General features: G+C 54.7%; 11 protein-coding genes, 2 long non-coding RNA genes and 3 other non-coding genes across 21 annotated transcripts; 9 read left to right on the top strand and 7 right to left on the bottom strand.

The window, feature by feature from the left end:
- Positions 1 to 29,043: 29,043 nt before the first annotated feature.
- HS3ST6 (heparan sulfate-glucosamine 3-sulfotransferase 6) lies at positions 29,044 to 35,654 on the bottom strand. Its single transcript, XM_019713185.2, has 2 exons — positions 35,121 to 35,654; positions 29,044 to 29,804 (listed from the first exon to the last, which is right to left on the bottom strand). The coding sequence occupies exons 1-2, from the start codon at positions 35,531 to 35,533 to the stop codon at positions 29,189 to 29,191; spliced, it is 1,029 nt and encodes a 342-aa protein (XP_019568744.2). The 5' UTR covers positions 35,534 to 35,654; the 3' UTR covers positions 29,044 to 29,188.
- A 10,729-nt stretch (positions 35,655 to 46,383) lies between these two features.
- Positions 46,384 to 51,033, bottom strand: MSRB1 (methionine sulfoxide reductase B1). 2 transcript variants are annotated; one of them, XM_019713186.2, is made up of 4 exons: positions 50,883 to 51,033; positions 49,107 to 49,255; positions 48,670 to 48,784; positions 46,384 to 47,285 (listed from the first exon to the last, which is right to left on the bottom strand). In XM_019713186.2, the coding sequence occupies exons 1-4, from the start codon at positions 50,935 to 50,937 to the stop codon at positions 47,254 to 47,256; spliced, it is 351 nt and encodes a 116-aa protein (XP_019568745.2). In that variant the 5' UTR covers positions 50,938 to 51,033; the 3' UTR covers positions 46,384 to 47,253. The 2 variants fall into 2 exon arrangements, with proteins under 2 accessions (XP_019568745.2, XP_074179195.1); XM_074323094.1 differs by lacking the exon at positions 48,670 to 48,784 and having other exon boundaries at positions 46,389 to 47,285.
- On the top strand, positions 47,603 to 47,709 carry LOC141569523 (U6 spliceosomal RNA). The gene has a single exon (XR_012493248.1). It is a non-coding gene; the product is annotated as a U6 spliceosomal RNA (small nuclear RNA).
- Positions 51,034 to 51,341: 308 nt separating the features above from the next.
- On the bottom strand, positions 51,342 to 58,485 carry RPL3L (ribosomal protein L3 like). The gene is made up of 10 exons (XM_019713114.2): positions 58,356 to 58,485; positions 57,677 to 57,869; positions 56,343 to 56,511; positions 54,961 to 55,096; positions 53,476 to 53,662; positions 52,992 to 53,152; positions 52,689 to 52,790; positions 52,031 to 52,126; positions 51,775 to 51,894; positions 51,342 to 51,483 (listed from the first exon to the last, which is right to left on the bottom strand). The coding sequence occupies exons 1-10, from the start codon at positions 58,356 to 58,358 to the stop codon at positions 51,427 to 51,429; spliced, it is 1,224 nt and encodes a 407-aa protein (XP_019568673.1). The 5' UTR covers positions 58,359 to 58,485; the 3' UTR covers positions 51,342 to 51,426.
- Positions 58,486 to 60,408: 1,923 nt separating this feature from the next.
- NDUFB10 (NADH:ubiquinone oxidoreductase subunit B10) lies at positions 60,409 to 63,033 on the top strand. Its single transcript, XM_019713119.2, has 4 exons — positions 60,409 to 60,670; positions 62,011 to 62,149; positions 62,384 to 62,523; positions 62,867 to 63,033. Exons 1-4 carry the CDS (start codon positions 60,523 to 60,525, stop codon positions 62,968 to 62,970), a joined length of 531 nt encoding a protein of 176 aa, XP_019568678.2. The 5' UTR covers positions 60,409 to 60,522; the 3' UTR covers positions 62,971 to 63,033.
- Positions 63,034 to 63,131: 98 nt separating this feature from the next.
- Positions 63,132 to 65,177, bottom strand: RPS2 (ribosomal protein S2). The gene is made up of 7 exons (XM_074323093.1): positions 64,824 to 65,177; positions 64,648 to 64,737; positions 64,286 to 64,393; positions 63,880 to 64,053; positions 63,629 to 63,788; positions 63,345 to 63,436; positions 63,132 to 63,254 (listed from the first exon to the last, which is right to left on the bottom strand). The coding sequence occupies exons 1-7, from the start codon at positions 64,998 to 65,000 to the stop codon at positions 63,174 to 63,176; spliced, it is 882 nt and encodes a 293-aa protein (XP_074179194.1). The 5' UTR covers positions 65,001 to 65,177; the 3' UTR covers positions 63,132 to 63,173.
- Positions 64,118 to 64,251, bottom strand: LOC141569528 (small nucleolar RNA SNORA64/SNORA10 family). Its single transcript, XR_012493253.1, has one exon. It is a non-coding gene; the product is annotated as a small nucleolar RNA SNORA64/SNORA10 family (small nucleolar RNA).
- Positions 65,178 to 65,314: 137 nt separating the features above from the next.
- LOC141569505 (uncharacterized) lies at positions 65,315 to 65,792 on the top strand. The gene is made up of 2 exons (XR_012493220.1): positions 65,315 to 65,426; positions 65,692 to 65,792. It is a non-coding gene; the product is annotated as an uncharacterized LOC141569505 (long non-coding RNA).
- Positions 65,490 to 65,616, top strand: LOC141569535 (small nucleolar RNA ACA64). The gene has a single exon (XR_012493259.1). It is a non-coding gene; the product is annotated as a small nucleolar RNA ACA64 (small nucleolar RNA).
- Positions 65,793 to 67,046: 1,254 nt separating the features above from the next.
- RNF151 (ring finger protein 151) lies at positions 67,047 to 68,996 on the top strand. Its single transcript, XM_019713120.2, has 3 exons — positions 67,047 to 67,213; positions 67,682 to 67,778; positions 68,401 to 68,996. Exons 1-3 carry the CDS (start codon positions 67,047 to 67,049, stop codon positions 68,881 to 68,883), a joined length of 747 nt encoding a protein of 248 aa, XP_019568679.2. The 3' UTR covers positions 68,884 to 68,996.
- Positions 68,997 to 70,042: 1,046 nt separating this feature from the next.
- TBL3 (transducin beta like 3) lies at positions 70,043 to 76,424 on the top strand. The gene is made up of 22 exons (XM_019713111.2): positions 70,043 to 70,190; positions 71,669 to 71,720; positions 71,803 to 71,898; positions 71,986 to 72,033; positions 72,146 to 72,287; positions 72,383 to 72,467; positions 72,559 to 72,729; positions 72,813 to 72,888; positions 72,970 to 73,063; positions 73,150 to 73,331; positions 73,419 to 73,560; positions 73,663 to 73,721; positions 73,807 to 73,910; positions 74,445 to 74,592; positions 74,684 to 74,914; positions 74,988 to 75,058; positions 75,140 to 75,296; positions 75,376 to 75,434; positions 75,676 to 75,779; positions 75,879 to 75,950; positions 76,042 to 76,200; positions 76,285 to 76,424. Exons 1-22 carry the CDS (start codon positions 70,150 to 70,152, stop codon positions 76,392 to 76,394), a joined length of 2,403 nt encoding a protein of 800 aa, XP_019568670.2. The 5' UTR covers positions 70,043 to 70,149; the 3' UTR covers positions 76,395 to 76,424.
- Positions 76,425 to 76,540: 116 nt separating this feature from the next.
- NOXO1 (NADPH oxidase organizer 1) lies at positions 76,541 to 78,788 on the bottom strand. The gene is made up of 7 exons (XM_019713116.2): positions 78,609 to 78,788; positions 78,346 to 78,421; positions 78,071 to 78,245; positions 77,722 to 77,903; positions 77,514 to 77,627; positions 77,098 to 77,215; positions 76,541 to 77,007 (listed from the first exon to the last, which is right to left on the bottom strand). Exons 1-7 carry the CDS (start codon positions 78,786 to 78,788, stop codon positions 76,740 to 76,742), a joined length of 1,113 nt encoding a protein of 370 aa, XP_019568675.2. The 3' UTR covers positions 76,541 to 76,739.
- A 1,459-nt stretch (positions 78,789 to 80,247) lies between these two features.
- Positions 80,248 to 84,141, top strand: GFER (growth factor, augmenter of liver regeneration). Its single transcript, XM_019713115.2, has 3 exons — positions 80,248 to 81,907; positions 82,230 to 82,426; positions 83,311 to 84,141. The coding sequence occupies exons 1-3, from the start codon at positions 81,116 to 81,118 to the stop codon at positions 83,471 to 83,473; spliced, it is 1,152 nt and encodes a 383-aa protein (XP_019568674.1). The 5' UTR covers positions 80,248 to 81,115; the 3' UTR covers positions 83,474 to 84,141.
- Positions 84,142 to 87,175: 3,034 nt separating this feature from the next.
- On the top strand, positions 87,176 to 91,506 carry SYNGR3 (synaptogyrin 3). Its single transcript, XM_074323172.1, has 4 exons — positions 87,176 to 87,419; positions 89,297 to 89,534; positions 89,800 to 89,942; positions 90,024 to 91,506. Exons 1-4 carry the CDS (start codon positions 87,321 to 87,323, stop codon positions 90,231 to 90,233), a joined length of 690 nt encoding a protein of 229 aa, XP_074179273.1. The 5' UTR covers positions 87,176 to 87,320; the 3' UTR covers positions 90,234 to 91,506.
- Positions 91,507 to 93,490: 1,984 nt separating this feature from the next.
- ZNF598 (zinc finger protein 598, E3 ubiquitin ligase) lies at positions 93,491 to 105,316 on the bottom strand. 4 transcript variants are annotated; one of them, XM_019713109.2, is made up of 12 exons: positions 105,014 to 105,316; positions 99,620 to 99,732; positions 98,826 to 98,955; positions 98,180 to 98,391; positions 97,858 to 98,075; positions 97,224 to 97,341; positions 96,476 to 96,666; positions 96,271 to 96,355; positions 95,389 to 96,161; positions 94,780 to 94,930; positions 94,530 to 94,680; positions 93,491 to 94,439 (listed from the first exon to the last, which is right to left on the bottom strand). In XM_019713109.2, exons 1-12 carry the CDS (start codon positions 105,251 to 105,253, stop codon positions 94,086 to 94,088), a joined length of 2,736 nt encoding a protein of 911 aa, XP_019568668.2. In that variant the 5' UTR covers positions 105,254 to 105,316; the 3' UTR covers positions 93,491 to 94,085. The 4 variants fall into 4 exon arrangements, with proteins under 4 accessions (XP_019568668.2, XP_019568669.2, XP_074179271.1 ...); XM_019713110.2 differs by having other exon boundaries at positions 95,389 to 96,026; XM_074323170.1 differs by having other exon boundaries at positions 97,233 to 97,341.
- A 120-nt stretch (positions 105,317 to 105,436) lies between these two features.
- On the top strand, positions 105,437 to 112,064 carry LOC141569511 (uncharacterized). 2 transcript variants are annotated; one of them, XR_012493244.1, is made up of 3 exons: positions 105,437 to 105,936; positions 108,331 to 108,484; positions 109,226 to 112,064. It is a non-coding gene; the product is annotated as an uncharacterized LOC141569511 (long non-coding RNA). The 2 variants fall into 2 exon arrangements; XR_012493243.1 differs by having other exon boundaries at positions 105,454 to 108,484.
- The last annotated feature ends 1,812 nt before the right edge of the window (positions 112,065 to 113,876 follow it).

The following is a 113,876-nucleotide window of genomic DNA, read 5'->3' as shown; positions in this document are numbered from 1 at the left end:
AACTTCGGTTACTATTTAGAATGTTTACTTGGTCTCAACCTAACATCTTTCATTTGAATCTAACGTCTTCAAGACCAGAGATTTTCAACGGGAGATGCAAGTTGGAGCTCCCGTAAAGTTTTATAAGAAAATAGATGTCTCCTCAAACTTACTGAATGTCTCTACTTGATGTTATTGGTTAAAAACATGTCTCAAGATAATGATATGTTTGTTCTATCTTGAAATTTTTTTTCCTCTCTAAAAATTATGTCCATTCACTTTTATAAATTGGATCTAATATTCAGTGACTTCTTTGAAAAGAGACTTAATCATTAGCCTTAGAGACATTTTGTCTAAATTTTTGGGGGGAATGGTTTTATTATCCTGTTTGGCGAGCCCTGGAAACAACCAAATTTCCTTGGCAATTATATTATTCTTATTATGAACTCTCATCAGTCCTTTCAGATTTTAAAATTATCAATAGTAAATTAACCAGAGCCACTAAGTCTCGGTGTCTATAGACAGTTTTTGTTTCATTCTGATGCTTGTGTGGATGCCTTGCTATTAGCTACAGGCCAGAGCTCGTGTCTTCAACAAGCCTCAGCCTCCGGGAAAAGGACAGCAAAGGTTCTTTTAAATTATTGGCATGTCACAGCATAAACGAGAACAGGCTTCTGAGCTGAGACCACTCCATCAGTTTTCAGATGGTGTCAACATTCCAAGTCGGGATTTCCAGAACTCTTTTAGTGGAGAATCAGAAGTCTTCATGCAACCCTCAGTCCAGCGGAACAAGAATTAATCACGTAGGATGAACCGCACTTAGAGGGAAACATTATTGTAGTTTCCTGTTTGGAACATGGTGGATGTGTATTTTCTGTATATATGAGGAAGACTTTTCTCTTCGTAAGTGATCTGTAATCCACAGCAATTTGGTAAAACTCTGCTTTTGTAAACTGGAATGAAACATTTTTAAATGATTTTTACCAATCCCCCAGAATTCAGAAACTCTTATTTTCATGGCAAAATATTTCATTGCACAGGTTCAATGAGAATTTTTCTTATTTTTGGCCAGGATATAATTGATACATTGACTGTACATCCGCGGCTGTGCTGGAGGCTAAGCTCATAGTGGAGATGTTATTCACTGAATCAGGTGGGACCAGCCTCTTTAAGGAAGAAATGTTGGTTTTATTTATAAATCCATGGCCACAAAGCTCTCCCAGGAAAACAGCCCTGGTATCAGGCCTGTAGGGGCACGGAAGGGAGCCAGGGAATCTTGGGAAATTTGGGGGACCTAGGGAAGAGAGAAATTGCCCAAATTTTTAGGTGCTACAGATGAAATCTGGTGAAGAGCATTTCTTGGGCTTAGTTTCCACCCCTCAGGAAATAGAAGCTTTTGAAAGTCCAATCTGAGGTTCCTTATGGAGACTTCCAGCCAAGCAAGTTCAAGGTCTATGTGGTAAATTAATGCTCTGGCCACACCTGTGCAGAAAAACAGGCCAAATCTAATGAAACCAGCCTGGTTTGTGACCAAGAATAGTCTTTCTTTGAGATTATTATAATAGGATCCCAAGGAGAGAGGTAAAAACTGAGAAAGCAGGGGCGACCGGATGGCTCAGTTGGTTAGAGCGTGAGCTCTGAACAACAGGGCTGCCTGTTTGATTCCCACATGGGCCAGTGAGCTGCTCCCTCCACAACTAGAATGAAGGACAACTACTTGGAGCTGATGGGCCCTGGAGAAACACACTGTTACCCAATATTCCCCAATAAAATAAAAAAACTAAAAAAAAAAACTATTGGGCTGGCCCAGTGGCTCAGGTGGTTGGAGCTCCGTGCTCCTAACTCTGAAGGCTGCTGGTTCAATTCCCACATGGGCCAGTGGGCTCTCAACCACAAGGTTGCCGGTTCAGCTCCTCGAGTCCCGCAAGGGATGGTGGGCTCCGCCCCCTGCAACTAAGATTGAACACGGCACCTTAAGTTGAGCTGCCTCCCAGATGGCTCAGTTGGTTGGAGCACGTCCTCTCAACCACAAGGTTGCCGGTTCGACTCCCACAGGGGATGGTGGGCTGCACCCCCTGCAACTAGCAATGGCAACTGGACCTGGAGCTGAGCTGCGCCCTCCACAACTAAGACTGAAAGGACAACAACTTGAAGCTGAGCTGCACCCTCCACAACTAAAATTGAAAGGACAACAACTTGACTTGGAAAAAAAGTCCTGGAAGTACACATTGTACCCCAATAAAGTCCTGTTCCCCTTCCCCAATAAAATCTTTAAAAAAAAAAAAAAAAACTGAGAAAGCAAAATGCACACATTACTACAAGTCCTGAGTGAGGCCTTCCAGGGTTAGCTCAGCTTTTCTTTGTTTTTGAGCTATTCTAAAACTGTAAATTGTAGAAATTGATAAAAATGCAAATTAGTTATGTCTGATTGGCAACTGATTACTGCCCAGTAGACAGACACGTCTGCATCTATTTGTAAATTCCTGGCAGCATTCATTTGCCCAGGACTTCAGAGATTTGGGTACTTGTGCCAGGAGCCCCTCCCTTTGCAGACAGCCCAGGATGTTGGGGAGTCCTGGAGACACAGGCTGTATGGGTGCCCCTGCCAACAGAACCATCCAGAATTTTCTTCGGTTGCCCAAACACCAACACCTGTGAAGAAGTGCCTTGTTTTCTATGTATCACATAGCCTCACAGAACTAGACCCAAATCCAAAACAATTTCCGATTCACTTTCATTAATCTCACAGAGAAGCAGAGATACGTCTGCCTCATTATGCTACCTGCTACCTCTGTATTTTATTTTCCGAAATGTGTCCATTCTCATCCCTTAATGAGCCCCTAGGTGACAGAGGGCAGGGAATAAACATTACAAAGAACAGGGATTTTCTTATCTCCTATTAATTTGAGAAAAGCCACACAGCCCTTCCAGGACTAGTTAATCACCTCGTATTGCGAGGCCCCTTTGCCAACCAGCAGAAAAGCACAAAAGCCCCGAAGTCCAACATTCTCGTGCCATCTGACTGGTCCAGCATGTCAAATTGTCAAGGGCAGAGACCTTGCAATCTGCCAACCCCTTCGGAAGGTCTTTTCCCTGACCCAGTTGCTCCTGGCGAGCAAGCCAGGCCTTGGGGACACAGAGGGACTCAATCACCAAAGAATTAAAGTACTTTACTTTCAGTGTGACATCTGAGGGGACCCAGCCACACCCCAGTGCTGGGACAGATGGCTGAGCAGGGATTCTGCTCTTAGTCACGGAGTCCCAGAAGGCCCCAGGCGGACCCAGTGTCAACACAGGGGCCCTTTAAGTGAGAGTCTGGGTCTGAGAAGGAGATGTAACAATGGAAGCGGCTCCCTACACGCACGACCCTGAACTTGGCCCATGAACTCCAGCCAGCACTGTGGCTTGGGGTGGGCCCTGAATGGGACAAATGGGGCTCCAACACTGTTTATAGACTCTGGCTTGGAGCCCACCTGGCCACCCATCTCCCACTCACCCAATTTGTCCCAATGGATCGCAAAGCCCACTCTTCCTTGGGCTCTGCCAGCACATGGAACAAGGGCACAGCTGCTCCCCTCCCCCACCCCAGCAATGACAACTAATTCAAAACATAGTCCAGCCCCTCACCTGGAATCCCTCTTAAGAGGGTTTGCAATTTGCTCTAATTACAGGCAAGTGCTTGTCCCTGAAATAACTGTAAGGCTCTCCTTTGAAGTTTGCAGGGGAGATTCAGCATCCACATGTTCAGCCCATCTTGCCACTGGCACTTCCATCCCTGGGGTTTGCCTTTGGGCTGCCCAGGCCATGTAGGTCCACCACCCCACCAGCCCCGCCTAGGACCAGCGCTGAGCCAAAAGCCTAATGACATAGAACACGATTAAGTGATCTCTGTGCCAAAAGCTCTCCCCGAGCACCTTCCATGATTGAACTCCACAAAAGCTTTACTGAGCACAGACACTGGGTCAGACTCTTCCCTGGGCTCTGGGGACGAAAGATGGACACACCATCCCTGACTTCAATTCACTGCCATGAAGCCTTGTTCTTAGGATTCGAGGGGACAGAACCTGGGCTGCTGGGAGGGAGGCGTTTCAGAAATTGGTCTGGTCCATGCAGCAGCGGAATGGACCACCTTGGAAAGCTCTAGAGTGAGGGCCCCATGCCTGAAGGCCTTCGCCCACCTGGCCAGGGAAGCAGGAAACACGTTCCTGCCCAGATGGCCAGCAGTTGAGATTGTGGGAGCCTGTTATTCCGTGGGTGCAAACCAGCCTTCAAACCCATGGGGTCTTTCTCCCCAGCCCCACGGAGCACAGGTAATCACTGAATGCCATCACTTCATCTCCTGGCTCTGCCTTTTGGGTTTTATTTCTTTATACACTTTTCTTTTAAGCCTTACATTACATAATAAAGAAGAGTCAGAACAAAGCAGATATTAGCAGCAAGAAATACCCTCTTAGTTCTCTGCATACATCACCCAGGTGTATCAAAAAGCAGACACTTGAGAACACATGCGGAAAGGCCCAGAGACTGACATTTTACAACAGTCCCCAAAGGTGTACGAAACAGGAGCTGAGAGGCAAGGCTGCCAAAGGTGATTGGCGTCAATCAATGGGAAGCTGTGTTTGTGCCGCACTATTGATACCTGATGTGTTTGTTGTAATTGGTTTTCCAGCCAGCCTTGCTGCCTTTATTAATTGCACACCTTCCTCCTCTTGACAAAAGTGACATGCTGGTGGCAGTGATGTGAGTTTGATCTAATCCTAAAGTCACATTCGTGACCAGAACCTAAGACGGGAAGAACCCATAGCTCATTTCTTTCACAGGACTATCTGGACAGAGTGGCTTGTGGAAACACTCATAATTGTGTCACCTTGATATGCCCAGTTAGTGACAGTTTTCCTGGGCCCACTAACTCATGATGTTCTTAGAATGACTTTGTCTGCAAATCCTCCACCACTTGAGATTGATTCTGCACAGCAGGGGGAAAAGCTGCTCAGAGAACTTCTGGAATTCAAACCAAATGCTCGATGCACCGATGAATGCTCAAAGCAGTGGACGAAAGTTTAAGGAGAAACAGAATATGTGCATAATACCAAAGTATCGCTCCCCAAAACATGTATTAATTATAAAGGGAAAAATAGTAACTTGAGGTGGCTGACGCCACCTTAACCAGATAATGGAGTTTAATATCATTGGCAGTAAAACATATTGACAGCATGAACCTGTGGCATGAGACAATGAAGGGCACCTCACCTCTATGGGATCCTTCCCCCAAATCTGTCACCTCAATCTAATCATAAGGAGGCAACAGAAGAACCCACGTTGAGGGGCATTCTACAAAACCCGAGAACACTGTTCTTCAAAAGATTCAAGGTCAGGGGTGGACGGGTGGCTCAGTGGGTTAGAGTGTGAGCTCTGGGCAACAGGGCTGCCAGTTCGATTCCCACATGGGCCAGCGAGCTGCGCCCTCTGCAACTAGAATGAAGTCAAGGAGTTATGCTCAGCTCCCTAGTGGTCGGATGGCTCAGTTGGAGTGCGTCCTCTCAACCACACAGTTGCCGGTTCGATTCCCACAAGGGATGGTGGGCTGCGCCCCCTGCAACTAACAACTGGGACTGGACCTAGAGCTGAGCTGTACCCTCCACAACTAAGACTGAAAGGACAACAACTTGACTTGGAGGAAGCTGATGAGTCCTGGGAAAAACACACTAGTGTTCCCCAATTTAAAAAAAAGTCTGGAAATATACACGGTTCCCCAATAAAGTCCTGTTCCCCTTCCCCAATAAAATCTTCCAAAAAATATAATAAAAGTCATAAAGGAAAAGGAGAGACTGAAAAACTGTCACAGACTGGCGACTAAAGAGACATGACAAGTAAATGCAACCTGGGGTCCTAGGACAGAAAAAGGACGAGAGGAAAAGCTGATGGCATCCAAATGAAGTGTGTAGTTGGTTAACGGTGTGGTGCCAGTGATGATTTATTTGGTTTGGGTCATTGTACTATGGTTATGTAAGATTTGACACTGGGAGGAAGAATCTGGGTGACAGGTTACATGGGAACACTGAACTATCTGTGCAACTCTTTTGTAAATCTAAAATTATTTCCTAGTAAAACGGTTTTCACATGCAAAAAAAAAAAAAAGCTCAGCTCTCCCCCTACCTAAGCTGCCACACTCCAGGGGGGCCACCTCTGGAGAAAGCAGGCTACCCCCAGCTGTCACTCGTCTTCCTGCATTTCATTTTTATAACTGTTAAATCAATAGCTACATCTTCATAGTAAATAATTGTGTCAGTGGTATTTTAATGGCCTCCTGCATTTGAGTTGTCAGGAGCATTTTTGTCAGCAGAGCAAAACCATTGATTTTCTGCCCATCCATCCAAGGCACAAATGGATGAGTTGTTTGCAGCCTGGGACCAGAGTTAGAGGGACAAACCCCAGAACGCAGAACTCTCCTCCTGGCGCAGGCACCTACAGCAAGTGGGTAAAATATTTTCTCTGCACTTCAGTTACATTTCACTGCAGGTTAACTTACAGAGGAGAAACGGTTAAGCACTTTCAGTCCTAAGAGGAACTTGGGGAATCCCAGAAGGGTGAGCTTTTTACTGGGTCCTGAGCCCTGAAAACAGGTGAGCATCATCACAGAGAGAACACAGGGTCAGCTAGCAGGTGACCGATTTGCTGGGCAGATGCCTCATCCATCACAAGCGCTCCGTCCTGATCAGTAGGCGTTGCATCCTGTGTATTTCTCCACAAGCTCTTAGCTGGTAAAGGTAAGCATTCTCATGGCTGACAGTGAATTGTAGCTCCCAATTGTGATACTGCCATGACTGCACAGCAATACTGTTCGTAATCGCTTTTAAAGTAGGACCTGTGTGTGCATGTTGGGTAGGTGAAAATAAATGGTGCGTGTCCCCAGGGAGAGGAAAAGGGTTGAACACGTGTCTGTGAGACATATACTTTCCTCTGAAATGCAGCTCAACACAGCAGCATCTCCAGGCAGCTAGCAGGGAACCAGGCAGCAGGCTGGGCCAACCACAAATATTTGCACAGGTGAATACAATTTAGGAAAGGAAGTTAACTGAAGCATTCCGCAGAGAGGGGAGGAGATAAATAGTCCCACTGAGCTCCACGCACTGGGCATCTGAAGGGAAGCAACCACAGCCCATGGGCAGCGGTGCCACCATCCTGCCCCCATAAGCCCTCCTTACCATATGGTGCACAGCTCGGTTGGTCCCTGAGCAGTGGGGTTCAGCTCCCTGCCAGTCCCTGGATTATTCAAACAAGCCCACCACATCCTCCTGTGGGAACCAGGGGGCACCCCATCCTCTTGTTACTACAAAGCCTGTGTCCCACAGCCCCTGCTGTTTCACGCTGTTCCCTAGTACAACCCCTCTGTGGCCCTGCACCACCTGTGGCATCCTCCTTCCTGGCCTGTGAGTATAGGTGACTAATAAACTGCTGTTGATCTCATCTCTCCAGTGTAGGTGTTTTGCCACGCCCATAAGCCTAGGGCAGGCTTCCCTCCCTTACCAATGGGGTGAGTAGGAAGTGATTAAGACAGGCCTTCATGTTCTTAAACCCATCTGACTTTGGGGTTCTCAACTGTAGTGATATGCCCACCCCTTCGCTCCCCTCCACCCATGTCATGGGAGGCTTTGCAATGTCTGGAGACATCTTTGGTTATCAGAATTTGGGAATGCTACTGGCATCTAGTGAGTGGAGGCCAGGGATACTGGTCAACATCCTATAATACACAGGACAGCCCCTCACAATGAAGAATTGTCTGGCCCCAACTGTCAGTAGTGCTGAGGTTGAGACAACCTTCATTGACATTCTGTTGCTGGCTGATCAGCAACATTTGAGACAACTGACTGCTCCTAGAAAGACTTTCTTCTCTTGGATTCCAGCACAGCACCCTCCCCAGTTGCCCTGTGTCAGTAGCTTCTGCTTTTCCATCCCATGGCTGGCTCCACCCATATCCCTGACTCTAAATGTTGGGGCCCCAGGACTCAGTCCTCTTCTCTGTCTCCTACGTACCATCTATCACTCCCTGGGTTAGTGAAAATAGCTGAGGGTTTGAACTACCCTCCACACGCTGACCCTCCCAAATTAACATCTCCAGCTGAAAGTCCAACTGGACGCCTCCACTTGGATATCTAAGCAGGATCTCAAACTTAACATATTAAAAACAGAACTGATCCCTTCCCCCACTACACCCTAAATCCGCTCCTTCTAGTCTCTACTTTGATCAACAGCAACCCCATCCTTCCACATGCTCGGGCCTAAACCACAGAGTCCTCTCTGATGTCTCTTTGACACCCAAACTGCAGTCTGTTGACCAATCTCATATGTACTACCTTCCCCCACTTTCTCCCCACCTCTGCCACCTCCTTCCCTGCCAGTCTTGTCATGATTATTGTCGCAGCCTCCTGCCTGGTCTCCCTATTCCAGCCTTGCCACCCTCTGGTCTCTTCTTCACACAGGAATCAGGTGCATCAACCCCTCCAGCATCTCCTCATCTCACAAAGGCCTTCACATTTCCCCCTCCCCCACATAAATCCTTCTCCCTCTCTTCATCTCAATGACCTCACCTCCACAGCACGCTTCTCCTACCTTAGGACCTTTTCACTTGATATACTCCCTGTCTAGAATGTTCTTTCCCCAGATACCAGCATGGCTTGATTCCTTCAAGTTTCTGTCTGATGAAACCTTTCCCGACTACTACTTTTAAGAATGTAGCTCTTCCCAACTCATTCCGTAAGGCCAATATTACTCTGATACCCAAACCAGACAAAGAGGTGACGTCATAGGAATGGTGGCAGCGGGGCGCACTTTTTGAGTTCTCCTCCGGATCTTATCACAAATGGGACATCTATAACCCATCAAAGGACTCTGCTCATCACGCAGAACAGCTAAGAAACTCGTGCAAGGATTACTTGAAGGTGGGCAAATTGGGCGAGCAGGGGAAGAGGGAAGGGAGAGGAGTGGAGATGTGGCCCGCATCTGTGGCGGTGGAAACGCAGCCCACACCTTCAGCTGTGGAGACGCAGCCCGCATCTGTGGCTGTGGACACGCCCCCGGCATCCGCAGCTGCAGAGACGCAGGGATCCCAGGATGAAACAGAGAGCACAAAAGCCAGGAGGTGGGCTCTTTCCCCGCATCCCACAGTTGATCTCTCCCGCCGAGGGGGCAGCATATCCAGCATTTGAGGCAATAACCTCAGTGAGACCTCCAGTTGGGCCCTAGGCCGGACAAAGGACACAAACTCCATACCTGGGCCCCTCTCCCCCCTTCCAATCCTACCCCCGCCCTTCCAGAGACTTAAACTGGCCCCTGAACTGAGGAGTAGTGTCAGATTACAGAGGAGCCTTAGTGCTCAGGTTCTGGGAAGACTGGCATGCCGATCTGACCCAGGGAAGAAGCTGGGAAGAGTGTGATTTTTGCTGGGCTAAGAGAGAAGAGACTCCTCCACCCCCAGCCACCACCTTTTCTGGCCTGCAGGAAGAGTGTGACACGGCTGGGCTGGGAGAGAGAAGACCCCTCCACCCCAGCCCCCACCTTTTCTGGCCTGCCTAGGGCAGGGCAATTACAACTGCGGAGGCACTCCCACGGATCAGCAGTAAGTGGCAGATGCAGCTCTGGGCTTTCAGCTGCTCAGAAATCTCTTGCCCGCCCACACACACACACACACACACACACACACACACACGGAAGAAGTGCCCTAAGACTCAGGAGAACTGGACACAGGGCTGGTGGTGCTACTCTCAGTGCGCATATGTGCAGGCAAGAGCAGAAACTGCACTGACTTTGTAGAAACTACCATCCAGACCCCTCAGCCCCGTGCATCTAAATCTGCAGTGCCAACGTCACTCTGGGCACCACGTGACCGGCTCTACCTGCACAACACACAGAGCACTCTTTGGTACAGCAGAGGACAACTTGGAGATTACTTGGTGGGCTTAAGCCAAGACTGGCGCTGCTTTTGGTTTTGTTTTGTTTAGTTTTGTCTTTTTTGTTTTGTTTTGTTTTTAAGATTGTTTTTTATTGGGGAAGGGGTACAGGACTTTATTGGGGAACAGTGTTTATTTCCAGGACTTTTTTCCAAGTCAAGTTGTTGTCCTTTCAATCTTAGTTGTGGAGGGCGCAGCTCAGCTCCAGGTCCAGTTGCCAGTTGCTAGTTGCAGGGGGCACAGCCCACCATCCTTTGTGGGAGTCGAACCGGCAACTTTGTGGTTGAGAGGATGCGCTCCAACCAACTGAGCCATCCAGGAGCTCAGCGGCAGCTCAGCTCAAGGTGCCGTGTTCAATTTTAGTTGCAGGGGGCCCTGCCCACCATCCCTTGCAGGACTCAAGGAATTGAACTGGCAACCTTGTGGTTGAGAGCCCACTGGCCCATGTGGGAATTGAACTGGCAGCCTTCGGAGTTAGGAGCATGGAGCTCTAACTGCCTGAGCCACCAGGCTGGCCAAGTTCAAGAACAAGGCAAGGTTGCCCACTTTCTCCACTTCTATTCAACATAGTGCTGGAAGTTCTAGCCACAGCAATCAGACAAGAAAATGAAATAAAAGGCATCCAAATCAGTAAGGAGGAAGTAAAATTGTCATTATATGCAGATGACATGATACTATATATAGAGAACCCTAAAGACTCCACCAAGAAACTGTTAGAGCTGATAGATGAATTTAGTAAAGTAGCAGGATACAAAATTAATATTCAGAAATCAGTTACATTTGTATATACTAATAATAAAACATCAGAAGGAGAAATTAAAAAACAATCCCATTTACAATTGCTCCAAAGACTATAAAATACCTGGGAATAAATTTAACCAAAGACGTAAAAGATCTGTACTCAGAAAATTATAAGACGCTGAAGAAAGAAATGAAAGAAGATACTAATAGATGGAAACACATGCCATGTTCATGGGTAGGAAGAATTAATATAGTTAAAATGTCCATACTGCCTAAGGCAATATACATATTCAACGCAATTCTTATCAAACTACCAACAACGTTTTTCATAGAAATAGAACATATAATCCTAAAATTTATATGGGACCATAAAAGACCCCGGATAGCCTCAGCAATCTTGAGAAATAAGAACAAAGTAGGAGGTATAACAATACCTGACATCAAATTATACTACAAGGCTACAGTAATCAAAACAGCATGGTACTGGCATAAAAACAGACACATAGATCAATGGAACAGAATAGAGAGACCAGAAATAAATCCATGCTTATATGGCCATTTAATCTACAACAATGGAAGCAAGAATGTACGGTGGGCTAAAGACAGTCTTACAGCACCAATAAATGGTGCTGGGAAACCTGAACAGACACATGCAAAAAAATGAAGCTGGACTACCTCCTTACACCATATACAAAAATAAATTCAAAATGGCTTAAAGACTTAAATGTAAGATCTGAAACCATAAAATTCCTAGAAGAAAATATAGGAAGAAACTTCAGAGACATTACCCGGAGTAAGATTTTTACTGATATATCCCCTCGCGCGAGGGAAGTAAGATAAAAAATAAGCATGTAGGATTACATCAAACTAAAAAGTTTTTCACAGCAAAGGAAACCATCAATAAAACAAAAAAGGATCCTACTGAATGGGAAAAGATATTTGCCAATGATATATCTGATAAGGGGTTAATATCATAAATTTATAAAAAACTCACTCAACTCAACTCCAAAAAAACAAACAACCCAATTAAAAAATCGGCAGAGGACATGAAGAGACATTTTTCTAAAAAGGACATGCAGATGGCAAACAGACATATGAAGAAATGCTCAGCCTCACTAACCATCAGAGAAATGCAAATAAAAACCACAATGAGATACCACCTCACCCCAGTCAAAATGGCTATTGTCAATAAATCAACAAACAACAAGTGCTGGCGCGGATGTGGAGAAAAGGGAACGCTTGTGCACTGTTGGTGGGATTGCAGATTGGTGCAGCCACTATGGAAAACAGTATGGAGGTATCTCAAAAATCTGAAAATGGAACTACCTTATGATCCAGCAATTCCACTCCTAGGTATCTATCCGGAGAAATCCAAAACTCTAATTCAAAAATCTTTATGCACTCCTATGTTTATTGCAGCACTATACACAATAGCCAAGACATGGAAACAACTGAAATGCCCATCGGTAGATGACTGGATTAAGAAACTGTGGTACATTTATACAATGGAGTATTACGCAGCCATAAAGAAGAAAGAAATCTTACCATTTGCAACAACATGGATGGACCTAGAGAACATTATGTTAAGTGAAATAAGTCAGACAGAGAAAGACAAATACCATATGATCTCACTTATATGTGGAATCTAAAGAAAAGAATAAGTGAATGAACTAATCAGAAACAGTTTTGGAGACATAGAGGAAAAACTGAGGGTTGCTAGATGGGCAGGGGGGTGGGGATAAGGGGGAAGGTGAGGGGATTAGAAAACAGTCGGTAACCACAAGATGGCCACGGGGTTTTGAAAATTAATTTGGGGAATGTAATCAATAATGTAAAGATTTTGCGGGGTATCTGATGGACACTTGTCCCATTTGGGAGACCACCTCAGGGATGATGTAGATGCTTGATCACTGCACTGTACACCTGAAGCTGAACAATAATGAATGCCAACTGTAATTTTGTGTGTGTGTGTGTGTGTGTGTGTGTGTGTGTGTGTGTGTGTATACTTACAAGAAGCGGAGTAAAGCATCAGGAATAGAGATAGTGGAAATGTAATGGCTCTGTGTGATATCAGAGGGATAGTGGATGGGGGAGGGGGGTTCACACAGTGTGAGGGATATAAATGACAAACGTCTAAGTATTACTTTGTCTTGTGTACCTGAAACTAACTAACTAAAAAAAAAAACCAGACAAAGCTATCACAAGGAAAGAAAACGACAGTCCAGTATCTCTTATTAATAAACAACAAACGTCCTCAACTCAACTCATTACTAACAAATAGAATTCAGCAATATATAAAAAGGACTATACACCATGACCAAGTGAAATTTACCCCAGGAATGCAAGGCTAGTTTAACATATAAAAATCAATTCATGTAATACATTATCACAATACAATAAATGAAAAAAAAAACATTATCATCTGAATATATACAGAAAAAGCATTTGATAAAATCCAAGAATCCTTTTGATAAAACGCTTGTAAACAATAATATAAATGGAGCCATTTTAAAATGTAGCCAAAGCTGCCATGCCAGAAGAACTAATTGCCTTGTATATCTTACCCCTCAAACCTTGAAATGTTAAAAACAGGGTAAAATATCTTTTGGACTGGGCCTAAGCAACCTTGTTTCCCCAAAAAAATTATTTGCAAAGATAACAAGAAAGCAGTCACTATGACTACTGGGCTGAAAATTAAAACATTATTTAGAATTAATATCACTATATATTATCTGCACTAATAGAAATGGCTTCCTTCTATTGATGTAATTGTTCCCCTTCCCTTTCTCATAAATACTTATTGCCTTTGTCTCTTAATCAGAACAATATTTGGGCTTTTGCCTGAATTAATGATTCCCAAATAGCTATTCCTTTTGGTCTCAAATAAATGCTTGTTTGCCTCTCACTTTGAAAGGCCTTTTTATTTTTAGGTTAACACACTCAACAACCAGGAATAAGAGGGAACTTCTTCAACGCAATAAAAAGCGTCTATTAAAAGCCCACAGCCAACATCATGCTCAACGGCGAAAGACCAAGTTCTTTCCCCTAAGATCAGGAGCAAGACGGAGAGATCCAAGATGGTGTAGTAGATAAACACTGTGTCTGCTGCCTTCCATGAATACATTAAAATTATAGACTACAACTAAATTATAGAATAATCAACCTGAAGAACCATCTGAAGTCTGACCGAAAAGAAGTTTTACAACTAAGGATGTAAAGAAGCAATATCAAGACTGGTAGGAAGGACAGAGCCAAGGAATGGAATGGGCTGACCCCAAACCTCCATGTGGCGGCTAAGAATCAGGAGGGATATCTCGGCTGCAGAGTTTTTTCCCAGAGGAGTGAAGGATCCCAACCTCACACGAGGTTCCCCAGCCTGGACTACTGGTGCCAGGAAGAAGAGCCCCCACAACATCTGGCTGTGAAAAACAATGGGGATTCTGACCATCGGATGGGATGGAAGGCTGCGAGAAACCCAGACATCCTCTTAAAGGGCCCAAACACACTCACTCGCTCGCAGGCACTCACCTTGGACTCCTGTGGAGGGACGGTGACTTGGGGGGCATCAGAGGCATACGGAGGGCAGACAGAGGTGTGTGACTGGAAGAAGAGGTCTGGAGTATAGTCGCCATTTTCCTTTTGAAGGGGCCTTCTCCCGTGCAGCCGGCAGGTGGGCTCCATTTTTCCTGTGTTGAGCCCGACCCCTATGCTTACAGCCAAATCTGAATCTGATTGGTCTGGTGAGCTCCTGCAGCTCTGCCCTGCTGACTCACTGAGACTCAATCCCACCCAACTCTCCCAAGAGACACTTTCTTGGTGAGCCCCCAGCCCCACCGACGTCCCACTCTTTCTTAGAAAACTATCTGAGTCCATGGGCCTCATGCTGGCAGCAACTGGCCTGTGGGGACAGAGTCCCAGAAAGCAGTTTCCAGGCTCTTGGCCTCATGTGGAAAGGTGCTAGCTCGGGTAGTAGATGGTCATCAGCTGTGACTAGCTGGCCATCAGTTGTTACCAGTTAGCCATTAGAACTGATATAACTGCCACAGCTAAGCTAGCAAGCGCAGATTGCAGTTAACAAGTGAGATTGGTTGGCAGAGAAGTGGACGGCAGGTTGTGGATCATGTGGCTCCTGCTTCCTGTGTCTCCAACCCAGCCGCCAGAAAGAATATAGTGGTATGACTCCCCTATCTATGGCTCCGTGGGTGTTCCTTTTTGGCCTCACCACATCCTGCATTTTTGTGTGGGATGCGGGAGCTGAGACCCTGCATGACATGGCCTCAGTGTGCTCTGAGACTTTCGCTGAGTCACTCCAGGCCTAGCACTGGCACCAAACCAGAATTTACATTAACCTAGTGACCACAACTCTTTCCACTCTAGTGACTCCCTGAAACCCTGCCTCACCCAACTTGTGTACAGGTGGCTTTAACAGTGGCTGAAACTTAAAAAAGCCTGAGGGTGGCAAACAGGCCTCAGGGTGTCCTGGCTTTTTGCGGAGCTACCCCAGGCCCAGCACTGGTGGCAGCCATCCTCATTTTGCAGGGTGGCTTCTCCCATGTGCCTTGAAATTTAGCACAGGCAGCAAAAAACCATGGATTTCTTTGTAGCTCCTACCATGTAGTCCCTAGCCAGTCACAGGCAGTGGGTAACCCGGGTCTACACCGGAGCCCCTCCCAAGAGCTGCCAGAACCAATATACTTGGAGATTGTCTTCAGGTCATAGTAGAGCACCAACCAATTAGCCTCACAAGCAGCATACACAAAGGGCAATCTCAACAGGCACCAGAGCCACTCACTGAGGTAAGCCTCCTCACACAGCAGCCCATAAGGTGTGGGTGGGGCCAAACCCCACAGCCCATCAGCCTGAGGGCCAATCCCACCCACTCGTGTGCCAATAGTAATCAAGTCTCAACTCTAACAGGAGGGCACACACAACCCACACAAGGGACACTCCTGGAGCACACATAGTAGGTGTCCATGGAGACTGTGCCACTGGGCCCCATGGGGCACCTACTATATCAGGCCACCTGGCCAAGACTGGGAGACATAGAAGATCTACATAATACATAGAAACAAACATGGAGAGGCAACAAAAATAAGGAAACAAAGAAATACGTCCAAAATGAAAGAAGAGGAGAAAACTCCAGAAACAGAAATAAACGAAATGGAGGCAAGCAACCTACCAGAGACAGTTCAAAACAATGGTTATAAGGATGTTCAAGGAACTTAGTGAGAACTTCAACAGAGAGATAGTTTGTATTAAAAAAGTCCATAGAAACCATAAAAAAAAAAATCAGGAGTGAAGAATACAATAACTGAAATGAAGACTGCACTAGAAGGAATCACCAGCAGACTAGATGAAGCAGAGGATCGAATCAGTGATTTGGAAGACCAAGTAGCAGAAAACACCCAATGTTAAGCATAACAACATTCGCATCATAGGGGTACCAGAAGGAGAAGCGAGAAAGCATGGAATTGAGAAACTATTTGAAGAAATAATGACTGAAAACATTCCTAATCTGGTAAAGAAAATAGACATACAAGTCCAGGAAACACAGAGCGTCCCAAACAAGATGAACCCAAACTGGCCCACACCAAGACACATTATAATTAAAATGGCAAAGGTTAAAGAAAAAAAGAGAATCCTTAAAGCAGCAAAAGAAAGGCAACTACCATGTTTCCCCAAAAATAAGACCTACCTGGACAATCAGCTCTAATGTGTCTTTTGGAGCAAAAATTAATATAAGATCTAGTCTTATTTTACTATAATATAAGACCCAATCTTTACAATATAATATAATATAATATAATATAATATAATATAATATAATATAATATAATATAATATAATAATATATATTATATACCGGGTCTTATATTCATTTTTGCTCCAAAAGGACGCATTAGATCTGATTATCCAGCTAGGTCTTATTTTCAGGGAAACATGGTAGTAACTTATAAGGGAGCCACCATAAGATTGTCAGCTGATTTCTCAACAGAAACTTTGCAGTTCAGAAGGGATTGGCACAAAATATTCAACGTGATGAAAAGCAAGGACCTACAACCAAAGGTTCTCTACCCAGCACGGCAATGTAGTCAATAATATGGGGTTTGTGGCTCCTACCTTGCATCACCCAGATCTTCTATCCTCATGGCTCCTCTGACTCTCACTCATAAGGGCCCTTGTGGTGCCGGCCCGGTGGCTCAGGCGATTGGAGCTCCATGCTCCTAACACTGAAGGCTGCTGATTCCATTCCTACATGGGCCAGTGCCAGATGGCTCAGTTGGTTGGAGCGCAGGCTTTCAACCACAAGGTTGCCTGTTCAACTCCCACAAGGGAGGGTGGGCTGTGCCTCCTGCAACTAACAATAGCAACTGGACCTGGAGCTGAACTGCGCCCTCCACAACTAAGATTGAAAGGACAACAACTTGACTTGGGAAAAAAAAAGTCCTGGAAATACACACTGTTCCCCAATAAAGTCCTGTTCCCCTTCCCCAATAAAATCTTTTTTTTTTTTTTAAATAAAAATACAGACCCTTGTAATTACATTGGGCCCATTGAGATAATCCGGGATAATATCATCTCCAGATCTCAATCTTCCCATCTCCTTAACTCAATCCCATCTGCAAAGCCCCTTTTACTCTATAAGGTACATATTCACAGATTCTGGGGATTAGGGCATGATATCTTTGGGGGACATGATTCAGCCGACCACAGTTCCCCATCTGAAGTTCTCCCCCTTCCTGACACTTACCAGATTGTGTGTGAATGGGGTGACTATTTTTTTATTGTCTGTCTCCATCCCAGACCCCAAGCTCTACCAAGCAGGGATACTCTGTTCGAAGGCACCTCCAAACCTGTCACAGTGTTGGGTATGTGGTACATGCTGGGGGAATATTTGTGGAATAATTGAAATAAAAATTACCTGTGAAAACAGCCAACAAGTCCCCCTCAGTCCAAGTGGTAGATAAAGAACCTTGGGGGAGGGGGGGCAGGGTGGGTTCCAGGGTCACATGTCCTGCCTGATGGGCCAGTGCACCTTCCAGGACAGCCGCCTTCCCTTTGCTTCCCAACGCCAAAATTCCCAGTCCCTGCTCTTCCTCTTCCTTTCACTACAGACAGGATGACAAAGGGAAGCAACCTTTGCTGCACAGGAGCCACAGTCCCAGCCCCTTGGGAAACTAAAACCCACTCTGCACAGAGATGCATGAATGCAGTGGCAGTATCAGAGGGAGGGCTGGCCTTGACTCTGGTCTGTCAGTGGGCTTTCTCCAAGAGCTCTCACCTAGCAGGGTTGGAGCAGAAGTCCCACGTCCCAGGAGAAGCTGGCATCCAGAGGCCGTGAGAGCAGAACCGCACCAGACACAAGGCCTCAGCAGCAAGTGCAGCAGACGCAACGTCTCAGCACAGTGTGTGCACAGTGGGGAGACAGTCATGATCCCCCCGCCACCGTGAGCACCCTAACAGTTCAAGAATGTGGTCAACCTGTGCACTCTGCCCTTCCTCCAGGAAAAGGAGGTGACTGGAGAGAGAACGAACGCTGTGCAGATAGGAAACGGAGTTGATGCAAAGGAGCTTAGGGATGCATCTGAAATGTGTGCACCTACTCCCTGGCGAGGCTTTTTGTGAAACAAGATTTCCCCTCTTCTCTCTCTCAGAAGTAGGATGAAGCTTTGATTTTTTTTTCCCCCCTGGTCTGGGGGAAGGGGTGCTGGAACCATCACATTCTCCTGGAGTCCCTCGGCTACAACAGGGGACAGACACACAAATCATCCCAGGATGTGAATGCAGGTGACTTCCAACTGAGGGCCAGTCAGCTGTGCCCAGAGCCACCCTCACCCCCACTGCACACTACCTGTCCTCCCCAGCACTGAAGGACCCTCCCTGGAGACCAAGCACTGCCTCATCTTACTTCCCTAAAAGCCTAGCTTCGACCTCCTCCTGGATCCCTTGGTCACTGTGACCCCTGACTTTACCCTCTGCCTCCCCGATCCTGCTGCAATCCCTTGGGCCCCACACACACCATCAGCATCCTGAGAGAGTATGGGTTTGGACTTGGGGGCAGGCAGATCTGGGCTGAAGTTCTGGCTGGGGCTTATTCTCAGTGGCATGACCTTTACTGAGTCGCTTGGTCCCTCAGAGCCTCAGTTTTCTCATCTGTAAAATGAGAATATGGTTACACCCACCTCATGACATCAATTAAGGCTGCAGAGACAATCCATGCATCTGGCAGGAGTGATGGGACGCAGTAAGTATCCAGTAAACCAGCAGCTAGGATCATGCCATCATTGTCAGTACCACGGTGACATTATCAGATGGTAGACCGTGCAGCTTTCTCCCCTGAGTCCAGGCTGGAAGAAGGCAAGCCAGCCTGGCCCTGGGAGCTAGAGTCAGGCTTTCCCTGGAAGAGAGGGCAAGCAGAGCAAGCTCGGGAAGGTGTAGATGGCGCTAGGCCCATTGCACCAAGACAGAGAGCCAGGCTCCAAACAGCCCCATGGGGGTCTCAGTTTCTTGAGGGACCACTCGCACAGGAGGAAGTCCAGCCCAGGGGAGCTGCTCTGAGGGTCTCTGCCCATGGAGCCCACAGAGAGAGGACTACTGACAGCAACTGCATGGCCCACCGGCCTCCATCCCCCAGAGTCTTATTCTACAGGGGCTCCCTGCCCATCAGCCTTTTCTTCCTTTTTTACAGGAGAGAAATGCCGTCTGGAGGTCCACTGGGCATCTACTGTGCCAGCAGCTACAGAACCATGTCCAGGGGCCTGGGCCCACATGGAGACAGAATAAGACCCCTGCTCTACCCTCAGGGGCCTGCCTTCCATGGAAACAAGATACACCTATCTCAGGGGCTGCCGGTGAGGGGCTATGAATGAGGAACCGGACCTGACATTGAGGGAAAGGCCAACCAGGTCCGATTCTCTGTGTCAACGTGTGTGTATGGGGGAGGGCGGGCATGAGGCAGGGGGGTGAGGCAGCAGCCCCCCAGCCCAGCATCAGAACCACCTGATAGCTTGTTAGGCAAATCCTGCCAAATCTCAATGTCTGGAGGGGGCCTGAGATCCCCAGGTGTGTGTGACATGGCCAGACTTGGAGAGATTGGGACACTGCCTGACAGCAGCCAGGGACAAGGCTGCAAATAAAGAAATCCCAGTGGGTAGAGACAGGGCCGGCCAAGGGTAGGGAGGCCACTGCTCCTTCCAGATACTGGCCTGTGACTGCTTATCTCATGCCTTGGAGCCTCCGAGGTCATCCTGGGTCATTGCTTTGGGGTCCGTGGTCATCAGAATGATGCCCCCCCCCAAGGTGTCCACATCCTGATCCCCAGAACCTGTAAATACGCATCTTCTATGGTGAAAGGGGCTCTGCAAATGGGATTAAATTAAGGATCTTGAGGGAAGATTATTCAGGGTTATCTGGGTGGGCCTAATGTCATCACAAGAATCCTTAGAAGCGGAGACCTTTTCCCAGCTTCCGTCAGAGAGAGATGTGACAATACAAGAAAGGCCAGAGAGATCTGAAGCATGAGAAGGACGCTACCTCTATTTCTGCTTTTGAAGATGGAGGAAGGGGGGCTGCTCGGAATAGCCCTCAGTGGACAGCCATCGGGAAATGGGACCTCAGTCCAACAACCACGAGGAACTAAATATTGTCAATGGACTGAGCAGGAAACAGCTTCCTCCCTGCATCCTCCAGGAAAACACTGCCCTGCCAGCACCCTGACTTTAGCCTAGTGAGACCCATGCTAGACTTCTGGCCTCCAAAATTGTAAGACAAGGCTGGCTGGTTAGCTCAGTTGGTTAGAGCGTGGTGCTGATAACACCAAGGTTGCCAGTTCGATCCCCGCATGGGCCACTGTGAGCTGCGCCCTCCTTGAAAAAAAAGGAACTGTAAGATAACACATTTGCATCACTTTAAGACGCTAAGTTTTGGGTGATTTGTTAAGGCAGCAAGAGAAAATGAATGCAAAGCTCCTTCTTGCAACGCCAACAAGCTGCTTCAGGTTGTCAGTGGCCCTTGGATGGAAAACAGTGCCTCTCTCCCACATTCAGGACACTCATGGTTATTGAGGCCCTGCTGTTCACACACACACACACACACAGCCCATCTAGTGTTGACCCTCTTCCAGGAGCCACACAGGAGAGGGCAAGCACCAATCCTTTTTCTTCAACCTTGTGTTAGTTTCCCAGGTGGTTGTAACAAAGGACCACAAACTAAGTGGCTTAAAAAAAAGGATTTATTCTCTTACAGCTCTGGAGGCCAGAACCGTGAAATCGAGTTGTCGCAGGCTGCGCTCACTCTGGAACCTGTAGCATTTCTTCCTGCCTCTTTCAGCTTCCGGCGTTGCAAGCAATCCTTGGAGTTTCTTTGCATCACTCCAATTGTACCTCTGTCGTCACATGGCCTCTTCTCTGTGTGTCTCTGTGTCCTCACCTCCTCTTAGAAGAACACTAATCATCGGATTTAGGACCAACCTTGATCCAAGGTGCTCTCATCTCAAAATCCTTAACTATTTGCATCTGCAAAGACCCTGTTTCCAAACAAGGTCACAGTCACAGTTTCTGGGTGCGCATGAATTTGGGGGGACACTATGTAAACCCTTCGAAAGGTAAGCTGCTATGGCCTCACTTATTTGCTGGGGCAGGAGCCTCCTATGGGAGGCCTGAGTTCCAGCCTCAGTTTCCAGCCTTGCTCACAGACAGGGCTGTGGGGAGGTCCCTCATAGAAGGAACGACCTCAGGCCCTGAAGACTGAATTCTGCCTGAATCGTGCCAAGCATGTCACAGGACCAGAAAGTTCCTGGCGACAGCATGTACCTTACACAACCCCTCCTAATTGCTGCCTGGATGAGGACACAGACTGTTCCCGCCACAGTCTGCCAGCTCTGACTTGATGTCGCCGCAAGAAGGAGCCGAGGGCATTGAAATCATGGCATTCCTCCGTTTCTCCGCTCTGTCCTGCAGACCAGAGGCTCTGCCGTGTGGCCAGGGGGCTTCTGAAGGACCACGCACATCTCCCCCCTGGCCTGAGAAACTGTCTTAAAGCATTTGTGTTTACAAGGGAACAGGGACTCAACATTTGTTTCTGGCAGGAATTAATTCTGAGCTTATGATACTTAATAAAAACCAGACTGCACCCACGGGGTCTCACCCAGAGTGGCGCCAGCCTTCCCAGTACTTCTGGGGGGGAGGGGTAGGATAGGTAACCTGGGAGAGCTGCCCACCCACATGGGCCTGAGGGTGGAAACCACTGGGATAAACCCAATAACCATCTCGTAACTTCTGGAGTCTTCTCCAAACCTCACAAAAAGGGAGGGCGCCATGAACCTTGTCTCAGCCCTGCTCCTCACTTCCAGAACATTCTTCTTGGCCAGCCCACCCTGTTGTATTCGTTTTCTAGGCTGCATAACAAAAGACCGCCAATATAGCCACTTAAAACAGCACTCATTTATTTCCTCAAAGCTTCTGTGAGTCAGAAGTTGGGCAAAGCTTAGCTCAGGACCTCACATCATCTGAAGTCCAGGGACCCCTCCCAAACTCACGTGCTTGTTGGCAGAATTCATTTCCTTGCATTTGTAGGACTGAAGTCCCTGTTTTCTTGCTAGATGTTGGTCAAGAGCTCTCAGCTCTCTCTGGTTCCTTTGCGTGGGCCCCCATAGGCCATTCACAGAACGCTCTTTGCTTTCTTCCAGGCCAGCAAGGGAGTGTCTGACTTCTTCTGTCTCTGCATTCCAGACCTCCTGTTAACGATTGAAGGGATTGAATGTTTGTGTCCCCTACAAATCCGTATGTTGAAATCCTCCTCTCCCAGGTGATGGTATTAGGAGGCAGGGCCTTTGGAAGGTGACTAGGTCATGAGGGTGGAACCTCTTGAATGGGATCAGCGCCCCTATAAGAAGAGACAGAGAGCTTGCTTCCTGTCTCTGCTCTCCACCCATGTGAGAACACGAGAGAACAACCATCTGCAAGCCAGGAAGCGGGCCCTGCCAGACACCAGATCTGTCACCACCTTGATCTTGAACTTCCAGCCTCCGGAACTGTGAGAAATAAATTTTGCTGTTTAAGTCACCCAGTCTATATTTGTCATAGCAGCCCATGCTAAGACACTCTCTTTTTATCTTTTTTAATTGAGGTGAAATTCACATACCATAAAATTAACCATTTTAAGGTAAACAATTCCGTCAATTGTGATTGAAAAAAACGTTGTTTACATACAGTGAACAATTCAGTGGCATTTAGTACATTTATAATATTGTGCTACCACCACCTCTATCTAGTTCCACAACATGACAGCACCCTGTACCCATTAAACTAGACCCCCTTTTAAGAGCCCACCTGGTCAGGTCACGCATACCCAGGGTGCTCTCTGTTACAAACTGACAGCCAACTGATTAGCAACTGAATCACAACAGTGACATCCATCAAATTCAGACTCAGAGGAGGGCATTTTACAGGACATACACACTGAAGACTGGAAATCTTGGGGGCCATCTCAGAATTCTGCCTACCCAATGACCAGCCCTGAGGGATGGCTTCCTCCCTCTGCTCTAAGCTGGGGTCCACTTGAACAATCTCATACGGCAATATGAGAGTTGAGGGTCTGAGCCGTAGGCAGAAGAACCTGGATGTATGTGCTCTGCCAGCTCGTGGTAACACAGGGCCCTTCTCAGCCTCAGTTTACTCATCTGTGAAATGGGGATACTAAGCATAGCTACATACCTGATAGATAAAATACCATTGATTGATCCTTTGCCCGAGGCTAGCTCCATGCTAAGTACTTTAAATACATCCTTCTGCGGCCAGGAAATGCTAGCTTATATTATCATTGGCATCTGCCTCCTTCCTTTTGTTCCCATTCATTCTAACTCCCCAGACTTTTGGGCTCTTTCTGGGCGAACCATGAGACAATGAAATTCCTACCGAAAAAGAAATCATGGGTTTGTTTCTTCTCGCTCGTCTGGGCCTTGCCTGACATTCTGTGCCCCCAGCAATGCTCTTCCTAGCTTGTTTGCGTCTCCCCACTTTGCACGTGACAAGACCAACAATTGATGGAAGCACCCCTGCAAATGAGGGGCTCTCCACAATCCCCAACAGTCCAGACAGTGAGACCAGGGATCAGGCAGTTTCTGGATGCTTCTCCCAAAAAAATTGGTACGGTTGGCAGAGAAATTCTCCCATAGTACAGCCCCTCAATCTTCCAACCTCTCCTTTGAGAGACAGGCTTTCCCTGCGGCAGTCAAAGCGTTTGTCTCTGGATTGGCTTTCCATCAGATATCCTGTCCTCTCTTGTGGAAGAGGGAGTGATAAGATCTGACCCGTGGGCGGCTGTCAGGCCAGGCCAGCTCTTCCCACAGCGCTGGAGGCCGCCAGGGAGGGCTGGGATCAGAGAGACAGAGAGAACAAGATCCCTGATAGTTCTCTACTGCCCAATGCAGATCTCGTTTTCCCCTTAATCAGAATCCTCGTATATGAAATCCTCCTGGCAACAGTTTTGCATTAACTGTCTTGGTTGACTGACTTTTCATACGGCTCTTCCAGGGAAAAGTGCACGCAATGTGGCTCAGATTAAGCAGTATGAAAGGAATTCCTTGGCCTCAAAGCCAGGGACTTGGCTGTGAGCAGCAGAAAGGTCCCTGGCATCTTGTTTGATGTCCCTGCAGCGTGGGCAGTGCCCATGTTGGGGGTCACATTGGAGGAGTCTCATCATTTCTGAAAGGTAGGGCTAACTGTCCCAGGGCAGCAGGGCTTAGGGGCAGGGACACGGCCCAAAGCTGCAATGCATGCTCACCTGGAGGGTCTCCTTGGCTTCCATGGCCTGCTGTCCATTGGGTCACTCTGGTGGCCACCATAGACAGACCCCAGCCAACCAGGCCTTCAGGATGTTCCCAGCCAGGCTCTGCCAGCAGCCTGTCTGGAGATACGGCCCTGGAAGCCTTGTCCAGAGGGTGGGCCCTGCCTCTGGAGCCTAACACATTGGCCAGCTTCCAAGTGCCATCGTGAGTCTCCCCATGCCCACCCTCTACCCTACCTGGGGTTTGAGCAAATCTTTTCTTCTCAGGCCGCCTTGCCTAGCATAGACTGTGCCCCCAGCTTGTTCCATACACCCCCAGCCTCACCACCCTTGCCCTGGGAGCAGGCCATGGAGACTCTGAGGGGTGCAGGGTGGGGTAGGGTGGGGCGGGGCAAGTCCCTGTCAGCCAGTCTCCCCAAGCCCATGGTCCACGAAGGAGCTGCTGCACTCCAGTGGGCTCTGTGCCATGGTCACATGCCCAGCCCAAGGCCCCAGCAACCTGGAACCCAGAATGTCCCCAAGCACAATTCGTGTCTGAGACCAGTCCCCAGGGTGGGGGCTGTGTTCCACCGCTTGGCAAGGGATCAGGACTCCAAAGGGAACAGCTCCTGCCACCGAAGGATCTGAGGCTGGTGTTCTGTTTTGTTAGATTCTATATTTGTCTACTTGGCCTCCATTAATCACAGGGCCAAACTACCAGCCACAGGTGTTTACATCTTCCAGAGCCCATCCTGCAAACCCTTTACCTAACCCTCACACACTACACACACTACACCAATACTGACTGCTCTGCCCTAAATCACCCAGGGCCAGCTACCAGGTGACTAGGGACAACTCCTGCACCCCAAGCTCACTGGAATGATTCAAACCAGCCAATCCTGCTACGCTGCCCTGCTCTGACGTTCCTTCCAAAACCCAAAGGAAGGCTTGCTGTCCAGAGATGGCTTCTAGGTGCAGGCAGGGGAAATGAGGCTGACACCCATAATGACGAGCCAGAACATTCAGGGGACCCAGGTGGCTAGCATCTGTTGGTCTGAGTCCTGTAGAACTGAGCCATCTATAGACTGAGCCCAGAGATCTGCTGAGGGTCCCCCTAGAATCTTCACCTGGACTGAGGAGTGCAGGTGAGGGAGGAAACTGAGGCTCCAGCAGGATGCCCCCCACCCACCCCCAAAAGGAGCAGAAGGACCAACCTCAGGTGTCACCTGGGGCTGCAAACAGTGCAGCTGTCAGCAGGGGAGCTGACGCCATGTAGTTTCCCTTCACCCCTCACTGCTATGCCCCGGAACCATGCCGCCTGTAATCTCATCCCGTTACATCTGTGGTCTGTACCTCTCTTAATGAATCTCCCTCATAAACATCTCCCAGAACCTTTTCCCTATACTGCTAAGTTTTCAGTTCATTTGAAGGCTGGCTCTCCCTCCACATGTCACTCAAGCCCCTCTTATCCGTGGCCTGGCCTCCTCCAGGAACAGGACCATCTAAAGCTTAGCAGCGCCTCTGGATCTGGCTGGGGTCCCACAAGGGATCGTGGGGAGGCTGGACCAGCCCTGGGCAGACGGGCTACCTCGGATGAGGACAGGATGCAATGAGCACACGACGGTAAGGAGGAGGGCGGGCAAGGTATTGGCACTTTCTGGGTCTCCTCTCCTCATCTAGAAGGAAGATTCATACAAGGAAAGTACTTTGTGGGCACTGGGGCAGGGGGGATGGATCCAGGTCCTGATATCTCCCAGCTGGTTAAATGGGCTACAAGGTCAGGGTCTGCTGGTGTTTCTGCAGGCGGGGTACACAGCCCACAGCAGAGAACACTGTGCTCACCTGTCCCAGTGGTCAGGCAGGAAGGGCCCCACGGACCCTAGCCCATACCAACCATGGCCAAAAGGTCTGGGGCCAGATAAGGACCCCCAAGGTAAAAGCATTGTTGTGCGGGGCGGCCTGCGGGGTCTCAGCTCTCTTTCCCCACATAAGAACGCAGGACATCGTGAGGCCAAAAAGGAACACCCACGGAGCCATAGATACGGGAGTCATACCACTGTAGTCTCACTGGCGGCTGGGTTGGAGACACAGGAAGCAGGAGCCACACTATCCGCAACCTGCCGTCCACTTCTCTCTGCCAACCAACCTCACTTGCTAGCTGCAATCCGCCTCTCTGCAATTCGCAATCCACACTCCGCCGCTTGCTAGCTCAGCCACCATCTTCTTGCTAGCCCCCCATTATCTGCTAGCTTAGCCACGGCAGTTATATTAGTGCCCAATGGCTCACTGGTTACAGCTGATGGCCAACTAGCCACACTGATGGCCATCCAATCAGGCAGCCACTTCCCAGGCTTCTCCAGGCCCCTTCCTGGAATCTCACGGCTATGAGGACCCCTCACCCCCACCCACCCCATCCCAGTCTGGCTGGGGTAAGAGGGTAAAAGTGGTCCCTGGCCCCTTCTCCTCCACTGGGAGGAACAGGAAGAGAGTAATTGAATCAGCACTTCTCACCCCTTCTGGAACATTCCAACATGGAAAACCCACTGAGCAGCTGGGGAAGCAATTTAGTGACTTTAATTAAAGGCTGATGACTCTCCCACAGAGCCCCACCCCCACACACAGCTGGGAGGACCCACCACATCTGCCCTCAGTGTGTTCTGAGGCCCAGTTGGGCACCTGGCACTGGCGTTGGCGGTTAGGCCCGGTTTCCACTGGGAGGAGGGTGAGTAGAATAAACTAGTTCTCTCTTTCTCCCGCAGCTTCCAAAGTCTGCCTTCTGAGCTGGGCCTGGGCCCAGAGCCAGACTAACTAGTGGCCCCCACAGCTCTGTACCCAAGAAGCTTCAGGAAGGGGAAAATGGGTCACGTTGGCAGTCTTGGGAAAGGGACTCTAAGTAGAGGGAGGAAACGAGCCCAGAGAGCACAGCTGCCCTGTTCTAAGGCTGGTTCCATCTCAGTGTGCACCTTCTGTGGGGAAAGGTATTGTAGGCAGAGGGAACAGCATGTGCAAAGGCTATGAGGTTGGAAAGATTACAGTAGCTAGAAGCTGACAGGAGCCAGAGCTTAGGGGTGAGAGAAGCACACAGGCGGGGAAGGGGGCACACCTCAGAGGGCTTAACAGCTGCCATCAGGCATCTAGTCTTCATTCTCGAAGCAATGGGGTAGGAGAGAAGGTTGGAGTGTTTTAAAATAATGCGGTCTAGTTTACTCTGAAGACACCTCTCTGGCTGCCATGCATGTGGACTGCTCATTGCAGGAGAATAAAAACGTTGCCAGGGCAACAGTGAGGGATCCCTGAAGCCATCCAGGCATGAAATGGCAGAAGTTTGGATGAGGGTGTGTCCAAGGAGAAGAAGAAACGTGCAGGGATCAGGCTGAGAGCTAGGCCAGGGGCTGTCTTGCCTTCCCCCCTGCCCTTGCCACCAGGCGGGGTGGCATGCTGTCCCTGAGTGGGGCCCCTGCACAAGGAATGGGGACAGAGCTGCCAGGCCCCGTGCTCGCCACCCAGCAGGGATTCCAAAATGAAGAGTGCTCCTTCTTCACCGTCATTATTGTATATTGGGGCAACACTGCCGTCCCCCACATCAGAGGTCCGCGTTATGGAGGAGGCTATGGGTACATCTCACCCACATCTGCCACCAGCTTCACCAAAGTGGCTTGGGAACAGGCCCCAGCCCTGCCCCAGATGTGGACCTAGAGAGAGTGCTGGCCCCTCAGGGCAGCTCCAGATGGGAATGTCCTCTGGGCCCAGAACCAGGAGGGAAAGGGACAGGTCTCCTGGAGACAGACACCCCCATCTCCCTCCCCACCTGCTGCTGAGCCTCTTCTCACATACCATCAGCTGACCCCATGTCCACACCACCAGTGGGTCGTGTGACAAAAAGCGTGGCCATGGACACTGGTGGGGCCACTGGCTCAGCGTCGTCCAGAAAGGAGGATGGTGACTGACAAGCTCCTGCTCCCCTGAAAATCCTCCCTCATTCTGACCCTGGGGCCCTGGACAGGGAGTGGCTCCAAGCAGCCCAGGGGTGGAAAGGCCGCATCAGGGCCAGAGCAGAGGCCACCACCGGGTCCCACGAGAGCTCAGGGCAGTAAGGGAATGCCAGGTCTGGGCTGTAGGGGTTCTGGAAGTCATTGTCAGAGCAACTGGTGGGCACCTGGCAGACAGCACTATGGCCAGGAGCAAGAAAGTCATTAGTGAGGAGCCTCACATTCCTGGGGGAAGAGGGGTGGACAGCGCATCCCAGCCTGCCTCACTCTGGCCTGACTAGGTTAGGAGCTGAGCAGACAGCTGGGCTGCAGATGGGCCTCCATTCCTGCCCATCCTCCCTGCACCTGCAAGCGGGGTAAATGCAGAACTGGGGCATCTATGGCCTGGGGCAGGGGGTAGGCCCACTGAGTGGGGACACCCTGCAGTGGGGGTGGGATCTCGTGGGTGGGGCCTGTGGTGTGGGTGTTACCTGTAGGCACAGGCTGTGGTAGGCAGTGCCGGGCTGCGTGGGGAGCTGCTAGGAGGCTGTGAGGAGCACCATCGCCTGCACACAGGAGTCAGCTCACACTCACTGTCCAGCAATCCCACCAGGCTTCCAGGAGGAAGCCCTCCAACCTTAAGGTCATGTGAAAGAACACAGAGCCAAACTTTATTTCTTAAATAGTTCTCTCTACCCAGAATGTGCACACAGCCTGCTCTGGCAAGGTGGCAGGCATAAATTAAGGTTACTGAGTGTCCCCATGCAGAGCATAGGCTGGCCTGGCCTCTCAGTCCCAGCCGAAGTCCTGGCCAGTCATCTGGTAGAACTTGCGGTTGAAGGGCCTGTAGAAGTCCCGCAGACGCTGGACCACGGCCTCGGGCACCCGGGGATGGGGCCGACCCTTGGACTTGCCCAGGCAGCGGGGGTGGCTGCTCCCCTGGGCCTTCTTGAGACAAGGGAAACCCTTGGTGGCATTGAAATAGAAGTGCTTGTCTGTGACGACCCGTTTGAGGCCCAGAAAATCCTGTACACGGCCAACTTCTCCAGCTGGGTCACTGACCAGGCGTTCACCACTGACAAACAGGAAGTGGGACAGGGGAAAGTAGCGCAGCCAGTTGTCCAGGTGCTGGGCATACAGGCCGATGCGCACGGCACTCCAGGCTGTGTCCACTGGGCCCAGGCCGTGGCGGAAGGCCAGGGCACGGAAGCTGGGCAGGCCCGGGGTCTTGGAGAGCGTCTGGGCATAGTCGGAGATGGCCCGAGTGACAGGATTCCGCACCACTACGATCAGCTTCGTGTCCGGGGACATGCCATGGATGCGGGAAGGGGCCTCACGAGTCACAAAGTAGCTGGGGGTCTTCTCCATGGTGATCTGTCCATCCAGAGTTCGTGGCATCAGGCTCCTGTGGGATGGACAGGTGGGCTTGAGGAGAGGTGGGCATGAGTGGGTGCTGGTTCCCCTTAAGCCCTCCCATTATACACCAGCCCCAGGCACCTGAGACTCACATCTCCTCCCCCCAAGGAAGCCCCAAACCTCCAAGGTAGGTGAGCGCACCCCCCCATACCCACGCACCGAAAGTGCTAAGGTAGAAAGCCCCGGATGTGGGCTGTGAGAGCACCCAGCCCCAGCACAGGCCGGCAGTGGGGGCCCATCCCACCAGGCTGCCCACTCTAGCTAGCCTGCACCCCAGCCCCGACACTGCTGTGCCTCTCACCCCAGACCAAGCACCCAAGAGGCCAGCGGCGTGGACTTGCCACACACAGGGCTCTGCCCACCCTCCCCACCCTGAAGGCCCCTGCACTGTAATTACCCCAGGTCACACTTTCATTAACTGGCTGATGGTGTCCCTAAATTAGGCCATTAATGATGGACAAGTGTGTCAACAAAGGGCACCACGCTTCCACTCCCTCCCTCCCCTCACCCTTTGATTACAGCCCTGCTAATTCTCACTGACCTGGGCCTAATCCAAACGCAGAAGCACAGTCCAGCACATTGGAGAACCGTGAGTGAGGTGGCCTGAGGACCCATCCCAAGACCGTAGTCACTAGGGCCTCCCAGACCTGGCTCAGGTCCCAGGATGCAAGGCTGTGACTGCAGTGTTTCTAATCATTCCTCTCATTCTGATGGGGTGGGTGTGGGGGGGCACTAACCCTATCCCAAGGTCCTGGGAGAGTCAGCTGATGACAGCCCCAACTGCCCCAAACTTGGGGAAGCCCCTCCTGAGCACACAAATGGGTCATGCTGGGCACCCTGAGCAGTGTCCCAAGACCAAGCCTCCCCTGCCAGCCAGCCAGGTAGTGCAGGGTGAGGCTGGGTGGGGCGCTACAGGGCCAGCTGAACAAACAGCTCCAAGGGAGGGCTGGAAGGAGGGCTGGGAACTAGGTCAATGGAGGCAGAGGCGGTGGGGCCTGTGCTAGGATGGGGCAGTCTGCCCCTGAGGCCCTTTCCTGACTTCTGTCCTCTGAGGGTACTGCCCCCATCCCCACTGGCAGCCTCCAGGTCTGGCCCCAGCCAGGAGAGTGATACACAAGGCAAGTTCAAGTTTCATACAGCCCAAGGGATGCCCAGACTCTAGCCCCTGGGAGGCAAGGCCCCAATCTCCTCCTCCTGCTCAGTTCACCCCACACTGAAATTCAAGCCTAGGGCACACACAGGTGCCCAGACCCACACACTGGGGTGCTTGGCTTGGAGGGTGCTGCGGGTGTGAGTCCCTGGCGTGCCAGTGGCTCCCCTGACACCACCCCATGGACTCAGGGGAGATGGGGGAGCTGCATAGTCTTCTGGCTTCTGGTCGCTTCCCCCACTCCTCGAAACAAGGCCCTGGGCAGAGCTGGTCCTCAGACGTCACAGGAGACAATCCTGTTTTCCCATCATGTTGACAGAGCAAGCTGGAACTTCCCTCCACTCTACTTACCGCCCCATTGGATAGACTGGCACACTGAGAGAGGAAGCGGGAAGTTGCGGGTGTCAACACTGATCCCCAGCCCTCCCACCCCTGGACTGTAACCGCTGGAAGGGGGGTGTCAGCATGGCTTCTGCTCCCAGAGTCCCTGCACCCATGCCCTGTCTCATGCCCTGGGGCTCCAAGTGAGAACGTACCCAGCCCTCCTGGGATAAGTTCGGTGAGACTGGGGGGTGGAGGGTGATGCCAAGGGCTGAGGCCAGAGCTGTAGCCTGGAGTGGCAAGCTCAGGGGACCCCCGCTTTCCACAAGACAGAGTCAGAAGAAGGGGAGTCGCACCCACTGAACCTCGCTGCTGAGACGTGTGAAGGGAAGCCTGTGCCAGGACAGACTGACAGGTGGATCAGAAGTCACTGTCCCTCTGTTCATGGCCTTCCTCAAGAGAGGAACAAGCCCAGATTACTCCCGGGCCCTCCTCTCCCACCTTTGACTCCCTTTCCCATCTCTTTCTTTCCCTAGGCACCAAGTGACCCTGGGAACCCACCCTCTTTCCCCTCCCAGACTGGGCACTTTGGGTTCTGAACATTCCCCCCCACCACCACTGCTCTTGCCTGAGGGGAGGGGGCAGCAAGGAAGGATGCCAGGGAAGTCAGTGGGGCAGAGGTGGGAGGTGCCTCCAGGACACCCCCACCATGGAAGGAGGATGGGAATGGGGAGGGGATGCTGACTTTCCAGGCCCATTCTTGCAACAAACCAGCTTTGAGATCTGAGGTCTTTGGGATCAATTACTTATCCTCCCCCACCCTCAGAAGCCTGTCCTGGCCAAGGCACAGAGGAGGGTGTGTATGGGGGTTTTGGGGGGGGTGGGAGAAACTGGGGAAGGAATGAGAGGAACAGGACTCTGACCTCCACACGGCAAACATCTGACAAGTTGTTCCATGGGCCCTCCCTCCCTGCTCATCTGGTCTGCATTTCCCTGCGGCTTCCATCCAGGCCCTGGCCACTCTCCCTCCTCAGTCTCATTCCCCCTCATGTACCACACCTTGCCTGGGCCCCTCCAGACCTGCCTGGGATCCAGCAGAAACCAGTTAGGGTTCCTGTGTGGAACCATAGGGTGCTCGGGGTGAGGTCTTGGTCCAAGGGGCCTCTTCCTGGGATAACACAGGGAGAAAAGCCCCACAGAAGCCAGGGTCCCTCTCCCCACACACTCAGACCCCCACTCCCTGTGTCAGCCCTGGGAGCCAATGGGGTTTCTCCACCTGCACCCTTCTGTCTCCTCTCGCTTTTTCCAAATACTATGATCAAAGTACAGCCCCACCTGCCCCCAGGTGGGGCACTCCTCCTGATGGATCTTGGAGTGTTTGCCTAGGGCACCCCAGCACCTGCTACACAGAAGGTGCTCAGTGAGTGAGTGAATACATGAGCAAATGCTGACTGAGTTTGGAGGTACCTGGGGGTCACGGTCCCCAAGATGGAGGACCCTAAAGAGTCTGAGAGATGGGCTGAGACCCAGGGAGGGGGAAAGGTTTGGCCAAGACCAACTTTGGGCAGCCCCAGGATCCACCTGCTGAGGCCACCAGAAGGGCCAGGGTCATTGCCTGGAATGAGCCTGCTCCGCCTCTCCTCACCGCCCAAGCCCCCACCCATAACAGGGCTCTGCACTGGCTGGAGGCTCCGCCCAGGGTTCTGAGAGCAGACGATGCTGCCAGACTGTGCCCAGGAGCTGGGCAGCCTCTTTGCAGGCTGGGGATACAAGCCGGAGTGGGCATTTTCAGAGGCTCATGACACACTCAGAACAGGTTGAAGGACAGGCAGGTGCAGGGGCAAAGGATACCTGTGAGCACACCAAGTCCACATTTGTACGTGTCAACACATGGCCATAGTCCTTTTGACGGCACTGGGTCACACACACTCCAGAAGCTCAGCCAGCCTGGCTCTCACTTGCTCTGCACCAGTCAATAAGGGGTCGGGGCTAGCCAGCCCCAGGGACACCTCCGGGTGAATGGGACGGGGCTGCCAGGACCTGACACCCACCCCTCCCCCACTGGAGGCGGCTCTCAACATGAGGAAGGAGAAAGTCTCTTCTCTACCAGAGTTAAACACACTCCTAAATCCCCTGGCTTCCATCTTGAGCACCCCAGTGTCCCAAGAACCCCTCCTCAGAGCTGAGGATTTGACCCCCAGTCTGGGTCTGACACCTGCTACCTCTCAGGCTCTTTGTCCTCCCTGTCCTGTCCCTCAGAGCTGGAGCATGCGCCCTGCGCAGCCTGGACGGGACCTCAGGAGTCCCGGGTCTCTGAAAACACTTTTAGGGTGAAATCGGTTCAAGCCTCATGAACCCAGCTCAGCGTCCCCCCAGCTTTTTGTAGTCAAAGCTCTTGGGATCAGTGGGGGCTCGTAAGTTTGCACTACAGTTAAAAGGGTGTCCTCTACCGTTCTGCCCCCCCGTCCCCCCCTCTCCTGGCGTCTCCCTCCTCCTCCCCGCTTCCCTCCCGCCTCCCGCCTGTCGTCTCTACAGCAATGAGGGATTAGAGATGCATCGGGAGGCCAGCGGCGTAGTCAGAGTGGGGAGCGGTCTCTCTGAGCTCTGAGGGTGCCGGCATTCAGCCAGTTGGGTCCAAGGATAGACTCACCTCCCCCAGCCCCACCCGGCATCACCACCTGACTTCCCTTGGAACCCCCGACAGCAGCAACCCTTCAGAGCTCAGGAGCCAGGACCCCTGTTCTCAATGGGGCACCTCCAAACCCATGAGTGGTTTTAATGCAAAAGTCAAAAATAGTAAATGGGGGTAGGGGTGAGGAATCTGGGAACAGAGAAACTGGTGCGCCTGAAGGTCAAGAGTCTGGGTCCTGTCACCCTCCACTCCCCACTAATTCACCAGGTGACCTTGGGCAGGGTCTTCTCTGCCTCATAGGGGCTGCCCGGTCCCAAGCTTGGGGATAAGCTGAAAGCAGTGGGAAGTGGGGTGACTCACTCTCCATCTGTAAGCCCTCATTCCCCCCCCCCAGGAAGGGACAGGGCACATGGCAGGCTTGTGTGTAACTGATGGAGGCAGCGGGCAGGGCCTCACACTCAAGGCTTCAGTGCCAACCTCAACAGGGAGCAGCTGGCCTTCCACCAGCCCTCAAGGCAGGCTGCATCAGCTGGGGCTGGGTGCTCCCCCACATTCCACACCACACCCCAAGTCCATCCCACGTGGGAGGCAGGGCAGCTACAGAAACCCATGACAGGAAGCTGGGGACCTAATTCCCACCTCTGGGCACTGACTTAAAGGCATATCCCTTCCTCCTAAAGCCAGACTTTCTCCAGACCCTTAGGACCGCGGAGGATTCCTCTTCCCAGGATCCGGAGTCTTGGGGGTAGACACTTTCTAGGAGACTGCAAGGATCCTGAGGGCCTCTTCCTAGGGTAACTGGATAGCAGGGGAGGGCGACTGAACCAGACTCATTTCTAACGCTCCTCAAACCCCACTGGGATCGCAAACCACACCTCTCGCTGGGATCGCACCCCCTCGCCTCCAATCTTGCTGAGACCGCCTCAGCAGCCCCGCACCAGAGCTTTCCCTGGAGTTTTCAAAGTTTCTGGGATCCCCCGGCCAGTGACCGCTCCTCCTTTCCGTAAAACCCGTTGCAGGAGGGCCGCATCCTCAGGGTCAAGCCTCGGGCACCCCACCCAGGCTGGTCTCAGCCCGCAATACCCCAGACCTCTCCCCGCCGCGTCCTGGGGGAGACCCCAGGGGCGCACCACGCTGTTTCCCCGAAGGCACCCTCAGCGCGCGCACAGAAGCCGATAGAGCGGAAGGGCACGGGGGCTCACCTGTACCAGGAGAGGCCGCGCTCGTACCACCTGTCGAAGAAGTGGGGCTCAGAGCCGAGGGCGCGGACGTCAGGGTGCAGGCGCAGGAACTCCAGCAGGGCGCGCGTGCCGCCCTTCTTCACTCCCACGATGAGCGCCTGCGGGAAGCGCCGGCGGCCCGAGCCGCTGGCCACCGGCAAGACCGGAGCCTCCAGGTTGCGGGCGGCACGGGACGGCTCAGCGGGCGCGGGAGCCGGCGCGGGGACGCGGGCAGCCGGCGGGCAGCGGCCCGGGAGGGCGCAGAGGCAGTAGGCGCCCAGAACCAGAGCGGCGAGCAGCAGAGGCGCACGAGGAGCCTTTAGTGTGGCCCCCGGCCCTGCCCCAGCGCCCTGGCCGCCCCCGGCCCCGCCGCCCTGGCCGCCGCTACCTGCCATCAAGCCGCACCGCGCCCAGGCCCGGAAGCGGGTGCTGCAAGAGGGCGCGCATACCGGTCCGCGCTGCGCTCGGGCCGCTAACGCCCGGCTTCTGCTCTGAGTCCAGCCGCCCTGCCGCCCAGGAGCGGGCGCGGGGCGGGGCCGGGGGCGTGAGTGGGATGCCCCGCCCACACCAGAAGCCCCGCCCACGGTCCCCACGGCGCGACTCGGAGCCTCAGAGAGTACCCGGACGCGCTCTCTGGGGACCCTGGGCTCCAGCCCTCTCGACTCCAGATCTTCACTCTTGCACTCCGGGATGGGGCGGTGGCGGATCAGGACACAGAGCAGTGACCCGGCTGCGCGCGGGCTCCAGCACCAGCTCTTCGAAGGTCGATCCCGCCCCTCGCGGATCAGGGAGGCACGACTGGTGCGCCAGCTGAGCAAGTGAGCTAAGCAGGCGCGTGGACCCGGGCCCTAGTGCGTAGAGGGGTTCCCTGGGAAGTCTGCAGCGGGAATGGGGCGCGCCTCGCTGACAGTCGGCTTGCCATTCATAAGGGTCACAGCCCTGGTGTCTGGAGCGGGATTACCATTTTAGAGTTGGGGAGACAGGCCCAGGGAGGACAGGCGTCTTGCCCAAGGGCCCAGTGGAATTCCGACTTAAGTCTTCTGCCCCTTCTAGTGTCACCATCTCTCTGCACAGCCTGTCCACCTGGTGTTCCCCTGGGCTGTCAGTGACCCATCTCTGACACTGGCAAAGTGGCTCCTGTTGGAGATGTGAAAGACTCAGGAGACCTCTGCTGGGGGAACTAGAAGGAGGAGCCCAGATACTGGCCTAAGTGTTCCCTCTGAGGGGCAGTGAGATTCAGGGGCCAATCACCGCTTTGGTACCCGCTGGGCACTGGACGCTCTACAGGAGCTTTACGCAGCCCTAAGTTCACTGAACTTCCAGCACAGCACAGAGAAAGACGGCAAAGAAGAGCGCCGGGCTCTGAGAAACTGAGCAACAATCCCAGGTGCAAATGGACTGGGACCCATGTCCTCTCTCCGCCTCTGCCCCAGCCTTCCTGGCAACATGGTTTGTGCCAGGTGTGCATGGGCCCCCCAAAGAGGCCAGGCTCTCTCCAGTCAATACCCAGAGGCCTCTGCTCTGGATTCTGCTCATTAATGAGCCAGTCCTGGGCCTAATGGCATCTAGGCAAGTCCCAGCAGCCTGAGGCACCTCTGAGGAGAAGGCAGCCTCCGTGTCCCACACACATTTCCAGAGCTCCCACGCAGAGGCAGCCCTGGCCAGAGGGATCTATGCAGAGCCAATGGGTAAAGACCACTGACCGGGGTCCCAGCCCAGGTCCCAGACACCAGGCCTGCACCTGCTTGTCAGGGCAAGACTCAGCCAGGAGCCCTGTAGGCGGGTTGTTGGCAAAGCAGTGTCTGGGGTACAAGCTGGCACACGCAGGGTCACAGGAAGTTGTGCTTCTGGTCTAGCAGCGCCCCCCCCTCCCCCCACATACACAGTCCCAGCAGCCACCACTCAGGGCTCTAAGTTGCAGCATTAAACCCTGGTGGCCCGTCCATCTCCCTGCCCCAACACAGGCATAGTCATTTCTACCTCCTAGCCTTTGCACATGCTGTTCCCCCTGCTGAGAATGTCTTTTCCTTAGGCCCCGCAACCTGCTGGAGGACATTCCAGGAGGAATTTACCGAGAACAATAGGACACCCAATGCATTAGAGGCAAGGGAGTGCTGTCCAGAGACAAGGCGTCTTGGCTCAGAGTTTGACAGCGGATACCCTATCTCCACCCACCATCTGGCTACAAATCTAGTGACACCAGGATGACAGCCTTGGGACATTTGTTCACCAGTGTCACCCTGGCACCTAACAAAGCCTGGCACCCAATAGTCATTCAATAATGGCCACTGGTGGAAGAATGTGAATTGAGGGGAAAGTCAAGGTTGCCTTTCTAGAGTGATGGTCGGGCCAGACGCAGGAGGACAGCATCCCATTGTCAGCATCCCACTGTCATGGGCAAAGGCTCAGCGTCAGAGAGCACAGTGGGGCCAGGGGGTACAGAGCCAGGGCAGGGTCTGAGGCCTCTCCCCAGTGTGAGAGGAAGTGACTCTCAGCGTCTGGCCTGAGGCTGGTCCCAGCGCCACCTTCCTCTAGCACATGGCCTCAGGCTGCTACCACCCCAAGCCTCCAGTTCCTTTGTAAGATGGAGACCTCAGTCCTGACTCTGAAGTAACAGCTTCACTGAAACATAATTCCCACACCATGCGCTTCAGCCCCTGAACAAGTAGAATTCAGAGGTTTTCGGTATATTCACGATGCTGTGCAATCATCACCACAATCAATTTTAAAACCTATTCATCACCCTAGAAAGAAATTTCATACCCATTAGCCATCTCTCCCCATTCTCCCTTCCCCCAGGAACCACTCATCTATTTTATGTCTCTGTGGATTTGCCTGTTCTCCACATTTAATATCTATGGAATCACACAATATGTGGCCTTTTGTGTCTGGCTTCTTTCACTTAGCGTGGTGTTTCTGAGGTTCGTCCACGTTGTAACATGTGTCAGAGCTGCATTCCTTTTGATGACTGAGTAACAGTCCACTATATGGATAGACCACATTCTGTTTACATAGTCATCAGTGGATGGACACGGGTTGTTTCCACCTTTCGATTATTTTGAATACTGCTGCTGTGAACATTCATTTACAAGTCCTGTCTGGACATGTTTCATTCCTCTTAGGTATGTACCTAGCAGTGGAATTGCCGGGTCAGACAGTAACTCTGTTTAGCCTTCTCTGAGGAGTCTTTTGAAGATGAAAATTTGGGAATTTCAGAATCTGCCTTCCCTTTCCCCAGGATGTCTGAATGGCTCTACTCTGCCTCTGTCCTGCCTTGCCATCAGGGTCCAGCCCCAGCTCCCCACTGACTCCCTCCTGGGTGACCTAGGAACAGTGGATTCTTCTCTCTGAGCCACACAGTGAAAAGGCATTTGGGGGCCCCAAAAGAGATCAAGCCACGGGGGCACAAGATGGGTGGCTATCCTTGCATCCTGAGAGGGTCGCCTACCTCCTGCCCTGGACAGGGCAGGAAACCAGTCAGCAAGTCCCTCCTGCCTAACTGGATCTCCCCGGATGCCCTTGGCTTTGAGGGTCCAGCATGGTCCAAGTGCAATTGCTTTCTCACCTCATGTGGACTCCCTCCCCATGCAGGATGGTCAGGGAGAGGTCTTTCTGCCCATCCCCCTTAGTCCAGCTATCAGATATGCAGATAGGTCTGATATGGTGGCCGGGAGTAAGGGGAATTTGGAAGAGGGGGGTGTGCTGAGCTGCTCAGACCACTGAACCAAGTAAACACCATCCCTGGGGGAGGCGACAAGGAGGGCCAGAGCAGAAGGGGACAGAGATGACAATTCTAGGGAGGGAATCCTGGGGAGCAAGGTCACTGTTGGAGGAAGACCCAGCCTAGCTTCCCAAATGCATGACCCAGCTGCCAAGCTACGTCTGTGTCCCTTTCACAAACAGTAATTATTTCTTTACGGGTGACTTGGATCCCCATATGTCTCCTCCACCTACCCATGAGCTCTGCAGGGGCAGAAATGGGTCAGTGTAGATCACTTCTCCACACCTAATCACGGTGTTTGCTGAGTGATTGAATCTGTGTGTGTGTGTGTGTGTGTGTGTGTGTGTGTGTGTGTGTGTGTGTGTGACTGAGAGAGTCTATGTGTGGGCTCCTCTCCTATGCCCCTCTCCACCTCTTTCCCAGCCTGTCCCTTCCCCAAGATGGGTACCCCCAGCATGGGGACCCACAGGCAACAAGCAGCTGCCCCACTCAGGAAAGTGATTAATAACCCCCTCCATGGGGCACAGCTGGGGGAGATTTCACCCTTGTGGAGCTTCCCGGAATTCCCTCCCATAAAACCACACCCTCACCCCCCAGACCCACTCCCACAGCCTGCTGGGATTCCAAGGGGAAAGGGCTGCAGCCGAGGGCAGGCCCAGCTGTCCTTGATTTATGTGGGGTTTTCCTACTTCAGATGCCGGATTTGCCTGAGCAATAAAGGATGTGGTTTCCTCCTGAGGAGGGGCCTCTGCCGGAGCCCACTGTTCCCAGTTGCCCTTGGTGGGGAACTGGGCGGAGGTGGCAGCATAGCACAGTGCTGACAGCAAGGACTTTGGAGGCCCAGCTCTGCCCCCCATGGCCCAAGCAGGTGACCTTGGCAGGTATCCAGTCTCTGAACCTCACTTTCCTATTTTATAAAATAAAAGTAATACTGGCCCCCATCTCTTGGGTGCCCAGCTTCTAAGCTCTTCATGAGAAGGAGGCAGTGAACGTGTGACAGTAACCCCGGCACAAGAAGCAGTGCCTGAAGCTGTTTCCACCCTAGGAGACCTGGGACTTTTAATTCATCCTCCTTTGGCACAAGGCTGGAAAGGAAAGCCTTCCCTGGTCTTAAAGAGGCCAACCATCACTTCTTGGCCTTTTGGCTAAGATCAACTGTAATAGCTGATCTTATCCATTTAAAGTGGCCAGCCAGCCTGGCTTGCTAGAACCCGGCTCTTATTCCTGAGGACCAGCTAGACCTAGGGACACCGTGGCCCAGAAGGGTTTGCCAGGGAAGACAAGATTCCCAGTGTCAGGAGAGACACATGAAAAGGTTCCTTTGCCCAGGGGTAGGGAGAAGAGAGGCCTTCTCCAGCTCAGTCGCTACCGGAAGCAGCCACACACCTGTAGGGAGCCTGCCTGGAGCTGCAGGGTTTGCCAGAAGGAGCCAGACCCCTCCCTGTGCAGGGATGGGCCCCAACTTGCTTCCAACCACCCTCACTCCTTTCCCTTGAGTCTTCCTGGTGGGATCAGCCCAAACGGAGCGCCGTTTGTCACTGGCCCCTGCTTCTCCAGGAGAGGTCAGGGATCCAGGTTCCCAGAATGCATAACTGGACTCTGCAAAATTGCTTCTCACCAACCAACCTGGCCCAGCTCAATTTATAACAATGTAGCAGTCCTTCTAGGTTGGCAGTCCCAGCTCTGCAAGAGGGGAGGGCTGGTTAGAGCCTTTATCCCCAAGGTAAGTCTAAAGGAGCAAGAGAAGAGGGTCCCACAGAAAAGGACTCTCTCTGACCCTACCCCATCCCCACTTCACCCACCTTCACAGTCTCAAGCCAGGCCTCTGAGAATGGAAGCCCCCCAGCATCATGGAGAAGGCAGGTGTCATGCAAGGTGTTATGCGGGGTCTCAGCTCTCGCTCCCCACATAAGAACGCAGGACATGGTGAGGCCAAAAAGGAACACCAACAGAGCCATAGATAGGGGAGTCGTACCACTGTATTCTCTCTGGTGGCTGGGTTAGAGACATAGGAAGCAGGAGCCCCGTGATCCGCAAACTGCTGTCCGCTTTTCTGCCAACTAACCAACCCCACTTGCTAGCTGCAATCCGCCGTGCTAGCTCAGCCACCATCTGCTGCTAGCCCCCATTTGCTGCTTGTGTAACCACGGCAGTTATATTAGTGGCGAATGGCTCACTGGTTACAGATGATGGCCAACTAGCCACAGCTGATGGCCATCTGATCACAGTTGATGGCCATTTAGTACCTGAGTGAGCACCTTTCCACGTGAGGGCGAAAGGCTGGAAACTGCACTCCTGTCTCTGTCCCCACAGCTGGGTATCATCCTAGTGGCCCCATATTGGGCCACTGGGGCTCTGTGGCCAGGTCTGTCTGTCTGTGCCCTGGTGAGGGTCCCCATACACTGGAAGGTGACTGTCAGCATGTTTCATCATGAGCAAGGGGCCTGATGCAGGCCCAGGAACCCCCTGCTCCAAAGAGGGCACAGGACTACGTGTATATGTCCTATGTGTATGTATGTCCTCTGTGTGTGTGTGTGTGTGTGTGTGTGTGTGTGTGTGTGTGTGTGTGGTTCAGAGGCCTGCCGCCAGGTCCCAACCACCATCCCCCCAGTGTGGAAAGCCCTAAGTTTGAATTTCCATACACCAGTGACCTCCTTCCAGGAGCAAGTCCAGGCTGGCCAGCAGACAGGACCCCCAGGGAGGGCCGCAATCCATCCCCCCTCACTTCCAGGGGAAGCATCCCACCCCCACAGTTGGCCAGACAGACATATAGACAGGCACGGGGCCAATCTTGTTTGGCTCAGCACTCAAGAAAACCTGCGAGGGAAGAGCAGGAACCCCGGGGGCACAGCATCTCGGCAAGTGCCTCAAACTCCTCGCCCCTCCCCAGCAGAACCCTCCCTAAACTACAAGTTTCCTGCTCTGACTACAGGATCTTCAAAACTGACCCCCACTCCCTCCTCAGAGAACAATGACTCCATCCATGTCCCCTGTACAGGTCACTGCTGTCCTCCCTCTGACTCTAGTTTCCCTGCCCTCCCCCTACATCCAGACACACACCAGGGGCTTGAGATAGGGGTCCAGCAAAGAACCACATTCCCAACACTAAGGGAGCAGAAAGCCACTGGAGTCGGAGGTGGAAGGGGGAGCCTAGGACAACAGGCAGCCTGCACCATGGGAGTGCAGGACCCTAGCTCCTCTGTGTGCTGTCTCTTCTCTCTGGCAATGCTGCAGCCAAGCCCTTTGAAGCCAAGAGTAGCTTGTAAACGTCCTGGTTGGAGATGAAACATGATAAGACATGAAGCCAGGGGCTGAACCGTGGATAATCTCTGGGGTTTTACAAGGAACAAATCACGCCTGGAGACAGGCACAGAGCATGGCGGGGGTGGAGGGGCAGTGGGTGAGGGTGAGGGGTTGGGGTGAAGGGAGCTTGTGTGCAGGTAACCCTCACCCCCTCCTGCCTGCCAGGGAGGCTCACCAACTGTTTTCCCTGTACATCTTGCCCCTAAGCTCCATTGAGCAGAACCCTAGCACCCAGGGCCAGGGTAGGGTGACAGGTGGTCCTGGGGTTCCTGCATCCCCCAGACCAGATACACTCATGCTGATGGGGTGCAGAGGGAGTGGGCAGAAGGCAGTGCAACTTAACATACCTACATTCATCTGATGCTACTGTGTGCAGCCTCCACCGGCTCTGCGTCTGGGGAAGTAAGTGAACGCGATGAATGCGCCGTGGTCACTGGCGTGGAGAAGCTGTTGTTGACCTGGGGTTGGGTGCAATCTGCAAGGGGATAGCAGGAACCCAGTCTATGCACCCATATCGGAGACACACCCAGGGCCCCTACAGTGTGGGGGAAGCAGACAGCCACTGGGACGGAGCCACCAGGCATGGCTTCTAGAAGGATTCTGGAACGTAGGGAGGGGATGAGAAAAAAGAAACAGCAACTCTAGGCGGCAGGAACACAGGGGCATGTTTTTAGAATGGAGTCTGACTGGTCTAGAGGCCCAGCTGTAAGGGTTTGGGTGCAGAGAGTGTGGATAATAAAAAGAGCGTCGTCATGTTAAATAACTCTGATGTCATTCATGGCGTGGGAAGTCAAGCCAGAGAAGTGGGGTCTGCGGGGCCTAGCAAGCAAAGCCTGTGGGAACCACTGAGGGAAGTTTCCTGGTCTGATGACTATTTTGCAATGGTCACGCTGGTTGGGGGCGGCTAGCTAGGAGCTGTCCCTATTGTGTGGGAGACAAGTGGGCAGGTGGAACCCCAGAACCTGGTACCTTTGGGTGGGCCAGGGTGGTAGCAGGTGCAAATCTAGGGAATGGAAGGGCCTCAGGGAGAGGAGGCCAGCGCATCAGTGCAAGGGGGTCCCAACCAGGTGTCCCGGAGAAGGGGCTGGGGTGGGGCCTGGAGCGTCCTGCCTGCACCCACGTTCCCACCTCCTGTTCCCCGTTCTCTGTCCCTCTCAGGATGACTCAGAAAGGGCCACCCCGGCCAGCGACTGCTCTCCCTGGACCCGACACTTTCATGAAGCCCACCAAAGGGCGCCCTGCTACGACTGGCCCCCGCATCCTAGGACGCCAGGTGGTCGGCCTGTGTCCCAAGCACTGGTACGTTGGGCGGGCGCGGCCGAGGGGAGCGCGGGTCCTAGGGGCGGGGTAGTGTACTAGGACCCAACCGTGTCGTCGGAGATGTCGCCGCTGCGCCCCCGGAGGCTCCTCGGGGAACTGAAACAGCGCTCGAACCTGCCCGGGCGCACGGGCGGCGCGGAGCGAGCGCGCCCCCTGCCGGTAGGTCCTGTTCACAGTTCCTGAGCCCACTCTTCGAGGAGACCTTGAGAACCCGAGGACCTGGAAGGGAGTCATCGCGCTGGGCCCCTACCAGGACCTCGTATGGGGTAGGGGCACTGTGACCCTCGTCTGGCTTGGCGGTGACCTTCGCTGACTCCCTCAGGCGCACCCTCCCACTTGCCTGCCCTGCCCTCAGGCATAGTCAGGGGCTTCCCAGGTCCTACCCACCACCAGACTTGCCCTGGGCCACCCCCCACCAGAATCTCGGCTCGCCCTGGCACTTGTCACTCAGAAGAAAAGAAAGCTGTGGGTGAGCAAAAGTCCCATGCATTATCAATTCACTCATCCATTCTACAAGCGTTTATTGAGCGCCCCTCTGAGTTGATGGACCGCGTCCACACAAATTTATTTTCTCCCACGTGTCTTTTGCCCAGAGTGCACTGGCCTGCCGTGCCCCAGCCTGCCCGCTACTGTTGACCAATATTGGTATAGAATACCAGGAGCCGTCTTCCCCTGAACGCAGCCCTTGGCTCGCAAGGCTGTGACTGGAGGCCACCTGGCAAGGAGGGGGCGTTGGAGAAGGGGCTGGGCTCTCAAAGAATCTTTTGTTTCTCAAGGAGGAACTGGAGCTGCAGGCCAGAGGTTATGGTGTAATCCACAGGAGGAGGGGGTGGGGGGGTAATTTATGATTCCACATGAAAGACCCACCCTCTGCCCCGGGCACACAGACCCAGCCCTGTGGCCCTCCATCTCCCGGCTCCACATGTGAGGGGATCTCAGAATCACTGCATCTATGTCACCTGCCTGCCATGGCTCTCCTGTGCCCTCATCCAACAAGGAGATAGGCTAGGTTACGCAGACAGAGGAAGGGTAAGTGTTCCACCCAAGGTTGCAGTGAGCTGAGGCTGCGGAGGCAGGCAAGTGAGCCAGCAGCAACCCTCCGCCCCCTACACACACACACAGGCCAGTGACCCCCACCTGCCTGTGGCTGGGGATCAAGGAAGGGGCAGAGTCCCATCACTGAGGAATGACAGGCTGAACAGGCCAGGGACACTGGAGCCCCACTGTCCTCCTCCCTCCCCAGACACTCCAGCCTTATCGGAACACCTTTGCCCTCACACGTATGGGGCCTGCTCCTCTCTCCTCCCCACGTAAGGGCACTCCCAGCTGCGGAGTGTGTCTATTCCAGTTATGCATTCAGAACTGGGAAATAACTACAGGATGGGTTTCGAGACCCATTGGGCCCACTGTGAGATGGACCTGAGCTAACGCTCCATTGATCACCTGACCTCCACAAGCCCCTACTCTGACACAGTGACATTTGTGTCTCCTGGATGTTTACAGCTAGTGTCCAGAAGTCCCTGAAATGTCTGATTATTTCCTTTTCTCCAATATGGGCCCCTTTAACAAAGGCTGGGAGAAAGATTAATGGTATACATTTTGGCAGTGTACCGAGGTTCTTCCTTAAGGGGTTCCGGCCTCCCCTTCATTCAAGGAGTTCTGGGTCTATAAACTGGTTCAAGTCTGGGAATTGATTGAGGAGTCATGACTGCTTTTATGATTCAAGTTAGATTTGTGTTTACTTGACCTAGAATTCTGCTTATCCAGATCAAATAAGAATTCAGTGGGCTTTCCATCTATTTCACTTCTAGTCAACTTCTAGTTGACTACTTCTAGTTTCATCTTCTAGTCATGATCTAGTCAACACCATAGGTCAGCAAGAGTCACTCTCCTGATTGCTGCTTTGATTCTGCTGTTGCTATGGTAACCACACCCACCTTGAATTTGGTGATCCAATGACCCCCCATTGCATTTAGGCTTCCCAGGTCCGTGGTAGCAGTTCTCATGTAAGTTCTGGCCTACACAGAAGAGTGATCCCAGAGCTCTTCTAGGATGCTGGGGCTCCCCTCACAAATTTATTCCGAACAATGGTGGTGAAAGGGATGTCCTCCGGACCCTCCCAGGATGGATGAGCAAGTCTTAAATGACAAATCCACTCTAACATTCTAATCTCCCAAAGCCTTTGGATTCCTTTCTCTACTAAGCCAAGGCAGGTCTGGCATTTCAACTCTATTTAGTGTGGGCCACCTTTTGGTCTGTGTGTCAACCAGCTAAACAAACTGTTAGAACTTTTTCTAACCCCATGAGCTTCAACATGGAATCCAGAATTTCTGCTTAGTGAGCCCCTATCAATAAATTCAGTCTGATCCAACTTTATGTTCTTTCCACCATTATCCCACCCCTTAACACTCATTCCCACACACGTTCCCCGGATTTCTGTCAATCGAAATTGCAAAAATCATGTAGTTCTTTTGGACGATAGCATACCTCCTCGTACAGGGCCTGGGACATGCCAAGTTTGCTGCTGTCTCAGGGCCTTTGCACGGGCTGTGCCTCTGCCTGGGAAGCTTTCTTCTTGCTTCTCTCACCCATCACTGATGAGTTGGGATGGAGGCAAAGCACCACCCCCAATCACCCCTACCACACATCCTAGCATCGTTACTCTGCTGTAATTGCTCACAGCCCTTATCATCTGACATAAATTTATTGTCTCAACTATGCTATAACACCTTGAGGGCAGGCCCCCTGTCTATCCTGTTCATGGCGGCTTCCCCAGCACCGAAGCTGGAACTTGGCATGAAGTAGATGCTCAGTAAATATTTGCAGAACAAATGGAACAGTTGTATAAAGCCTGACCCTTATATTCTGGCATTTCTGGTGTTGATAATAAACAAAACAGCCTTATGTTTTGCTGGTTTCTTTATCTCATTCTGATGACTCTGGACAGGATTCAAGATGGAAGGGAAGGGTTTCAACATCACCCACCCTCCTGGATGGCAAGAATTTCAGCACACATGTGATAAGGCGTAATCACTGTGCCCTGGGAAGATGTGAACTGCAGGCTGTGAGCTCCAGGGCCCCCCACTTTGTGCAGTCAAGGTAATGGAGCAATAACTGCTTTCCTACGCCCGCAAGAGGCAAGCAGCAGCTGCACAGATTGTGAAATGGGGGTCAGGATGTGTTTCGTAACTGAGAGACCAGAGATCAGCGCGCTCCCCCTTGGGTCACGGAACATCAGCACTCTGGCTGCCTGGAAGGGTTTAACCAGAGTGAATCATGTAGTGACTGAGGTTAGAGCAGCCAGCTGGGGCCACCTCAGTTTGCATTCTGTTTCCTAGCACAGCGTGAGGGAGACAGGCACCAGCTTTGGCGAGAGCCAGAACCCATCTCAGAATTAGAATCCAAAAGGATAAGTCCAGACAGGCAGGGAGGGGGCAGTGGGCTGAGGTGAAGTGAAGGTGGGGGTGTACCGCAATTCACAGATGGGCCAAGCCTAGGGCCCACCTCAATGAGGCTCCTGTGAGCCAGAGGCCAAGATGAGCCAACAGCTGGGTCATCCAGGTCTGTCCTGGTAGCGGGATATGGCCCATAGGCAGCAAACCAGTGCTTTTCCCAAGAAGAATCTATGCAGAGCCAAGGTCCTGGGAGACTTCCTGATTTTTCAGCCACCTCTCTTCCCTGTCTGGATATCTGGGGTTCCAATTCCAAGGTGGGATGGCCGGACTGTGGCCACCACGCAGTGCCCATCTGGGGTGGGTGAGGACTGCCCACCTACTTCCTCTGGGAGGCAGAAGTTTCTTTGTCTGAAAGAAAAGAAGGAGGGGAGATAAAAGCCAATCCCTGCCTAACTATGCTTCAGACAGCACTCCCTGGGCTCCGTCCTCCACTCCAGCCTGCAGGCCAGGGGAGCTGGGAGGACCCAGACAACCAATGTGAGGGAGTCTGTGTGCCCCATCTCAAGATCTGAGGAGAACCCACAGCCTCTTCTTCCTCCACAGAGGACAAATAACTACAAAAGGACAAAAGCATCATTGGACATCCTCGTTGAATCCCACAGAGACAGCAGCAAGCAACTGCTGTCAGGAGCTCCATTTTACAGAGGACAAAACTTGAGACTAGGGTGCTTGCTTCAGCAGCACTTACACTAAAATTGGAACGATACAGAGAAGATTAGCATCGCCGCTGCACAAGGATGACATGCAAATTTGTGGAGCGTGCCATATTTTTTATGGAGAATATACTCAATCATGTAAAAACTATGTATGGTGTCAGATGGGTACTAGACTTGTCCAGAGGATCATTTCATAGATTACATAAAAGCCTAACCACTATGCTGTAACCCTGAAACTAACACAAAATAATATTGAAGGTCAACAGCAATTAAAAAAAAAAAAATATATATATATATATATATATATATATATATATATATATATAAATATACACAGTGTAGGGAATACAGTTCAATGATATTATAATAGCTATGTACAGTGTCACGTGGGTAGTAGATTTGTTGGAATTATCACTTTGTGAGGGGTGTAAATGTCTAATCATTACGTTATTTTGTACACCTGAAACTGATTAAAAAAAACAAAACTGAGATTAGGGACTGGCCACAGTGATGCAAGCAGCAAGTAAGGGCTGGGATTTGAGTTACAAAACTTGGGGAGCAGTCCCAAGGGCGGCTGGGTGTGCAAACAGACGTGCAATGATTTGTAAGCATTTGTGTGAGCAGGCGAGCAAAGGCCAGAGAGGAGGCTAAACTCAAATAAAATGCACAAAAATAAAATACAGCTCCCCAAAACAAACTACCAATACTAAGAATACTGCCAACAGGAGCGCATATTTGAGCTGTTACTACGTGCCAGGTCCAGATGCACAGCCCCGCCCTCAGCCTCCACCTGGCCCTACCTTCCACTTCATTCACAGGAAAGAGCCAGGCCTCTGGAGAAAATCTTTTGACACATCTATCCTCAGCTGTCCCTTTTAGGGACACAGGTGATGAACTGGGCACAGGAGGCAGGGCATCTGCCCCCTCATCCCTATCCTGCAGCTGCCTTTTGGGGCAGCGTGCTTTAATGCAATCCATGCTTTGTCACTGTCAGTGGATGAAAACAGTGTCCCCCATGCCCAGAGCCTCTAAAGCATACGACAGGCCTGTGCCCAGCTATCTGATGGCAAGCTCACCTTTAGGGATGAACTTCAGCGAGCTGCTGAATATTCAGAAGCGGGACTGCCCCTTCTTGGGGCCATCATTCCGGAACTCATGGCCCAACCCGTTGCCACACCTGCCACAGGAGACCTGGGAAGACCACAAAACAGCAATGTGAGTTTCTAGCCACAAAACAGCCACAACAGACAGTGTCCTCTCCATGCCCATTTCCCAAGGTTAACTGCTGGCAGGAGAGGTTGACCTCCATCCTGGAGCTTGCACAGGAAAGTCGTCCTGTTTCCCTCTTCCCACCAGATCTCCAGCTCTCCCAATAGTTTGGGATGCCAGCTTCCCTGGCTGAGGCCAGAGGCCAGGGAGAGACAGATGCTAAGCCCCTAGAGCTTCAGCGGGAGCAGAAGGAAGGAAGGGGTGGCCCACACCCCCCTCGCTTCCCCCTGCTGCTACCACCCACCTTTAAGGCTTCAGGCTGATTGTGCTCTGGACGCTTGGCCACACTGTCAGCATGGATGGTCTCAGTGAAGGCTGGCCATGGGGACGAGTGTGCATACTTCGAGACACTGGAGAAGAGCTCGTAGCCACACTTGGCGCACACGTAGATGCCTAGAGGTGGAAGGAGAGGCGGAAGCAAAGATGTTGCCTCTAGCCTCTGTGGGGTGAGCTGCCAAATCCTCAGATCCAGGAGAACATAGCACTGTCCCCATTTTCAGGGGAGGCTGCACACCCTCCCCATGTGCCCACCCTCCACCCACAGGCCTGGGTATTGGCTCTGTGGGAAAGACACACCACTGAGTTCACATTTAGTGGTTCTTAGCATGCGCCAGAGACCGGGAGGGCCAATTTTCACACTTATCTCATTGACTCCTCTCAACAGCCCTGTGATGCCGACCTATCATTGCACAGATGAGAAAGCTGAGGCTCGGTGATGCAAAACACTCAGCAGCCAGGAAAGAACCCAGGGCATCTGATGAGGACACAGCACTCCCACCCCTTGCAGGCCCCACACAGTGGGGGACCCACCCTTCCCAAGTGGCTGCCCTGCTACCAAGCGAAGACTTAAGCTGGATGCCTAGCCACTGGCCTCCTCTCCATGCAGGAAGAGAACGGTCCCAGCAAAAAAGCCTCCAGGCCAGAAAGGGGGCCCAGGAAGAGAGGGGGACAGGGAGAACAGGTTTTAACCTATCCTCAAAAGATCACTTGGGGGGGGGGGGAAATGTTGTGAAATGGACTTGCCAAACAGGAAGCAGGTACCCCTCACCCACTGCCCAGCCTGAGTGAACTACTCAGCCTTTACCAGTAACTGGAGGAGGAAGCAAAGAGAAACCAGCAGAGGCTGTGGGAGTGAAGTTTCCAGCTTGGCAGAGCAGCCTGAGGGTCCCACAGCCACAGGATTTCGGGAGGGCTTCGCCCAGAAGGTCCTATGTCACAGCTGACATCCATAGATGCCAGGTGACATCCATAGAAGCCTCTACCCTTCTAGAGGGCTGACACCCAACAGATCCCACCCCAAGTCTGTCGCTGCCCCAGTCTTGCCTGTGGCATGTTTTTACCAAATTAGTCCATTACCAGGCAACACAGCCCAGAAGGAGACTCACCAGGACTTCTCAGAGGCTGGGGTCAAGGGCTGGCTGGCCATGGCCCAAACAACCCCCACCCACCCAGGCTGTCTGGTCAGATTTCATACACTAGCCATTGGTGGCCTGGCGGCTCTCCTCGTTACCCAACCCCAGGGCCCTGGGCAGCTGGGGGAGGCATGCAGGCCAGCACATCCTATGCTCGTTGGCTTACCCCGCAACAGGGAAGGGGAAAGGGCAGGGAGAGAGAGCAGCCTCCAGGAGGGGCAGCCTTGTCACAGGAACTGCCCCTGGACTAGACCTTCTTTCACAGCACCCCTCTGAAGTTCAGATCCTGACCCGGATGCCCCCACCAGCGCACCACCCCCGTGTACCCTAACCCCACAGATTCCCCCCCAAAACGGCCACGCTCACACTCAAGGTGTTTCCCCCTCGAGGACAGTGAACCCCTCTCTCTAACGTCCCCCTCTCCTCAGGTACCCCTACTCTCCGAGGCCCCCAGACTCCTCCCTCCTCCGTGATCCCCTTTACCTTCACCTATATGCGCTCCTCCCTGAGCGGTCATACTCGCCCCCTATTTCCAGAGCTAGGGCAGCGATGCCCCCTCCAATGTGCGCCCCCGCCCCGCTCCCCTCCTAGGAAGTCACAGGTTATACCCGGCTCAAAGTGGTTCTGGAAAACCTCGCCTCCGAAGAAGCTGCAGAACGACATGGCGCCGACAGGACAGCAGCGCGATCCGTGCCTGGGACAGATCGCAGGCCAACTACCCCACCACTTCGGCCCTGTGCCTGGCCCCAGCACCCTGAGGCTCCGCCCCCTCTAGGAAACCAATCACGTTCAGGAGCGCCGGGACATACCCGCCCTCCTGCGGACCAATCGGGACGAGGGTTTCGGCTTCCGCCTCCAGGAGGCCCCGCCCCCTCCCGAGGACCTGCCCTCTCCGGTCTTCCCAGCAGTCCCCGCCCATCGACTACTACTGGGTGGCGTCACCGAAGCCCAGCGTGATAGCCACGCCTCACCCTCGGAACCGGTTGTGCTCTCCCGACCCCGGCGCTAAGGCCTGGACCACCGGCCGTCGAGCGGCTTTTCTGTGCCCTCAACTCAGACACCGTGGGAAGAGTTGCTTTCCGCTTTTATTAGACAAGGAGGACAAGCGTGGGTCGCATGTGCTTCTTTTAGGCAAACTCCATCCCAAGCCGCCTACAAGTCTCCCGAGGTCTCCGGCTTTTCCTTCTCAAGATGCTTCTTCTGGGGACCCTGTGGAGGTGGGGGCCGCAGGAGCGTTACTCACAGGGGTCTGGCTCAGAATACTGCCCCTGGCCAGCCGCCTAAGTCACCTGGAACCGGCCCTGCCGCCCCCTCCCACCACCAGTCCCTCCTCTACCGTCTTTTCCAGCAAGTATCAGTGCCCAGGGCTGGACTCCAAAAAGCCCCATCCTGTGAATGCATGTAGGGGGTGTCCCGCCACCCCCATCTGCTCCAGTTTCCCCACCCTGGGGGCAGGTGGGATGTGAGGTCAGAGCCCCAGAGAACGAGGGGTGGGCTCACCATGAAGGCCCTCTTCTCTTGGGCTGTCTGGAAGCGGCCATGTCCAAACTTGGAGGTGGTGTCGATGAACTTGAGTTCAATATTCTCCAGGAGCCGGCGGCTGTGGTGCACCAGGAGAGACTGGGGAATCCATGGACAGGAGAGCCTCAAGACCGAGGTCTCAACGCACCCCCTCCAGGCACCTCCAGTCCACCCACCCCTCCCACAAGCCATGGGGCTCCCGCTCCCCAGCTCCCAGCCCACTGCTGGTGTTGACCTTTCTCAGCGTGATGACTCTCTTTTTGGTTCCTGCGATGCAACCCTTCAACATGATGAAGTCATTCTTGACTTCCCCGTAGTGGGGGAAGCCACCCTGCAAAGAGGTGGGTCACGGTCCAGAGGAGGAAAAGGGCTGCCAAGGTAGGGGGCAAGTCAGGGGGCAGCTGGGAACCCCGGGAAAACTCCCATACTCGGCTGTGATTGGAAAGAGCCATCAGAGGGTCACCTGGCCGGGGGTGACTCCGTCAATCACTTATCTGACCAGCATCTGAGCCACACCCTAAGTCCTCTTGTGCATTATCTCGTTTAATCTGCATTTTACAGAGGGGGAAACTGAGGCTCAGAGGGGTGGGGTCACCTACTTCAGCAAAATAAGACTTAGCCAGACGATCAGCTCTAATGCGTCTTTTAGAGCAAAAATTAATATAAGACTGTAACTGGAGTTCAAGCCCAAACGGTCTGACTTTGAGGCCACAGTCAAAGCCAGTGACAGCAGCTGGAGTGTAAGCTGTTGGCAGAGAAGGCTCAGAAGGTGCAGGAAGACAGGGGTTTGTTCTACCAGGCAGCTGTTCACTGGGCACTGAACTCTTCGGGCATAGCAGTGCCCCACACATGCACACCAGGCCCCCTCAGCCAAATTGGCTTCCCACCCTCACCAGTGGTGTGATGGACTTGTCAGTCATGTCATAGCTGGTGGATGCATTATTCTTAACCACTTTCCCGTCCTCCATGTGCAGCCCCTGTCCAATGCGATAGATCTGCCAGGAGAACAGGGCACATTGAGGGCAGCCAGTCTCTGGGACCAGCATTATATCCACACCCATCAGCACGTGGGCCTAGACTCAGGCTCTGGTGGGGACAATTCAGAGCCTTTGGGGAGCCAGGCAGTGTCTGGGTCATGCACCCCCTGACGAGTCTGGTCATGGTGTCCTCCCCCCTCACCAGGACTGCAGACACACCTTCTTGTTGAGTTCTGTGCGGTGGTGGTAGCCCTTTTGCCCAGCCCGGGCGATGGAGCAGCCCACGCGGGCAGGGTGCCAGGCGCCAATGCAGGCCACCTTTCGTAGCCCCTTGTGGGTCTTCCGGGGCAGCTTCTTGGTGTGCCAGCGGCTCGTGACCCCTGCATGTGGGAGGGGCTGGTGGCTGAGAGGCTAGTCTGGCCCCCATCCCCTCCAGGCAGCCTTCTACCGTGTTTCCCCAAAAATAAGACTTAGCCAGACGATCAGCTCTAATGCGTCTTTTAGAGCAAAAATTAATATAAGACCCGGTCTTATTTTACTATAAGACCAGATCTTTAATATAATAGAATTATAATATAAAATAAAATATAATACCAGGTCTTAAATTAATTTTTGCTCCAAAAGATGCATTAGAGCTGATTGTCCGGATAGTTCTTATTTTTGGGGAAACAGGGTAGGAGCTGCCAACCCCACCTGGCCTTACCTTTGACGCCCCGGCCCTTGGTGACAGCGATGACATCAATGACCTCACTCTGACTGAACACACTATGCACCGGCACCTGCTTCTCCAGCCGGGCCTGGGCCCAGGCCACCTTCTCAGCCACGGTGCCACCATTCAGCTGGATCTCCATGATGTGGGCCTTCTTCTGCCGGAAGGGCAGCAGCTTCATCTGCAGGACACAGCATGGCCAGTCGGTTCCCAGAGGGGCCCACCGCCATGTGCACACATGGTGTCACCAGCTGGTGACCCCTGGCAGGCTTGCATGCCTGCATTCATTCAGCAGGTGTTCCCGTGCTTGGTCTGGCTATGTGCTGTGTCCTGTGCTAGGCACAGGGGTAGAGCATGGAATGACGCAGACAGGGACCCTCGTGAAGCCATCATCTAGTTGGGGGACAAAAGCCAAGTAAACTCTTGGAGGGCTGTGTTCTGATGTAATACGGAGGGTGGAGGGGACAGTTATTGCACCTAGGGTGGTCAGGGAGGGCTTCTCCGAGGAGGTGACACCAGTAACAAGATAGAGCCACTAGGTGAAGATCTGAGAGTTTTGGGGGCAGAGGGAACCGCATGTACAATGGCCCTGAGACAGGGAAGATCCTGGGTAATTGTGGGGACAGAAAGGAGACCGGTGTGTCTGGACCGTGAGGAGCAAGAAGGAAGGCGTGCAAGATGGAGTCAGAGGTGAGCAGGGACCTGGCTGGCAAATCTTACAGGGAAGACTCAGGCTTTATTCCAAGTGTGGGGTCTGACACGACTTGATTCGTATTTTTAAACATCTCTGGCTACTGCTGTGTGAGGCACAGGCTGTGGGGACACACAGGTGGAAGCAGGGACACTGTTAGATCACAGCATAGTGCTCAGCAATGAGTACTTAGGGAGCACCTACTGCATACAAGGCTCTTGGTGGGTTCTGGGGACACAGCTGTGGCCCCTGCCATCATGCAGCTCAAGGGAGATGCACATTAACCAAGGACACAGGCAACCAGGAACTGCAAGTGTGAGAGGAAGTGGGGTGGGGAGGGAGACGTCCCTGCTCAGGGCCTACAAAAGGCTTCCCTGAGGACAAGACGCCAGGGAATGTGCGAGGATAAGCCAGAGAGTGTTGGTAACCTGTCAGCCCACATCAAGACAGACCGCATATACGAATGTGGAGTCACACACACACTCTTGTGCCAGAATCCACAGGGAGGTAGCCAGCCCTCTACACCGGACATTTGGCAGGAGAGCTAGGCCCTCTGGGACATTTCAGGGCCTTGGTTGACCCCTGGACATGGCCATTGCCCCAGGGCCCTGAGTGCACTGATGCCCACCAGGGCTTTGGCCGCCAACCCTTTGGGCCTGTGCCTGCTGCTCGTGGTATTTTTAGGCTGACATTTGCCAGGGCTCCCGGAGGCTGGGGTGGGGGAGGGTGCCCAGGGGGTGAACTGGCTGACCGGGTGTGGTTGAGGGGGTAGTGGGTAGGGGGCTGACCTGGGTGTGGACGATGACCCGAATGACCTTGCAGTACTTCTTCATGGCAGCAAAGTCTTTCTGGAGCTGCTTTTTGCCATCGGCATCACGCCACCTCTTGCAGGCCTTGGTGAAGGCTTTCTTCTTGCTCTTGTGCCTGAGCCACACACACAGGGTGCTCAGAGGGGCCAGCCAGGGCAGCTCCCCGGGCCTGTCCTGCCCCTACCTGCCCACCACCTACCAGGCATGGGTCTTAGAATAGTAAATGTCCCCTTCCTTCCTCTTTCCCTTCCAGGGGAGGTCACTGCCAGGCCCTCCCTGGAGTCCCTAGGCTGGCTGCAGTCACCATTTTTAAGCAGAGATTGCCCCTCCCTCTCTGGGCCTGTTTCCGCCTCTGTAAACTGGGCACCCTCCCTGCTTCCCCGGGGCCTGAGGGCCAGCAGCAAATGTGCAGGAACTTGGGGAAGGGATGTCCCGGCCACCAGCCCATACTGTTACACGCTAACCCACTTCTAAAGCAAACAGACGGTACTGGCCAGGAGCCATGCACGTCATTCCTAACCCTCCCTGGAACTCTGGGTGGTGGACACCATTATCCCCATTTTACAGATGAAAAAGCCATGGTTCACAAAGGTCAAAGCCAGCGGATGAGGGGCAAATTGATAACCATAAAAACAGGGAAAACAAGGCCAGCTGGCATTTGCCGAGCACTTCCTCTGTGCTGAGCCCTTGACCCGCTTTGCTCATCTAATCCTTACAGCAGCCCCAAGATGCAGAAACCACTCCCATCTCCATTTGATGGTGTCTGTGGCATGCCTGATCCTGGGGAGAGGAAGAGGTGATACAAGGCTCTAAGAAATTGGCCAGCTTCCCCTTGGTCACACAGCCCATTCTGACTCTAGGGCCCAAGCTCTTCACCTCCCATAGAGGGCCAGGGCTGGGCTGTGCCTCTGCCTCTATAAGGAGGGGGATGTCTGAGGTTCCTCAGGCAAGGGCCTTCCCTTTCAGGACCTGGGCCAGAGAAGATTTGAAGCCTGAGAATGCCTTTCTTTCTGATGAGAGTAGCTTGTCAGTTGGCTCTTTCCCTTTTCACCCTGGCTGCTAGGAAGCTCAGAGCCAACTCTGATATTTCATTAAATTAGTTCCTTAATTAACACTGAGGATTAGAATATTTGCTTCCTCTTTTTCCTCTATCCCAATTTTCTCACCAGCCTGCCAGTCATCTTTTACTGAATTGAAGGCATCCCTACACACACACACACACACACAATTTCCTGCCTTCCACACACTGTTGACACTTTTCCTGCCCACCCCATCATTCCAGCGCAGGGCTGGGGAGTAAAGGGCCCATCCATCCCCAGTGGTCCCCGCAGCCCACACATGGTCCACCCCAGAGCCCTCACCAGTCCTTGTAGAAGCGCCGGCGGCATTCATCGCTGAGGTGCTCTGCAAAGATGGTCTTGAAGCTCCGCAGGCCTCGAGGGGTGGCCACATAGCCCACGACGCCCACCACCACCAGAGGTGGTGTCTCCACAATCGTCACAGCCTCCACTTCCTCCCGCTTAGAAATTTCTGGATGAGACCCAGAGACGGGCATGGAGGGGAGCCTCCAGGGCCCATGGGTACATACGACCCTTACGCATGGAAGAGGCACCACAGGCCCTCATGACCAGGGGCCCCGCTGACCTCCAGCCCTCAGCGTGCCTGCTCCCTGCCCCTTCTCTCCCTGCTCTTCCCTGGGTGTGGAGCAGCTGCTGATCGGGGCCCCATGGATGGTCCATGGTAGCTCTCACTCTGAGATCTCAGGCAAGGCCTGACCTGTTCCCTGCCTCAGTTTCCCCACTAGGCCATCCGGGAAGGGGCTAGGAGAGCAACAACCAGGGCAGCATCCCCCAAAGGGTGGGGCTGGACCTCCTTTAGTGGGGCACAAACAATCATTTTTTATTTTAGTAGTTATGAATGTAAGTTGAAGAGTTCTAGGAAAAAAACCTATTAATATAACATGTCCAAAACCCATGATTTTATAGATGTTATGACTGAGGCTGATACAAAGTAAAAGAAGTGTATGTCTTAAAAAATATCTTAGGAGAGGGGAAGAGCAGGTGAGTGGTTGCCAGAAGGTTGGAGAAGTGGCTGTAGCTATAAAAGGCCGCCAGGGGAACCCATGTGGGGATGGAATGTTCCGAGGTGGTGGGTACACCCATGTACAGGGACAGAGCTATATAGAACTAAATACATACATGTGTGCACGCACACACAACTGGGGAAACATGAGTCAATATCCAGTTGTGATATGTAGCTTTTCAAGAGGTTGCCATTGGGGGAAACTAGGTGAAGGGTACATGGGATCTCTCTGTATTGTTTCTTACAACCACAAATACATCTACAATGATCTCAAAACAAACAGTATATCAGGTGCCTGCCTTTTAATCCTAGCTCCTCCACCTACTAACTGGGGCACTGGCAATTTTCATAACTGCTCCATTTCCTCATCTGTAAACTGGGGGCAATGACAGAAGCCACCTCGAGGGGTGGCTAGTGGTCAGCGCTTAATGACAGTCAGTATCCTGACTGAGATTCCAGTGGGCAGGGCCTTGCCCTTTCTGGGGCCATGTCCCCTCTCGGAGTCCAATTGTGGCTCCTAGCATCTGGAAGTTTCTCCAGATCTTCTGGTCGTCAGGGATGCTCTGTCCAAACCCCCCACCCCCACCCCATGTGTTCTTCTCTGGACACTCACTGAGTCCTGGCCGGTGCACCTCTCGCAAAGTGTGTGTCATGCCGGCCTTATAGCCCAGGAAAGCCGTGAGGTGTACAGGCCGGCTAGGGTCGTCCCGAGGCCACGTCTTCACCTTGCCCCGGTGCCGGCGGCTCCTTTTGTGGGGCAGGAAACCCAAGTGTCCATGCCGAGGGGCAGAGAACTTCCGGTGGGACTGGGGTCAGGGCAAGAGGGAGGTCAGAGCTGGGTGGCCCTGGTCGGGGTGACTGGATGAGCCCAGAGCCCAGACCCCAAGAAGTAAGCTAGAGACCCCAGGGTGAGGCCCAATGGTCTTCAGTGCCTCCATCTTTCTACAAGAAAGGAGGGGAAGGTTCACCCAGGGGCAGTGTCTTGGGGATGGAGCCAGCACCAAGCCCTCCTCACCCACAGGCTTCCTGCCTCAGTGGGCTCAACTTGGCTAGGCCCAGGAGGGACAGGCCCACACTGTGGCCAGGAATACAGGGGCGGGGCCGCTGTCATCCGTCCATCTCCTTGCCTGCTCTAGGTCTGGCAGCCCAAGCTCTGGCTCCTGCTGTCCCCTCCAACCCCCTAGTCCCTCACAGGCCCAAGGACCATCCCTGCTGGGGACAACTCCAGAAGCCCACCTGCCCCTCCCCAGGAAACCAGCTTGCTCCAGCTCCAGCCCCCCAGAACCACTGACCATGGCGGCTGGTCCCTGCAGATCAGGAAAGAAAGAGGCCTCCCCACCAGGCGCCAGAGGTCGAGTGAGAGGGCCAGGGACACACAGCAGCCAGATCCCAGATTTAGCCCCTGGCAGAGGAGCCTGGTCATCTCCCGTGGTGTGCCAGAAGCAAGCCTGGCCCGGGGTGAGGCAGTGGGGGGAGGCATCAAATGGGCAACCTGGGGTGAAGACACCAGGATCTAGGGCTGGCACTCCTTTTCTCAAGGGCCCTGGGGTGTGGTCACACCCACTTTGTTTTCTGTCTCTTGAGAAACCCCCCAGGACAGGAACAACTTGGCCTGGTGGACAGCGAGAAACCCCAGCTGGGGCCTTCTGTCAGGCAGCTGCCTGCAAGGAGAGTCTGAGGCCAGTTTGCTGGCATTGAGGCAGCGGGGATTTGTGTCCTGAGTGCTGTGAGCCTGAGCTGCACAAAGGGAAGGGGGGGAATGGGGAGTATTGACTCTGTGTCTGGAGGATCACCAGGGCCCTGATTCTGTGCAAGGATCCCTAGACTCTAATAGCTGTGATCCAAGAACATTTAGACACTTTTATGAACTTAAGATTTGAATGAAAAGGGGATTGAAATCTCTTATTTTTTGATTCAAAGATTCTATGGTTTTAAAGTTCTGTAGCTGCAGAACCAGAGTTGTATAGGCCTAAGAAGTCTCTAAGGGTCTATGGATTTTGCATGACTCGATGCTAAGATTCTGTGGTACTAAAACGTCACAATTCTTTGTTTTTGTTGTTGTTGTTGAATTACAAAGCTACTTTTAATACCTTAGGCTGAGCCCCATGGGAATGAAATCACTAGGAAGGAGTAACCCCTTCCACCCCCGGAGTGCCCTGGGGAGAGAGGCTACCTGAGGGAAGGAAGCACAGAAGGGAGAGCGGCAGTCCCAGGGCAGAGGGAATGCCATCTGTGCTGGGACCCATGAGTGCTGCACGACACTTGGGTGTGGTGGGACCGGCTCCAGGCACACAGGTCAAGGGCCAGAGGGTTGGACACGCATCCATAAAGCTACTACTTGGTTGGGTTCCTCCCTCTCACTTGCCTTTTTCTGCCTCTGCTGCATGATCTCCGAGTCCCTCTGCTCCCAGGCTGCAGCAGGAAGCCATCATCTCGGAGCTATCAGGCCATCAGCCGATGGCAGCGGCTCTGCTCTGTCTCCATTGGGTCCAACACTGGACTTCCTGTTCAGTCCAATGTTATGATTCTTTGGGTCTGACAGTATCTGTTTAAGAGTTCATGATTCGAAGATTTGACGTTTCTGTGATTCCAGATTCTATGCGTCCATAGAGTTGATGGCTCTGTGTCCCTAGTCCCAGCCTCTGGGCAGGAAGTGACCAACACCCTCCTTGGTGCCAGCCAGGGGCTATGCCAGGTATGGAGATCACAGAGGGCTGCCAGCAGGACCCTGGTCCGTGGACCTGCCTCGGAGGCACAACAATGCTGAGGGCCAGGATGGAACCATCGGAACCAGCCCAGAGCACTCTGTGCCCAGGGTAGAAGCCACCTCTCCCTACAGGTGGGGACTCTGAGGGGGCAACCTGCCTCCTGCTCTGCCCCAGGCAGGCCCCCAAAGCATACTGGCATCAGTCAGTCTATAAGGGGCCCTGGCAGACACAGTGGAATCCAGAGAGAGCGCTAGGGAATGGGCAATCCAAGAAGGCATCCTGGAAGAGTAGTAGGTGTTATTTGTTGACTGTGGTGTTATTTGTTGACTGTGGTGTTATTTGTTTGCTCCCCCGGCCTGAGTTCTCCGGAAGAGCCCAGCTGTGTTCAACGTGCTCCCTGCTGCACTTGGCACGTGCCTGTACGCCGTTGGAACTAAATGAATAGTTGACTTATGCTTGTGTCAGTCTCCTTTTAGAATGCAAGCAGGGGTGCTTCATAGACAGACCGAGGGAGGCCGCATGTGCGATGGCACTGTGGTCCCACGCGGGGGCGCCCGCGCTGCGAGGCGTTGCGAGAGGCCACACGTAGGCGTGTCGGGGAAACAAGTTCCATGGTGCTTCGCGAGCGCCGGGTGCCCTGCGCAGGCGCGGCCGCCCTCGGGCGTCCTCTACGGCGGGCGACCTAGGCCACCGGACGGAGTTGGAGGCAGGGACAGCTCGTCCGAGAGGGAGGCCACCGTGCATTGCCACCATGCCGGACAGTTGGGACAAGGACGTGTACCCCGAGCCCACGCGTCGTACGCCGGCGCCCTCGCCGCAGACCTCGCTGCCCAACCCCATCACTTACTTTACGAAGGTCTTCGACTTCCTCGTGGATCGGCCCGTGACCCTCGTGAGAGGTACGGGCCCCACCCGGTCCTCGCCGCTCCGTGGGGCCCCCTACGCTCCTCGGAGTTCCCGGCCCCGTGGCCCATCCTGGACACCCGGCCGCACCTCAGGCTTCGCCCCCGTGACTACCCCCGCTGCAACCTGGGGCCCTCACCCGGAGACCTGCGGGCCCCTTCGCCTTTTTGGAGCTCCCACTGCACCCCAGAGCTCGCCTCCCGGGACGCCCACCTCCTACACCAGGTCCCCTCAGTGCTTTCCGCCCCCCGCCGCTTGGGAGGACCCTCCGTGCACCCCTGGTCGCCCACCTCACCCAAATATTAGGGGTTATTTACGGATCGCAATTATCTGTGCCCTGGGGCTTGTTAGACCCGTCTCCCCGCAGGCTTTGCTTCCTGCGTTGTGCACAGTAGGCGATCAGCAAACGGGTATTGAAATTGAAGGGGTTTTCGCTAACCCTCTGCACGCCTGCAAAATGACAGGAGTGGTCAGGTGATGGCTGAGGTCCCCTCAACCTAGACGTGCTTGTGACTTGTCCTCCGTATGTGTCCACGCTTCAAAGCTGCCCAAACGCCCCCATCTTTGGTCCATTCCAGAGGAATGTTTTAAAACAGTTGTTTCCCAGTTCGCGGTTCAGCCAACCCACTGAGGCAGCAGCGAGAGCAGGCGTTAATCTCAGTCATTAGTGCCAGGTGATTCATCCATGCCTTTCATTAATCCATTCATTCAACAGCAAAACATTTGGGGTGCATAGTGTGCTCCAGTGGCCCTTGTTAGGGAGGATAGCAAACCAGACCCCAACGTCTGGAAAAGGCACTACAGTGGACCCGCTCCCTTTTTTGTTGCAATTTCTTAGAAAGTGGTTGATATATCTAGATGTTTGAGATCTTACTAGGTCCAATTTGTTAATTTACAGTGAAGTTGAGGCCATGTCAGCGGTGGCAGAACCGCGACTAGAATCCCTCCTGGTGGGTCCCTATGGAGCCATTGTCTACACAGTGGAGTCCCTGTGCTGGAGGGGAGAAGGGGGCGGTCACTGGCAAGCAGGGCCTGCAGCAGGGTGAGCTAGCAGAACCTGGATTCTGAATCCTGCCTTTCCTCTGGGCCTGTAAATAAGAGCCTCGCTGGCAGGAAGCTCTCCATAAGCCTAGACGTCACAATTTGTACAGCCCAGTCCTTCCTGGGACGGTTTATGTGCTAGCCCATGCTTGCTTCGGAGTCCAGCTGTCAGTCTTTGTAAAAAACTGGAAACGTTTGGGAAATCTACCCCTCCCAGTTTAGGTAAATAAAGCTGAGAGAACTGTGGCCTGTCCAAACCAATGGGGCCATTGATTCTGGGGTTTTCTCTTTGCAGAGTTTATAGAGCAGCAGCATGCGAAGAACAGGTACTACTACTACCACCGGCAGTTCCGCCGCGTGCCGGACATCACCGAGTGCCAGGAAAAGGACGTGTTGTGCATGTTTGAAGCAGAAATGCAGTGGAGAAGAGACTAGTATGTCCCGTCCTTGGCCGAGGAACAGAGGCCCGCAGAGCTGGCATATCCTGCAGGGCCGTCATTTCCTGGGGCTGCCATGGGATGGTTGTCAGCAAGCATGCTTCCTGGGGCTGGCCCAGGTCTTGGGGGTACAGGGGCCAGACCACAGGGCTCCAAGGCCCTGTTTTTATTCTCTCCCTGGGTACAGGGCAAGGATTCCTTGTACACCATCTTGTTCCTTTTTTCTTTCAGCAAAGTTGATCAAGAAATCGTCAACATTATCCAGGAAAGACTTAAGGCCTGTCAGCAGAGGGAAGGTGAAAGCCACAGGCAGAACTGTGCCAAGGAGCTGGAGCAGTTTGCCCAGGTGGCCAAGGCCTACCAGGACCGCTGTGAGTGAGCCCCACCCGAGCCTGTCCCCTGCGTCCCCGCTTGTTACCCAACTCAACTCCATTAAGTCTCCACTTGGCTATGGGCTGAAAGCTTTGCTAACACTAATTCTCAAATCGAAGAACCTGTGATGGTTTCTACAAACATCACTGCCCAAAACCCAATATAAGGTTAGCTTTATGGGGTGTAATTAACAAATCATTACTGTGCCCTGGGTCCCTTTTCTGCTCAATACCGCTCTCCACAGCCTGACTTTCCCCTCTGCCATGGAGTCGAGACCCCTGCCCTGTTCCCATCATGGAGAAAGTGGCCCATGACTCTCCCCTCCTCCCATCTCTTTCCCAGATCACGACCTGGGGGCCCATTATTCTGCCAGGAAGTGCCTGGCAAAACAGAAGCAAAGGATGCTGGCAGAGAGAAAAGCTGCTAAAGAGGCCGCTGCTGCCTGAGGCACCTCCTTGAGCCCCCTTCACATGACTGTCACTTACTAAAATAAAGAGTATTAAAACATGTGTTTCTGGTGTCGCCTTGTTTCTTCATCTGATTGGCCCCATCTAACTTCCAGTTTTAGCCACCACTAGACTTGTGAGAGAAATAAACAGAAGCTGACTTTTAACAAGCTTGACTTTCACTTTATTTTTCTTGTATAAAATTATGTGGTGGCCACAGCTGGAGCCTGGGTTCTCTGCACAGAAACTCTGGTATGGGTCTTTACGAGATGGTCGGTGAATTCCTACAAAGAGAAATAAGGCTTTAGTTATAACCAGACACACCACCACCCTCTGTACTTATCTAGGCTCACAAGGTAGCAGACAGGCAGTACCTGATAGGGAGACTTGGTGAATACAGTCTCTTTCCAGAGATCAGGGGTAAGATAGCTGTAGGTCTTAGAGATGGCATCAAAGGTGGCCTTGGCTAGAAAAGGGAAAACATTAGGAGGGGGTTGATGGATTCATCTGAAACAAGACTCCAGATGCACAGAAGCTTTGTCTCCACTTTGGCCCAGTTTGCTGTGTTTATAAGAGGACTTCACTCTGAAAACACGTCAACCCCATTTTTTGACTAAGCAAAGCTCAGAGGCCACAGCCTGTCTTGTAGGCTACCTACCAAAGTTGCCCAGGGTGGCAGTGCAGCCCCTGGCAGAGGTGTAGCAGTCATCAATACCAGCCATCATCAGCAGCTTCTTGGGCACAGGAGCTGAGACAATACCAGTGCCCCTGGGGGCGGGGATGAGGCGCACCAGCACAGAGCCACAGCGGCCAGTCACCTGGAAGGGTCGAAGGGTCGAGGAATCAAGAGACCAGAGCTGGACCCAGGCTGGTACCGCAGACCCCATCAGTTACCACTGCCCAGCCTACCTTGCAAGGGACAGTGTGGGGCTTGCCGATCTTGTTCCCCCAGTAGCCTCGCCGCACGGGGACGATGGAGAGCTTGGCCAGGATGATGGCCCCACGGATGGCAGTGGCTACCTCCTTGGAGCACTTAACACCCAAACCCACATGTCCATTGTAGTCCCCAATGGCGACAAATGCCTGTGAAGAGACTGAAGTGACTGGTGGTCCCTGGCCAGCACAGCATCAGTGACCACCCGCCAGGGCCTGTAGCGCCCCTCAAGGAAAGAGTGGCCACCGTGAGGCCAACCTGAGGTCCTGAGGAGATCCTTTCTCTCTCTCCCCATTACGAAAGTCACACATATAAAAACAAGTGTAACTATGCAGAGCTGGGAGAATCTCATAAAGCCCCATGGCAAGATGGCTGGGATACCTTAAACCGGGTCCTCTGGCCAGCGCGGGTCTGCTTTTGTACCGGCATTATCTTCAACACCTCATCTTTGAGGGACGCCCCCAGGAAAAAATCAATGATCTCAGATTCCTGCAAGAAACGATATTTGTGACAAAAATGTTTAAACCGGACACTATCTATGAACACCCGTCACTGGGAGCCTTGACCTGGCTCCCTACTAGAAACTGGTATTCCAGCCTTGCTTTTCAGGCCGATTACCCAACATCAGAGATGAGACAACCATGCACTCGCACCTCTCAAGCGTGGGCGACCGCAGACCATTGAGACTCCCTCAGGCTGCACCTGCCCAGAGCCCCAACAGGGAAAAGGGGCCCCCGCGTTACCTTGATGGGCAGCGAGAAGAGATAGATCTCCTCCAGGGACTTGATCTTCATGTCCTTGACCAGTCGGCCCAGCTTGGTGACGGGGATCCACTGGAACGGAGACAATACGCAGATGACGAGGGCTGACTGCCCGATGGCGCCCACGGGCCCTCCTTGCGCGCCTGGCCCGGACCTACCTCTTTGTCCTCGGCCTTGCCTCCGCGAGCTCCGCGGCCTCGACCCCGGCCGCGACCCCGACCACGACCTCGGCCCCGGACGCCGCTGCCGAATCCTCCACGGAAGCCACCGCGGCCTCCCAATCCGGGGCCCCCAGGGGCTCCGGCCCCTCCCGCAGCACCGGCGTCATCCGCCATTTGCTGAAGAGAACGACAAAAACCAGCCAGTCAATGAGGTCCTGGCATCCGCGGCCACCTAGACTGGGGCTCCCCACCGAGACTGGGAGCACGCCAGCCCAGGTGCAGCCCGATGTACGCGGATTCTCAGGACCGCGCGCTACATAAACAAGCAGGCACACTCACGTGTTATATCCGAGAAGGACAAAGATGTCCAGGAAGGAGCTTTTATACCGCGCCAAGTCCCGCGATATCTAGATTGCCCCACCCCGACTGCGAATGCGCCAAGGGCCTATAAAGTAGTCCGTGATTGGCTTCGTAAGGCCCCGCCCCCACCGAGCTCTGCGTGAGCTTGCGCGTCTGAGAGCCTGCGGCCCAGGAATCTGCGTGACGGTGGAGGTACTATAAATGCGGGTCCCTCCACCTCTGGCTTCTCTCCAGCTGCAGGTAGGTTCGTCGGTACTGTGATGGCTGCTCTGTGCGTCGCTGGGTTGTGGTTGTGAGATCGGCGTTAGTTGAAAATCACTTGCGGCTTTGGCTGTAGCCGTGGGTGAGATTCGGCGCCCAGAGCCTCCAGGGGCCTCAGCTCACCGCCCACCCTTCCGTGTGGGGAGGTGAAACCCAGGCCCCAACACGCGCCGCCGCTCCGGGCCCCTGGTGCTGCCGCTCGCGCGCTCTGGCCTCTGATTCTTGACTTGTTTTCTGCCCGCAGGACGCCCAGATGCCCCAAGCTTGAGGCCGACACCTCCTGCACCGTAGAGGTAGGGGGGTTTGGCTCTCCTCATCTTTCAATAAAACTGTTGGTCTGACTCATCTGCGTGTGGGTTTCTTGGTCACCTTCCCGTCAGCCTGGAAAACGCATCTGTTGATGCTGGGACTAATGTGTGCTGTGGAGGGGATGGGACAACTCTTCCTGCCGGCCAGCCCAACTCTGCTGTGGGTAGATACCATAACGGTAGAACTTGGCGTCTTGAAAGTCGGCGGCGGGTGGCTCCTAAGGTCCCACATCCCCGTACTTTTCCACATAAGCAGATAAAGTACCTTGAGTTGGGCCTGCAAGCCACTAGCAAGAACGAGAATGTAAAATTCACAGTTCCGAGGCCTGCATGGCTCCCTACTGCTCTCAGGACAGGGTTAAGGTCTTCAGGATTTCGTGAGCTAACGTGTGTTCAGTGCCTCACATGTGGGAACATACTGGTTTCTCAGGTTGGAATTGATTAATCCATGCTTTTTTTCTCACAGACCAGTCTAGATGGTCAGAGCCTACCTACTCTGGGAGGTTTTCCCACAGGGTTACCACATGCGTGCACACACACACACTTGCTGTAGTACTGCAGGTTGCCTGGGAATCTGGTCTTCATTTCTCAGGTCTGTACCCTGAAGCTACTACCATGGGTCTTAGATCCTAAAGCCCCTGAGCTAGCGACCTTGGCAGCACAATTTGAGGACGGAGATAGGAACGATTCCTGCTGAAGCTTCAGCTTTGGGGAAACTGCCCCCAGAATAGTGCTGCTTGGGGATCAGCTGCACCGAAGGCAGGGGCTCCAGGGACCTATTCCAGGTCTGGGCTACCCTGCTCCCCATCTGACCCTTTAGAGAGGAATGAGGGCCAGGGCTGTGATTGGCCTGAGCTGGACAATGCCACTATGATGTCGGCCCACTCCTGCTGTGAAATGGAGGCTCCTCAGCCCCAAGGGTCAGTGGAGCTGCCGTCCAGACACAGGTCATGGTGAGTCAGAGACCCTCTGGCCCTTAGATTTGTGCCTACCTCCAGAGACCTGCTCAGAGCTGGACCCCAAGTAACACAGAAAAGGGTAGACACTAGGTTACAAGCTTGCAAACGAGACAAGGAAACCTTTCAGAGAGCTCCAGCCAAGTGTAACTCCAGGCTGAGGCCAGCTTCTCCAGTTGGGGGTCTTGACCCTGACAGTTGCCCCCCTCGAAATGGGTGCTGACCCAACCCTCCACTTGAGGCTCTCAGGTGGCCCACTTCCTCACCCAAAGATTCCTGGGGTCTCACTCAGCATGTGGAATGGGGGACCAGATCCTGGTCCCAGCCAGGCCCTCATGTTGGCCTGGCCTTTGCAGAGTGGCGGGTATGATCTCAACCTCTTCGCCAGCCCTCCGGACAGCAACTTCCTGTGCTCTGTCTGCCATGGGGTTCTCAAGAGGCCAGTGAGGTTGCCATGCAGCCACATATTCTGCAAGAACTGTATTCTGCAGTGGCTAGCCAGGTGCTACTGGGTACCCAAGCGGCTGGGAGGGCAGCAGTGGGCAAGAGGGCCATTCCTGTGGCCCAAAACTGGGAGGAAAATCTGCAAAGCCTTGAGTCTTAAGATTCAGTTGCTGGGGGCAGCCAGTTAGCTCAGTTGGTTAGAGTGCGGTGCTTAGAACATCAAGGTTGCTGGTTCAATCCCTGCATGGGCCACTGTGAGCTGCGCCCCCCACAACTAGATTGAAACAACTACTTGACTTGGAGCTGACATGTCCTGCAAAAACACAAAATTAAAAAAAAACAATTCCTGAAACTGAAATATGCCCCCCCCCCCCCACCCTGTGGTATCTGTACCCCCGGCTCCAGCCTCAGAGCTGAGAGCTCCCTATAAAGACCTCTCATGCCTGGTAGAGAGCAGTGACTACCAGTGAGGTATGTTACCACCACTTTCTACCTTCCCAATCACAACACTTATGCCTCCTCCTAGACAAATGACCTGTCCGTGCTGCAGGAAAGAGGTGAAACAGAGAAAGATGGTCCATGTGAATAAACTCCGGAAGACCATTGGCCGCCTGGAAGTCAAGGTAGCTCAAAGCATCCACTGCCACCACCCTCCTTGCCCCTTTCAGGAATGGGGCAGAGCCAGGAGAGAGGGGACAAGGAGAGTCATATCCTCAGAACCAAGTGTTTCTGCTCCAGCAACACAGACTGTAGCCTTAGGGTCATCAGACCTGGCTGAGACGTCTCATCTCTACTGCTTACTTGCTGTGTGACTTTGGGCAAGTTACCTAACCTCTCTGAACCCCATGGGGCCTCAGATGTAAAATGGGGATTAGAGAAAATTTTTAAATGATGAAGTGTGTGCTGTGCTGGCTATTACTCTCCAGCCCCCTGATTTTACAGTTGGGAAAACTGAGGTCCAAAAAAAGTCTGGCATACATACAACCCACTACACCAGCCCAGTCATGTACCTCCCTGTTATCTAAGCCTCAGGCCCTGATCCCTCCTCTCAGAGATTAGTCTTCCCACCTCCAAGCATTTGCCCAAATGGTCCCCTCTCTCTACTACGTCATCGGTGCCATAAGAGCTTGGGAGGCTCCCAGTTAGTTCACTGGTTCCTGGTCAGTGGGATAGGGGATACTCTGGGGGATGGGCTGGCAATGCCCGACCTGGTTTGGCTCACACAGTCCTCTCCCCCACCTCCAGTGCAAGAACGCTGAAGCTGGCTGTTTGGTGACGTGCCCCCTGGCCCATCGCAAGGGGCACCAGGACTCATGCCCTTTCGAGCTGACGGCCTGCCCCAATGATGGCTGCACGGTGCGGGTGCTGCGTGGGGTCCTGGCCGAGCACCGGCAGCACTGCCCGCACGGTACCCGGCAGCACTGCCCCCTCGGCTGCGGGCCCACCCTGGGCCCGGCCGAGCGTGTACGCCACAACTGCTACCACCAGCTGCGTGAGGCGTGGGGTCAGCGCCAGGAGCGTAGCCGGACCCTGGTGCTGTGCCTGCTACGGCGCATGCGCAAGGTACACCGCGCCACCAACCTCATCCGCCAGCAGTTGGCCCAGCTAGGAGACTTCCTGGAGGACGATGCCCTGTTTCTGGGTGCTGGGCAAGAGGAGACTGAGGCCAACCCAAGAGGCAGTGGTCGGGCTGAGGTGTGGGGGATCCAGGGCCAAAATATCTTGTAAATATAGGGGTAAATAAACGCGAGCCCTGGCCTGGCCCGCCCCACCATCTGTGTGCTTACTGGCCTCACACTCTTAATCACAATTGCTGCCCCCCATTTCTCCAGGCACTACTACGTACCTTCACCCTGCAGGGTCACTTTGGCCTTTCTCCCTGTACCTCTCCAAGTTCTTTTCCATCACTGGTTTTCTCACTGGCTGTTCCCCCTGCCCAAAGGCTCTTCCCCTCACTCTTGTTTGCCTGGCTTCCTTCCACTCAAATGAATGTCTCCTCGCAGAGGTTTTCCCAGTCTCCTTCCCAGTTACTTTCTACCAATATGCTTTCCAGCTTCATAGCCAGTAGCATAAACGTCTCAAAACCCTGAACACAGAGTAAAAGCCAACTCCTTACAGAGACTCACGAGGAACCCCCACTCTCTCCGATCTCCTACCCTTATATTCTTCTCCCAACTAATTCCCTGCAGCCACATGGGGTTCTGTTGCTCCTCCTAACGCCATACCTCTGCACTGGCTGTTCCTTAGCCTGAAGCACTGTTCCCCTAGATAACCACATGGCTCCTTGCTTCAGGTTTTTGCTTAGGTGTCATGAAGCAAAAACCACCCATTTAAAATTGCACCCCCTGAACTCCGCTCCATTCCTCGGTGATTCTTTCCACAGTACTAATCATTTAACTATCATTATTCCTTGCCCTTCTGCACAGCCCTCACCCCCCCAACACGTGACCTACTCGAAAGCAGAGGTTCCCCCCGCCCGTCTCCCAAGTGCATAGAACAGTGCTTTGCACATAGAATGTGCTCAAATATTTAAACGACTCTGAGTTACTCGATTTATTCAGTTACCTGCGTTATTTCTCATACCAGACAGTGAGCCCCGATGCAGGGCCTGGTTCAAGGCTCTATCTACTCACGGATCGCACCCAGCCACGCTTGCCCCCAAACCCCAGAATGCCAAGGGGACAAGACCCGCAACATTTCCTACGAATGCCTTTTAAAACTTCCGTTAAGAGGCGGTACAGTTAGCGACCCAGCCCCTTATCAGTCTACCTGCCCCAGCCGCTCTAAACACCCCCACCCATCTCCAGATCGGAAATGCCTCTCCTAGATTTCGCTTCCTGGCGCAGCAGCCACTGCCCACAGCAAAGATGGCGCCGAGCGCGCAGTGTTAATGACGTCACATTAATAGCCGGCTGTGACTCCACCCAAGCGCGCCGGCAGCGCGGAGTGGCGTGCGTGTGTCCCTCACGCGGCGGCCGCGGCGGCGGCGGAGACATGGAGGAAGCCGCGGCCGGAGTGGGCCGCTTCAAGGCTAAGTGAGCCCGGGCGCCGGGGCTGCGGGCGCAGCCGGGGGAGGGTACCGGGTTCGCAGCGGAGTAGCGAAGGCGTCCCCCGTAGACCGGGTGCCCATTCGGACCTGGGGAGTCGGTGAGGGGTGTATACAGACTGGCCCGCGGGGTCCTGGCGTGGCGGCTGCGGTTTTATAAGATGAAGGACCCGGCACCGACTGCTCTCGGGGAGAGCGGGCTCCAATGCCGGGCGCAGTCAGTGTCGGTTACTTAAACTAGGAGCTGGTTTGGGGGTTGGGGACAAGAAATCCCAGAGAAGGAAGGGGAGGACTGAGCACAAATGGAGGCTGGTCCTGGACAGAAGCGGGACCCTTCCTCCCTCAAGTAGCGGGAGAAGAACCACTTTTGGGTCAGACGGCCTGGGAGCTTCACCTGCTGTCCTTCTCCAGGGAAGCAGGAAGAGCGGTCGGGAGATGGACGGGTCAGCAGTGGCCCAGAAAGCCAGGAATCCTGTGCTACTCAATCCCCAGCCTCTGCTAAATGTCTAAGTACTTAGTGTCCACGATAGGACAGGTTCAGCTTCGCGTGTGGAGCGCATTCTGATGGGATAAGCGTATTGAGCAAATCCTTTCCGTCAGTGGCTGTGATAAGTATTAGCAAAAGGAAACCCTGGTACTGACAGCACCTCTGTTGGATGGGCGACTGGCTTCACGGGCTTGGAGACTGTGTTTCATCTTGGCAGTAAGGTTTCCTCCAGTGGAGTTAGCCAGGTGCCATTGAAAGCTGGGAAGAGAGGTCCAGGCCACATACAGGGAACAGCCTGTGTGAAACAGGAAAGGTCAGCAGTGGCCCCTTTGGGCAGGATCTTGGAAACATGTCAGGAGAGGGGAGGGTTTTAAGGCAGGATGGTAATGCAAACTGAGTTATGTTCTAAAAGATCTTTCTGGCATCGGGGTTTGAGGCAGGGGGTAGGGAGGGACCTGGTCTTGAAGAGGCTGGAGCAGCTGCCCAAAGGGGAGAGTGCAGTGGCCTGGACCATCGTGGGAGCAGCGGAGGAGGGTAAAGGGCTGCTTGGGGACTGGGATGCAGGCCAGGCTGAGGACGGAGGAAGGAGTCAGGGTTGGGTAAGGGGCAGGCTGGATGTTGCTATGAGCTGGTACCCACTCCTGACCTCCCATGGCCAGCAGGGGGCGCCCAAGGCCTGGCCTGCTGGGCACTGGGGAATCTGGGAAGACTGGGCTGTTGGACTGCCTGTGCTGTCTGTCGTGGGACCCAGTGTGGATCACCAACCAGCTCTGGGTCTCGATTCTTCTGTAACATGGGGATACCAACACCCACTTCCCAGTGCTGCTGAGGCGTTAAAGAAGATAACAGTGAGAAGAACTCAGGGACTCTACAATCACAGGGGCCTATTGGGTTGACTCCTGGGAGAGCATCCAGCACAGGGCTGGGCACTGGGGACCAAGGGGTGGGTAATTCACTCTCTCCCTCTGTCCTTCCTCCAGCTATGCTGTCGAACGCAAGATTGAGCCTTTCTACAAGGGCGGGAAGGTGCAGGTACCAGCCCAGGGAGGGGCAGAGTGGTGGGGCAGGCAGGGGCTGCAGAGTGTTACTTTGGCTGAGATCCCTCTGTCCCTAGCTGGACCAGACTGGGCAGCACCTCTTCTGCGTCTGTGGTACCAGAGTCAACATCCTGGATGTGGCCTCGGGGGCTGTGCTGCGGAGCCTGGAGCAGGTGAGGGCGGGGAGAGCCAGGGTGAGGGGCTAGTGTAGAAGGTAGCCTATTCTCATGGTGTTCTGTGTGCCCACTCTTGCCCCCTAGGAGGACCAGGAGGACATCACTGCCTTTGACCTCAGCCCCGATGATGAGGTATGTGGGGCAGGAACAGGAGATGGGCTCCAGTACCTCCCAACCAACCTTTGGATCTATGAGGATGGGTGGCCACGCCTCTCCCCCCCCAGCTGAACTGCGTCCTCCCCAGGTGCTGGTGACAGCCAGCCGGGCACTGCTGCTGGCTCAGTGGGCCTGGCGAGAGGGTAGCGTCACCCGCCTGTGGAAAGCCATACACACAGCCCCTGTGGCCACCATGGCTTTCGACCCCACCTCCACGCTGCTTGCCACAGGTAGGCCCCCAGCTGAGGGGGTGGGCCAGCTGGAGGGCACATGGGCAGAGGGCTTTGGGTATACCTGTCCCTTTACCTCAAACACATTCCCATAGGCGGCTGTGATGGGGCTGTGCGTGTCTGGGACGTCCTGCGGCATTATGGGACGCACCACTTTCGGGGCTCGCCCGGTGTCGTGCAGTGAGTAGGAGGAGCAGAGGCTGGGTGGGCGGGGCATCACGCTGGGGTACCCCACCCACCCAGCTCACCCGCCCCGCCCATCCACCTGCAGTTTGGTGGCCTTCCACCCGGACCCCGCGCGCCTGCTGCTCTTCTCCTCAGCCATAGATGCCACCATCCGCATGTGGTCGCTGCAGGACCGATCATGCCTGGCCGTACTGACTGCCCACTACAGTGCTGTCACCTCACTGACCTTTAGTGCCGATGGCCACACCATGCTCAGGTCAGTGGCTGGCCACCTAGGCCTTAGCAGGAAGGGGAGGGCCAAGGCTGAGAGCCGGGAACTGAGGTAACTGTTTCCCCCAGCTCGGGCCGGGACAAGATCTGCATTGTCTGGGACCTGCGGAGCCACCAGGCCCTGAGGACCATCCCAGTGTTTGAGGTGGGGACACTAGAGGGTCTGGGCTAGTGACTGGGGCAGGGCTGGGGGTGGGGCTGCTCCCTCTGACCTGCTCCTTCTCAGAGTGTGGAGGCCGCAGTACTATTGCCAGAAGAGCCAGCCCCCAAGCTGGGTGTGAAGTCATCAGGCCTGCACTTCCTGACAGCTGGCAGCCAAGGTGTGTGGGGCCAGGCCAGGGTGGGCCGCAGGGACTGGAGGTAGCCTATGGACCTGTACGTCCCAGCAGCCCCTGTCCCTGCACAGGCATGCTGCGCGTGTGGGAGGCAGCGTCTGGGCAGTGTGTATACACACAGCAGCAGCTGTCAGGCCCTGGGCAGGAGCTGACCCACTGTACCCTGGTCCGAGCCGCTGGCCTCCTCCTCAGTGTCACTGCTGACCACAACCTGCTGCTCTACGAGGCACATTCCCTGCAGCTGCAGAAACAGGTAAGCGCTGTCACTGCTCCGCCTGTGGCCTAGGAGCACCAGCCCTCCATTCACGCCTATCCTGGCTTGTGTCCCTCCGCCCCCCAGTTTGCCGGCTACAGCGAGGAGGTGTTGGACGTCCGGTTCCTTGGACCGGAGGACTCCCACATTGTTGTGGCCTCCAACAGCCCCTGCCTGAAAGTCTTTGAGCTGCAGACATCAGCCTGCCAGATTCTCCACGGCCACACAGGTGAGGGTGCCAGGTTGAGGCCCCCTGGGAACCCCATCCTGGACTGGATTGTCCCCCTTCCCTGAGCTGATCTCCGACCATTCTCCCTCCTCTTCCTCCCAGACATTGTCTTGGCCCTCGATGTGTTCCGGAAGGGGTGGCTCTTTGCCAGCTGCGCCAAGGTGAGGTACCCCAAGAGGTGTGGAGGAATGAGTCCCAGGTGGGGATGCCCAGCCCAGCCTCTGTCCTCACCCCTTTCATCCCCAGGACCAGAGCATCCGCGTCTGGAGGATGAACAAGGCTGGCAAGGTGACCTGTGTAGCTCAGGGCTCTGGGCACACACACAGCGTGGGCACCATCTGCTGCTCTAGGTAGTTGGTCGGGGCTGGGGTTCCAGGGGTGTCACTCACGGAGGCCCAGGCCCCGCTAATGGAGTTCCAGTTCACGGAGATGGGGGAGAGGAGGAGGTGCTTTGGCCTTGCTCTTTGAAGTGCCAGCCCAGGGGTGTGGAACAAAGAACGGGCCAGAGGTACCCCCAGGCTCCATTGGGGGTGTTTCCTGGAAGTGGCCTTGGGGCTGCCGGATGGATAAAAAGGGTGGGGATTGAGGCAGAGAGAATGACCCTGAGCAAGGTCTAGGTGGAGTAGGCGGTCCCTGCATTTAGGACTGGGAGTCCCATTTTGGGGACAAAGTCACCTGGTGTGGCAGCACCAAGGGTGGGCAGTGCAGTCTTAAGTGGGGTCAAACGGTTACGGAGATGTGTTTGGATGACTTAGGCCGTCTGCATTCTGGGATGGGCCATCTGGTCTGGGCTATGGTCCTGCAGTCCGGAGTTGTGGTGTGTTGGCAGACAGGCCTGGTGGGGGGATCAACAGGTGTCTCCCCCTCTCCCCAATTGGGCTCAGGCTGAAGGAGACCTTCCTGGTGACGGGTAGCCAGGACTGCACCGTGAAGCTGTGGCCCCTACCCGAAGCCCAGCTATCCAAGAGCACAGGCCCAGACAGTGGCCCTGCCCTCCTACAGGCCCAGGCCACACAGCGCTGCCACGATAAGGTGACCACATATGGCACACTGGGTTGGGAGTGTGGTAGGGCCCTCACTGGTACAGGGGGTCTGAGCTCTTGTCACCTGCTCTTGTCACCAGGACATCAACAGTGTGGCCATTGCCCCCAATGACAAGCTGCTGGCCACAGGCTCACAGGACCGCACAGCCAAGCTCTGGGCCCTGCCACAGTGCCAGCTGCTGGGCATCTTCTCAGGCCACCGGCGTGGCCTCTGGTGTGTCCAGTTCTCACCCATGGACCAGGTGCTGGCCACAGCCTCAGCCGATGGCACCATCAAGCTCTGGGCACTACAGGACTTCAGCTGCCTCAAGGTAAGCTGCCCCCACCCCCAGGCCTGGCCCCCACCTGATGCCATTTCACACCCTTCCCATTCCAACCCCGCAGACGTTTGAAGGACACGATGCTTCTGTGCTGAAGGTGGCCTTTGTGAGCCGTGGCACACAGCTGCTGTCCAGGTGAGGGGGCTGGAGACAGGGCAAGGGTTGGGGGGAGCTGAGACAGGCCCAGTGCTAAGTCCCCTTCCAACCCCAAACCAGTGGCTCCGATGGGCTCGTGAAGCTCTGGACCATCAAAAACAATGAGTGTGTGAGGACGCTGGATGCCCACGACGACAAGGTCTGGGGGCTGCACTGCAGCCGGCTGGACGACCGCGCCCTCACTGGCGCCAGTGACTCCTGTGTCATCCTCTGGAAGGTGTGTGGGCTTGGCTGGGGTGGGCACAGAGTGGGCAGGGTAGCCTGGGGATGCCAGTCTGACGCCAGTCTGACCCCAGGATGTAACTGAAGCAGAGCAAGCAGAGGAACAGGCCAAGCGAGAGGAACAGGTGGTCAGGTAAGTCTGGGGGTCCCACCTAGCCTCCCTGGGAGTGCCACCCACATGTCTGGCACATCCTGTGCGTCAGCCTCACCCCCACCCCTCAGGGTAGGGTCTATTGGCATGACCCGGTTTATGGCATGGGAAACAGGCTCGGAGCGGTGCCACAGCTCCCCACCAGGGGGTGCTCAGGCCCAGGCTGCTGACTCCTGAGCCAGCCCCAGCCCGTTGGCCCTGCCCTCCCTCCTTCCCCTGCCAGGCAGCAAGAACTGGACAACCTGCTCCAGGAGAAGCGGTACCTGCGGGCACTGGGCCTGGCCATCTCCCTGGACCGGCCCCACACTGTACTGACTGTTATCCAGGGTCAGTGCTGCCTCAGGGGCCTGACAGGTGGCAGTGGGGGGTGTTCCTCTGGGGTCCATCATGCCCTTTCCCTGGGGCTTATCTTTCCTCCTCCCACAGCCATTCGTAGGGACCCTGAAGCCTGTGAGAAGCTGGAAGCCACAGTGCTCCGACTGCGGCAAGACCAGAAAGGTCCGCGGTGGGTGGGTGGAGGCTGGACAGTGGCTACTATGGGTGGGATGGCCCATGGGCAGATCTGACCGACCATCCCTGTCATCCACAGAGGCCTTGCTGCGTTTCTGTGTCACATGGAACACCAACTCGCGGCATTGCCATGAAGCCCAGGCTGTGCTGGGTGTGCTCCTGCGGCACGAGGCCCCTGAAGAGCTGCTGGCCTACGAGGGTATTCGGGCCTCCCTGGAGGCCCTGCTGCCCTACACAGGTACGTGGGCACAGCCCCAGGTTGGGGGTAGGGAATAGCTCAGCACACGCTGTGGATCCCATGACAATCTCTGTCATTCCCCAGAGCGCCACTTTCAGCGGCTCAGCCGGACACTGCAGGCAGCCACCTTCCTGGACTTCCTGTGGCACAACATGAAGCTGCCCACCCTCCCTGCCGCCCCCTCAGCCCTCTGAAACACGCAGAAGGTGTACTCTTCTATCCCACCTCCGTGTCTGTCTGGACGTTGTCTCATCAAGATCACAACTTCGGCCAACCCCCCTCCCTGTGCCCTGGCCTGGCCATGATGCGGCAGGCCCTGCCCCTGAGCACAGACACTGGGTGTGGGTCAATCAGAAGAGCTTTTTACTCAGAGGAAATGGGAGAGTGTAGCCTTCTGGCCCCGCCAGCCAGGGAGTCCCACCCTCAAAGGCACCTCTCTCTGCCCTGGGAGTGGTGTGGCTCCCTGGGGTCTGGAGCCTCTGGCCTGCTGCTCCAGCTGTGAGGCACTTGGTGCAGCCTTCGTGTGATTCCACACACCCTCAGGGGGGTCCCTGACCCCTTGGGGCCCGCCGCAGTGCTCTGCGGGTGATAGTACAGCAGCGACTCTGAATGACACTCAGTGGGGGGCGGGCAGGCACAGTAGGGGGAAGGGTTGTGGCCTGGGAGGGCTCAGGGGAGCTCTGGGCCTTGCCCGGCCTGTTCTCTCCATCGTCTGCCCCACAGTGGAGCCCTGGTCCGCTCAGGAGCATGCCCAGCCCATCGGGCTGCAGCAGCACAGAGGGGAGAAGACCTGTGCGGCCACCGAACCTGAGAAGAGAGCAGGGTTTGGTTAGCAGTGGCCCTGCCCCCAACTAGACCCCCACCCCCACTGCCCACAAAGCCCCCACACCTGCATACCTGCACAGCCACCAGCCGCGATCGGACATTTCCAGGACGTGCACATGCGCTCCAGCAGGCACTGACAGCTCGTCAGCCCGGCTGCCCTCATAGGCGCGGGAAGCACAGAACTGGAACCCTGGAGTGGGGTGCTTGAGGGTCACCCAGAGGGCTCCCACTTCTTGGTCCCCTTATCTCCCACTGAATTGCCACCTCCAGGCTCCCTCTCTGCATCTCTGCTGACCCCAGGACAACTCTAAAACCCCACTGTGGCTCCCTCCCACTATGGGGACCTAGCACGTGCTAAGGGGGCCACTGCCACCACCTAGTCACTCCATGGGGTCCCTCCCCTGGGCCAGGTGCTTGTGGCCCAGCTTTGCTGCACGCTGCCCAGAGGTGTTAGTGGTTGTAGGCATGGGAAGGAGGGCTAGTCTCACCACTACTCCCTAGGGGCCGGCACCCCTCTCCTCCCTGGCCTGGGGCTACCTCCCCTAGGTAGGGGGCAGGAAACCATGCCGTCTGCTGGTCTTCGTTCTGCACCAGCCACCAGCCTGTGGGTAAGAGGTGGGCAGGGGTTCAGAACCCCAGGCCCACTGGGATCCTGGAGGCAGAAGGTTGAGTCCCCAGACTTCCACCCAGCCCCACCTGAGGGGTGTCGCAGCAGCACATTCAGGGCCTCCTGGGCCCGTGCGTGGAAGGGCCGGCCCTGTGTGTCCTGGGTGCTGAAGGGCTGTAGGCATTGCAGGCTCAGAGCCTCCAGGCTGTGGATGGAAAGGCTGCGCGCAGGGCTGGCTAGGGGCTCTTCTGGGACAGGCAAGATAACAAGGCTGGGAAGGCGGTGGGTGCAGGGAAGAGAGGTGAGTGTGTGGGGATTGGCCAGCCAATCCTTGCAAGTCCACTTAGCCGGCTTGCCTTCACACCTCCAAGGCCCCTTCACCACGCCACCCCCACCCTCCAAGTGCTTCCTGTAGGGAGTTGGGGGCTGGTCAGTTACCTGCCAGGTGGCAGCCTGGGCTCTAGGTCCCGGGTTTGCGGCGCAAAGAAGCTAGTGAGAGCTGGACCACAGGGCATGCGCTCATTCGCCAGCAGCGTCTGCAAATAGGCTTCCAGCAGCTGCAGGCGCACCAGGCCACGACCCGTGCGCCCCCCGCGCACCAGCAGCGATGCGTCTGTAGGCAGGACAGGGATGGGCCATATAACCCCATCCCCAGGGCTTCCCCACCAGGCCGCTGCCGCCCCAACCCCTTCCGGGATCTCTGCCAGCCTGACCCTGAAGCTTGGGAAGAACGCGGTCAGATCTCCGTAGTAGGCCCGACTCTACCGGGAAGGTCTCCTTGAGGTTCTTCTAAGGGCGAGAACCAGGGTATTGGTGTCTGAAAGCCCACCAGGTACCCTTGGAAAGGGCAGGGGTCACTTGCTGGGATTGTAAGGACTGGAAGCCTACGTGGGGTGGGCGTGAGGGCAAGCACCCCAGCTGGGGTCATTAGTGTGTCATGCAGTTGGGGGAAATCAGATAACCCAGGCTCACTCACATGGAGCCTCCTGAACTCATCCCAGCTCCTGCGCAGGAAGGTGTTGCTGTCGTCCGACCAGCGCACAGAGAAGGCGAATGTCTGTTGGAGAAAATGCTGGGGGCACCTGGGGAGGGCTAGCCCATGAACTCCCTCCCTCCCGCCTTCCTCCTTAAGGTTGGCAGGCACCTGTAGGGTCATACCTGGAACTTCTCTGTCTCCACCAGAGCCGCTGCACGTACTGACACTGGGTGCCGAGGGCCTGCCATAGCTGTGGCTTTGGTCTCAGTCCTGGGCTTCTGGAGCTGGCGGGATGTGATGGAGGGTTCTGCTGCCTCCCTGCCCACACTGGGAGGATAGGCACTCCTGGGCACCGGAAGAGCGGTTGGAATTTCCCTATGACTCCTCAGACCTGCCAGGTCCTTGCAGCGCTGCCCTACTCCTGTGCCCCTTCACAGCTTCCTCACTGCACTGCAAAGTGAAGATCTGGGTGGAGGAGCTGAAGCACAGGGCTTGAGGGTGGGAGGGGGAGAAGAGGCGGTGGAGATGCTAGGACTGCTGCCTGAGGCCCTCCTGCCCAAGTCCGGCCGTGGGAGGAGCACAAGGAAGAGCCATCAAAGGGCCGTCAGGCCTGGCGCATCTCCCGGCTCTCCCCACCCTGGTAATGCTGGGAATCGTGAGAGCCTTCGGCCGGGGTGTGGCCCACCGCTTTGTCTTCGAACTCACCTGGAGAGGTCACCCATTTATCAGGAACTGCTTAACCCTCACCTTGAAGGGAAAATCCCTTAATAACCCCACAGTCACACAGTAGGAAATGAAATGGATCATTAACGTCAGTATTTCTGTATGTGTTGGGGAGGGGCCGACCCCAGAGGTTCTCCTGTGGTGGGTAGACTTGGGGCAGGAAGAAGACGGTCCATCTCTATAGCCACAGACACTTGGGGTGGGGGAGGTGGTGACTAAGGCTCTTTTGAGAGCCGACTCGGAATTCATGATTTATTACAAGTTACTGCAAACACAACTTCTGGGATCAGGAGTGACTATTCCCCAACTGACTGGGGAATCCCAGAGAGCATGCCCAACTGCCCCATGTTACTGGGCCGCTTCCTTATAGGGGAGATTTCTGGGGCCCCATCTAATCTTGGTGCAGTGGTTCTTCCTGTTGTTGGAGCCACCAGCTCTGACTTATGCCCCCCCCCCCAAGGGCTGGCTAAACCTTACCCCCAACCTGAAGCCTTCCAGGAAGAATTCATCTTCTAGGGCATCCTTCCAGGAACCGACCATGGCCTAGACAAAAGGCTTTTGTGTGTCTGACCAGCGGCTCTGTCTGAAGCCCTCAAACCTACCCTGGTCTTGGTCCAGACAGTGAACACCTGCTGACAGACCTTATCTGCAGCGCGCCTTCAGCCCAGCTGCCACACTCCCCCTAACCTCAGTGGGGGCCTGGCAGGGTCTAGGGTGGGACAGACCTTGCTCCCCTGGAAGACAGAGAAGCTGGGGAAGGGACAATTTACTCACAGCCAGGGACCTAGAAGGATACTGAGGCCCCCTCCATGCCCCAACTGACAGCCCCTTCTTCACACCCCCAGCAACCCTGAGTCCTTTCCACTTTTTACCTCTCCATAGCCCCTCCCCTCCTCTCTCACCTGGGCAACAACCCCCCCTAGCCATCCAATGCCGGTGTCCCTCACTTGCTGCCATGAAATGGACTCTCCAGAGAAACCTGCAAAACAGGATTGGGATCAGGCAGAGGTAGCCCTGCTCAAAACTGTCCAGGACTTTCCCATTGTCCTTAAATTCCCAATTCCCGTGATAGCCAACCAAGTCTTTGGTGGGCCCCTGCCCCCCTCTGGATATCTCCTCCACAAGTCCTATCCCACTGGCCTTACTGCCCACGCGAGACCAAGACCCTCCCACCTCCAGCCTTGGCCTTCACTGCCCTCCACAGCTGATTCCTCATCCTTCGGGCTTCTGCCTAAAGGTCACCTAAAGGAGGCCACCTGATTTACCGCATCCTGTTAGGGCCCCCACCACAGTTTGTAAATGAACATTTATTAATGTGACTTGTTTTTGTTTTTGTTGTTTCCGTCTTGACCATATCGGACTATGAGCTGAGATCAGGGTCAGATCTTGCTCTCCGCCCTGCCCAGCGCCTGGAACAGTGCTCGGAACACATTAGGCACTATACAAATATTTGCGGAGTAAATGAGTGTACTAAGCACGCAGCGGTATCCTGCGTGCCGTTAACCCTTTCATGCAGGCCACAGGATCCGGGGCCGTTCTGTGCGCACAGGAGTCCAGAGACACGTGCAGCTTCCTTTGCAGGCACGGCCCAACCCAGCCTTGCCAGGCGCCCGTTGCCGTGGCACCGGCCATGGAGGCTAATCCCGGGACCGGCCCTAGAGCGCGCGGGTCTTCTGTGCGCTCACGGCCCCGCCCCGCGTTGCCAGAGCGCCGCGCAGCCGGCCCTTGGGCGAGCCGCGGCTGAAGGCACAGATTCTGGCCGCGGGCACAGTCGGAGCGGAGCGATGGGGGCGTCAAGGGCCGCAACACGGACTTCGCCTAAACCACAGCCCGAGTCCACGGCTCGGCCGCGGCGCACCTTCCACAACACGTTCCTGTTCTACTGGAGAAAGGGGGAGCGCCGCCATGGACAACTCAAGCCTGGCTCGGACCGCGGAACTAGCCCCAGGGGTGTCTCGAGGACGCGGGCCTCCGGCCCCACCCGGGCCTCCGGCGCATCTTTGAACCCGACGCAGTCTTCCCGCTCGGCCTCCTCCCGGGTGCGGGTCGCACATCCCAGCCCTGCCTCTATGACGGACACCGCCTCCACGGCGGACCCCGCCCCGGCCCCGGGCTCCGCCCCCGATCCCGCCCTCAGTCCCAACTCAGGCCCCGCCTCCACGCCCGAACCCGCGGCGCGCGCGCCCGGCTCCTGTGGCCGCGCCCTGGCGGCGGCGCGCGCGCTGGCCTGGAGGCCGACTTGGAGGCCGACTTGGAGGCCGAGCTGGAGGCCGAGCTGGAGGCCTATCTGGCCCGGCAGACATTGCGCGGGCAATATGGCGGCGCCCAGCGACCGGGGGCGCTTCGGCGGCGGGAACCTCTTTTCCTTCCTGCCAGGCGGCGCGCGCTCCGAGGCGATGGAGGACCTGGTGACGGACGCGCGCGGCAGGGGGGCAGGGCGGAGAGATGCCGCCGCCTCGGCCCCGACGCTAACCCAGGCACCGACCCCCGACTCTGAGGTCGTCGATGACACCTCCCGGAGGCGGCCCTGCCGGGCTTGCGTGGACTTCAAGACGTGGATGCGGACGCAGCAGAAGGTGCAGATGTCGGGAGGCGCCACTTCCCCACAGAGGCCTGCGAGCCCTGCCTACCCCTAACCCTGGCCCGCGTACACCCCACCCCAACCTCGGGTTCCACATCTTGTTCTCAGGCACCCTGGGCAGATCTCCCAATGCGAAGGCCGAGCGGCCACAGGTCCTATGCCTGACAGACTTATGCCCCACAGGGTTGGCCTGTAGACCTTCAGCCACAAGTGGGCCGGATCCGCTGCAGGATCCGGCTGGGGAGGGCAAAGGGGGAGCTTTGTAGGCTTCTGGTCAGGGAAGACCGAACTGACCCTTGATCGGCCTCCTTCTGCAGCGGGACAGCAAGTTTAGGGAAGATTGTCCTCAGGATCGCGAGGAACTGGGCCGCCACAGCTGGTCTGTCCTTCATACCCTGGCTGCCTACTACCCTGACCTGCCCACCGCAGAACAGCAGCAAGACATGGCCCAGTTCATACATTTATTTTCCAAGTTTTACCCCTGTGAGGAGTGTGCAGAAGACATAAGGAAAAGGTAAGTTGTGTCTGCACCATCTGCAGGCAGCAGAGCATCCCACCTGGAGCCTGGGTCTGGGGTCCCTGACTGATGTCCTAAAGGGGAGCCTAGAGAAATAGGTGCAGAGGTGGCAGAGGGTTGCCACGAGCAGGGACCACCAACGGAATGGGGATTGGGTCATCTGAACCATCTTTCTCAAAGGCCAAACACCCTGGGGCTGCTTCTGGACACTGCTGCTTTCTGCAGCCACAGGTCTGCAGGACTTCTCTCACAAGGTCCCTGCTTAGCACTGATGGAAACCTGCAGGTTAAGGAGGACTCCACCTTGCCTGACTTCTGGAGCAGCACTGCTGGTTTCAAGACCTTGAGAACCCACTTTTTCTATTGTTTGGCATCCATAGGCATTTCTGGGCTGGACGTGGAGGGGCAGGAAAGCCCTTGCTGTTTGAAGCCTGAGCAGTTAGAACCAGGTCTCTTGCTGAGGTGGGGCACCAGGGCCCCAGTTGCTAGGAAACAGGTCTGGTTTTCAGTTATGCCTTTGTGCACGCCCCACCCCTTCCACACTGCCGGGGGCCAGGGAAGCTGGGGTGAGGCTTCCTGATTGTTAAGAGGTTGTAAAGTTGCCTGGTCTGTGACTTAATTTCTTGCCCTGGGCTCTTGTCAGTGTTTGCCAAGCTCCCTAAGTGGCATTTTGAGCAGGCTTAGGAGTCCACCCCGTCTGGATGCTGCAGGGTCAGCCCTGTTTTGGGACTTACTGTCTTCTCAGAGCATGAGGGCACTCCTGGGTGTAGCTCACAGCAGTGTCCCATCTCTCCTCCCTGGATTGAGCAGGCAAGGAGCTGGTGGGGCAGGGGCAGTGGAACCACTGCCTGCCCCCCATCCTCCATGTGCTCCCCCATGCAGGATATGCAGGAACGAGCCAGACACGAGCACGCGGGCATGTTTAACCCAGTGGCTATGCCGTCTGCACAACGAAGTGAACCGCAAGCTTGGCAAGCCGGACTTCGACTGCTCCAAAGTGGATGAGCGCTGGCGTGACGGCTGGAAGGACGGGTCCTGCGACTAGAGGGCGGCCAGCCGGAGCCCATGGGGCAGCCACCCGGGGCCTATGGATGACCTGGCTACAGAGGGGCAGGGGACTCATTAAAGTGCGTTGGAGCACTCTTTAAAAGTGTGGCAGAGCCAGGCGTTGTGTCTCAGTTGGGTGACCCCCAGACGTTGCCCATGGGGCCCTTTCCTTCTCAGGTTTGGAATTGGAGATGTCAGCTATAGGCACCCCAATGGCTTCCTCTTCTGCTAAGGATCTGTGGGGCTACAGGTGAAGGACTGTCCCTTTTCATTCAGGATATGGCCTTCTGCCCACCCCACACCCTGGTGCCCACTTTCCCACACATGAAGGTGTCAGGCTTGGCTGGGGTCCCCACACCTCTAAAGTGGACCATTATCTCCCTACTGTGTAGCTAGGAACAGCCGCAGTGACTGGAGCTCCAGAGGATGTGTGTGCTGTTTGCACTTTAGGAAAGAGGCCTGGGGGCTAAACTTTCCACCCTGCTCCATCCTTGCAGGGACTGAGGGAAAGTGCAGGCATGGTTCTCTGCGCGTCCAACAACCCTGCTGCCCATTTCCTGTCTAGCACGTGGCCTTCCATAACTGTAACAATTTCACCCCCAATAAAACTTCCTGGGGCCAGCTTCCTCGGAGCTTGAGATCAAAATAAAATGCCGGAGAAGCTGAGGACCTGGCTTCGGTGTGATTTGTGCTGGAACTTGCAGAGATGCACAGGGTCTGCCCTTGCCACTCTGTGTTCAGCTGCTTCCTCCTGTCCAGGTTCTGGCTCCTTGGGAGGAAGGAGAGGTCCCTGGGCAAGAGTGGGCCAGGATATTCTAGGAACAGCAAGGAAGCAGAGTTACTGGAGCTGAGGGAGGGTCAGAAAGGTGAGGGAGTGTCATATGGCATGAGGTCATCAAAGCCCCAGCAAGGATGGTTAAAACCACCCAGCTCCTGTGACAGGAAGGTCTTGAAGGATTTGGAGCTGAGGAATGGCGAGATGTGACTTTTGAAAGTTTCCTTGGGCAGGCCCGGTGGCTCAGGCAGTTGGAGCTCTGTGCTCCTAATGCCGAAGGCTGCCAGTTCGATTCCCACATGGGCCAGTGGGCTCTCAACCACAAGGTTGACGGCTTGATTCTCACAAGGGATGGTGGGCGCCGCCTCCTGCAACTAAGATTGAACACGGCACCTTGAGCTGAGCTGCCTCCCGGATGGCTCAGGTGGTTGGAGCATGTCCTCTCAACCACAAGGTTGCCGGTTCGACTCCCGCAAGGGATGGTGGGCTGTGCCCCCTGCAACTAACAACGGCAACTGGACCTGGAGCTGAGCTGTGCCTTCCATAACTAAGATTGAAAGGACAACAACTTGACTTGGAAAAAAGAAGTCCTGGAAGTACACACTGTTCCCCAATAAAGCCCTGTTCCCCTTCCCCAATTAAAAAAAAAATTTTTTTTTAAGTGCTTTGGCTACTGAGCTGCGATGAGGCAGGCATGGGTGGGACTGGGGAGAGCAGGCACCCACGTGGCAGCTGAGGGGGAAGCTCACCCCAGGGTGGGTGGGAGAGGACATCAGATATACCCTGAAGGTGGAGCCAAGAGAAAGCCAAAGGTGACTGGGATTCCGGCCCAAGCAGCTGGAAGCATGGAGTTACTCTGTATCAGTAAGATGGAGAAGGCTGTGAGTGAAGCAGGTTTGGGGTGACCTGGACCCAGCTTTTGAGCCTCCCTGATTCACTCAGCCACATCTGCTCCCAGACCTTAGCTTTCAGCTGGAATGGCCCAGGTCTAGTCATAAAGCTCCAGTCACCTCTCTCCCCATGGAGTGTCAGCCTCTACCTAGGCATAGGGCCAACCTGTATCATGGCCTCCTCAGTACCTTCACCTGACTGTTCCCATGGGGGAGCTGGCTTCCGAAGGCGCCGCCCAGAGGGACCAGGTGACACAAAGAAATAGGCGGGGAGCAGCCAGCGGAGAAATTGCTCTCCCTCCCCAAGATGGACTGTTCCCAGCACAGAGATTCTCTCTGGCCTTTCCCTAGTCACCTGCACGCCACTGTGTTCAGCTCAGGAATCACTGTATTTGCTCTTTCCTTCCCTGCTTCACTTCCCGGTTTCCTTAACTCTAGCGTCTCTGAAGTTTCAGCCCCCTATAAAACTCAACTTTGCTGTAGACTGTTTTCCAGGGCAACCAGGCTAAGACAAGTGGGACGCTAGTTCAAGGGAAGGTTCTGGCTGGAGCTGTCAGCACATAGACCAAAGGAGAGAACACAGAGGGAGAAGAGCCATGAGCATGCTCTGGGTCCCCTAAGCCTTGAAGGTCACAGGTGAGACAAGAGGATTGAACCTAAAAGGGTTGACAAGAAAGGCCCTGTGAAGTATGAGGAACAGGAGAGGATGACAGCTAGAGGCCTTTCCAGCAGGGTGGGAACAGCAGTGTCTGAATTGCCCCTGGGACTAAAGGGAGCAGTGACGGGACAGCTGGATAGGAAGTGGGGTCAAGATGGAGGTGTTTGTTTTTAAGATAGAAGAAAGTGTAACATGTTTGGGTGCTGATGCAAATGGTCAAGTAAAAAGGGGAAATGGATGATGCAAGAGACTGAGACAGGGAACAGCCGCTGACAGGTGAGGTGGTGGGATTGGATACACAGTATAATGGACTTGATAGAGACTGGTGGGTAGCACCACCTCTGGCCACACCTGCCCTGGGATGGGGTTTCCAAGGGCCTGGGCCAGGCACCACCCTCCATTCATACAGATGACAAGGCAGGAACCTGGATTTGAATCCCAGCTCTTCACTTTCTGTGATCCAAGATGTCAGCTGGCCTACTATTTACCATCTAAGAAATGGGGGTGATAACAGTCCCTACCCATAAAGTCATTGTGAAGCATTTGGCACTGTAAATGCTAAAAAAAAAAATGCAGACTTGTCTTATCAATGCCCTAGACAGAAACATAGGAGTTATCTGGACCCTTGCCAGGCTGACCTGGAAGGAACCTGAAGGAAGGGAAACCAATTGGGGGCCAGGGGATCTGTAGAAGAGACCCGGCAGTCACATGGGGCTGCTAGCCCCCAGCTCCGCCAAACTCTCATCACTGAGGCTTCTCCCCACCCCTTGACCCCAAACTAAATATGTCAGCCCCAAATCAGTTGGGGAGACCCAGGAATATGGAGGACTCAGAGATGCCCCAACTCCCACCTCTGCTGGCCTGGACAAGTATCCCTGAGGGCAGAGGCTATTCTCCCTCCTTATCAGGGAGACTTCTCCCTCTGAAGGAAAAGATAGGATGTGGGGGTATGGGGGGAAAGACGCCAGTGACCTATTTCTGGTCTACAGAGCCAGGGAACTGAATTCCCGTTTCCTGAGGACTTGGGGAAGACGCTGGAGCTCCCAGGCCTCAGTTACCCCCACACACGCACTCATAAAAGGGCCCTGCACAAAGGAGCTGGGTCAGGTCCCACTGTCCACCAGCCTTGCAACAGCGAAAGCAGCCCAGTGTCCGCCTGCCCAGCTGATTCCTGATACCCTGTGAGTGGGCACCCAGCTCATCGGCTCTGACTCATCTGTGATCTGGCGGGTGGTCTCCATCTCTGACCCTGGCCAAGCAGGTGAGGATGGGGGGGTGGAAGGTGGGCGGGACGGAGGGAGGGGAGGGCTCCAGTCTCGCGCGTGGACCATTCCGGGGCGGGAAGGGGGGGACGCGAGCTCGGCCCCGCCCCGCGCGCCCCCGCCGCGCGTTCTCTGTAAGCGGCAGAGGCAGCGGCAGCACCATCAGCATCGGCAGCTGCCCCGGGCTGCCTCGGACGGGGCCCGCCAGACTGATAGACGGACAGAGGGCTCCGGGGGCGCGTGGCCCGCCCGGGCCGGCCATGGAGGGAGCCTCGTTCGGCGCGGGCCGCGCGGGGGCTGCCCTGGACCCCGTGAGCTTCGCGCTGCGGCCCCAGACCCTGCTGCGGGTTGTGTCCTGGGTGAGTGCCCCCCACCTCCCGGTACCCGGTCTCTCGCGCCTCACATCCCTCGTCCTCCTCCCCTGCCCCTCGCCCCCATCCTCATCCTCGCCGGCCCCTCCCCCGCGGGCCGCAGGTTGGGATGACGTCACCCGGCTGGGCGCGCCCACCTGCGGGCGGGGGAGGGGCCGGCGGTGACAGCCTGGGACCTTGAGAGGTCACTGCCCGTCGTCCCCCATCCCCAATTCCTCCTTAGGTCTAACAGTCCTCTTCCTCAGCCCTCGCTCCGTTTTTCCTGTCCTCACGACCTGGAAGCAGGCACAGGGGTGGGGACGGGACTCGGAGGGGCTTGGGTACTCAGCCTCAGCCCGAGGAGGGGGCTACGGGAGCCGAGAGGATAAGGCAGAGCCTCTTCCTGCTTCTCCCGCACACATCCTACAGGCTCCTTGGAAGGGAGCTGACCCTTCACAGGCCCCCCCAGTTGCAACTGTGAGTTGGGGGCGGGGGTTCTCTGGGAACCTGGGTGGGGCAGCCAGAAGGGGCTCTGCTCTGGAAGGGCTTCCTGGAGGTGGTGTGGGAGGGCGAATTTTGGGGCAGCCTAACCTACTGGACCAACCCTAGGCCCAGTGGCCTGCTCCTCATTTCCACCCCTGCAGGCAGGAGAGATGGGGAGGTGGGGTGCCAAGTTCTGGGTTTTGTCCAGGGGTAGAGGCTAGTGGCAGCCGCACCTATTCCCTGGTCTTCGAGTAGGGCGGTGCCCAGGGTGGGCCAGTGGGCTCCCGCCTTCGGTGTGGATTGCCTTTGGCCAGACCAGGATGTAGGAACCCTAATTCTGGTGACTTGTGGAACACTCTGGTGGGACGAGTCCATACCCTGTGCCTCAGTTTCCCTCTTGACTAAGTCTCCAGAAGCTGGGGAGGGGGGAAAGGGGAGAAATGAACTTGAAACCAGAGGTCTTTTTTTTAGAAACATAGGGCTGCCTGGAGCTAAAAGAGCACCATCTGTTTTAAAATAATGGTGGTCCACCTCCTACCTGCCTTCCAGCCCTGGTGGGGACAGGGTGCTGAGGTTTGACTGAACCTCAGAGGTCAGTCCTGTCCCCTTTTGAGCCCAAACACTATGGGTGGTATTAATAATTAATCAGTCACGTGGGGTCATCATCCCTTGAGTGCCCACCAAATGTAGGATGCTGGGTGGGCATTATTTTTCTGTCCCCAACACCTCCTGAGCTGTGCCTGTTACTGTATTTGACATGCTAGGAAACGGCCACACAGCTCCCAAATGCTGAGGGAGGGTCCACAGCTCTGTGCAGCTGTCCCGTCGTCCCCCCCCCCCCCCCGCACCCCCTACTCTGAAGCCTGTCTCTCCCCGCCTACCTCTCCCAGCTGGCTCCACACCTACCTCCCCCAGCCACACAGGCTCAAGCCTGGAATCACCAGGCCAGTTGAAGGCTATTCTCACACTTTGGAGTGTGAGACACCACAGGCCCCACGTGGTGCGGAGGACCCAGCTTGAATTTCAGCCCTGGCTCTTATCAGCAATGCGACCTCGAACAAATCACTTCACCTGTTGAGCCCTATCTATAAATGGGATAAGAACACTGGCACGCACCTACATGGTTTTTTGGGACGATTCCATGAGCGAACCCATGTAAAGCACGGAGACTGGGCATGGCAGGTGCTCACTAATGATACATGTTATTCATAATTACTAAATATCTGAGGGAGGTATTTAGGGAGGGGTGCCCAAAGACCCTCACCCAGAGACGGGCCGTGTGCTGCAAGGGAACGCAGCAACAGGGCCACCAGCGCGGCCGCTCGCGGTGGGCCACGGTCACTTAGGCCCTCCGCTGGGAGGGTCACCACCGCCAGTGCCTGAGCGCCAACCGCCACCCGCAGGTGTTCTCCATCGCCGTTTTCGGGCCCATAGTCAACGAGGGCTACGTGAACAACGACAGCGGCCCGGAGCTGCGCTGCGTCTTCAACGGGAACGCGGGTGCCTGTCGCTTTGGCGTCGCGCTCGGCCTCGGGGCCTTCCTCGCCTGCGCCGCCTTCCTGCTGCTGGACTTGCGCTTCCAGCAGATTAGCAGCGTCCGCGACCGCCGCCGCGCGGTTCTGCTTGACCTGGGTTTCTCAGGTGGGCGTGGCTGGGCCGAGATTGGCAGGTCTCGGGAGGGAAACGCTCGGGACTTCCCTGGAGGGCGTGGCTGGGGCCCAGAAGGGCGGGCCGGGGCGGGGCCAGAGGGAGGGGGTCCCGACTCTGAGGAGAGTGGAGCCGGAAAAGGTCAGCGCTTTGTCCGGCGGTGGGCGGGGCCTGCCTGCGTCCAAATTCCCGTCCCCAGCGTGGTTGGGCCGAGTTCTCTGGTGGAGCGCCTTTGACCCTCTCGCCTGTCCACCCGTAGGGCTCTGGTCGTTCTTGTGGTTCGTGGGCTTCTGCTTCCTCACCAACCAGTGGCAGCGTACGGCGCCCGGACCAGGCACCACGCAGGCCGGAGATGCGGCGCGGGCCGCCATCGCCTTCAGCTTCTTCTCCATCCTCAGCTGGGTGAGTGCAGCGTTCGGGCGGTGAGGGCCAGGCTGGGGCCAGGGCGAGGTCGGCCCTGGATGACTCCGGGCTCCCCCTCAGGTGGCGCTCACCGTGAAGGCCGTGCAGCGGTTCCGCCTGGGCACCGACATGTCGCTCTTTGCCACGGAACAGCTGGGCACTGGGGCGGGCCAGGCCTACCCCGGCTACCCTGTGGGCAGCGGTGTGGAGGGCACCGAGACCTACCAGAGCCCGCCCTTCACCGAGACCCTGGATACCAGCCCAAAAGGGTACCAGGTGCCTGCCTACTAGTGGCCAGTAGGCCCAGACCAGGCTGGAAGGTTGCCCCACCAATGTAGGGCCCAAAGGCCTCCTGGGACCTCCCTCAGGTCCTCCTGGCCCAGTGAGGGGAATGGAGGGGTGGCCACTGTGGGCCATCCGGGGCCAAGAGAGGGTAGCCCCCAGGGTGCCTGGGCTGTATCCCCCAAATTACCCCTGTACCTTTAGTACCCAGCCCCAGGTCTGAGGTCTTGAGGAGGGGACAACACAGCCCTGGACTAGTGTCCTCCAGCCTCTAGTGGACCAGCCTGGGCAGGGGGCCAGTCCCCTCATGAAGCAGCCATCTCCAGGCTCACCTGTCCCCTCTGGGGTTAGATCCAGCTGCCCTCCATAGCCTGGTGCAGAGGCTGTCCCAGAATGGGGGCAGATATACTGCCCCAACCCCCATGCCATGGTCCAGGGAACATGGCCACTGTTCCCTATCCCGTGTCCCCATGGGTTGTGACAGTCCTGGATCCTGTCATGGTGGGTCACCCTGTAGGGCCGTGTGCTGTGTCTGGAGCCTCCTTCCATTTCCTCTCACCTACTTGCTAGAGTAGCCTGGCCCTGTCAATGTTGTGATTGTGGTCAAGTCTCAACTTTCATCTGGTAGTCCCCTACAAGCAGCCCCTCTGTCTGTGGCCCCTGCTCCAGCCCCTCCATGCCTTGGCCCAGGCCCCTGACCAGGTGTGGGCGGTTCTGGTTAGGAAGGCACCACACAGCTATAGTCCTGGGCACCAGTCCTCTCCCAGCCCTTCAGTCAGACCTTGCCCCATGGAAGCTCGGGACACCCGTGTGGCTGGCAAGATAAGCCCCTCATGAGGAGAGAGGCTCCATCTGCCCACAGTGCCCCGGAGACAGCCATTCCATGCAAACCCCTGAACCTTGGCTTCCTGAACCAGTCCCTTAACTCCCCACCTGCACTCTGTTTTAAGGCCCAGTCTGAGGTTGGAGTCCCTCTGCATAGCTGACTACTCATGCGTTGCTCCAAGCTGGCTTTTCACATTATGTCAATACCAAATGCGGTTGCCACATTTCATTCTTATGAACAGATGCCTCCCTCTGGAGTTGCAGTTGAGTGACAACCCTGTACATTGTAGCATAGATCAATTACGTGTGGATATTTAAGTGAACATGTTTACAATTTTTGTATATATGGATCTCTCCCTCCCTCCTCTGAAAGAACAATCCGTGATTGTGTAATTTCAGTGTCCCATGTTCCAACTGCAACTTCTTTATAATAAAGACTGTAAATGAGTTTACTGTGGGCCAGACACTCTTGGACTCATTTTTACCCCTGCCCCTCCCGGTGCCAGAGGTTGTGATCTGATAGGCACCATGGCCCAGAATTCAGGGACAGGGAGGTGGAGGCCAGGCTGACACCCCACATTCTGGGGCACCAGGTTCACAAGCCCCTCACCACACATCACGCTGGTGTAGAACTGGGTTGCTCAGAGCAGGATCTCTGAAATGCTGGAGAGCTCCCCATCTCTTTTATCCCTTTTATAATAGCAGGCGTACTAAATATTTCTTTATTAGTATATCTTTAGTACTTTTGTCAGTCAATGGAGGTAAAACCTTGAGTCTCTATATTACTCCTACATTCTTGAAGGATAGTTTTACTGGGTATATAAATGTTAAGTCATTTTCCTTAGAAATTTAAAGGTATTTTTCTATTATCTTTTAGCATCCTGTACTGCCAATGAGAGCAGTGATAACAGTATGATTTGCATTCCTTTGTAGGTTACCTTTTCTTTTTGGTAATAACTTTTAGAATTTCTAAGTTGTTTATCTAGATGTGGCTTTTTAAAAAATTATCCTGCTTAGTGTTTTTTGTTTTTTGTTTTTTTTAATCTTTGTTCAGTGCCTGGGAAAAGCAGTCATGATTTCTCCAATGTCCCCTTCTCACCACCTTCTGCTCCTGGGACCCCCATCAGATGAACCATATGGCTTCCAGAGCTGCTTTCTATGACCAACTCCCCTTTAGAGATTTTCCCAACTTGGTCTTGTTTACTTTTGAACCCAACTATTGGGAGTTTTGTCTCAGTTTTTCATGTCTAAGATTTCTAATTAGTAACTTCCTGGTTGAGTGAAGCTGTTACGAACCATCTCTGGAGCTGGAATGCTGGCTTTGCCATGTTCAAGCTTGGTCATCTGCAGGTTCCCCTTCTATAAGAGAGTAATAGTTCCTATCACATCAGGTGGCATGATAACACGTGTAAACACATTACCACGTGTAAAGAGCTCAAGGCAGTGTTTGTCACACGGCGAGAACTACTTAAGCGTGGCCTAGTATTGTGGGTTTTGCTTCTTAAGAATAGGTATTTTCAATATTGTTAACAAGCTGTCCCAGTTTCTAGATTATTCTTTTATGAGGTTGTTGTGCTCAGATCTGCCGAGAGCACCAGAGATGATACCCTTTCCCACTTGTGTGTGGTGAGTAATGCAGGTGGCCTCTCTTCAGCCTGGCAGCCCAATGGAGGGTGAAGAGGGTGGAGGCTCCTGTCTTGGGGGACCCTGAACATGGCCATCACCCAGGGACCTCATTCCAGTCCCAGCCACGGGTGGGCAAGCAGCACTGTCCAGGACCTCAGCTTTAAGCGGGTAGTGGCAGTGCAGCCACATGGCTCTCCCCTTGCCGCTCTGCAGGCCACTGACTTTGGTCCCTTCATCACCATGGGTACCCCCTTCTGCTTTTAGAAAGATTCCTTCTCATCTGAGGACATTTCCTTTGCTTTATTTGGATATGGCTATATGTTTCAAACTTTTTTCTATTTATATGTGTTGGGGGCGGAAAGGGGAGATTTCAGTGTGTGTCTGATTCCTTTCCAAAATATTAGATCTGAATAATTAAGCACAAGTTATTTTCTGATAATATTTCAGGTGTGCTCCCAGTTTCTAAATTGTTCTTGTTGAAGTTCATCTTTAGTAGCTCTTTCACCCATCTATGGATGTAAACCTTGCATCTGTATGCCTCCCACCTGCTGGATAGTTTTACTGGGTATAAAGTGTGGGTCGAGCATGGCTGTGTCCATTCCTGGAAGACTTGGGCAGTGCCAGTACTCCCGGAGCAGGGCCCCAGGTTGGCTGGGGTTTCCTGTGAGCAAAGCCCAGCTGCCCAGCTTTCCCCATGGGCCTTCTTCCACCCCGGTGCTCACTGGCTGACCACTTGAGCTGTAGCGTCTGAAGACTCAGTTTCCCTTGCTGCTGGGCGACCTCATGAGGCAGACAAGTTCAGAACACCAGCTATGTGCATTATTGCAAAATAAATTTATTTGAAGATAAACTTTTATAAAAGGTCAGAGGCAATTTGAGATTCCAGATTCAGCTTGTCTCGTAGAAAGATTTAACTTCAAGTAGCACAATTTTGTCTGCTTTTAATCCTGAACATTCGTGAATCACAAAACAGCCAACTGTTGACACAACACACTCAACACCTGACTCCAGCACCAGTGGACCACAGCGTCAGGCTTGGGGGCCCTGGTGCTGCAGCCTCAGGCTCAGGAGGTCCTGGATCTGGCCACTGGCTGACAGCACAGACAGGTCCCGGCATCCCTGCCTTTCACTACCCTGGCACCTTCCAAAAGCATGAGACACAAACCAAGACGGGCCCACCACTGAAGCAGGGGGCTCTGCTCAGTTCCCAGGAGGGAGCCAGATGGACACCTGCTTGACAGTGTGCTGACACAGCGGGGTGGGCTGTCGTTGTGACCCCTGGCCGGCCAGCCAACCGAGGGGCCTGAGCAGGTGGCCTCACCAGGGCCTTACCGGGCTGCCTGGCAGCCCAGGAGGACGAGGGAGGAAGGAGGCTCGTGGGTGTGGCCACTCCTGCTCACTTAGCGGGAGCTACGTGAGGGTCCTGGCAACGGCCTGCAGGGAGGGGAAGTCATCGTCCCCGGCAGCGTGCAGAGCCTGGTGGCTGCTGACGTCACCATGTGCAAGCACCTGCTGGCAGGTGGGGCACACGCAGCAATCCAGGCCCGCCTGCCGGGTGCTGGCCTGCCACGCGCTCTTCTTGTTCTTCTTTGCCTTGGTGCCAGGAGGCCTCTCTCGGCCTCGGAAGTCCCTGTGCGCGGACAGCAGCTCCTGCTGCTTGGCCGTGTCGGGCAGGAGCACCAGCAGCTCGTTGAAGATCTTCTGGAAGTTCTCCCCGAGCAGGTCCCGGCAGCTCTTGTAATACTGGGCTGCGGAGATCACGCCCTGCCATCCAGAGCCAGACCCGGTCACGCCTGGCCCAGGCCTGGGCCCCAGGTGGCAGGCTGCCATCCCCCTTCACCCCGCCAGCCTGACCTGTCTGAACTCCCCCGAGTGGTTCTTGAACTCGCTGAAGCGAGCCTCATCGCTCTGCAGGAAGTCCTTGATGGACTGGATGAGCTGCAGGTTCCTCTCCCGGAAATTCTCGGGGACCAGGTAGGCCTGTGGCGCTGGTGTCAGCCTGGGTCTGGGGGTCAGGAGAGGGAGGAGACTTCAGTCTCTGGGGTGGCCCAAGCGGAGGGCACTCTCCCCTGGGGCACGAGGCCAGGCAGCCCGCCACACTTACGCTTTCGTGGTAGTGCTAGTGCTGGAGACGCAGGCCGAGTGGGAGCTAGGCAGCAGGCCGGAGAAGCCAGGGGGTGGCTTGCTGACAGGAGGTACCAGGCCCGGCGGTGGGGGGGGTGCAGTGCCCTTCAGGAGCACCACAGTGCTGAAGCCTGCAGGGGTGGCACAGCACGAGCCAGAACGTGACCCTCCACGCCCTCATTCCCTGCTTCCCACAGGCCACCCAGCCAGTTGGGCTTCCATCCACAGACCACACCTCCCCTGAAGAGCAGGCCCAGGCGCTGACACTGCCCAGAGCCAGCACACTCCTCATGCTCATCCTGGCCCCCATCATAAGGAGATGCCAGGATTGCCCCGTTTTACAAAAAGGAAGAGACACAGGGAGGTTAAGTGGTGGGCGGAGGTCACAGACGCTGGCGCCTGCCTCCAGACATCTGCTGGGCTTCCGAGGCAGCTGGAAACCACAGCACACAGGCTCCTCTCTCCGCACCCGCAGTCCTGTAGCTGCCTATACCACACAACCTCAGGCCCGGGGGGTGCTGCAGCCTGGCTATACCACCCCACCCCCTTCCCAGACACCCAGAAGCAGGCCTGAGCCAGGTGCACCTACCTGGGGGAGGGGGCATCCTGGGTGGGCAGGGGCCGCTGAGTGCTGGGAAGTCTTCCTGGGGTGTGGGACAAGGGAGGGGCCCCAGGGGCCTCGGGAGCCCAGGGGGTTCCTTGGGGACGCTCCGAACTGAGGCCAACCCCTCAGTATGTCCATTGACGATGACAGCGACGGGCCCCTCAGCTCTGGCCATGGGGGCCTGCTCAGCCCCAGGGGGGCCATTTTTGTCAGGGGGCAGTGGTGGGGGTGATGCGGCACCTAGCTTCTCGGAGCCCATCTTCTTCTTCTTGCCGACTTTGGTGAAGTTCTGGCCGGAGGCCAACGCCAGCAGGGAGGAGACAGCGACCGTGGTGGGCCCGCTCCGCAGCTCCTGGGCGGTGAGGCCGGTGCGGCTGTCCTCCTCTTCTTCGTCCTCTGCTGGGGGCAACCCACCCTTCTTGCTGCCCTTGCCCCCCTTCCCAGCCTTCCTGGGGGGCTGGCTGCCCCTACCAGCAGCCTGGGCCCCTGGGGTGGGCTGTGCCACCTTCTTGCTGCTGCTGCTGCTGTTCCAAGCAGAGATGAGGCTGGTGGGGGCAGTGCTGGGCTTGGAGATGGAGGACACCAGGGCAGGGAAGTCATCCTCCTGGAAGGTGCTCCTGCCCCTGGGGGGAACAGGGTACGCCAGTGGCAGCCCCACAGGGCCTAGGGCTGCTGCCGCAGAGCAGGACGAGGAAGCAGAGGTGCAGAGACTGGGGAAATCTTCATCCTTCAGCTTCGAGGTGGGGGGCGGGAGGGTGCTGAGCCCAGGGAGAGGAGAGGGTCAGTGGCCCGCCAGGCCCTGGACTGCCCCGTACCCACTCTCCATAGGAGCTCTGCATCCTCGCCCCAGTTCATGTCCCCATTTACCTCTGCAGTGTGGCCGCTGCGGCAGGGCTGGTGGCTGGGAAGGCCTCTTGACTTACAGGACCATTTGCTGAGGCTTCCTTGGTGCCTACAAGACACCAAAGGACCCTACATCAGGGCCGACCAAAGCGCCCTCCAGGGTGACCAAGGAACCTCCCAGGTGTTCCCCAGGCCTAGACAGAGCTGCCTGCAGGCAGGGCCAGCTCACCTGGGCCTTCACCCTGAGTCCGGAGAGGGCGCCGGAGGCCCCGGGGTTCCTCGGGCCCCCGCACCCCTGCCTCCTCCTTCTTGAGTCTGCTGCCCTCCTCCCGGTCCTCGTTCCTGTGCGTCTCCTGCTGCTGCTGCTGCGCAGCCACTGAGGCTCGGATGGCAGCTGCCACTTCTCGGTCCTCTTCTTCCCTAGAATGGGGAGGTCTTCAGGCTGGGGAAGCCCAGGACAACAGCAGTGCGCAGACGCAGGCGAGGGGCTGGGGAGGGGCCTTATCCCTGGGAAGCCAGGCCTGAGGCCAGCTCGGTGGGTGCTGGTCCCTCCCTGGCCAGGAGAGGGCACTACGGGGCAGAGGAGTCCTCCTGCCAGCCTCAGGGTATGGCTGCAGAGCACCTGGGCCCAGTGCTCTGGGGCCGCATCTGGCATCGGCATCAGGGGGCAGCCTCCGGCCTGAGCATGTGCCTGCCACGCTGGTGCTTCATAGCACAACTGCAGTGACCCTCCAAGTGATGCAGACCCCCTACCCACCCCCACCTGCAATCCTGGTGTGTCTGGCTGAAACTGGAGGAAAGAGGACACGTCTGCTCCCTGAAGACACTGAGCAGACCCGCTGCCATGCCCAGGACACTGGACGCCAGCAGGGCAGAGCTCCCTGATCCCCATGCCTGTTCCCAGCTCAGCTTTGGACCGTTGCCACCGCTTCAGGGGTGGCGCTAGGACAGTGTCAGCGGCGTGCAAATCCTCCCACCTCTTGTACCTCCAGCTTCCACGGCGGCTCTGCTGGGCTCCGCGGCCACCGGCCCGGCCTGCGCGGCCCTGGCGGTTGTACCTGTCCACCTCCTCGTAATCCTCGCCGCCGATGAGCCCTGTGGCCGGCACACAGCCTGTCACGGGCCTGGGCCAGACTGAAGCCGGCTCTGGCTTGGACAGAGCACGGGCTTCCCCGCCCACCATGGGAGCCGGGGGGAACGGTTTCAGACACCTTGAGGGGTCCACACCAGCCCCAGGTCTCTATGGTCTGGGCAGCAGGTCAGAGCAAGAAGTGGGCTTGGAGAGAGGCCTGGGTCTGCTGGCTGCAGAGCCTGAGGTCGGGACCCACACAGCAGGCACTCAATAATCCTCTGACCTGGGGAGAGCCCCAGGGACCCCAGAACAGCAGACCCGAGACGCTGTGGAAACCAGCCAGGGGGAAGAGCTCCCTGCTGTCAGCGCGCGCAGGAGACACAGGATTGACAGGTGTGTCCCTTGTCTTCGCTGACACATCAGGTCGGATCAGGTTCTGGGTCTGAGGCCTCTAGAGCAGGGCGATGTGAGCCCTGCCTCGGGGGCGCCAGGCTGGAGCCCTTGGGAGCCCCGCTTGGCAGAGGGGAGGCCCTGCTCACCTTCGTTCCGGCGCGAATGCCGTGGCGCGTAGCTGAACTGCAGGTCGATCTGGCGGTTCTGGCGGGCCTCGGCCCGGCTCCGGCTATGGCAAGCCGTCTTGTGGGCCTTGAGGTCAATCTCGGTGCGGAAGGCATGGGTGAACTGCTCGGTGCTGCAGCGGCCCTCCTCACACAGGAAGTGCTTCTCCCGGAAGTGCTCGCGAAGATATGCATAGTCACTGGCAAGGTGTCACAAGAGCCCTGTCAGCCCTCCTCTGCAGCCAGTGCCCCTGCCCAGCCGCTCCGGGTGTCCTGGGGCCGCCCCGTGCTGCCCCGCACCCACCTGTAGTAGTCCTGGGCTCCGTCCGAATCACAAAAGTGGCAGAAGTAGTGGTCTCGACGCAGGTGCTTGAGCAGCTCGTCATTGTCCAGGTAGCGCTCGTCGCAGAACTTGCACAGCGGATGCCCGCGGTGCGAGGTGTCATCGGGGTCCCCCTGCATGCGGTGCCGTGCCAGGTCTTTGCGCGAGTACCACTTGCGCTCGTGTGTGAAGATCTGCAGGGAACAGGGACGGGGGGCTCGGTATAGGGTTTAACCTCCCAGGCCTCCCCCCTCTTCCTATGGCACAACAACCGGAGGGACCCTGATGGCACCAGCTCAGTCCTAGAGCCCCCAGATACCAGGAGCCTGGCAGGCCCATGTAGTCATTGGGAGCCCCTCCCTGCCTGGACTGTGTGCAGCCTGATTGCCACCCCCCCACCCCCAGGGTTCTGTGAGGCAAGAGAGCTGGGGGGGTGCTGGGGGGCTGCAAAGGTCCTGCCTGTCCAGGGTGAGAGGCAGCCACCAGCCTCTCACAGCTGTTTGGCTGAGCCCCAGCCCCCACCACCAGCACCATCCCCTCTCTAGGGCCTGGCCACCATCTACCTCTGCCCGGGGCTCTCCCTGGGTCCCTGGGAGCCCCAGGCTGCTGCTGTGGGGTGGGAGCGCACCTTGAGGTGTTTCAGGCATAGCTTGCAGCAAAAAAGCTCGTGCTGTTTCCGCATGTGCTGCTCCAGGTCCCCGAAGAGGCCAAAGGGCGGCAGTTCTGGGCACCTCGGGCACTCGTGTTGCAGCAACTGTCTGGGAGACACCAAGAGCCACCCGTCCCCTTGGGCACTCAGCGTTGCCACCTGGAGTGGGCATTGGCCTGGCCCCTCACTCCACACCCCCAGAGACATCCTGGGAGCAGGAGCCAGGGCAGGCATTCCCACCCATGCCCGCCATAGCTCTGGCCTCTGAGTCAGACGGTGCTGGGCTCAGGGTCAGGAGCTGCACCCCACCAGGGCCCAAATCAAACGAGGCCACAGGACGGGGCTGGGTGCACAATCTAGGAGACTGACCCTGCGTCAGGTGGACATGATGACGAGCCCACACAGGGACCCCCCTTCACCTGGAAGACGTGGACCATCCTCACGAGAACTGTACCCCTTCATGGGTTTTCCCGCCATGGGCCAAGAGCAGGATTTGCAGGAGCTCACGTGCACTCAGAGGGCCCCAGAAAGCAGGCACTGTGCTGTGCCAGGAGCGCTTTCCCTGAGTCACCCCCGGCCACCACCTCAGAAGGGGTGCTGGGAGCATCCCCAGTCACCAGCCGCCTGGCCCTGATGTCTGTGCCGCACCAAGTGCCCCCACCTTCCTGAGGGTTGCGAGGAGCACAGGACGTAATGGGGATGTGCCCATCCCGGCCACAGAGCGCCCCCCAGAGGCAGACCCTCGGAGCCCGGGCTGAGGACTCCTCGCTCACCTATACAAGGCGAACACTTTCCCATCAGCAAAGTAGATGTCGTACTTCTTCTCATGCTGCAGCTGGTGGAGGGGGATTGTGGCGAAGGCAGGAAGCTTCTTCCCAAAGACCACCTGGAACCAAAAGCAAGAAGGCATGATGAGCAGGGCAGATGCCCACTGGAGGACAATGTCAGGCTGAGTAGAAAGGGAGGCACTCAGGGTCCCTCCTGGGAGGCCAGAGGCAGGCCCCAGCACCCTCTGCCACCCTGGGCCAGCCCACCAACTTGTGTGGGGTTGCGGGGACAGAGATGCAATGCCCAACCTCGCCACCAGAGGGCGGCTGGCTCCCCACTTAGTCGCTGCCAAACATGCACCTCCTAGACAGAGGGCGCCCCAGGGGCAGCGACACCCAGAGGCAGTGACAGGGACCAAACATCCGGGCAAACCACAACGGGGTTGAACACAGGACAGTTTTCATGGGGAGAAACAGAGTCCAAGAAGCAGCTAAGGAAATAACCAATGCTGCCCGGCCAGGACACATCAGGTGACTTCGTCAGGGCCTGGCCACCCTGCATCCACCCATGATGTTCCCATGATGCCACAGGAGAGGGGCTCCTCCACGGGACTCAGTCACAGCACCCGCTGGTCTTGGCCAGCTTCCTGCCTGTTTACTGGGCTATCTGGAGGCGCCAAAGGGATGAGCTGGACAGGGCTGGACGTGGAAACCTCCACAGCCCAGCAAGCAGCTCCACTGCTCTTGGGTGACACTTGCTGGGACTTGGCGCTTCCAGACCCTGTCCTAGTGCCCAGGCCCCCCCTCTGAATCAACAAGGGCACCTTCGTCCTCCAGCCCCGTTTCTTTGGCCCCCCACTCCCCTTGCTTGGATCAAGGCCTCACCGGCCCGTCTCCCCTCCATGCCCCTTCCTGCTCCACCACTGTCCCCCAAGTCTGGAGCTGACTGCTTGCCTCAGCTGAGTCCTCACCAGCACACCCAGGGTGCGAGGGGGAAGCTTCACTTTGGGAAAAGTCATGCCAAGGTCATCCCTGTTATGTTTAGACTCAGCCAGGGAGGATGTCTGGGACCTGAATGGCCATGAACTTGGGAAAACAAGGGGCTGTCTGGGGTGAGCTTATGGTCATTGTCCCCTCACTGCAGCGAGCTTAGTTAACACGTTGCGTACGGATCACGAGAATCTTCACGAGGGGTTTAATCCCCGCCGTACGCAACGTGTTAAAACAGCGAGCGTAGTTAAAACTGGTTCTTTGGGGGAGGAGCCAAGGAGCTCAAACTCTACTTTCTTTTTTTTTTTTAATAAATTCAGTTTTTTTAAAAATTTTATTGGGGAATATTGGGGAACAGTGTGTTTCTCCAGGGCCCATCAGCTCCAAGTCATTGTCCTTCAATCTAGTTGTGGAGGGCGCAGCTCACTGGCCCATGTGGGAATTGAACCGACAACCCTGTTCAGAGCTCGTGCTCTAACCAACTGAGCCATCCGGCCACCCCAACCTCTACTTTTGAGGACGCGTTGTGGGTGGGGGCAGGCTGACACTGTCCCCCACTCCACCCCCGCAGGAGCCCAAGGGAGGTGTCATGATCCAGCCACACCCATTCTTGGGGGCGGGGGATGAGCAGGGCCCCAACAGGCCTTTCTTCCCCTTGTCCTCATGTCTGGCCAGGCAAGGGCTCTGCCCTCTGCCACAAGCTGAACTTAGATGGGCGTCTCATTCCAGCTGTGCTCCCATGTCTTCAGGGGGAGTTGTGGCTCTGTCACCAAAGGGTCACCCTCCACACCCCTCCCCAGTGTATTCTCAGGCCTGGGCCTCGAGCTGACCTCTTCTCAAAGAATCTGCCTTCCTAGGGCAAGCTCACTCCCAGTCCTGTCTTACGACCCTTCCTAAGGGGGCCTTTCTAGCCCAGACCCTCCTGCGTCCTGCCCAGGGACAGGCGCCCACAGGCACAGGGCAGCGAGCCAGGCAGGATGCTGCTGGAGGAGTTACCCGCCAGACGTGGTGCCCTAGCTGGGCTGAGGCAACACAGGCAGCAGATTTTGGAGCCCCGGCGTCTGCCTGCAAGGTGGCCAGGCAAGCAGCCTGCCAGGGAATACCCGAGGCTGCCAAGAAGCATCCAAGCCCAACAGACTCAGCAGAGGAACGACTTTCTTCCGCAGAGGAAACCCGTGGTGCCGGGACGCCCTGTCAGGATGCCTCCCTGCTCCAGCGCCCTCCTTTCAGGGGTCAGCTCCGACCCACTGTGGGCGGCGTCTCCTTGAGCTGTGGGTGCCCTTGCTGTGGACAGAGTTGGGGTACAGGTCTCAAGACCAAGCTCCAGGCTGCTCAGGTGGGCACTTGTCCCTCCGGAGCAGCCTGGTGGGGCAGTCGTGAACCGGGCCAGAAGAGAGACACCAGAACCACAGGAAGAGGCTTGGGAAAGAAAAGTGACCGTGGGCTTTTTTGAGAATGAGGGCGAGCAGGCTTGGAACCGGGGGCGTAGAGTGGGGAAATGCTAACTGCCCGTCCCAGACAGGAAGTGAGACAGGTAGTGGGCTGCCCCAGGCCTGCAGCAGAGGCCAGGCCCAGAAATGCGCAGACAAGGGGATGGCAGTGCAGTCTGGTGGGCTCGTGTCTCTGCCCCCAGCGGAGGGTGAGGCAAGTGGTGAGACTGACAAGGACAAGGACGAGGGCATAGTGGCCCAGCCAGGGACGGGCAGAAACCCACCAGGGATCCAACCAGTGTGGCCAGAGACCCATCCACCCTGCTGATCACCTGATGGGAGGGAGTCGTGGGTCCGAGGACAGAGGCCAGGCCAGACCTGGACACTTGGAGACAGGCCACCCTGAGCAGCCCCGGGGTAGGCCAGGCAGTGAATGACCAAGGGGAAAAGCGCACCCCTCGGTGGGCCCAAGATGGCCAGGCCAGTCCCTAAGGGGAGACAGGGGGAGATGGGGGTGAGAGAACCTCCCTTGGAGCACTGTACAGGGATGGTTGTGGGGTTCAGTCTGGGGCCTTGCTGCTCCCCACTCCCGGTATGCAGTGGGCACTCACTACGGGTGAGTGGACGAGAAGACAGGCGATTCCAGCAGTGACTGGCAAGAGCGAACCAGATAGTGAGGGGTGGGCAGTGAGGACGGCCCTGCGGCAGGGGAGGAAATAGAGGGTGGGTCTCTGGAGATCGTCCCACCCAGAGTACAGGCACCCAGTGAGCCGAAAGGTCCAGGACCAGGATGGTGGGCAAGAGGCACTGACAACAGAAAAGCATGACCTGACTCGGCAGGACTCGCCTCCTGACCTGCCTTCAGCCTCCTCTCCCACACGTCCTGCCTGTAAAATGGGGGGTAGGACTACACTAGGTGGCCTGCAGGGGCCCCTCCTAACTCAGACACATCCCACTTTGTACAGCAGCCTCCTCAGATCCTTCACCATGGCTGGGGATCAGGGCAGGGTGGAAAGCAAGATGAAAACGGTCTTCCAGGAGCAAGTGGCCTGCGGGAAAGAGGCGACCAGGGAAGGGATGGGAACCGAACCTGCATGTGCTGGGACTTGGCCTCCACCCTGAGCCCTGCCAGCAATCTCGATTGATCTGGCTCCTCATCTGCCCAGCAGCCCATGGGCTGGCACAGGGAGGCGCTCGGTCAAGGGGCAGAAATCAACCAGCAAATGGAACTGGCCTGTTCCATACAGCATCTTGGCACCCTTTCCTCCCAGCTTGTTTTCAAAGACTGAGTCCCATAGGGACGGCAGAGCAGAGACACGTTCAGGGCCTGAGGATTTGGTGGGGTTCAGTATGGGACACAGGAACTCAGAAGACAGTGTAGGACTCAAAAAGGGAACAGGAAGGCCTAGGATGGAGCTACACGTTCAAGAATGGGAGGGAAGCAGGATGAATAGAGGGGAAGATCGTTTCCTCAGACTTCCTAGGACAATTTCTTGCTGCCCAGCAACTTGGGGCAGGCCCAAGAGGCAGGCCAAGCTCAGCCAGGGGCATCTGATGACAAACCACACCCAGCTGGAGCCTGCTGACAGGTCACGTCAACAATCTTTGCCACAGAGCACTTGGAGGGCAGAGGACGCACAAGCAGTAAAAGAGGCCAGATGCTGGCTCTAGTAGCCACACATAGGTGTCTGCTCACTTGTGAGTGAGACCCGCAGTATCCGGGAAGCTACAGGTGTGCTGGGAAACCTGGCCATTCACAAGTTACGTCATGCTACGCAAGACTGACTGGCAAGGCAGGCTCTGGCAAAGCTGGGAGGTGCTCTCTGAGTAAACCGTAGGCCCAAGGTTTCTCCAACTGTTCCCGCACCCTAGGTCTCTTCTGGGCCCGCGTACATCTGTCAACTCCATTACAGACTGACGGCATCCCCAAATGTCTTTTTCCGATATGGCACAAAGTAGGTGCCCAGAGAGTGCTATGGGATTTCAGCATCCACTTGGCTCCTTTAACATACTTTAAAAAGAAGAAAGAAACCTATTCCTTAAATATGCCGTATCTGCATCACTTCTAGGAAGGAGAAAGTCGGATTCCCTGGCAGATGTCACCAGTCCAAGCCTTCCATGAACAAACCAGGGAATTTCACAACGCTGGAAGCAAACAGATCTCAAAGCACAGCAAACCAAGGGAGCTCCAGCTAGGTGCTCGCAGCCAGCAGCTGGCATTGCAGGGAACGTGTGGGGGAAAGCTCCCTGGTGCCCTCTGATCCCTCCAGGGCTTCCATGTCTGGACAGTCAGGAACTCCTCCCCTTCACTCGGGAGCTGAGCTCCCCAGTCGGAACCGTCAAGGACTTCATGACACTTATATCGCCACCCATCAAACACCCTGAGGAGGTCCCAATAGTTCTGCCTTTTCCTCTGGTGGGCAGGTCTGAGTGAGACTGCCACTCAACAGATGAAAAACGCCAGCCTTAGTAACCCAGGGGGGCCCACGAACACAGCTGCGTTGGAATCACCCCGTTTGACCCTCTGCTTCCAAAACAGCCCCTGGAGGTGCCCACTTGCCCTGTCTCCTCCACCAGAATGGAGACCCCTGAGGATAATAAACTCCCGAAGACTAGCAAGTCGAGGAGTTCTTGCTCTGATCATGTCCATTCCTGGCCAGGCAGGGATTCAAGGGGCACAGGAGGAAAGTCCCGAGGCTCTGTGCCCACAGGGATCGCTCCCTCTGGCACCCAGCTCAGCCACCTCCTGCCTCCCGGCCCCAGACGCCCCACAGTAGGCCTCACGGTCGGGACCCCGCCCCGAGTGGCCCGCCAGGCCTTTCTTACGGAAGCCGGCACCGCCAGGCCCGCAGTCGGACATCAGGAAGGTAAAGTCCCCTTCCGGCCTCCGGGTGCCCCGCCGCTCAGGGCCGCCGGGTCCGGCTGCGCCCCGGAGCCCGTCCCGGCGCTCCTAACACGCGACCCAGCCGGCGCGACGCACCTGGCGCAGCTCCTCCCGGCACACGGCGCAGTATCGCTGTTCGCACAGCACTCGCATCTTGGTGGAGCAGCGGTAGCACACCGGGTGGTCGCAGCGGCCGAGCGCCGTGGCCTCCAGGTCACCACAGCACAGCACGCAGCTCCCGCCGCCCCGCTCGGGCGCCGCCGCGGCCGCCGCCTCCAGGACAGCGCGCCGACTATCGGCGCCCGCCGCCGCCGCCGCCGCCGCCGCCGCCGCCATGGTCCGGGCTCCGGCCCCCTCCTGGCCGGCGCGGCACGGCCTGGCTCCCGGCGGTCCCGCCCCTTCCGGGTTACGTCACTGCCCCGCCCAGCAACGGACCCGCCCACGGAAGGCGCCGGCGGGACATCGGGCGCTCTAGCCTCAGCGGACATCGCCAAGGTCTCGGGCTCCTCTCTCCCCCCGGCCTTCGTCATGGGCCGCCCTCACCTCCTGGGGCTCCATCTACTAGGGTTATCAATGTCAAAGTATGTGTCGGCGACCTCAACCGAGACAGGAATCGGGAGGGCCTGTAGGAGGCGCTCTCACACTTTGTGTCAGTCCGGAAGTCCTACCGGAAGAACTCTAGCGTTAAAACAGAACTCTATGGTGGTGTCAGCCCCGCCCCTTAACTGCCTGTGCTCCTCTATAAAAATTCTTCCTTCAGCTTTGTCCTGGCGGAACTTGCACGTGGATCACCGTGTCTGCAGGCTATTGGGTTGCAATCCTCTCCCCACATCACCAGTAAATACTTTTTAGTAACGAAATGCCTAGTCGACTTTTGTTTATGGACAAAATTTGGGGTCGTTCAGAATCCAGAGAAGAAACCCCGGTAGCTCCGGGCTTGGGGGGCGGCAAACAGGTGCTGGCGCCCAAGAAGCTATTTTGAGCTCACTCTCTTCTCCCCAATTCAGGAGCTGGAAAGGGTAAGTCTCCTCTTGGAACTGAGCTTCCCCTTCTTGTTCTGAAGCTCTCCAGGCTTTATTCAGGAACTGTTTGGAGTTTCGTTAAAACACGATGTTTGTGAGCTAATTGGGCACTCTGACCAGACTCCCTAGGCGGCTTCTTGGGGCTGCAGTAGTTTTTGGACTGCATAGAAGCTGTGCCTCTGCCTTTAGCTTGGCTCTTCTAGAACAGACTGTCTTCACTACAGAACTGACTTTTAACGTGCAGGTTGCTCGAGCTGTTTTAGACTGTTTGGGGCCCTTGCTATAGCGAAAAGCCTCTGAAACTGTGATCTCAGTTACCTAAGTATTTTCAGAACGTCCCTCCTAAAATAAAGGCAGTCCTGCCGAAATTATGTTTAAATGTCGCAGTCACTCGTCATGTGCATATTAAATGGACTTACCTACCCAAAAGTAATTGGGAATACCAATGACCATTATGGGGGAACCTTTGGGATTCCCAAACGTACTTTTCTTAAAACCGAATTGGAAAAAAACACCCAAAAAAAACCGAATTGGACTATCCTAGTGCTAAAATTGGGAAAGATGGAGGGAATGCCTATGTAGAGTGGTATAGCAAGAATCTGAAGTTGCCTCATTGCACAATAAAGTTTTAGAACTAACAAGCTAGTGAACTTTTAAAGAGAAAGGTGGCTTCAAGAGGCTCGTTTTCCTCTCCTCCAGCATGGTCTAGCCCTTTCCCCTCAACTCCTTTGTCCCAGGCTCCAGCTCCACCCTGCCCCTCCCAGCTCTCCTTTGCCTCCAGCTCTTCCCCTAATCTTCCTTTGATGCTATCTGCCTTCCGCCACCAGCTTTCCTGCCAGCAGCTCCACCTCTGACGTCTTCTCTGAATTTAAAGTTCAACCTTCTGAGAATCCTAACAAACCTCAAGCTTCATATGTTCCCTAGACTAAAGCTGAATTACGAGCCATAGTTAGAGAATTTCCTCAGATAACTGAGGAGTGTCAAAAATTTGCTGAAGAGTTTAACATAGTAATGCAAACCTACCAGCTTGGCTAGTCGGTGAAGACCAGGCTTGACATTGGTTGAGACTGGCTGGATGGGAATGTCCCGAAAGGGATTTATTTAGAAAACAAACCTGGTTTTTGGCAAAATGCTAGAAAACTCGCTGGAGACCTCCACGGAGCAATTCCAGTAGCCTTTACAAAACCTGTTAATTAGAACAAAATTCAGGCCTACTCACAAAAGCATAATGAACCTGTTCATGACTGTTACAATCGATTTCAGATTGTTTTTAAACAAAATTCTGGCCTTCCTTCAGATGTTGATTCCACTCCGGTAGCTTTTAAGTCTATGTCAACAGCTGGGCTGGACAGAGCTTTCCCTTTTAGTTAAAAGGACCGGGATGGAATGGGAAACCAAATCCACTCTAGATTTGGTCAATTTGGCAAATAAGCTTGCTTGCATCCTAGATGAGTCACCTAGAAGTACAGCTTCTAAGAATTTTGATTTTCAGCTCCAGCAAATGAAGGCTCCCGCACGACAGCAAAAGCTCTCTAGCTTCTGGGGGCGGCTGGTTAGCTCAGTTGGTTAGAGCGTGATTCTTGTACCACCAGGGTTGCTAGTTAGATCCCCCCATGGACCAGTGAGCTGCGCCGTCCACACCTACCGTGTTTCCCCGGAAATAAGACCTAGCCAGACCATCAGCTCTAATGTGTCTTTTGGAGCAAAAATTAACACCCGGTATCATATCATCGTATCATATCATATCATGCCTGGTCTTATGTTAAAATAAGACTGGGTCTTATATTAATTTTTGCTCCAAAAGATGCATTAGAGCTGATGATTCGGCTAGGTCTTATTTTTGGGGAAACACAGTAGATTGAAACAACTACTTGACTTAGAGCTGATGGGTCCTGGAAAAACACACTTTAAATAAATTTTAAAATTAAAAAAAAAAAAAAGCTCTCTAGCTCCTACTGCAGAGAGCCAGGATATTGCAAAAGAGATTGTCGCAAATTTCAGCGCTTCAGGCGCCTTCAGCTTTCCCAAAGTCCTTCTAACCCCAGTGGCATGGCTCTGGGTTCTTCCCAATCCTCCCTCTTAATCACTTCTCTCCATATTGGGAGTGAATCTGTCCTGAGCTGAACCCCACTGCTATAAAGCAGCCCTGCCTGGGAGTAATAAAACAGTTCTAATTGTGGGATCTTAAACCTCAACAGGTTTCTATCCCTTTTCCTTTGCCCCTTTGCCCCTATTCATTTATTAGGCTGAGACTAGAGAAGTATCCTGCCAGAATTTCTCCAAAAAGAGGGAAATAACCCTAGAATTGGACAGTAGCTGTCAAAACAGCCAATTGTGAACTACATAACCCTTCGACATCTTTTGTTTGTTCCATTTCTGACCACATTACAGTTGAATCTGGGAGCTCTCATCCTTTGTCCCTGTTGGACCAGCTACCATTGTCTTTATGGGCAAAGTCTGTGACTGATAACTGGCAGAATCCACAGTATGCCTCCTCCTGTGATTCCAATAGATGCCTCATATCCCCTTTCCAGAATGAACACCCGTGAGTAATAAAGTCCTTCAAGACATTAACACCCATAATAGATCACAAGACTCGGGCCCTCATTACCCCTTGCACTAGACCCAGTAACGCTCTCATTTTGCCTGTGAAAAGCCAAGGGACGAGGGTGGCAGTTTGCCCAGGACCTCCAAGCAGTAAACAGCATTGTTATCCCTTGACACCCTGTTGCTCCTAACTCCCATACGCTACCAACATCCATCCCACTGGAAGGAAATTCTTGACAAATTTTATATATGTGTGTGTGTATATATATATGTGTATATATATATATATATATATATATATATTTTTTTTTTTTTTTTTTTAATTTTTATTGGAGAATGTTGGATATTGGGGAACGGTGTGTTTCTCCAGGGCCCATCAGCTCCAAGTCGTTGTCCTTCACTCTAGTTGTGGAGGGTGCAACTCACTGGCCCATGTGGGAATTGAACCGGCAACGCTGTTGTTCAGAGCTCGTGCTCTAACCAACTGAGCCATCTGGCCACCCCTTGACTAACTAATTTATGTAGTACGTTCTTTAATATTCCAGTCGATGAAGCTAGCCGAGACTTTTCTGCTTTCACTTGGGAAGGAAAACTACTTCCCTGGAGAGTAATGCCTCCAGTTTTACGGAAAACCCTGGTTTCTCAAATCCTGGAGGCTGGTCTGGATGATATAAGTGTCTCTGAAGGTTCTACCTTGTTGCAATATGCAGATGATGTAATTCTTTGCTCTTTCTCCCAGATCTCTTCACAGGAAGACAGCATCCACCTGTTAGAACTTTTGGCCTTGCAGGGACCTAAAGTCTCTATAAAGAAAATTACAATTTGTCCAAATTCGGGTTCGGTATTTGGGATATAATATCAGAACAAGGACTACGCCTGGATCCAGATAAGCTTGATGGTACCCTAGGTTTCCCAAGGCCCCAGACTAAGCGTCAGTTACAAGGTTTTCTTGGGCTAGTAGGCTATTATCAAAACTGGATCCCAAACCATCATGACAAAACCTCTGTATGAATTACTAAAGAATGACAGTCCTGAGCCAACCTGATGGGAAGAATGGAATAACCAAACCTTTAAAGCCTTAAAGGAGAGTTTGATAAACGCACCAGCTCTCGGGCATCCTAATTATCAGATTCCCTTTTGAATTTTTGAAAGGGAAGGGAATACCCTTGGGGTACTCACCCAAAAACATGGGTATTACCGTAGACCCCTAGGGTATTGTCAGCACCTGGGTACCCCCCTTGCCTTAGAGACTTTACTGCTAGTGCCCCTTTGGTTAAAGCCAAAGAGGAAATTGTGAGATTCCCCTTTAACCATCTTTGTATCCATGCAATAGAAGCTCTCCTGAATCCTCATTACACCCAGCATCTTTCAGTTAATGACCTCACATACTAACTAACCCAGCTACTCTTCCGCATCCAATACTGACGAAGCCCCTCATGACCGCCTGGCACTGACATCACCTCCTGGCCCCTCGTGGGTATCTGCCGGAGATTCGTGTGGGTAATGCTGATTTCTCATGGTTTAAAGAATGAAAATTGTACTGGATATGCCATTGTACCCCTTTTGAAGTTGGCCAGGCAGCATTTTTACCTTGGGCTACTTAACTTTAGCACAGCAAGCTGAATGATATGCCCTCACTTGGGCTTGTATGTTAGCCCAGGGCAAAACTGTCAACATTTATACTGACAGTGGATATGCCTTCAGAGTAGCTCATGGTTTGGGAGTATTACAGAAGCAACATGGCTTCCTTACTTCCAGTGTAAATAAAATTAAAAATGGCCTTATGTTCAGGAATTATTAGATGCTATACTTTTACCTGCTGCTTCAGCTATTAAGACTCCCAGGGCATTCTAAACTCTGGAAGCTAAAGGAGATCACTGACATTTCCACAAGGAAGGCTGACTTTAAAGGAACCAGCAGCAGTCAAACCTCTGTCAGGGTTCAAAGGGATATTTCCCCAGCTCACAACTTAGGAAAACTAGCCAGAGACACCCAAACATTGTTGGTTTGATAAAAAGAGAAACCTCTGGTTTGGATCCAGTTTTACCAGAGATTCTAAAGTTTCCACTCTTCACTACTGTTCATGTACTGTACAGCCACTGACAAAGTGATAGCATTTATGAATCCGTATTGATGAGGAAATAAGGCCATGAAAAGTACCTACCTTACTTTTCCCACCTGTCCAATGTATAACCCAGGTAAGTCTGTTCTTACTGACGTTTTAAATTGCCTAATGGACCATTGCTAAATGGGAACCTGTGCGATTGCTGGAGCCCACGCGGGTGGGGACAGATTCTCTGCGATAGGCTGTGTGGTGTGTGGACTGGGGCTGTTGACAACACTCCGCGGGTATCGCCTAGTGACGACTGCTGGGACTTCAGACAAGAGAGTTTCCATGTGAGGGCGTTGACTACCTTGCTATCAGACATAAATTGAAGCTACTCCTATGACTGAAGGACATAAAATGATCTTGAAACCTGAACTACCCAGTGTCTTGGGTGATGTCAGAGACATGCTCTAATGGGTATTGCAGCGCCCAGAAGAGTTCAATAATGAAATGGAAATGGTTTATACAGGATCATGCTGCCTGGGGAATGCATGCAAGGAGATACCAGGACCAAGTTCAGAAAGGTGTGAGGAGCTGCTGGATTCTATTGTCACTCGGACAGTGCCCTATAAATAGCTCTCGACTGACCAACAAAGAGCTGCTTGGTTAGTGGATGGCAGTTCCACAGAGAATGGACAGCATCCCGTTAGGAAGGCCACCACTCTGATCGAAGAAGGTAGAAACAGCAGCTCAGTGGGCTGAATGGCATGCTGTTTTCCCAGCAGTGATGGAAGAAGTGAACAGTGGTAAAAGCCCCCTTTGTTTGGGGGCTTATCGACTCATGGGCAGTCGCCAATGGCCTGGCCCTCTGGTCATGCATAAGGGCAACGAACCCGGCCTGTTCAAGAGATGCCCATATAGGGCACGGCTCTGCAAATCCCTGTGGGAATTTGAGGGGCGTGTTATAGTGGGGCATGTTCCGGCCCATCCACAGAAACCCCTCCCAGGTTTGGAAGGTGATGGAAACCACCACGTAGACCTTTTGGCGCACTCACCTGGACCCATGGCAAGAATGAACTGGTGTGCAGCAATGCAGAGATGGTTTGAATCCGGACATAGCCCTCTTTCCTTGCGAGGCACAAAATGCCAACAACTGTTCTGTCAACAAGAGACGCTGCAGATGGCTCGGGGGAAGTGGATTACATTGGACCATTGCCATTAGTCCTGGGGAGCTCCAAATGGGTTCTAACAGGAATAGGCACTTCACTCCAGACTGGGTTTTGCGTCCCTAGTAGCAGATACAAACATTCAAAATACTATCAAAGGATTGGAACGGAAAAGACTGAACCAGTGTGTACCACCATGTTACATTTCTTCGGACCAAGGGATGCACTTTACAGCCAGTAATATCCCATAATGGGCAGAGAGGTGTCCTCCTCAATACAGGTTTGATAGAAAATCGAAATGGGCAATTAAAACATTGATTGGTTGTCTAAAACAGCAAGAAATAAAGGCATGAAGTGCTGGCTTACACGCCGTCTTGAGTGTGTGCTCACATTCAACATGGGGGAGTTTAGGGATCTGGGGAAGGGGTGGGGGAAGATGCTGGTGTGAATAGTTCATCCCCACATCATTGCAGCTTTCTTTTTTCCTACCTGATGCAGTGGTCCCAGGACCAGGGCTGCAACTGCGGGTGCCAGAAGGAAGGAGGATTCTTGAGCAAGAAACTAAAACTATACTAAATCTTATGTCAGGATTCCTGAGGACCTGATGGGGGTGAGTTGTGCCTTCACCCCATCAGGCAGAGTTCCGGCTGACAGCGGATGGGCTGTGTTGCCTAGTGGTTGGGACAGCCCAGATGTGTTGTACCCGTGTCACCCTAGGTGAGTGGGGGTGCCCTGGGGGGGAGGCACTTGCTAGATTAGTGTCGCTGCCTACAATCTAGACTGAACCTAACGTTCAGTGGCTGAACCTGACGTCTCTTCCAAGGGTGGAAAAATCTGGGTGAAGATAAATGACAAATGGAGAAAAGGAGACATAACAGCAGAGGGCAAAGGGATGAATAACTGGGTTGTGCAGCAAGGGAAATCCAACTTTTCTTTGTACCTCAAGAGAGACTGAGCATGAGATGATACTGTCTCTTAGCTCGATTATACCAGATGCCTGAGAGGGTGGAGTCATGGGTTCGCCAACACCACCCAGGCTGTTGGAACCTGACAGCGTTGAATGGCAGCCTGCCAACCAAGTGACATCACCCGGGAGACATTTACATATATGATGCTGGAATGGATAGTTATTAATGACTGAATGAGCTTCTAGTAACATGCCAGTATCTTTTGACTTATGTGATTGTTTTGCTACGAGGGATCAAGGTCTAAGACCAGGGGTGGGCTACAGTATTGTGATTTATAAGATATTGGGTCTTCATCCACAGTTCCTGGGTCTCAGCTCCCCAAACCCTTGGAGTTTCCTACATGGACCTTGTTAGGTTAATGAGGTGACTTTTGGAAATACCTAAGGATGAAAGCTGGGTGTCCATGGAGCTAACCAGGTGATTAGAGAATTGGACTTTCCGTGTCCCCCCTCCATACATGCACCCCACATGCACCTCAGGGAGGGGAAAGAGGCGGAAGGTTGAATGAGGCACCAATGGCCAATGACTCAGTCAATTGTGACTCTAATAAAGCCTCCATAAAAACCAGGGAGGACAGCGTGTTGGTCTTTTGTGGGGGAGAACTTCCACATTGGTGAACACGTGGAAATGCGGGGAGAGTGGCACACCTGGATGGGGCATGGGGACCCTGTTCCCTTTCCCCCTGCCTTGCCCCATGCATCTCTTCTGGTTGTTCTGAGTCATTCTTTAATAAACCTGTGGTCTAGTAAGTAACATGTTTCTCTGATTCTTCTGAGCTGTCTAGCAAATGAATCGAACCCGAGGAGGGGGTTGTGGGAATCTGACTTACAGCCAGTTGGTCAGAAGCTCAGGTAACAACCTTGGCTTCCGCCTGACATACTGAGTTGACAGGGGTAGTTGAAACCTCCAATTGGTGGCCAGTTGGTTAGAAGCAGAGGTAGCATTTTCTCAATCCATTGAGATTTTGCTTCCCAGCAATTATCGTCAGTTTGGCTCAAATTCATGTTTTTGTTTTGTTTTTTAAAAAGCACAGGTAACAACCTGGGCTTGTGGCTGGAGTCTGAACTGTGTTGGGGGCAGCCTTATAAGACTGAACCCTGGGGTGGCCGGATGGCTCAGTTGGTTAGGGTGCGGGCTCTGAACAATAAGGTTGCCGGTTCAATTCCCGCATGGGATGGTGGGCTGTGCCCCCCGCAACTAAAGATTGAA

This window comes from Rhinolophus sinicus, linkage group LG18 (genome assembly GCF_036562045.2).
Source record: "Rhinolophus sinicus isolate RSC01 linkage group LG18, ASM3656204v1, whole genome shotgun sequence".
Lineage (NCBI taxonomy): Eukaryota > Metazoa > Chordata > Mammalia > Chiroptera > Rhinolophidae > Rhinolophus > Rhinolophus sinicus.
Note: the sequence above shows the minus strand (reverse complement) of the source record. Positions and strands in the feature narration are given on the sequence as shown.

Bases quoted from the DNA above. Each gene is read 5' to 3' on its own strand.
- HS3ST6 (XM_019713185.2), bottom strand. From the start codon at position 35,533: ATGGCAGGTAGCGGCGGCCAGGGCGGCGGGGCCGGGGGCGGCCAGGGC. The intron at 29,805-35,120 runs GTGAGCCCCCGT...TCCATCCCACAG, and splicing joins CGCGGCCTCTCCTGGTACAG to GAGCCTGATGCCACGAACTC.
- NOXO1 (XM_019713116.2), bottom strand. From the start codon at position 78,788: ATGACCCTACAGGTGCCTGCCAACCTTAAGGAGGAAGGCGGGAGGGAG. The intron at 78,422-78,608 runs GTGAGTGAGCCT...TCTCGCCCTTAG, and splicing joins ATGAGTTCAGGAGGCTCCAT to AAGAACCTCAAGGAGACCTT. The intron at 77,628-77,721 runs GTGGGGCTGGGT...TCTTACCCACAG, and splicing joins GCTGCTGCGACACCCCTCAG to GCTGGTGGCTGGTGCAGAAC.
- RNF151 (XM_019713120.2), top strand. From the start codon at position 67,047: ATGTTGGCCTGGCCTTTGCAGAGTGGCGGGTATGATCTCAACCTCTTC. The intron at 67,214-67,681 runs GTGCTACTGGGT...GCCTCCTCCTAG, and splicing joins ATTCTGCAGTGGCTAGCCAG to ACAAATGACCTGTCCGTGCT. The intron at 67,779-68,400 runs GTAGCTCAAAGC...CCCCACCTCCAG, and splicing joins TTGGCCGCCTGGAAGTCAAG to TGCAAGAACGCTGAAGCTGG.
- NDUFB10 (XM_019713119.2), top strand. From the start codon at position 60,523: ATGCCGGACAGTTGGGACAAGGACGTGTACCCCGAGCCCACGCGTCGT. The intron at 62,150-62,383 runs GTATGTCCCGTC...TTTTTCTTTCAG, and splicing joins ATGCAGTGGAGAAGAGACTA to CAAAGTTGATCAAGAAATCG. The intron at 62,524-62,866 runs GTGAGTGAGCCC...TCTCTTTCCCAG, and splicing joins CAAGGCCTACCAGGACCGCT to ATCACGACCTGGGGGCCCAT.
- SYNGR3 (XM_074323172.1), top strand. From the start codon at position 87,321: ATGGAGGGAGCCTCGTTCGGCGCGGGCCGCGCGGGGGCTGCCCTGGAC. The intron at 87,420-89,296 runs GTGAGTGCCCCC...CGCCACCCGCAG, and splicing joins TGCTGCGGGTTGTGTCCTGG to GTGTTCTCCATCGCCGTTTT. The intron at 89,943-90,023 runs GTGAGTGCAGCG...GCTCCCCCTCAG, and splicing joins TCTTCTCCATCCTCAGCTGG to GTGGCGCTCACCGTGAAGGC.
- RPS2 (XM_074323093.1), bottom strand. From the start codon at position 65,000: ATGGCGGATGACGCCGGTGCTGCGGGAGGGGCCGGAGCCCCTGGGGGC. The intron at 64,738-64,823 runs GTAGGTCCGGGC...TCTCCGTTCCAG, and splicing joins GCAAGGCCGAGGACAAAGAG to TGGATCCCCGTCACCAAGCT. The intron at 63,437-63,628 runs GTAGGTAGCCTA...TCCCTTTTCTAG, and splicing joins TGCCACCCTGGGCAACTTTG to CCAAGGCCACCTTTGATGCC.
- ZNF598 (XM_019713109.2), bottom strand. From the start codon at position 105,253: ATGGCGGCGGCGGCGGCGGCGGCGGCGGCGGCGGGCGCCGATAGTCGG. The intron at 98,076-98,179 runs GTGGGTGCGGGG...ACACCTTGCCAG, and splicing joins GGAGCCCAGGACTACTACAG to TGACTATGCATATCTTCGCG. The intron at 96,356-96,475 runs GTGAGCTGGCCC...GGTGTCTTGTAG, and splicing joins GACTCAGGGTGAAGGCCCAG to GCACCAAGGAAGCCTCAGCA.
- TBL3 (XM_019713111.2), top strand. From the start codon at position 70,150: ATGGAGGAAGCCGCGGCCGGAGTGGGCCGCTTCAAGGCTAA. The intron at 73,722-73,806 runs GTGAGGTACCCC...TTTCATCCCCAG, and splicing joins TCTTTGCCAGCTGCGCCAAG to GACCAGAGCATCCGCGTCTG. The intron at 74,593-74,683 runs GTGACCACATAT...TCTTGTCACCAG, and splicing joins CACAGCGCTGCCACGATAAG to GACATCAACAGTGTGGCCAT.
- GFER (XM_019713115.2), top strand. From the start codon at position 81,116: ATGGGGGCGTCAAGGGCCGCAACACGGACTTCGCCTAAACCACAGCCC. The intron at 81,908-82,229 runs GTGCAGATGTCG...CTCCTTCTGCAG, and splicing joins GGATGCGGACGCAGCAGAAG to CGGGACAGCAAGTTTAGGGA. The intron at 82,427-83,310 runs GTAAGTTGTGTC...TCCCCCATGCAG, and splicing joins GCAGAAGACATAAGGAAAAG to GATATGCAGGAACGAGCCAG.
- MSRB1 (XM_074323094.1), bottom strand. From the start codon at position 50,937: ATGTCGTTCTGCAGCTTCTTCGGAGGCGAGGTTTTCCAGAACCACTTT. The intron at 49,256-50,882 runs GTATAACCTGTG...TTCCACCTCTAG, and splicing joins CCAGAACCACTTTGAGCCGG to GCATCTACGTGTGCGCCAAG. The intron at 47,286-49,106 runs GTGGGTGGTAGC...CTTTTCTTTCAG, and splicing joins ATCAGCCTGAAGCCTTAAAG to ACAAAGAAACTTCTGCCTCC.
- RPL3L (XM_019713114.2), bottom strand. The intron at 53,663-54,960 runs GTCAGCCCCCTA...TGTGTCCTGCAG, and splicing joins GGGTCATCGTCCACACCCAG to ATGAAGCTGCTGCCCTTCCG. The intron at 53,153-53,475 runs GTAAGGCCAGGT...TCCCACATGCAG, and splicing joins CAAGGGCCGGGGCGTCAAAG to GGGTCACGAGCCGCTGGCAC.